This window comes from Trachypithecus francoisi, unplaced genomic scaffold, assembly GCF_009764315.1.
Source record: "Trachypithecus francoisi isolate TF-2019V2 unplaced genomic scaffold, Tfra_2.0 Lachesis_group13, whole genome shotgun sequence".
Lineage (NCBI taxonomy): Eukaryota > Metazoa > Chordata > Mammalia > Primates > Cercopithecidae > Trachypithecus > Trachypithecus francoisi.
Window position 1 is genome coordinate 272,613 of NW_022681458.1, and position 139,675 is coordinate 412,287.

The window sequence follows — 139,675 nt, forward strand, 5'->3', positions numbered from 1 at the left end:
ATGTCACAGCTCGCAGACAGCCAGGCTACAGGCAGGACAGGCCCCCTGCCAGGGCTGGGGACGTACCTGCTCAGGCTCCCACAGCCCACCACACGGGCAGCCACATCCCTTACGTGTGATGCTATGGGCTGCAACATTTACTTGGTTTCTTCCTGGAAATCACAATTATAACTTCAGGAAAAAATAGACACAAGGTTTGTTTTCTACTGAAACTTATTATTTGCCATTAAGAATTGCAAACTATACTACTAAGAATGAACAACATTCTCTTCATTAAGCCTTTTTCAAAACACACAAGAAAAAGCTCCCCTTTGGTCAAGGTGTTCCACACTCCCACTACAGCAGGCCCCCCCAGATCCCCGCACAGTGGCGCACCATGGACTCGGACGCAGAGCCCAAGGAATGAAAATTGCCCCAGCCTTCCCTCCTTCCCCACCCCAACTACACCCAAGGGAGAAAGGATACGCGGAAATATACTATGTCTGGGGGGGGGGGGGGCGGGGACTGGGGACGGTGTCCTCTGCTACCCAGGTGGGCCAGTCAGTGCAGAGCGGGCGGTGCGTGTCCTCAGGGATCTCCGGTCCCCACACCTATACAAGCAGCAGCAGCGAGTCCTGCCAACGCCACAGTAGGTGCTCATGAGAAAGGTGCCCATGCTTGCCGTGCCCATGCTCCCCAAGCCCTCCTGTTCACATTCCCTAGTGGGGCAAAGCCACTTCCCCAGGACAGGCAGCACGGCAGCAGGGCAGAGTGCACTCCAGGACCCAGGACAGCAGGTTACACAGGGTCAGGCGGTGGTGGGTTCTGGAATCAGGGCTGAGGTTCCGGAAATGCCACCAGGTGATGCCACCCTGTGGTGTCTGCCCATCACACACCCCAAGGCTCGGGTGGTTTTCCCCTTTTGGCCCTAAACCATCTAACACCTCAGTGACACAGGAGGGCAATTCTCAGCAAGGCAAAGACACAGGGAAGGCTCCTGGGAGAGGCACACTTTCCACCCTCGAGCCCGCCTGTCAAAGGTGGAGGCCCCGCCCCACCCCTCACCACGCCTGGGGAAGCCACCACAGAATGCCACAGCCCTGGAAAGGGACACTCTGAGGACAGGCACTCTAGCAGCAGCCCCAGGACAGCCAGCCGCCCTTCTGCCCACACTGTCCTGTGCACGCCATCTTCAGGTTTCCCACACCCACTTCCTGAATACTTCTCCCCAAAGCAACCTTTGCCTTTGTTCCTCCAACCTCATCTCCCACTGAGGTAGCCCTTGGTAAGCCAGGCTGGGCAGAGGACACAGCCATGGGCGCCCCCTCGACAGCAGCCCAGTCCTTGGGCGTGGGGCCACAGTGTGGCGGTTGCTCCTCTCACGCCAGCCTGCACAGGTTTTCTGAGACTGACTCAGGAAGCGCCCCAGAAATTCATGTCTGTGTCTGACAACTTCAAACAGGACTTTAATTCCAAACCAACCACAGAACCGGCGCCTGGGAGCAAGTGGGACTGAGGCCCAGGTGCTAACGCGGGGCTGGCAGTGTCGAGAGAACGCTCTGGAAGCTCCTGACAGATGGCTCCGTGTGCAGATGCACAGGCCCTGACGGGCACACTGAGCTGGGCAGTCGGACACCAAGCAGTAAGGCCTCCCGGGCAGCGCAGCCTCAGTCCACAAGCAGAGCGGGTGGCCCTCTGCGGGGAGGCAGCACGGGGCGCGGCCCTCGGCAGGCGAGCGGGCGGGATGGATGAAATGCAGCGGCACCAGGAGCCCCAGCTCTCACAGGTGCCACCCCCGACCCCAGGATTTTCAAAGGGACAGGATTTCAAAGTCTTCATCTTCTGAGTCGAAGAATCTTTCCAGTCGCTCTACATCAGAAGAATCTAGAAGGAACAGGACATAGCTCATCAGGCATCTCAGGTGGGCTACTTCCGTGTGAGTCAAGTGCCCTTGGTGTGGGGCAGACCGAGCAGCACCTGCTCTGCAGCCCCACCCTGAGGGGCCCACAGACAGCTGTGCCCAAGCAGCTGTGAAAAGGCCCAGGGTTGTGGAGACCTGCGAATATGGGGGGAGGGAGCAGGGAAGAGGAGCGGGGCAGGGTGAGGAGGACGGGGGCGGCCGGCATAGTCTCAGGCCTGAGGGGGCCTCTGTCCTGTGTCTCCCACGCTGCACCCTGACCCTCGTGGTCATCAGGAGTGGTTCCATTGTCACTGCCTTGTAGAGTTTCTCATGGTGAGATAGGTATGAGGAGGACAAGCTCACAGCCACACACTCGCTTCACTGCACGAGCCCAGGCCGGATCCTTCGGCACGTTGGCCATGGTCCAAGGGGTCTACGCCACCCACGGCCAGTGGTGCCCAAGTGGACGAGTCCCCCACCCAGGACTGCGTCATCACAGAGCCTGTGTGTTCTGTCTGCTCCAGAGCCCTGAGGACCCCATGGGAGCACGCCCAGCTCCACAGTGCCCTGGGCAGGCAGCGCGGGTGGGGAAGGCGAGGTGGGTCCCGGGTTGCTGCGCGCAGGCTTGGAGGAGAGGACGCTCCACTCTGCCCCCGGTCTCACAGGCAAACCACTGCCAAGTGCTCACAGTTGAGGCTCACACACACCTAAATGGTCACAACCAAGGGGGCCAGGACTGGGGAAGCAAAGGGCACAGACCACACTGCCGAGGGAGCCCACCGCCGAGGGACCCCACCTGGACTCGGCCCTGCAGCCGCAGTTCTCACCTAGGGACAGGTTCAGGACATCGGGGCAGGCCAGGTGTGAAGGCTGCTGCTCCACCAGCTCAAACATGGGCAGGGCGCCTCCGAGCAGAGACAGCTGTTAGTGAGACATGGTCATTGGGGCAGCCTCACCCCAGTGCTTGCTGCACCCAAGAGAAAGGGGCCAAACCTGTCCCTCCACTTCACTGATGAGAACAGAGGCAGCTTCCACACTAAAGGCTACACGAGGACCCAGTGTGGCGATCAAAACACAGTCTGACCACGATGGCAGAGGGGAGTGGGCCACACGCACTCAGCCAGCGCAGCTCGGCACCCCCATCTCAACAGGAGACGGATGAGGACACTGGAAATCCCATTCTAAAGTCAACACGCAACATCCGTCCCCAGGGTTGTTAACCGTGTTGCCAGGTGGGCAATCCAGGACACCCCACCCTGTTCAGCTGCACAGCTGTGCCAGGCAGGACAAAGCTCCCCCCAGCCCCGTGAGGCTGCCTGAGACCTGGACACTGGCCTTCGGCCCCTGCACACCCCACTGCCTGTCTCCCTGGGTGGTTCAGCTCGGCTGTGGGTGGTGGGGCGGCTACAAACCTTTTTGACTTGCTGGCACCAGTCATTGAAGTCGTCTTCAGTCTTACAGAAAAACCCCTAAAACGAAATGACTATGAGCAGAACAGTGCACCCACATCTGCAGTCAGTGAAGAGGCAGGGGCTTCCATTCCCCCTGCCAGTGGCGCAGCAAAGGCCCCCAGCGTGCAAGTGCTGGATACTCCGGCCTGTCTTGCCTCCTGGGGCCGGGAAGGGAGCCCTGAGGGTGCCCTGTGCACGGCCCGCTGCACCAGTGCCCAGCTCCCCTCAGGTTCCACTACGTTGCTCTGCCTTGATTCACCCATGAGATGTTATGTGATGTGCATTTGTTAGGCCTCACCGAATCTTCCAGGAATGAGGCAGGTTATGAGTTAGGGCCAAGTGGAGAGCTCTTCTCTCTGCGCCTGTGAGGCAGGGCCGCTGGGTCTCAGCCTTCACCCAGCATCTCCCTGGAAGCTTGGTGGCAACTGGCGGCAAAGGCCACTGAGAACTGCCCAAGGACACCGTGACATGGGGAGCCTCCTGCTGAGGAGACAGGGGACCTGCCGAGGATCACCCCAATCACATCCTTAAAGCTACCGCCTGTAATGACAGTCACTAGGAATTAACGCTGCCAGATGTGCAGATGTTAACACAGGAAGAAAAAGAAACAGGGAAAACAAAGACGAAATGGGAGAAGAAGTTAAAACTGGGCACTCGCTTCCTCTGAAGACGCCGTTTCCGCGGCCCTGGCTTGTGTGGGAGCACTCTCCCCCGGGGACAGGGGACATTCCTCCTCCTCACGGGTGAGGACAGTTATCCCACCGGGCGGCCCCTTTGGTCTCAACGTTCATGCGTCCGCTCCTGTCTGTGGTGGCTGGCTGTATAGCCTGACCTGCTGTGAGACTGCCAATCACTGTAAGCCACCAAGCTGCGTTTACGGTAACAAACATACTTAATTCTAGTTAGATGAGGAATTCGTGATTAGATTCTGGTAAGAAGTGTGAGCCAGGCCGGGCGCGGTGGCTCACGCCTGTAATCCCAGCACTTTGGGAGGCCGAGGCGGGCAGACCACGAGGTCAGATCGAGATCAGCCTGGCTAACACAGTGAAACCCCATCTCTATTAAAAATACCAAAAATTAGCCGGGCGCCTATAGTCCCAGCTACTCGGGAGGCTGAGGAAGGAGAATGGCGTGAACCTGGGAGGCGGAGCTTGCAGGGAGCCGAGATCGCACCACTGCACTCCAGCCTGGGCGACAGAGCGAGACTCCATCTCAAAAAAAAAAAAAAAGAGGCCGGGCGCGGTGGCTCAAGCCTGTAATCCCAGCACTTTGGGAGGCCGAGACGGGCGGATCACGAGGTCAGGAGATCGAGACCATCCTGGCTAATACGGTGAAACCCCGTCTCTACTAAAAATACAAAAACTAGCCGGGCGAGGTGGCGGGCGCCTGTAGTCCCAGCTACTCGGGAGGCTGAGGCAGGAGAATGGCGGAAACCCGGGAGGCGGAGCTTGCAGTGAGCTGAAATCTGGCCACTGCACTCCAGTCCGGGCGACAGAGCGAGACTCCGCCTCAAAAAAAAAAAAAAAAAAAAAAAAAAAAAAAGTGTGAGCCACAGAGCTCTAGCCCATGTTCCCCACTCCTGCCACCCTGCCCAGGAGGTGCATAGAGCATAGTGTGCACTCTGGGGCTGTGCCACAGCTCAGAGACGGTGCCATTTCAGGCCCAGATCTGCCTTCTTCCTCCTGAACAGGGCAGAGCATCCGCAACAGAGCCCCTGGTTCGGGTTAACTGCTCCCCTGAGCATGTCACTGTCGTTCATGATTTCTAGGGGTTTCTCTTTGGTCTCTTTTGCCATCAAATGTATTTGAGAGCAGGCAGGTCTGCATCAATCACACACCAAAAATCACAACTAGGTCATCAAAATGGAAAAACAGGGAAGCTCGTTCTTAGGAAATCCCCCAGAGAGGTCAAGTCAGAGCCTCCGGAAAACAAAAGGTGGTGCAGGAGTGGGCGGAGGGGCCGCCCGTGTGTCTCTGTGTGGGTGTGAGGAAGGGGGCACAGGAGTGGGCGGAGGGGCTGCCCGTGTGTCTGTGTGGGTGTGAGGGGAACACACCATGGCTCATACTCATCCACGCACACTCAGCACGTGCCCACACATGCTCACACTCAGACACACCCTCTCCGGGCCACTCGAAGGCCATGAAGGCTGCGCAGGAGGTGGTGCCTGGGGGAGGGACGTGAGGGTGCGAGGACACGGTTCAGGCTCTTGTGCCCTTCAGAATCCCAACCCCGTGAACACAGTACTCATCCCAACATGTTGAAAAAAAAACCAAAATGCAAAAATCTGAAGATTTTCCTCGTCATTCCCAAACAGTATTCAGCACAAGACGACTAGGAACACGGGCCTGAGTGCTCAGGTGGCCGCCACGTACCACAGCAATGGACGGGTCGAGCTCTGCGATGCTCATACGGCACGGCGGGTGCTGGCAGTGGAAGCTCTCGTCCGGGATGAAGCAGCTGCCAGTGGGCTCCACAGCCGGCTGCGTGGTGTGGGGGTCCAGGTAGATGAGCTCCTCACCTGGGAGGACGAGGCAGGCAGGCAGATGGGCGGCCGAGCCGGCAGAGGAAAGGGACAGAGGTGGCCACGTTTCAGACCTACTGCACCCACATCATGCTGAGAAGCAGCGGGCAGGAGGAGGGGAGGGAGCCGAGGGCATGGGACCATCAGGGAAGGGGGTACACGGGAGGCCGCCAGCGGCCAGGCTGCACGTGAACCCCCGTCAGAGCATGCTGCTTTTCCACCAGTCGCCTCAAGTAGCCACCTGGTGTGTGGGACCTGCTCACAGAATGCCCTTAAAGGGCACAGGCCCACAGGGACACAGTGGGAACCCCGGACTCACCAACATAGCCGATGAAGTAGTGGGCGCTGTTGGGCTTCCCTCCGATGACGCCCAGGGACTGGGGCATCATGAAGCAGTGCTGTGGAGGGGCAGGACGCTGAGCACAGGTCCCAGGAGGGTGCAGACAGTCCCCCACCCACTGCCATAGGGGGCCCAAGGGCCTGCTGAGACCCAACTGGGTGACACAAGAGGGGACAGGAGGGGACATGGTCCCGAAGAACTTGCTGTCCAGGAAAGACCACAAGACATCCTACAGGCGCAAGAAACCCAATCTGCAGGCCCGGCTCAGGGAAGCTTCATGTCGGAGGTGGGCTTTGGGGAGGCTGGGAGTGAGGGGGCTGGCAGGAGATGTGAGCGGGGTGGGGGAGGCGGCCCTGCTGAGTGCTTTGACCTGACAGGGCAGAAGCGATGGAGATGGGGCCCACGTGCGGGGGCAGCAGGGACACCACAGGGTGGGCAAAAGGCTGGAGGGAGGGGCCAAGTTCAGACAACTGAATAACTTTAACAGAAAGCCACATCTCAGTTCCATACAAATGTGACTCCTTGGTCTAAACTTCGAGTTAACTGAAGAAAGGATGGTTTTCCCTTCTGCTTTTTTTTTTTTTTGAGATGGGGTCTCACTCTGTCACCCAGGATGGAGTGCAATGGCACAATCTTGGGTCACTGCAAGCTCTGCCTCTCGGGTTCAAGCGATTGTCCTGCCTCAGCCTCCTGAGTAGCTAGGACGACAGGTTGTGCGCCAGCACGTCCAGCTAATTTTTGTGTTTTTAGTAGAGACGGGGTTTCACCATGTTGGCCAGGCTGGTCTCAAACTCTTGACCTTGTGATCTGCACGCTTCGGTCTCCCAAAGTGCTTGGATTACAGGCGTGAGCCACCAGGCCTGGCTCCCTTTTACTTTCATGACATGGGGGAGCCTGTGGCTGGAGTTCCTCACAGAGCCCTGCCCATCCCCAAGCCCAGCCCACAAGTCTCTTCTCCACAGGCCAACCCACCCTCCTAAGGGAGCTCAGGCCAAGAGGGCTGTGGGGGAGTGGGGCGGGCATGCCTGGGGCACAGTGGAGACCCGGGAGGGGCAGGGTTCCCTGTCAGGCCAAGGACTGGCACCTGGTTCCGAGGACCCCCTACAAGAAGTGCCTCATGCTTTCATTCTCAACATTCGCCTTGACACTTGTGGAAGTAAAGCAGCACGTCTCCTGATGGACGTGCCTCACGCCCACCCAGCCCTTGGGAAATGGTGTAAACCGTGGTTGTTTACCCCTCCCGCGAGAGCTGGCTGCACAAATGGCCACATGACGATGACGCACTGAAAGTGACTAAAAACTAGGAGAAGGGGACAGGGACCCAGGGCAAGCGCCGCACAGCAGGACCCACCTTCAGCGTCTCCACGTAGGCCTCGTTGATGTCCGTGAGTCCCAGGCGCAGGGGAATGAGAAGCACCAGGGGTCTCCATGGCGACAGCCTGTTGGTGACCTCAGCCCCAGCAGGGAATCCGTTGCAGTGCCGGTCGGAATCTGCAGGAAACGCAGTGGCTCCTGCACAGGGAACGCTGGTCCTGCACAACCTTCCTAGAAAGGGAGACATGCTTTCACTAACCAAGCACAGCTGCGCGACAGTGCTCCCACAAGCAAGCAAGCAAATTATGATCATGTAACAGAAAAAGGGCATTACAAAGCCAGGTACTTACACTGAAATTCAAACTTGGAAAATATAGAAAAGTATAATAAAATTTTTTCATAATCTTGCCACCAAGAGAAAAAAGACATATTTTCTATGCATACTTAATTCATTTTATTGTGAAATAAAGCACACACACAAAATAGTACAAGAAAAAGCCACATGCACTTCAGAGGAAAATCACAGAAATAAAAGTGCCTGCAGCCCGCCAGCCCGTACCCGCCCGCCAGCCCGTACCCGTGCAGCCAGTCAGCCCACACCCACGCAGCCCGCCAGCCCGTACCCGCACAGTCCACCAGCCTGTACCTGCCCGCCAGCCCGTACCCGTGCAGCCCACCAGCCCGTACCCACGCAGCCCGCCGGCCCATACCCGCACAGTCCGCCAGCCTGTACCTGTCCGCCAGCCCGTACCTGTGCAGCCCACCAGCCCGTACCCACGCAACCCGCCAGCCTGTACCCGCACAGTCCGCCAGCCTGTACCTGCCCGCCAGCCCATACCCGTGCAGCCCACCAGCCCGTATCCACGCAGCCCGCCAGCTCGTACCCGCACAGTCCGCCAGCCTGTACTTGCCCGCCAGCCCGTACCCGCATAGTCCGCCAGCCTGTACCTGCCCGCCATCCCGTACCCGTGCAGCCCACCAGCCTGTACCCGTGCAGCCCACCAGCCTGTACCCATGCAGCCCACCAGCCCGTACCCACGCAGCCCACCAGCCCGTACCCACGCAGCCCACCAGCCCGTACCCACGCAGCCCACCAGCCCGTACCCACGCAGCCCACCAGCCCGTACCCGTGCAGCCTGCCAGCCTGGCTAGTGCCAGCACAGCCGGAACCCGCTCCCTCCAGGCCTCCTCAGCAACCTCTTTCCTTGCTCCCACCCCTCCCACCTACACACACCCGTGAGTCCAGAGGACTCATCAGCCGGAGGGTGCAGTGATGGGAGAAGACACTCCAGGAGCACTGAGCGTGCCCGGCGCCTGGATTGAGGTTTCTCAGCACCACTCCCCACTCAGAGGAGCCAGACTGATTCCAGGGCTAGGCAGGGAACGTTCAGAGGCACCTACAGCATCTGCTTAACCCAGAAAAACGCCACAACAGAGCAAAAGACACCACCAGACTGAGGTGGCCACTGGCCAAAGGTGGGACCATCAAGCATCCAAAAGATAGGCAGTGACAGGCGGCACACTGCACATTCAGTGAAGACGGGCAGGGACAGGCGGCACATTGCACATTCAGTGAAGACGGGCAGTGACAGGCGGCACACTGCACACAGTGAAGACGGGCAGTGACAGGCGGCACACTGCACAGAACAGAGAGGCAGGGAAGGGGCGCGTCTGTGACCCAGCACACACCTGCGTGGTAACCTGGCACACCCAGTCACAGGGCAGGACCCACTCCCGCTGTGAATCGGTGTGCAGTTAGGGCTGTGACTCTGAATGAGGTCTTTCTCTCTTTTTTTTTTTTTGAGACAGAGTCTCACTCTGTCACCAGGCTGGAGTGCAGAGGCGTGATCAAGGCTCACTGCAACCTCCACCTCCCAGGTTCAAGCGATTCTTCTGCCTCAGCTTCCTGAGTAGCTGGGACTATAGGCGCGTACCACCATGCCCGGCTAGTTTTTGTATTTTTAGTAGAGACGGGGTTTCGCCATGTTGGCCAGGTTGGTCTCGAACTCCTGACCTCATGATCCACCCGCCTCGGCCTCCCAAGGTGTTGGGATTATAGGCATGAGCCACCACGCCCAGCCTAAATGAGTTCTTCTTAAGGAAAACTGGATTCAAGGCAATAGTGTACCTGTAGAACTTCAATAAAATTGGAATTGAGGGCGTTTTGAGAAGTTCCTTGGGAAAAAGGTGGTCCTAAGTAAAGAAGGTGGTGAGGCATTTTTAAGAGTTCTCAGCTTGGCGACATCATGGAAGGTGAAACATGAATTTGGAACTCAATGAGCCCATTTGTGAAAACTGAGCCACAATTTTCCTCCTAGAGGTAAACGCTGCCACGCCTAGATCCCTTCAGGGTTGCAGCAGACCTTTCTTCCAGAAAGCTGAAAAGAGCTCTGCCTTCACCACACGCCTTTCGAGATGGTACAGCTGGAGAGGTTGCTGCATCTCTTTGTGGCACATCAAGGCACGCAGAAGAACTTCATCAGAATTCCCACACGAGGGCGCCTAAGTACAGCACGCCTTCACAAATGATTTGTAACCAAGACACAAAACATGACGTGAGATACCACGTCTCGGCCTCCAGAGAGCCTGGGCGCTCCTCTGTTGGTATGACCACCGGGAGAGGACATCGGAGCCACCGTGCATCTGGCTTGGCATGCAGGCCCCACAGAGCTCCTGCACGGCACGGGGCGACTGACAACAGTCGCCGAGGCTCCTGTGGAGACTCAGGTGAGGAAGTGTGTGTGCTGCCCATCATTTCAACTTTCTTGTCCACAGAAACCCTAAGCCACTTACTGATTTCCTCCATCACAACGGTGTTGTCCATTGCTATGTGCACTGCCAAGGAGCTCCACGTGTCAAAGACAGCAAGCTTCCTACAGAGAGCAGGAGAGTGACCATAAGCTTTTGTACAATTCAAAGACGTCTTATCTTTGCAGTGACAGCTGTGGGAAGGAGTGTTCGTATTAGAGGTGCTTCTTGGATGAGAAGGGCCAAGGTTCCTAAAGTCCGGGGCATAGCCAATGCCACAGACAGGAAGAAAGCCCAGAGTAAATCTGCTTCTTCTCGCCTGAGGCCCAGGGGGCCTGCGCTTGCCCCAGTCTCCACAGAGAGCACATGCAAGAGGCTTTTGAGCAGCCTGGTTTCCTGGTCTCAGTGGCACAGAGGCAAGAACTAGAACGTGAACCCAGCTCTGAGACACTGTGGGTTTTGCCAACTGTGAGGCAGGCCTCCCAGCACCTTCATGCTCTGCTCTACTCTCCCCTCCACCAAACACGCTGAGCTGACAGCCAAGGAACCTGAGTCCTTGCAGAGAAACCTGCAGCTGAGTGGGGAGCACGACTGTGCACACCAGTGAGGAGGAACTGTGGTCGCAAGAAGAGTAGATTCTGCAGCCAAAAGTCTAAGGGGACACTGATCTCCTCTCAGGTCCGGTGGAGGTGGGGTCAGAGGACCTCAACAAAAGGTAAAAAACAGAAAAGGCCGCGAGGCAGCAAGGACCTGGTGCTCCTGGGAGCAGAATGCAAGACCTGTGGCAGGGAGTTGGGTGGGGTGGAGCACGGGACTGGGATGGCCACACAGAGCCCTCCCAATGCACAAGCCCATAGGGGACACTGGGAGGACAGTCTGACCACCCCCCCGACTCCAACCCCCCCATCTCCAGCCCAGCTGCAGTGCAGAAGATGGGAAGACAGCTTGCTTCCCCGCCCCACCCCACACCACCTTCCTCCTCCCACCTCCAGCCCAGCTGCAGTGCTGAAGATGCATCCACACACAAGGGACACAGTGGCATTGGCAAAGCTGACCTGGCGAAGGGCAAGCAAGAAAGCAGCAGCCACGTGGGCCAGTGGCCGGCACTGCAGAGAACAGTCACGCAGGAACGGGGAGTGGCGCTACCAACGTGGCAGTGGCCGGCACTGCAGAGAACAGTCACGCAGGAACGGGGAGTGGCGCTACCAACGTGGCAGTGGCCGGCACTGCAGAGAACAGTGACGCAGGAACGGGGAGTGGCGCTACCAACGTAGCTACAGGGAAGACCTTGGTGCCAAAGGGTACCTGCGCAGACATGGGGCGCAACCCAGGCAGGTGTGGGGGGAACAGGGTCCAAGTGCCAGGGACCACACGTGCAAAGGCCCTGAGGCTGGTGTGTCCCAGGAGCACAAGGTATCATGCCAGGGAGGTGGGGCAGAGCACTCTGCCCGAGTCAGCAGCGAAGTGCCAGGGCAGTTCAGGGCAGAGCAGTGGCCAATGTGTTTGAGGCAGATGACTCTGTTATTTGCTACAGAGACTCTAGGATGACAGAGAGAGAAGGAAGATCAACAAGAAGGAAGAAGATGGGGCTTGGACCAGCACAGGGAGTTAAAGGATGAACACTGGTCAGAGTCTGGACATATTTTGAACGGGCCCATTGAAAGAAAGAGGAACTGGCCGGGTTTGGTGACTCACGCCTGTAATCCCAGCACTCTGGGAGGACAAGGCGGGTGGATCACAAGGTCAGGAGTTCAAGACCAGTCTGGCTAACATGGTGAAATCCTGTCTCTACTAAAAATACAAAAATTAGCTGGGCGTGGTGGCGCATGCCTGTAATTCCAGCTACTGGGGAGGCTAAGGCAGGAAAATTGCTTGAACCAGGACCCGGGAGGTGGAGGCAGCAGTGAACCCAAGATCGCACCACTGCACTCCAGCCTGGGCTACAGAGCTAGACTCTGTCTTGAGAGAGGAAAAAAAAAAAAAAAAAAAAAGAAAGAGGAGTTCTGATCAGGTGCGGTGGCTCACTCCTGTAATCCCAGCACTCTGGGAGGCGGAGGCAGGTGGATCATGAGATCAGGAGTTTAAGACCAGCCTGGCCAACATGGTGAAACCCCGTCTCTACTAAAAATAAAAAAAATTAGCTGGGCGTGGTGGCACATGCCTGTAATCCCAGCTACTGGGGAGGCTGAAGCAGAACTGCCTAAACCGGGACCCGGGAGGTGGAGGTAGCAGTGAGCCCGAGATCGTGCCACTGCACTCCAGCCTGGGCTACAGAGTTATCCTCTGTCGCCAAAAAAAAAAAAAAAGAAAAGAAAAAAGAAAGAGGAGTCCTGGCCAAGTGCGGTGGCTCATGCCTGTAATCCCAGTACTTCGGGAGGCTGAAGCAGGAGAATCACTTAAACCCAGGAGGCAGAGGTTGCAGTGAGCTGAGATCATGCCACTGCACTCCAGCCTGGCAACAGAGCGAGACTCCATCTCAAAAAGAAAGAAGGGTCTAGAACAATCCCAGATTTTGGTTTGAACACCTGAAGGACCACTGTGGGAGAAGCAGGCTGGGGCCAGCACGAGCTCTGGCTGTCAGGTCACCATGCACCACAGACACCCAGGTGGAAATGCAGAATAAGCAGCTGGACCTAAGCCTGGAGTCCAGGGACAAATCAGCCCTGCAGGTGTAACTGTGGAAGCCGTCCGTGTGCTTGGGTGCCGCAGCACTTGCAGGTTGGGAAGGATCATCCAGCAACAGGGGCGGGGGCTGGTGGGGAGCCGGCAGGGGACCAGGAGAAACAGTGAGCATGGTGAGTGGCCTGGTGTTTCCAGAGAAACAGCACTGACTCGATGGGGCCACTCCAGGCAGCAGCAAGAGGAAGTGTGAGTGGAGGGGTGTGGTGGGGCCTGGGGAGCTGCTGGACAGAGGACTCTGAAGGGCACGCAGTGGGGACTGAGCAGGTGCCACGCCAAAAACAGGACGGGCCCAGGAGACGGAGGAGCAGACTCGTGACATGGGACGGGGGTGACATGGGATGTGGGAGAGATGGACTTCTGCAGGACCCCAGGGAACCTGACAGAAAAGCTGGGTGGAGGCAGTGACTGCCATGCTGAGGAGCGAGCTGTGGGTGAGGGGAGATAGGGCCATTTCAGGAACGTGGAACGTGGGGTGCCTAAGGACCTCGAGTGGGATACAGAACAGGCAGATGCAGGAGAGGGTTCAAGCGAGCCATGGCTGAAGACAGGCTGGGGAGACGCTGGCCCTTGGACCAGTAGGGAGGAGACCCTGAGGGGGCAGGTCCCGGGGGAACTGGCCAGAGCTTCCCCAAAAATGCTGGGATGCCAGGACACCTGGAATCAGACCAAATGACCCCAGATGGATCAAGAGGAATGAAGAGTGGACACAAAGCTGAAACCACAGGCAAGTTTCTGGAACTGCCAGGAGGGTCATCTCAGAGGAATCTCGGGGGCGGGAGCGGGGAAGCCGCAGAGGGAAGCATGCAATGGGGCCGAGTGAGGCGTGAGAGGAAGCAGGTGCGGAGCGCACTTTCAGACGCTGAGGTGCATGGGAAGACGAGCGAGGCTACAGGGAGTCTCCAAGGCTGCAGGGAGTCTCCGGGTAACGTGAGAAAGGCAGGTGGCAAGACCCGCAGAGGGCAGCCTCCAACAAGCCCGCAGAGGTGGAAGGGCCCGGCACCTGCACAGATGGCTGCAGACCAGCTTCAGCTGCCCACCCCATCTGAAGCCACCATTACAGGTGGATCCATGCAGCAGACAAAGAACAAGGGTCCAATCTGCCAGCCAGGATCTGGACTATGGTGTTCATTTTATTAGAAAACATAAATTCCCATTCACAAGACCACTTGGCATAGTCACCTCTGGGCAACCTTCCGAGGGCCCTGAAGTCAATAATTAGAGACCCCTTATTTCCTGTAGCCATGAAGACTCAAGGAGAATTTAACCCCCAGGGAACATCCCTGCTGCCCCGTGCCCAGCAATGGAAGTTCAGTACATACTTGAGGACCTGGGCGACAGTGTTCGGCCCGTACCACTGGCCTATGGACTTGCCTTCGCCAACTCCCATTTGCGCTGCAGGGAACAGATCCAGATTAGCGACACCACCCGCCCCGACCATCCCAGCGCCCCCAGCCCTGACCTCTGGTGGCACGTGGTGCCAGGAGACATCAAAGGAAGGCCTGGACAGCACCCTACCCAGCCTCAGGTGGAAGGATGCCCCAACAAGATCGGGGGAGGAGTAAAGGGACAAACAAGGTCTCAGGGACTGTCCTTCACTATGAACTTAGAAAAGGGGAGAAGCCAGAAATGAAGGGACCACTTCCTTCTGTAAGTGAAAACACAGGCTCAAAAGCCGGCCTTGCCTGCAAGAAAGGCCAGCTCCTCTCTATTCGCTCCATGCCAGTCTGAGCGTTCACATTCACTGATGGGGTGAGGCCAACTTCCCCAGGCTGTGCCGAGCACCAGGCACTGCAAGCCGCATGGACAGCAGGAAGGGCAAGGCCCAGGGTCTAGGCCAGGGTGGGACGGGGGTGACGTGGGATGACACGGGGGTGATGTGAGAGCAGGTGCACAGGCCGTCAGAGGCCAGTGTTTACAGGTTTACAGCCTCCTGCTCTACATCCCACAACACCAGAAAAGCTCTTAGGGGAAACCGACCACTCCACCCTCTCCAAACAGCCCGGGTGGGGCCTGGCACAATCCGCAGCCTCCCACCTATCTGGTGAATGGAGTAGTAACTGTCTTTCCTGTCGATGAACGCGTTGAGGACGCTGAAGTAGCTGTCTGGCTGCCTCTTCCTTTGTGTCCACCTCCAATCTGTTGGAAAAAAAATTACAGGTATGCTCTACCATAAATATGAGAAACAAAAAACAAGTTTTCACTTTCACACTCAAGATACAGATGGCATCCAAACCTTTTTCAGAATCTTTTCTTTTTTTTTCATTTGGAAACAGAGTCTCGCTCTCTCACCCAGGCTGGAGTGCAGTGGTGCAATCTCGGCTCACTGTAACCTCTGCCTCCCGGGTTCAAGCGATTTTCCTGCCTCAGCCTCCCGAGTAGCTGGGACTAAAGGCGTGTGCTACCACGCCTAGCTCATCTTTGTATTTTTAGTAGAGACGGGGTTTCACCATGCTGGCCAGGATGGTCTTGATCTCCTGACCTTGTGATCCACCCGTCTCGGCAAAAAAAAGTGTTGGGATTACAGGCGTGAGCCACCACGCCCAGCCAGAATCTTTTAAAAGTAAAAACCCATGTTCTCCAGGATTTCAAATACATATATGCCAAGTTATCAAAACAAATCTGTACAGAAAACAGTTTCAGTAATTTAAAACATTTATCACCATTCATCTTTTTTTTTTTTTTTTTTCCCCAGATAGGGTCTAACTCTGTTGCAGAGGCTGGATGGAGTGCAGTGGCACAATCTCAGCTCACTGCAGCCTCCATCTCCCGGGTTCTAGCAATTCTCCATATCAGTCTCCTGAGTAGCTGGGACTACAGGCAGGAGCCACCACACCTGGCTAATTTTTGTATTTTTTGTAGAGACGGGGTCTTGCCATGTTGCCCAGGCTGATTTATCAGCATTCTTTAAAGTCAGTTTTTTAAATCAATAAAAACAAGTGGCTCATTACTCAAGAAAACCTCAAGTTCTACTTTGTGTTTTACCTGTGACCTGCTCTAAAAAGCCCTGACCCCACAGTCCCCTTTGCTTCCTGAGAACACCGTGGCCATGCACCCTCCCCAGGGCTGTGACTCACCTCGGCCTAGGTGCCGGCACACCAGGGCTTGGGCAAAGATCATCTGTCCACACCGCAGCATGCAGCCCCAGCCTGTGTCCGAGGTGGGGCCTGTCCCCCCTGTCATGGCAGACAGAGAAGTGTTCATGGCCAGATGACCCCACAGGCCACGAACCCACTGGCCAGAGGCAGCGGGTCAGTCCCACACCATAGGCACCGACCGACTCCCTCATCCATCAGCTCCACTTGGGGCAACACACACCTCTTAGGACTCAGTAACGCCAAGGGCCACATTTACTGGAGAGTGAAATGTCCCGACAACCTCCTCAAAATGGGCAAAACACACGAACAAGTCAGTCACGGAGTAAAAGGAAGTCTGACAAACATACGAAGACGCTGACCCCCACAAGTCATCCAGAAAATGCAAAGTTAAACAAGACAAGTCATTTTCCAATTGCCAGAAAGGCAGAAATTCAAAGGTTTGATGACAACCAGTGCTGCCGAGAGCACAGGAAGGACCGCAAGGGCAGCAGCTCAGCCCTTCCAGCACAGGTGCCTGGGCCCCTCCCTCCCAGCACAGGTGCCTGGGCCCCTCCCTTCCAGCACAGGTGCCTGGGCCTCCCTCACAGCCACTCCCTGGGCCCCTCCCTTCCAGCACAGGTGCCTGGGCCTCCCTCACAGCCACTCCCTGGGCTCCTCCCTTCCAGCACAGGTGCCTGGGCCTCCCTCACAGCCACTCCCTGGGCCCAGAAAGACGGACAACATGCACCACGGAACCGCGCGGCATGTGGCAGGCACGTGGGAATCACTGCCAGTCCACAGCAGGGGTCCAGTGGAATGCCACTGCATAGTGGTGACAACAGAGAGGGCCACCTGTGTGGCAGGCAAGAGGCTGGCAGGTGGCTGCACACCAGGGTGAGAAGCAGAGATTCAGGGGTCAGACCACAAGGTTCGCCCTGTGCCCACCGTTGGGCTTCCGGCAGCTTCTCCACGCACTGGCAAGGACGATAAACCCTGTGTCTTGGGGTAATGGTGGCTGTCACCCACCGACAACCCAGTCAGCAGTGCCCATGATCACCCTCGCTCCACTGCTGATAAAAACGTATCTCAGAGCCAGGCGTGCTGGTGTGCACCTGTAGTCCAGACACTCAGGAGGCTGAGGGAGAATTGCTTGAGCCCAGGAGTTCAAGTCCAGCCTGGGCAACATAGCGAAACTCCATCTATTAAAAAAATGAATAATTTTAAAAATCATCTCTGTGGGGCTAAGAAGGAAACACACCGCACTTGACCTTCATAACTGCAATAGGGCTGCTTCATCTGCAGGGTTCATCCCCAGCTTCTACCTCCTCCACAAGGCCTCTGCCAAACCAGAAAGGCTTCACTCCAGTCCTGTTCTCCTTCCCAGCACGCGGCAGGGTGGCTGTGAAGGAGATGGAGGCTGGGGACAAACCTGCATCCAAGGCCGCCCAGAGAGCAGGTTCAGCGCAGCTGCAAAACAAGCCCTTGTGGAACGAGCAACTCTTCCCAGGGCACGTCTGACAAGTTTGTCATTAAAATATATCATTAAATATCAATATTTCCAGGGTACATCTGACAAGGTGTATCATTAAATATCAACCTAAGGAGACACTGTCGTATGTCCCTACGCGTGCGCCAGTGTTCTCCATCGTCAAGCCACTGTGGCTACTGGACTTCCACCTCACTTCAGGATCAAGAATGAAACCACCCCTAGAACAGGGACCAAACCCTGACCCGGCACTGAGGAAGCATGACGCCAGCCCAGCCCTCACCTCCGGCCTCAGTTCTCCACTGGTGAGAGCAAGGCTGAGAACCAGTCCCCATCTCCTCCCAGCTCCAGGGCATACAACAATGATGAATGGCTTTTAACAGAACGTACTTTAGTGTTACATAAAAACATGTCACATTCACCTGGCCCTTCAAATCTCCCCACAGGTAAGTGCGGAAAATACTAAAAAAGATGAGAGCTACAGAGAATGGCTTCCAAACATTCTGGACCTAAGTAAGAAACACACTGTAGAGCCGTGACCCAGAACACACATTCAAATATGTAAATAAAACTAAAATCCCTGAAGCAACATGCTGCCTGCCCATGGCGGACACACACTGTTTTCTATGCCATTCTCTCCTACATTTAAAACAATGTTGGTCGTGACTCATGATACTGACTTCCAGCTCCAGGAATAAATTGTGATTTGCAGTTGAAAAAACACTGGCCTAGAGTCAGGAGCCGTGGATTCTAGCTCTGCCACTACTACAAGGGAGGCCTCAGCCAATTCATTTAACCAGGATTGCTGTGAAGATTCAAATGAAGTATGTGGCATATTGAAGTCAAATCTACAAGCCTAAGTTTTCCTCCTTCCTAAAAACATGTATATTTTGTCCCGTGTTGTAATAAAACAGAGTACTTACCAATGGCTGGAAAGTTTTTCCTGTATGTAAACCAAAGTCTAGATGCCACATCAGACAAGATCTCGTCCTTTTCTAGAGGTTGTTTAAAAGAAAAAAAAACACACACACACACAACGCCTTAAGTTTGCAAGTCACATGTTATGGCAGAGTTAGCAGAGAACAGTGATCACAAAATGCTTCTGCAGGTCAAGCGGTCAGACCAGGGTGGGCTCCAGCATGGCTGATACCTGTGAAAATGCTGTATTTTCTACCCAGTATCCAAACGGGCTCTGAGGTCTCCGGAAAATCTTCACACTCAGCAAACCGGAGAGTGTCGTAGGTCAGAGTAGCTGTTGAAACCAAAGACGCACAATTGTCAGACATTTGTAATTTCATAAACTAGTATCAAAAGAGCCATTTATAGCATTTCTGTGCTGAAGAGAACAATCGTAAATTCTTGCAACAGCAGCACACCCTCTCGTATCTCGGGCCTACCAAGACACCCACCATGGATGGAGTAAACTCTTGGGAAAGTGCAGAAGGCCCTGCTGGGCAGTTGCTCCGCTAATGTACGGGGACAGGGAGGTGGGGCCAGCATGCTACTTCCTGAGCCTTTCATATTCTGAGCCACTGAGTGTCTAACAGCTGACACGAGGGTGAGAGGCCAAGCTAGGGGCCAACCTGAGGGGCGAGAAAGCAAAAAAATAAAACAAAAAGCCACCCGATTTGAGCACTTACTTTAGACTTAAAACATGTTTAAAACGTAAAGGACAAAAATAAAATGAAACCACCTCCTTCATCTTTGCTCACAAGAGAAGCCACAGAAGAAACAGAACAAGGAGTCATTTTTCATGGCCATCCTAAGGTTTACCAAATGTCACCTTGGCAGCATGTTCAGAGTCACTGTGATGAAGGCACATGCTCTGAGGCAAGAAACACTGAGCTGCTGGGAAGACTAGGGGTTCTGGTCTACCCCAATTTCCTGGTGAGGAGCAGGTGCTGGAGAAGAATGCGGTGCTACTCCCAGGTAGGAAGTCCACCCCTGGACACTGAGAGATCAAACTCTCTGCCAAGTCCCCAGAGGTACCTGGGTACAAAGAGCCTAGTAATCAAAGACTGAACCTGTTTTCATTTCAACAATGCTACCAGAAAAGCATGCCACCACTTCCATGTGGCAACACCCCACTTTTTTTTTTTTTTTTGAGATGGAGTCCTGCTCTGTCACCCAGGCTGGAGTGCAGTGGCGTCAGTGATCTCGGCTCACTGCAAATTCTGCCTCCAGGGTTCACGCCATTCTCCTGCCTCAGCCTCCCGAGTAGCTGGAACCATAGGCGCCCGCCACCACACCCGGCTAATTTCTTGTATTTTTAGTAGAGACAGGGTTTCACCATGTTAAGCATGATGGTCTCGATCTTCTGACCTATGGATCCGCCCGCCTCAGCCTCCCAAAGTGCTGGGATAACAGGCGTGAGCCACCGCACCCGGCCGGCAACACCCTACTTTCTAAGGAGGCAGCTGGCTGCAGAGTCGTGGTGTTTACCCGCTGCGCTCATGAGCCCTGCACACCATCTTACTCTGTTTCATTTCAGTTAAGAAACCAGGCCAGGCGCAGTGGCTCACGCCTGTAATCCCAGCACTCTGGGAAGCTGAGGTGGGCAGATCATCTGAGGCCAGGAGTTTGAGACCAGCCTGGGTCAGTATGGTGAAACTCCGTCTCTACTAAAAGTATAAAAATTAGCCAGGCATGGTGGCAGGCGCCTGTAATCCCAGCTACTTGGGAGGCTGAGACGGGAGAATCACTTGAATCCAGAAGTGGAGGCTGCAGTGAGCTGAGACTGCGCCACTGCACTCCAGCCTGGGTGACAAGAGTGAAACTCCATCTCAAAAAGAAGAAAAAAAAAGAAACTAGAGAGGCCCAGGGTCTTCCTGTCCACAAAACTGTGGCTGAGGATACCCATGTCCCACAATGTTCCTGAAAAGAAGGTGCCAGCCAGAAGCAAGGCACCAGCCCAAACACCCACGTGACGAGATGCACATCGCGTATTCTGGGCTGGCACCAGAGGCATCTCTCTCCAGCTGCTCTTCAGGGAACCGGGAACACACAACTCTCATCTGCTGCCTCTCCAGCTCTGATGGTGCCTGATCACTCATCCTTCAGCAGCAACTTCATAGCCATCTTTTGAAAATCAATCACTTATAAATTTCTCCCACATCTAAATTTACTATTTGATAACAACCCCACACTTCGATATGAATGACATACGCTAATTATAAAAAACTACTGAAGACTACAAAAATACACAAATCACGTGAAGCCTCGTGGCCCAGCAATGACTCCTTCCAGAAGTCTTTATGCACAGGTTCACAGGTGAAATCACACTATGCCCGCGGTTTCCTCGGCATGCACAGGTTCACAGGTGAAATCACACTATGCCCATGGTTTCCTCGGCATGCATAGGTTCACAGGTGAAATCACACTATGCCCGCGGTTTCCTCGGCATGCACAGGTTCACAGGTGAAATCATACTATGCCCACGGTTTCCTCGGCATTCTACGTAAACACAGATCTCCACGTAGGCAGATACTACAAAGCATCGTGTGTGTACTTCCGTGCTATGCACAGAGGCAGGGGGCAGTCAGAATTCAAAGCCCAGCTTGGGTACTGGTAAATTGTAGTTTCCTGGACCACTTACTTAACTTCTAAGTGTGAATGTTCCCTTATCCATAAAATGGGATAACAGGACAGTCAATGAAACACTTCCAATGAGGTGCTGGCTGGCAGACAGAAGGGCTCCAATGGCAGCTGTGTCATTATCATCAAGGACTCAGAACCACAGGGTCAAAGGCACACACATTTTATTAGACCTAAAAGCCTTAATTGTATCGGCGGCTAATTCCCAAACACAGGATTTGGAAGTACCCACAAGCATCTCCCTCAGTGCAGGCAGAACTACCAAATTCACAGCAGAGGGCCCTACGGGCATCATTTAAAGGATTCTCAGCTGTGGGAGACCCAGGCCCCCCCCCCCACCTGCCCTTTTCCTAGAGCAGTGCTGTGGCTTCCTGAGCAAGAAGACAAGCATTGTGGAGTGGCTGGAGCCAGATGAAGCCAGTTTTCCACAGCAGGGCTTTGTCCAACAGCTCTGCTCTTTTTTTTTCCTTTCTTTTTTTTTTTTTTCTGAGACAGGGTCTCATGTGGTCACCCAGGCTGCAGTACAGTGGTGCAATCACAGCTTGCTGCAGCCTCAAACTCCCAAGCTCAATCCTCAGTCTCAGTCTGCTGAGCAGCTGAGACTACAGGCATGTGCCACCACACTCAGCTAATTTTTTTATTTTCTGTAGAGATGGGGTCTTATGATGTTGTCAAGCTGCTCTCAAACTCCTCGGCTCAAGCAATCCACCTGCCTTAGCCTACTGAAGTGCTGGGATTACAGGCGTGAGCCACTGCACCTGGCCCCCAAGAGCTCTGCTCTTATATATTTCACTTGTCCGTGCTTTCAGAGACAGTATCAACCCAACTGCTTGGTGACTGTGAATAAATAAAGTCCAAGTCTACATTCTCTCCCACCTTTTTATATATATAAGGTTACTTGTTTCTGCACATGATTACAAAAACTGAGTAGGGATGAATTAAGGTCCATGCCTTTTTTTTTTTTTTTTTTTTTTTTTGTGATGGAGTCTCACTCTGTTGCCCAGGCTGGAGTACAGCGGCACGATCTTGGCTGCATGCAGCCTCCGTCTTCCAGGTTCAAGCAATTCTCCTGCCTCAGCCTCCCGAGTAGCTGGGATTACAGACACCCGCCACCATGCCCGACTAATTTTTGTATTTTTAGTAGAGACAGGGTTTCACCATGTTGGCCAGGATGGTCTCGATCTCCTGACCTCAAGTGATCCATTTGCCTCGGCCTCCCAAAGTGCTGGGATTACGGGCGTGAGCCATCGCACCTGACCCACACCTATCTTTTTAAAGAGCTGAAAAACATCATGATGTCCCCGCTACCTCTCTAAAGTCACTCCTGAATCTTCAGAAGTCCCTGCTATTCTTTGACCTCTAGGCTTTATTCAGTATATAGACTAAAATCCAGAAAATTTATTCTCAAGGAAAAAGGATGCAAACACCACCGGTCTAATTTCAACGCTGCAGGACAATGATTCCATCTTGCTGTTGGAACATTCTTCTCATGTTTGAGACCGTTCCAAGGCACCAGCTTTGAACTAAAGATACACATATCTTTTATTTAAAGTACAGCAGAGCTAAATGAACACTTTGGCAAGTATCTCTTTGTAGACTACAGATGTTCCTTAACTCGGGATGGGATCATGTCCAATAAACCCATTGTAAGTTGAAAATACTTAAGTCAAAAATGCACTAAGGCCAGGCACAGTGGCTCATGCCTGTAATCCCAGCACTTTGGGAGGCCAAGGCGGGTGGATAACCTGAGGTCAGGAGTTCCAGACCAGCCTGGTCAACATGGTGAAATCCCATCTCTTTTAAAAACATAAAAAATTACCCGGGCGTGGTGGCAGGCGCCTATAGTCCCAGTGACTCAGGAGGCTGAGGCAGGAGAATCGCTTGAACCCAGGAGGCGTAGGCTGCAGTGAGCTGAGATTGCGCCACTGCATTCCAGCCCGGGTGGCAGAGTGAAACTCTATCTCAAAAAAAAAAAAAAAAATTGAATACACGTAACCTACCTAACATCACAGCTTAGCCTGGCCTGCCTTAAATGTGCTCAGAACACCTACATCAGCCTACAACTGGGCAAACTCACCTGGCAACACAGTGTCCCGTACAGCAGGGGTCATCCCCCTCATCACTGGCTGACGAGGAGCTCTCTGGCATCTCCAGAGTACCTGGGGGCATACTGCTGGCCCAGGAAAAGATCAAAATTCAAAACGTGAAGTATGGTTTCTATAGAATGCATACTGCTTTCACACTCGTAAAGCCAAAAAATTGTAAGTCAAACCATGGTAGTTTGGAAACCATCTGTATTTCAGAAGAAGGTGGCGTATTGTCATTGAGAAAAGGACCATATTATTGAATCAATAGCAGTCTATAGTATCAGAATCTGGAAACTGAGAAACAGGATGTCTAGTTTCCCATATTAAAAATATAAATGATAAAGGAATGAGAGAAATAGACAAGGAAGAAAAGGAAAAAGGCTCCCTCTGAAAGTAGGGTAACGAGGCCTGAACAGCTGTGAAGTTGAGAAATTTTCAACACGGCAGCAGTAAAATGCAAAGTTGTTCTATTTCTTAGATTTATTAGTAAACTTTATAGGCAAGGAAGCCAACTTCAGAGTGAAGAGAATAAGAGGTGTTGCATTAAGTTCAAATACACCACCACACCTCCAGCTGTAACTGGGAAAATGACCAGCGTGTGGCCTCAGATTCCTCACTGCATAAACCATCAAGGAGACCAGGAAACCCGAGGGGAGCAACACCAGGGAGCAATCACAGTGCTTGGCAGTGAACAGGACCAGCAGAGCCACGGCGAACGTGACCCACGGGGTCCCTAAGGAGGGCTCCCACACCACTGTGCCCCACGCTGCGCAGCTCCTCCGTCTAGAGAAATGCACTCCAGCCCTTCCCAGACTCCTGCCCTCTGTTGGGAGTGAGTCACACATCCCCCTAGGACTAGTTGCGGACACACTGAAAACACGATCCCTTGCTTCTCTCACCACACTGCGCCCTCCTCTCTGTATCGTGGAGGATGCTAAGAGTGGAGAGTGTCTGCACGTCACAACTGGAGCACGTTCCTGATGGCAGAGCACCAGCTGTGGAGTCAGAAGTCTGAGCCCACCACTGAGCAGCCACGCAGCCCTCCAGGCAAGTGACCATCCTGTGACTTGGTGTCCTCATTGTGAGACGGACAAGTTAAGGTACAGGAAGAGCTCTAAATCACACAGGAGCAGCGACCGCTCTCTCAGGGCCAGCCTTCTCAAATCACTGAAACGGGTGAGCAGTCAAGACCCGGCGTGGATGGACGTATTATGTAAGCAGAGGTGCAGCAGAGTGCAAGGTCAACAGAGACCCAACCAAACGTGAGTCTCTTTACTAACACTGAATCCAACATCACACACCTTCCTGGGAGAGAGTGACTGCATTTAGAGAACAACAGCCTGCCACCCCGCTTCATAGGCTGGCTCCAAGGACCAGAGAGACCTGCAGCAATTCCTACAAAAGAGCCAACAAAGACTCTCAGACTCGCATCCCTTCAGTTATGAGGAGGGCTTCCCTGTACTCTAGGGGGGGCCCACGTTGTCCCTCTCATGGAGGATAGGAGGGAATGCCCTAGGCGGGCCCTCCGGGCAGAACTCACTCCTCCTGGACACCCTCACAGCTCCAGGTGAAGAGGAAGACACAACATGTAGCCATGGACTGAGGCATCCGGAACGGTACAGAGAGCTCCCTGACCTTCCAGATCTTACTTTATGATGGAGGAAAGACTGAGGCATCAGAACGGTACAGAGACCTCTGCGACCTTCCAGATCCTACTTTATAATGGAAGAAGGAGAACTTTTTGGAATTAACACTTCTAATTTCTTTTTTTTTTTTTGAGATGGAGTTTTGCTCTTGTCACCCAGGCTGGAGTGCAATGGCGCAATCTTGGCTCACTGCAACCTCCGCCTCCCGGGTTCAAGCACTTCTCCCGCCTCAGCCTCCCAAGTAGCTGGGATTACAGGCATGTGCCTTCACGCCTGGCTAATTTTGTATTTTTAGTAGAGATGGGTTTCTGCCATGTTGGTCAGGCTGGTCTCGAACTCCTCATCTCAGATGATCAGCCTGCCTCAGCCTCCCAAAGTGCTGGGATTACAGGCGTGAGCCTCCGCGCCTGGCCAACACTTCTGATTTCTACTGAGGTTTGCTTCTGGAGTCTGACAGCCTGCTTGATAGCTACAGGACAGACACAAGCCTGGACTTCTTCCAACATCAGTCTCCTCACCCACGAAATGGGGCACAGCCACCAGTTTTCCCAGTGGGGTGAGAACCCACAATGGGTACAAAACTAACACTCACAATCACTAACATTTGCAGATCGACCAACACGATGATTCCATTCTCAAACGTTCCTTCTTTTTTTTGACACAGGGTCTGGCTCTGTCACCCAAGCTGGAGTGCAGTGGTGTGATCTCAGCTCATTACAACCTCCCCATCCCAGCCTCAAGGGATCCTCCCACCTCAGCCTCCTTAGTAGCTGGGACTACAGGCATGCACCATCATGCCTAATTTTTGTATTTTTTTGTAGAGGTGGGGTTTTGCTATGTTAACCAGGCTGGTCTCCAACTCCTGGGCTCCAGTGATCCACCCACCTCAGCCTCCCAAAGTGCTGGGACTACAAGTGTGAGCCACCATGCCCGGCCAGGTTCCTTCACTGACTCTCAGATGAATGAGATCCACTTAGGCCTGAGGCCAGCTGCCTCAGCGATTCTCCATGGAGAGGTTCCCTTGCCTTATTTTACAGCCCGTCATAATTTCACCATCTTCACATGCCATGTCATGTGATTTATAAGGTAATTCATGTAGCCCCTGACAGAAAAGGAGTCAAGCTTCAAAAAAATACCCATTGGCCGGGCACAGTGGCTCATACCTGTAATCCCAGAACTTTAGGAGGTCGAGGTGGGTGGATCACCTGAGGTCAGGGCTTCAAGACCAGCCTGGCCAACATGGCAAAACCCTGTTGCAGTGAGCCGAGATCACGCCACCGCACTCCAGCCTGGATGACAGAGAAAAAAAAAAAAAACATATATATATATACATACACACACACACACACACACACACACACACACACGCCCCATCTCCAGACTCCCAGGTAATGATTTTAATTTGAAATTAGATAACATGCAAGGTCAGGTGCGGTGGCTCATGCCTGTAATCCCAGCACGTTAAGAGGCCAAGATGAGAGGATCACTTAAGCCCAGGAGTTTGAGACCAGCCTGGGCAACACAGGGAGACCCTGTCTCTCTTTAAAAAAAAAAATTTAGCTAAGCATGGACACCTGTAGTCTTAGCTACTGAGGAATGTGAGGCAAGAAGATCACTTGAGCCCAGGAGACCAAGGCTGCAATGAGCTGTGGCTGCCACTCTGTACTCCAGTCTGGGCGATGAAGTGAGACCCTGCCTCAAAAAAATCAAAAAAAGATGACACGCAGGAGGAACAAGATGAAGAGGTAGGCCGGGTGCGGTGGCTCACGCCTATAATCCCAGCACTTTGGGAGGCCGACGTGGGCAGATCACTTGAGGTCAGAAGTTCGAGAACAGCCTGGCCAACATGGTGAAACCCCATCTCTACTAAAAATATTTAAAAAATTAGCCGGGCATGGTGGTGCACACCTGTAATCCCAGCTACTCGGGAGGCTGAGGCAGGAGAATCTCTTGAACCCAGGAGGCAGAGGCTGCAGTGAGCCAAGAGAGAGCCACTGCACTCCAGCCAGTCTGGGCAACAGTGAGACTCCATCTGAAAAAAAAAAAAAAAAGACGGAGAAGTACTGTACACCTTAAGAAAGAGTCCCCCTTAGAAGCCATTCTCCCATTTGGTCAGCTGGATCCCAGACACTTGATTTTCCACACCCTCTTCCCTGGGACTTCTGTGATCTCAAGTAGAAGAGGGCAGATGGTATTTTAATAACATAGTAATTCCATTAGAAAAAAAATGTGACTTAATATTATTAATCTGACAGGCAGAAATGTTGGGAATTGGACTCAATGAATTTAACCAACTTCTCTCCATTTAGTACCAATTACACTTCATTCAACCAGGGAGAACTACAAAAAACATACAAGTAAATTTAAGAGCTTGCTGTAAAGCACTTCATTTTGAAGAAATCTTCCTAAAACACTTAGAAGTTATTTTCCAGAAGATTTATATTTTATAAATTCAATAAAGGGTTCTTCTTTTCCTTTAGAAAACTGTTAGCTTTAAGATAACAGTTTGCATATGATTACTCCTTTTTTTAAAATCCCCAAGAGTTTACATGAGAATGCTAGTAGTTCAGTCCTGAATGAAAATAGAGAAAGAGAGAAAAGAACTCCAAATTTAGCTACATCAGAAAACTAGAAAACAGTTTCAGTGCACACACTGGGCAGAATGTGCACATTAAAACCCACTCCCCGTGCAGCCTTTGCATTCATTACATGTTATGCTAACATACAGGATTTATGTTAAACTCTACACACTGAAAGTTTTTATAGTAGGAGAATGTGTAGGTTATCATTAATTCAAGTTTTTTTTTTTTTATTACCAACCACATGCCAGACACAAGTGATGCAAGCACAAGATACCAGCTCTGTCCTCAAGGAATGGCAGTGTGGCTATTTAAGTGCTGGCACCTGCCAGTCCTCTGAATAGGGAGCATGCTTTTGCTTTTAGGGACAGTGCTAGGAACTGGTGGAGAACACAGCCACACCGTGGTCTGCCTGCAACCTCCTGGACCTCCCCACACCCGCAGAGGCCCTTGGCCTCTTTTCTTTCCCACCCACATTCAGACCCTGGGTGACCTCATCTGATGTGACCTCCAGTCTACCTCCAGCCCAGGCTTATTCTTTTAGCTCCAAACCTGTAGACCCAAAAGCCCACTGGACATTGCTACAAGGATGTCTAACAGGCGCCTCACATTCAACACACATAAATCCAAACTCGCAACAGAAAGCTTTCCACCAGGCAGGACCTCCCCAAGTCTTCCCCATCTGAGTTTCTTAGCTCAGGTCATACACTTTGGGGACATCTTTAACTCCTCCCTCTCTACCTATCCCTCTCCCAACTTCCAATCTATAAACAAATTCTATTGTCTCAACCTCCAAAACACATGCAGAAGTCAACCTCTTACCCACCGTGAACTAAGCCACTGGCATCTCCTTGCTAGCTTGTTCAACAGTCTCTTAGCTGGAATCCTTGCCTCTGCCCTTGCCCCTCTGCAGTACATTCTCAAAAGAGATGCCAGAGCAAGCCTGTTAAACAGTCTATCATGTTACTCCTCCTCTTGAACAAAATCTTCCAAAGGGTTGCCATCCTATTCAGAATAAACACTGAAGTCCTCACTATGACCTGGCAAGGCACCACTATTGAGCCTAAGTCACCTCTTTATCCTCAGCTCCTGCTTTTCCCTCCACCACCAGCTGCACCCTAGCCACATCAGGCTCTTCCTACCTGCCCTTCCTCCTACACTGCTTAAGGCTTGGTCAAAACTTCACCTTCAGAGGGAGACCCTTCCTGGCCATCCTGGCTACAATTCTGATCCTCCTCATCCTCGGTCCAAGTCACTGTCCCCCAGGAGCCACGCACTTTGCTGCTAATGCTGGTCTCATGTCTAGAACGTTAGCTACCCCAGGGCAATGGTTTTCATCTATGTTGTTACTTCTCTAGTCCTAGTGTCTAGAACACTGCCTAACACACACCTGACAGTCAGTAATAAACAGTGTATTGAATGAATGACTATCAGAACAAACAGACAGAAACTGTATTACACATGGTCAAGGAAGGCAGAATCTTCAAGAACTCTAGAGATCAGAGGAGGGCAGATCATTAATCATCCCTGAAAGGAAATATAGCACCAAGAAAGAAGGAAAATTCCCCATGATATCCTACAAACATCATAAATGTTTTTATCTTTTTTTTTTTTTTTGAGATGGAGTCTTGCTCTGTCACCCAGGCTGGAGTGCAGTGGCCGGATCTCAGCTCACTGCAAGCTCCGCCTCCCGGGTTTACGCCATTCTCCTGCCTCAGCCTCCCGAGTAGCTGGGACTACAGGCGCCCGCCACCTCGCCCGGCTAGTTTTTTTTTTTTTTTTTTGTATTTTTTAGTAGAGACAGGGTTTCACCGTGTTAGCCAGGATGGTCTCGATCTCCTGACCTTGTGATCCGCCCGTCTCGGCCTCCCAAAGTGCTGGGATTACAGGCTTGAGCCACCGCGCCCAGAGACCTTTAAATGCGACTTTCCTACTGATTCCGCCTGCAGCAGCATCCCGTGTCCTATTCAAGTATCATCGTGTCAATATGGTTGTCAAGAGAAAATAAAAGACAAAAATAAACTATCATCATGTAACAACGTAACTGTTCTCCTAACCTGAACATGATGATTTTCATATTTTAGGTCATATGACCGACACCGAACACTGTTTTTGACCTTAACCAAGTCTCTCATATGATACTCCAGCCTCAAGGTGTCGAAATGATAGAGGCAGGGGGCAGACAAATACTAGGCAGAGAGGGGCGGGTCACCAGTGAAACCCAACCTTCAAGCCACAGTTTAAAGCCTGAAAGCCAAGCGACGAGTCTCTGATAAATCCAGACTGGACTGCAAACCTCTCTTCCTGTTTGGTGAGCTTTCCTCTAATTAATCCCCACCCTTCACCTATTTTACATATACTTACCCTTCTCTAATTGGTTTATTACACTGTTGTGCCCATCTTTGAGTGGTGACTTTGTTTTAGCCTTTTTTGCATACTCACAAACAAATCAGCACACACTCCCCATTCTGAGCCCATAAAAGCCCTGGACCCAGCCACGCCAAGGGAGACCACCCGACTTTGGGGGGAAGACCACCCTTGAGTCCCCTCTCTGCTGAGAGCTGTTTCACCACTCAATAAAACTATTCTCCACCCTCCTCACTCTTCGATTGTCAGTGTAATCTCATTCTTCTTGGATGTGGGACAAGAACTAAGGACCCAATGAATGCAGGTACAAAGAAAGCTGTAACACTGTGGCCCTCAGCCCTCTGCCGGGAAAGGGCAAGTCGCCCTACGTGACAGCCCACAGCAACAGGAAGCAGCCGGGGACGGAGCTAGCCCCAGAGCTATAGCCTGGAGCAGGGCAAGGGGAGTGACAGGGCTGTTGACACTTTGCAACACCCCCTCTTGGGCTTCAGGGCTGCAAGCATCCCTGCTTAGGCGCCACTACCTTCCCCTTGTCTGAACACCAGAATCCACTGCCCCCTTGTCTGGATGCTGGAGTCCACCATGGGAGTTGCTTGCCACATGTCTAGCTGTAAGCTCTGCAGATCCCACTCTGGTGTCTGCACTTGAAACAGCTGGCGGGACCCGGCACTCACTCACCCACACACCCACTCCCGCCAGGGGCTGAGCATGAAGTCATGGCGGCCATGGTATCCGTGCCAGAGTGCAAACCAGGTGCCACCCGGTGGGCCAAGTAGACAGGGCATCTCCTGCAGCGAGCCCGGACCCAAGCAAGGCCTGGGCAGGGGCCTCGCCAGCTGGAGGTCTCTGGCTGGTAAAGTGGCTGAGAAAAATCCTGCATCACAAACAATACCTAATAAGATATAATACAACAATTGTAAAATAGTAAACAACAAATAGTACACAGCTGCGAATAGTACAACAGTGTCTGACAGTTACTCTAAAAAATAAACTTCACAAGATACATACTTGGTCAACATGCTCCTTAGGGAGTCAGGGCTCCTGTTTCCTCCAACCAACTACCACATTTAGGTGGGGAGCTGCTACAAATCATTTAAACAGATATTTGCAATACGCATTACAGTTTTCCTACTCAGATCTTAATAAATTCGTGTTGTAGCTGCCAGAAAAATAGTAAGTAAAGAATGACATTCAGAATGACAGAATTAAACCAGATGAAAATCTTTCTTTACAGATGGGGGATACTGGATAAAAGGCAAATCAGTTCCCAAAAGAATGAATGGGCTAAAACTTCTGTGTAAAAATATTTCTAGGGCTACTGGGCAAGCGATGGGTTTTGGTACTGACTTAAAACTATCTTGCCAGCAAAAATGGAACGGAAGCATGAAAGAATAGGCAAAAACACCAACACTACACACACACACACTTTCTCTCTCAGGAACCCAAGAAACTAAGACCCGATGACACAAATTCACTATTTCTCTTTCTCGTCACGGAAAAGCAGCTTGGAGGATCTACCAGTTACTAAATTGAAAACAAAAACAAAAAAGATGCGTATATTGTGATGAATACGTCATATTTCTCGCCTCCAACCTACCAATAACTTCATAAAAGTTAAAGAATTTCCATCCCTTCACGCTCAGCTGCGGGAAGGCTACGCTTTCGCCCGCCGCTGGCGTTCCCGGTCCGGACCGCGGCCGCCCCGTCCGCCGCCGCGCCACTCCCCGCCCGGCAGGCTCCGCCGCTCTCCACGGCCGACCTGGCGCAAGGGCCTGCGCAGCCACAACCTCCAGAGCGCTCCGGACGGGACCGGAAAAGCAGCAGAAGCTCCAGGACAACCGACAGCCGGTTCCGCGGCGCAGAGCGCCGCCGTCCCCCTCCCGCGCCCACCGCCCACCGCCCACCACCCACCAACACCGCCCCGCGCTCCTGCAGCGCCCGCCGACCCGGCCCAGCCTGGCCCGCACCGGTGTGCCCAGGAGGGAGTCGCGGCAGCCCGGCCCCGAGCAGCAGAGGCCGATGATAAGGCGAGCACCTCCTGCGGAAAGGCAGGTCCCCGGCAACTCCTCACCTGCGTCCATCTTCCCAGTCCGGCCGCTGACTGACCCAAGCGGCGTCGCTCCGACGGGCCCGCAGCGCGACGCGGCGACGGGACGCCGCGGGGGCCAATCGGGGCGCGCGGCAGGCGGCAAAAACGATACGGCGCGCTAGCGGAAATACGCGGGAGCCGCCATTTTGGCGTACGGCCGGGCCGACGCGAGCCGGGGGCGCCCTGCGAGCGGCGTGGGGTCGTGTCGCGGGACGACGGCTCGCTCTGCTGTCCGACGGGACACTGCGTGCCATGGGTGGCGCTTCCTCTTCTTAGAGGACCCGGGAGCAGTTGTCCAGGCGGCAGGGGCGGGCTCTGTCGCCGTCCGAGCAGCCATCTTGCGGTACGGACGTGCCCGGCGCGCCCATGTCGCCGTACGGTCTGGCCCCGCCGGAGCGACTCCTCCACCCGCCTGCCCGCCTGCCGGCGGACGCTGCGAGGGGCCGGCTGCGCCCCGCTGGTCCCGAAGCAGCCCGAACCCGCGCCTGGCTAGGACGCGGGGGGGGGGCGGGGGCGGGCCCGCGGTGGGCGTCTGCGCCTCCATCTTGCCGTACGGCGCGGACGCCGCGGGCCGGCCCACGTCCCGAGCCGTGTCGCCGCCGCGCTCCCTCCCTCGGGGCGGTCCGCGGGCGGGCGGGCGGGCGGCGAGGGCCGGGGCCTGGCGGCGCGGCTGGGCCAAGGCCCGCAATGGTGATCTGCTGTGCGGCCGTGAACTGCTCCAATCGGCAGGGCAAGGGCGAGAAGCGCGCCGTCTCCTTCCACAGGTACGCGGGCCCCGGGCCGCCACGCCCCCGCCCCGACCCGGCCCTGCGGGGAAACTGAGGCCCCGCGGCCGGCCCGAACGCAGGGGGCGGGGGCGCCGGGCCTCGACTGCCGGGGCGCGGGGGAGCGGGCGTGGGCGCTGTGTGACCTTGGCCCGGCCGCCGTCTCTGGGCCGGGCGCCTGGGGCAGCGCGGCCGCCCCCACCCCGGCCGCCCGGGTCCGCCCTGCGCGCGATCGATCCGGCCGGCGCCGCGGCTTCAGAAGCCGCACGTTCTGGAAGCGCAGGTCCCGGGCCGATTGTCCTGCTCGGCCGCGACTGCTGCCTCTCCCGACCGCGGACGGTCGGCCTGGATGTCTGCGAGCAGGAGCGGCCGGGCAGATGCGACCTGCGCCTCCCTTGCTGACAGCCCCCGAGATGGCTTTCCGGGATGGGGCCCCCGAGCCCGGGACGCGGGTCCGCGCGGAGAGCCTGCGGGACGGCCGGCTGAGGACCGCATCCTCCCGCGCTCCCTTAGAGCCTAGCCCGGGGCTCTCTGCCGCTTCCCACGTGGGCCCCCGCGGCCGGGCCCAAACCCCACTAAGGCCTTGTGGGTTCAGCCTATTTCAGTGAGATTTCTGCGGATTACACGCGGGAGGCACCAGAACCGCGAACAGACTTTAAAAACCACTTTGTAGATGTTTCTGTTTTTTGTTGCAGGGTGTTATTTAAGTTTTAAAGACGGGAGTGGCACGTGTTATTTATAGTGTTATTGAAAGTTCACCGTAGTTGGCTGTCAGTCTTAAATCATTACAATGTATTGTAAGAATTAGTAACTTTAGATTATTTCACAAGTCAGCTAGATAGATGACAATTTCCTTCAGAGCTTGTGTCCTAGAAGTTTTGTTGCCGTTTTTTGAAAACAAGGCAACGTGTTGCAACGGTCTAACATGGTATGGGGGAAAAGGACACAGGAATTGGGGGTGGGGGCGCACCTTTGGAGGTGGCCTCACAACGCATTCAGAAAGGAGGTTAGAAGGTCCTGTTGCTTAGACCGTCCCAGTCCATCCTGTTAGGATTTGTCCTGGTCCACGCTGGCCTCAGGTAGAGCAAATAGCAGTTAGAACTGACTACTCTGCCCTTTATGTGCACCTTAGGGCCTGAGGTTTTTTGTTTTGTTTTGTTTTGTTTTTTTCGTTTTTTCTCTTTTTTTTTTTTTTTGAGACGGAGTCTCCCTCTGTCGCCCAGGCTGGAGTGCAGTGGTGCGATCTCGGTTCACTGCAACCTTGGCTCACTGCAACCTCCACTCCTGGGTTCAAGCGATTCTCCGGCTTCAGCCTCCCAAGCAGCTGGGATTACAGGCACGCGCCACCAGGTCCGTCTAATTTTTTTGTACTTTTAGTACAGACAGGGTTTCGCCATATTGGCCAGGCTGGTCTCAAACTCTGGCCTCAAACTCCTGACCTCAAGTGATCCACCTGCCTCGGCCTCCCAAAGTGCTGGGATTGCAGGCATAAGCCACCCCGCCAGGCTCAGGCCTGTTTTCTTAAACACACAGCTTGCCTTAATGAAGAAATGGTTATGAAGGATCTTTATTAGGTAATAAAGAAGAAATGGCTAAGCATCCTATTCAGTTTCTTCCTGCGCCGGTTGCTTTTCTCCCACAATTTTTAAATTATGGTGTAATACATGTAATATGAAATTTACCATTCTAACTTTTTTTGGAGACAGAGCCCCACTCTGTCACCCAGGCTGGAGTGCAATGGTGTGACCGTAGCTCACTGAAGCCTCAACCTCCTGAACCCAAGTGGCCCTCTCACCTCAGCCTCCAGAATAGCTGGAATCACAGGCATGAGCTGCGGCTCCCAGCCTTTCCCACCGCTTTTTCCAGTGTACAGTTCATGACAGTAAATACATTCACATTGTTGTGTAACCGTCACTACCATCCATCTCCAGAATTATTTTTATTTTGTAAAGCCGAATTTCTGTACCCATTAAACACTAACACCCCAGTCCTCCTCTCCCTAGGCTCTAGGAACCCCCATTCTCCTGTCTCTTTTTTTTTTTTTTTTGAGACGGAGTTTCACTATGTTGCCCAGGCTAGAGTGCAATGGCGCAATCTCGGCTCACTGCAAGCTCCGCTTTCCGGGTTCACGCCATTCTCCTGCCTCAGCCTCCTGAGTAGCTGGGACTACAGGCATCTGCCAGCACGCCTGGCTTTTTTGTATTTTTAGTAGAGACAAGGTTTCACCCTGTTAGCCAGGATGGTCTCAATCTCCTGACCTTGTGAGCCACCCGCCTCAGCCTCCCAAAGTGCTAGGATTACAGGCGTGAGCCACCGCGCCTGGCCTCTCCTGTCTCTATGAATTTGATTACTCTAAGTACCTCATGTGAGTGGTATCATGCAGTGTTTGTCTTTTTGCAACTAACCTATTTCATTCAGTATAATGTCCTCAAGGTTCATCTGGGTTGGTTGATTTTTTTTTGAGGGGAGAAGACTGGGTCTCGCTCTTTTCCCCAGGCTGGGGAGCAGTGGTGCAGTCTTAGCTCACCATAACTTCGAATTTCTGGGCTCAAAGAATCTTCAAGCCTCAGGCTCCCAAGTAGCTGGAACTGCAGGCGAGCACCACTGTGGCCTGTCCCTGGGCTGTTGACTTTTAAAAGGAGCATTTTTATTCCTGGAGGTGGGCTTGCAGCAGGAGCACAGACCTGTAGCTCTGGAGTCTTCTGGAGGTCTCCAGATTCTCAGCTGCTTGTGCACAGCCAGGGCTGCCTTCGTGCAGTCATGACCTCTCACGCCCCCGTCTCTGTGGAGCTGGCCCTGGTTTTAGCACCCAGAGTCCTACCTTCCAGGCAGTTTGGGAGGGTTGGTTAGCACTCAGCTTCTAGGAGCTATTTCCTGCTGTCCTGAGGCCATCCTGGCACTGTCTCTCAGCATCCTGTGTCCCCATAGGGCATTTACCACAGCTGAGGAGCAGTTAGTTACCTTCTTTCCCATCCACCCTACAGACTGTAAGCGCGTATGGATAGACAATGAGTCTTTCAGATTTCTACTCCAGTAGAAGATGTTTCTTAAATTTTTTTGAAGTGTTTTTTTAAGTGGATGAATTCAGTACAGCTTAGGGTGCTTGCGAAAATACTTGTTTTGCTTCTACAGTTGATTATTTTAAGGGGAGACGTTTAATTATTTCTAATTACTTTGTCGTTTGTCCTGTAGGTTCCCCCTAAAGGACTCAAAACGTCTAATCCAATGGTTAAAAGCTGTTCAGAGGGATAACTGGACTCCCACTAAGTATTCATTTCTCTGTAGTGAGCATTTCACCAAAGACAGCTTCTCCAAGAGGCTGGAGGACCAGCATCGCCTGCTGAAGCCCACAGCTGTGCCATCCATCTTCCACCTGACTGAGAAGAAGAGGGGGGCTGGAGGCCATGGCCGCACCCGGAGGAAAGATGCCAGCAAGGCCACAGGGGGTGTGAGGGGACACTCGAGCGCCGCCACCGGCAGAGGAGCTACAGGTTGGTCACCGTCCTCGAGTGGAAACCCGATGGCCAAGCCAGAGTCCCGCAGGTTGAAGCGAGCTGCTCTGCAGGGTGAAGCCGCACCCAGGGCGGCCCAGGAGGCCACCAGCCAGGAGCAGGCCCAGCAAGCCTTGGAACGAACTCCAGGAGACGGACTGGCCACCACGGTGGCAGGCAGCCAGGGAAAAGCAGAAGTGTCTGCCACAGATGCTGGCGATGAGAGCGCCACCTCCTCCATCGAAGGGGGTGTGGCAGATAAGAGTGGCATTTCCATGGATGACTTTACGCCCCCAGGATCTGGGGCGTGCAAATTTATTGGCTCACTTCATTCGTACAGTTTCTCCTCCAAGCACACCCGAGAAAGGCCATCTGTCCCCCGAGAGCCCATTGACCGCAAGAGGCCGAAGAAAGATGTGGAACCAAGCTGCAGTGGGAGCAGCCTGGGGCCCGACAAGGGCCTGGCCCAGAGTCCCCCCGGCTCATCACTTACTGCGACACCGCAGAAGCCTTCCCAGAGCCCCTCCGCCCCTCCCGCCGACGTCACCCCAAAGCCAGCCACGGAAGCCGTGCAGAGCCAGCACAGCGACGCCAGCCCCATGTCCATCAACGAGGTCATCCTGTCGGCGTCAGGGGCTTGCAAGCTCATCGACTCACTGCACTCCTACTGCTTCTCCTCCCGGCAGAACAAGAGCCAGGTGTGCTGCCTGCGGGAGCAGGTGGAGAAGAAGAACGGCGAGCTGAAGAGCCTGCGGCAGAGGGTCAGCCGCTCCGACAGCCAGGTGCGGAAGCTACAGGAGAAGCTGGACGAGCTGAGGAGAGTGAGCATCCCCTACCCGAGTGGCCTGCTGTCGCCCAGCCGCGGTCAGTACCGGAGCCTCGCGTACCCATGTCCCCTTCCCGTTAGGAGGGGCTTCTCTGCAACGTAGCCGATGTCCCCTGAGCATTTCTTGGGGTGGGGGCGGGGGTTGCGGCGTGCGTCACAATCTCCCTGTGCTCTCAGGAGGAGGCTCTGGTCGTAGCCACACTTGTAGATAAGGGAACCCAGGTTAGAAAGCAGGCCTCACTGCACCTGGTCCCGCAAGAGGCATCTGTGTATATAGGGATGTGGGCCGTGAAGGAAGCAGGCAGTGTGCATCAGCTGGGAGTACCTGAACGCCTCTGTGGAGAGTGCACAGGGAAAGATAGCTTCTGTTTCATACCTTACGCAATAGAAATTCCAGATGAGTTAGGAGCTAGATGGAAAATAAGAGTAAACTCTCAGAAAAAGCAAATATCAGAAACTGTTAAAGTCATGAGGAGGTTCTTTCCGTTTACGTTTTGATGAATATCCTTGAAGTTAAATCATCATGAACGTTAATAATTATTTAACATCTATTCAATTAAAACATCTCTTGAGACTGGGTTCGGTGGCTCAAATCTGTAATCCCAGCACTTTGCGGGCCTGAGAGGGGCGGATCACTTGAGGTCAGGAGTTCGAGACCAGCCTGGCCAGTATGGTGAAACGTAGAAAAACATACTACTAAAACATACAAAAATTAGCTGCACATGGTGGTGCACGCCTGTAATCCCAGTTATTGGGGAGGCTGGGGCAGGTGGATGGCTTGAACCTGGGAGGCAGAGGTTGCTGTGAGCCAGGATTGCACCACTTCACTCTGGCCCGGGTGACAGAGTGAGACTCTGTCTCAAAAAAAAAAAAAAAAACACACATCTATTGAAATACAGTACGTTCTCAGCTGGGCGTGGTGCACACTCCTGTAATCCCAGCTACTCGGTAGGCTGAGGCAGGAGAACAGCTTGAACCTGGGAAGCAGAGATTGCAGTGAGCCGAGATGGCACCACTGCACTCCGGCCTGGGTGACAAAGCCCAACTCTGTCTCAAAAAAAAAAAAAAGGAAATACAATACATTCTCTTTTGCAAAAATTAAAACTGCAGCAATATAAACTAAAAAGTGGTAAAAATTCTTGTTTCTTACCTACCTCCCAAGTTTTATTCCTTGCTGTTATTAAAAATTTGGTGTATAAGCCAGGCACAGTAGCTCATGCCTGTAATCCGAGCACTTTGGGAGGCCAAAGAGGGAAGATTACTTGAGTCCAGAAGCTCAAACCAGCCTGGGTAACAATAGGGAGACCCCATCTCTTTTTTTTTTTTTTTTTTGAGACGGGGTCTTGCTCTGTCACCCAGGCTGGAGTTCAGTGGTACAATCTCAGCTTACTGCAAGCTCTGTCAGGGAGACCCCATCTCTATAAATAATTTAAAAATTTGCTGAGTATCATGGTGCACGCCTGTGGACCCAACTACTTGGGAGACTGAGGCAGAAAGATAGCTTGAGCCTGGGAGGTCAAGGCTGTAGTGAGCTGTGATGGCACCACTGCACTCCAGCCTAGGTGACAGTGAGACCCTGTCTCAAAAAACAAAATTTCCTGTGTAGTCTTTATATGTTTATTAGCTCTATTTCTGTTTTTTCCCCCATTTTACTGTTAAGTGCTTCTTAAAATTGGTTTCTCGATACTTACATATGGCGAATGGTTTCCTTTGCCTGTCGTATACATAAGAAAACCGTTTTCCGGCCGGGCGCGGTGGCTCAAGCCTGTAATCCCAGCACTTTGGGAGGCCGAGACGGGCGGATCACGAGGTCAGGAGATCGAGACCCTCCTGGCTAATACAGTGAAACCCCGTCTCTACTAAAAATACAAAAACTAGCCGGGCGAGGTGGCGGGCGCCTGTAGTCCCAGCTACTCGGGAGGCTGAGGCAGGAGAATGGCGTAAACCCGGGAGGCGGAGCTTGCAGTGAGCTGAGATCCGGCCACTGCACTCCAGCCTGGGCGACAGAGCGAGACTCCGCCTCAAAAAAAAAAAAAAAAAAAAAGAAAACCGTTTTCCTACCACATTGTTGATTTCATCTGGATCAGTGTTTGTCGATAAGCATATGATAGTGGGACAAGATTTTCAGGGCCTCCTGGATCCCCAGGGGAACAGCCATTAGCACAACCAAAAACAAAGCCCATCCGACGTGTTTTCTCGATGCGTCCGACGTGTTTTCTCGATGCGTCCCAGGAGCAGGAATGCGGCCACTGAGTGCTGCTAACCTAGATTTTCAGATCAAATCTAGATTTTCGGATTCTCAGGTTGAAATTGCATACTATTTTCTCTTGGAATTTTATTTTATTTTATTTTATAAGACAGCATCTCACTCTGTTGCCTGGGCTGGAGTGCAGTGGTGAGATCTCAGCTAACTGCAACCTCTGCCTCCTGGGTTCAAGCAATTCTCCTACCTCAGCCTCCCAAGTAGCTGGGATTACAGGCACCCATCACCACACCTGGCAATTTTTTATATTTTTAGTAGAGATGAGGTTTCACCATGTTGGCTACAAGTGTGAGCCACTGCACCAGGCCTTCCCACGCAAATTTTTTTTCCCCGAGATGGAGTTTTGCTCTTGTTGCCCAGACTAGAGTACAATGGTGCGATCTTGGCTCACCACAACCTCCGCCTCCTGGGTTCAAGCAATTCTCCTGCCTCAGTCTCCCTAGTAGCTGGGATTACAGGCATGCGCCACCACACCCAGCTAATTTTGTATTTTTAGTAGCGATGGGTTGGTCAGGCTGGTCTCGAACTCCTAAACTCAGGTGATCCGCCTGCCTCGGCCTCCCAGCTTCTCTCTGAATTTTAAAGCTGGTTGTAGTTCTCAGAGGTGATGCTGCTTTGACACCTTCCGTCTGTTCCTCTTGGTTAAACTTACCGAAGTTTGTCGCCATCACAGGTTTTTCCAAACAGCCAGCGCTTTGTGTCTCTGAGTTGTTGTTTATGCTCGTTAATCCTTACGTCTTTTTACTTTCTTGGGTTTTTTCCTTGTAGTTCTGGCTCCTGGCATGTTCCTTAACCCTGCAATGGAGGCTGTGGCTCTTCTGTTCCTTGGGCTATGCGCCATAGCTCTTCCTCTCTCCGCTTTTGTTGCTGTTCATTTCTGAGTCGTTTGTAATTCCAGCCTTGATGCCCCCTTTAACCCTGTGGCTATTTAAAAGGGTGTTGACAGATTTTTAAGTGCACACTGATTGGGGGAGGGGAGCTAATTTTTTTGTAGTTATTTTAACATTTGACTGCATTACGGTCTCATGGTGAGGTCTGAAGGAGTTCTGCCTTTTGGACTCCTTTGAGACTTCACTGTGGCTCACACAGTCCCTTTCTGTGACTGTTGCGGTGTGGGGCGGGAAGAACGAGTCCTCGCCGCTCCTCACGTGAGCCCCTCTTTGTGTCATTGTTGAGAGCTGATCGGTCCTGTGTGCCACCCTCCCTAGGGGGAGGCTGTATGTCATCTTAGTTCAGGTACTTCTTAGTCCTCCATCAGGCAACCATGATTATTAGATTGAAGTAGACATTTTACTGGCTACTTCACTTACTATTGTTTATTGTATCCAAATTTCCCCTCCTTTTTGGCAGTATTTAATGACTTTTTTTTTTTTTTTTTGAGACAATCTCAGAGTGGAGCACGGTGGCCTGATCTCGGCTTACTGCAACCACAACCCCCTGGGCTCGAGGATTCTCTCGCCTGAGCCTCCTGAGTAGCTGGGACTACAGACGTGTGCCATCACGCCCGGCTAAGGTTTTTTTTTTTTTTTTTTTTTTGGAGAGACGGGGTTTCGCCATGTTGGCCAGGTGAGCCACCGTACCCAGCCATGACTTTTTAAAAAAAAATTCCTATTCCAGTACAATTTTGAGGGGGCCGCTGGTGACTGTTGTGGCAGTGCCAAGGTAGCTGGCGATGGCTCAGACTTTAGAGAGGGAGTGGCGGTGGTAGCAATGCTGGAGGACTGGCTGGGTTCAGGGGGTTGAGAAGCAAAAGAGCAGCAGGCCAGCTACAGGGATTAGGCTTGAATACCTGGAAGATGCTGAGTGGGAGAGACTTTTGGGGAGGAGGCAAGAGATGGGGAGGAGGAACAGAGTTTGAGATGCTCTTGGGTGCTGAGGCTGGGGTTTGAACAGTCCGAGGCCAGCAGCTGGCCTCTGGGAACTGGGCATGTGAGTGTGGGGGTGGAGGGCAGAGGTGTTTGAAGCCTTGGGGTCAAGTGTGGTTCTAGGCTGGGCTCCAGTGCCCGGCCCAGGAGCAGGCCTCGCTGAGAGAGGGGCAGCCGAGGTGGGTCTGGGGGAAGGCCGAGAGGTCATTCAGGAAAGAAGGGTGCCCTGCTGTGCTGGATGCTACTCTGATCAGAATGGAGAGAAGGGGCTGAATGTGCCCCAGGAGAATGGAGAGAAGGGGCTGGACACGTTCCAGGGTCACTGGTGACTGGAATCTCACTGGAGAGGCCGCTGGAGCCGGGCAGAGAGGGGGCCAGTGATGAGGGGTCAGGGCCAGGTTTGGCAGTGAAGAAGAGTGAGGCAAGTAGACACTAGCCAGAGGGAGTGTGGCTCCAGGGAGAGTGTGTCAGTGGGGAGGGCCGTGCAGGGCCAGGCCCCTGAGAGCAAGGGACAGGTGCAGGCACCACCCTGCATGCCCTGTGCCCCTCCAAAGGTGAGACCAGGCCATGGCTGGGTGTGCAGCGTGGGTACAGGGGTGTCAGGAGCGAGGGTGTGGTGGGGAGAGGACACCCTCTCCCCAGGGTTGCAGTCTGTCACACCGTTTGCCGCCTGTATCGCAGGCCCCAGGGTCCGCATTCTCTGTGGTTCTTGCTGCCCATGTGGATTTGTTCTTCACTGACAGAAACTTTAGGTCATTCTTTAGGGATTTACGTGGAAAGGGCTACACACTTCTATTCAGCTCGTTGTCTTTAGCCAGTGTCTGCTTTTGGGCAGGTTCCCCAAACTGAAGGATCGGTCCAGTGGGCTTAAGAGGTTGGTCCAAGCCACCCTCCAGAGGCTGTGCCCGCTGGCGTTCTGTGGGCGTGGTTCTCTTCTCCACCGCGCTTCCTCGAGGATACATTATTAATACTTCTATGAAGCACATGTTTGCGATCTTGCTTGTCCACTGAATTATAAATGTTCTTGGTATAGTAAAGATACCAACCCTTGTTAAATATTATTCATCTGTTTCCTAAGTTCAGTAATGTAACACTTGCTTCAGAATCTGTTTTCTTTTCATTCCTTTATGGATTCATTATCTACATATAATTCTTGAAATCTGGATTTTCAAAATCCAAGTACAAAACAAGTGAACCTTAATGTAAACTGTGGACACTGTTTGTAACAATGTATCAGTATTGGTTCATAACTTGAGACACACATTACCACACTAATGCAAGACGTTAATCACAGGGGAACAGGACAGGGTGAGAGGGTGAATTCTCTGTACTATCTGCTGGATTTTTCTGTCCTAAAAACAATCTGTTAGTAAATAATAAATGGAAGCTGAAGAGTTGGGAGAAGTGCAGACAAAACAAGAATGTCAGAAGAGGATTAATGGTGAAACTAGGGACAGGTGTATGGGTTTATTACACTATTCTGTTTAACTTGTAATGTTCAAGATTTTTCACAATAAAAAGTTGTTCAAAAATCCAGATTAGCTGGGCTCAGTGACTCACGCCTGTAATCCCAACACTTTGGGAGGCCGAGGCAGGCGGATCACTTGAGGTCAAGAGTTTGAGACCAGCCTGGCCAACAGGGTGAAACATCATCTCTACTAAAAATACAAAAATTAGTTGGGCGTGGTGGCACGTGCCTGTAATCCCAGCTTCTGAGGAGGCTGAGGCAGGAGGATCACTTGAACCCAGAAGGTGGAGCTTGCAGTGAGTGGAGATCACACCGCTGCCCTCCAGCCTGGGTGACAGAGTGAGACTCCGTCTCAAAACAAAAAAGTGTTAAGAGATAGTAGAAAGAATAACTGTTTTTTTCCTTTTTACAATGTTAGCTGTAGTGTTTTTTGTTGTTGTTGTTTGGTTCTTTATGTTTTTTTTGTTGTTGTTTTTGTTTTTAACATAGTGTCGCTCTTGTTGCCCAGGCTGGAATGCAATGGCGAGATCTGCAACCTCCGACTCCCTGGTTAAAGTGATTCTCCTGCCTCAGCCTCCCGAGTAGCTGGGATTACAGGCATGTGCCATCATGTCCAGCTAATTTTTGTATTTTTAATAGAGACAGGGTTACACCATGTTGGCCAGGCTGGTCTCGATCTCCGGACCTCGTGATCTGCCTGCCTCAGCCTCCCAAAGTGCTGGGATTACAGGTGTGAGCCACCAAGCAGTAGTTTTTTTATATGTCCTTTATCAAGTTGACAAAATTCCCATTTATTCCTGTTGCTGAGAGCTGTTATCATGAATAGGATGTTGGAATGTGTCAAATGATTTTTTTGCACCTATTAATGTGATCCTGTGATTTATGGTCAGATGATTTGCCTGTTGATGTGACAGGTTACGTTAATCGATTTTAGAGCACGGAGCCAGCCTTGCATACCTGGAGTAGATCCCACTGGGTCATGGCATATAATTCTTTTTATACTTTTTTTATTCAATCGCTAATGTTTTGTTAAAGATTTTTCATCTGTGTTCATGAGAGATATTTGTCTGTAATTTTTTTTTTTTTTTTTTGAGATGGAGTCTTGCTATGTCGCCCAGGCTGGAGTGCAGTGGCGCCATCTCAGCTCACTACAAGCTCCACCTCCCAGGTTCAAGCAATTCTCCTGCCTCAGCCTTATAGCCATTGTAACATCGTAGTACAATTTTTTTTTTTTTTTTTTTTTGAGGCGGAGTCTCGCTGTGTCGCCCAGACTGGAGTGCAGTGGCCGGATCTCAGCTCACTGCAAGCTCCGCCTCCCGGGTTTCCGCCATTCTCCTGCCTCAGCCTCCCGAGTAGCTGGGACTACAGGCGCCCGCCACCTCGCCCGGCTAGTTTTTGTATTTTTAGTAGAGACGGGGTTTCACCGTGTTAGCCAGGATGGTCTCAATCTGCTGACCTTGTGATCCGCCCGTCTCGGCCTCCCAAAGTGCTGGGATTACAGGCTTGAGCCACCACGCCCGGCCTACAATTTTTTTTTAAATCAATTTAGTGTAGCCTCAGTGTACAGTGTTTAGAAAATCTACCATAGTGTACAGTCATCTCCCAGGCCTTCACATTGACTCACCCCTCACTCATCAACTCACCCAGAGCAACTGCCAGTGCTGCACACTGCAATGATGGTAAGTGCCCTGTGCAGGTGTACCATCTATTATATCTTATACCATATTTTTACTGTAGGTTTTCTATGTTTAGATGTGTTTTAGGTACACAGACACTTGGCACTGTGTTACAGCTGCCTACAGTATTCAGTAACACGCCATGGTGTGTAACCTGGGAGCACAGGCTCTGCCATACAGCCTAGGTGCGCGGTACGCAGTAAGTGCGCTCTGTGACGTTTGTACAATGATGAACTTGCCTCATGATGCCTTTGTCAGCACATGCCCAATCAGTAAGTGCTGCGTGACTGAAGGTGAAGTGGCCTTCATTGGAAGGCATCCCCTTAACCTGGCTGGCAGTCAGCTGTGTTTAATCCCGCAGCGCCTGTAAAATTCCTCGAGTGTCCTTGTTCTGTCTCCCTGTTGTGGTGGAGTTTCTCTGAGTTTGCCTTCCACAGCCTGCACCTGGGCCTTTTCCACTCCCACCCAGGATGTAATGCTGGAGCCTGCAGGGCTGGGAGGGGACGCAGGCTCCAGCTTGTGACTCGATTTAAGCCTGTTAGTGGCCCGTGTCCCTGAGCTGTGACCTTCACATGTGTCCTTCCCTTTCTCCTTCCTGCTTGGGTGAGACGGGAGACTGGCAGGGCTGGAGTGGTGAAATGCCCTTCTCCAGCTGAGATGAGTTCCTGGTGAAGTTGGCTTCACTGCAGAGCAGGCCTTTGCCTGGAGAATGCTCTGGGCTTATTTCAAGGTGGTCACCTCCCCTTTCTCCTCCCAGAAACATGAGGTGATTTTTTTTTTTTTTTTCTTGGCTTTTCATGGGGAGAACCTGATGGGGTTCCTGGGGGTAAAACCCATGAAAATGTGGGGCCCCGGGAGATTCTCACACCTGCTGTGTTCAGCCTCCAGCATTTTGTCCAAATCAGGTTCCCACCAGTTCCGTCTGTTGTAGAGGGTAGATTCTGCTCCACGTGAGCTGATCTCACTGCTTTTCTCTGTGGCAGGAGAGATGTTTGTAACCTCACTTCCTTATGGATCCAGGAAAAGTTGTTGATTTTCATTTCTTTCAGTGTTTTTTTTTTTTTTGGCTGTTGTTGTAAGGCGGTATATGACTCCTAAGCTCTTTGCATGTGAGAGTTGAAACCGGAAGCTGACTCCCCAACCATTATTTTTTAGTTATTACTAGCGTGTGGGAAAGCTACCAATTTTAGTAATTGGCCATCTTATCAAATTCACTTGTAAATTCTAGTAGTTCTTCAGTTGAGACTCAGATTAACGAGGTAATCAAACATAACATCTGCAAATTATTTGTACCCACTTTATGTCCTTTTTTTATTTTATAGAAATACTCGCTGTATTTTCTCTCCATTATGATTTCTGTTTTCCCCCTGTGCGTGCAACTCCTTCCATTTCATGGTTGATAAGTTGAGGGCCTTGATGTCACTTTAAAACAACAGTTTCCTACTGGTGTGCCTTTCCAGTGGACCCAAACGTGTCACGGTGTTCCCAGACAGCTCCTCCCCACCTGGGACAGCCGGTGCCGGCCGTGGAGCCTCAGCTTCCATGCACCCTATTGTACTAAGCAGTCAGTGTCCCTTTCTGTGTGTGCCTTGGCAGGAAACACTGTGTCACTAACACAAAGAGATGTGAGGGTGGGAACTCCAGGAAGGAGCCGTCCCCAGGTCCCAGTGGGCGCATTTGCTCACTTCCTGTCCTGGGTTCCCGGGCCACTTGCCAGGAGACAGAACAGTCTCTGATCCTCCACATCCAGGTGAAGATGAGTTGCCAGCCAGCCTCTGGAAGACAGAAAAGGACATGCCAGGGGTGGCCAGAGGGACTGCTCTGGAGAGAGAAAGCATTTAGGATGTGCCTGGCTCTGTGGCGTTGCCTTCCTCAGCTGTAGCTGGTGGAGGAGACTGAGAGTAGAAGCCGCACTCCTCACTCCGCCCAGACCTCTGGCCAGTCCCTCTTTCATAAAATTCACCTGACCTCCAAAGCACCTTCCAGCTCTGAAATTCTGTGATTTGGGCTGTCATTGTCTTTCTTCTGAGACATGATCTTTCATAGTGGAACTACAATTCCCAGAATGCACCCTTTAAAGTTAGCATTCACTTCCTGTAGAGCCATTAAGAGCCAGGTGCAAACATTTCCTGTCAATTGGCAGAAAACAACCTTGAGGAACCTTGACGGGTGTCCGGAGTTTAGAAAACTTAGGGATGGGTAAGCCTGCTTTCAGTGTCTTGGGCCAAAAAATGAAAATTTAAATTTCTTGCAGGAAATTTAAATTTTTGTTTTTGCATTTTGGTTGAAATTTTAATAAAAGAAAAATGAAATCAGAAAAGAAATGCCTAGAAAAGCCTGTCTGGTTTATTTAAAGAGTTGGAAAGTGACAAATAGACTATGTCCTTTATAATATTTTTGTTTCATGTTTAAATTTGATTTTTTTCTAATGAAGTGTAATTTACAGAGAGTAAAATACACGGATATTGAGGTCACCGTTTGATGGATCTTAATATATATCTAGACTCATGTAACCTGATGTTTGGATTCTAAAATTCTCTTACTGGTCGTCCTCACCCCCACCCATGCTTCAGTGACAACAAGGAGGGACAGCGGCCAGGGAGCTGCCAGGTTCTGCGCAGCTCAAAGTGGTAGAGGGTGCAGGGGGAACAGCCCCCAGGAGGAGGTGCCGCCACTGCTTGTTTACTGCCTGACCTGTTGTCCCTGTCCAAATTAAACTCCTTTAAGATTGAGAGCAAATAACAACCACCCAGGAGGGCGACAGGATGGGAAGTATTTCTCACAGCTGTTAGATGCTCCCTCCTGAGGCCAGTCTTCAGCCTCAGCCTCTATCTAGCTGCTTAGCCGCGTGCTCCTTCCTTTCCAGTCAGATGTTATTTTTTCTACTCAAAAGGGTTTCTTCTGAATTTCAGAACCATCTTAGAATTCTCTGGTCTTTTTAAAAAGAAATTGCCACATAAGTGCTGCGTGCTCTCCTATTCCCAAGTGTGGTGTGGGCCCTGCGCACCCGAAGCAGCAGCCACCTGCAGGGCAGCTCCTCTCCAGGGCCCGCGGGACTGGCTTCCCTGACATGGCATGCGCGTAGCAAAATCCACTCAAAAGCTCACTTACAGCCAGAATGTATGAGGCAGCCTCTCCCAACGTGCTCTTACTGGGACACCCTCCCACCCCCAACTCCGACGCCACTGTTCACCCGCTCTGTGGTGGGCCTCTCCAGTCCTGATGCCAGGGTTCGCCCTCAGCTCTCGTGCACCTGCACTCGTCCTTCTCACTGATGTCACTGGTCCCCTTCCAGGCTGCCAGCAATGCCAGCTGCTGGCCATCTCCACCCCACCCACCCCCCTAGTCTCACTGTCACTTCCATCTCCCTTGGGGTAGTCTTCAAGGCAGGGTTGAGGCAGAAAGCCTGAGCCACGTCCTCCTTCTAGATAAAAGGCACTGGCCCATCCAGGCCCACCTGGGGGAACAGATGGTCCAGTTCCACTTGACCAGACTTCAGATGAGCCCAGTTCTTCCGGGGAGTCAGCTGTACTCACCTGTGCTTGCCAGCCCCTGACCGAGTTCTCCCAGGCGTCTCATGGCAGGGGCTCTGGGCCGCTCCCCCTGCACGACGGGGGCGAAGTGTGTCCCTGGGGGCGCCCTCCCTGCTGCCGGGCCAGCTGGGCTGGGCCTGTGTCTAGAACCAGCCCCCCACCATCCTGAGGAACACGAAACCTGCTCAGAAACACGGCTGAGGGCAGCAAAGTGCTCTCCTGATATGTCGGGAGCTGCGGGCTTGGGGCGCAGGGATGTGCTGGGTGGCCGCCAGTGGCCTCCTCACTCACACCTGGGAGAAGAGAGGCGAGGTGGGAGGCAGGAGGCACCAGGCAGGGCACTGTGTATGACTCGAAGCCCTCTCTGGCCCTCTGCACCTGCCCCAAGGTACGCAACTGACACCACAGTGGTGGTGTTTGTTTTCATTTGAACAGATGTTTAGAAATTGGGATATTTTAGTCCCAAATCAGCTTCTGGCTTTTCTCGAAATGTTAGAGCTGCAGTAGAGGCCGCAGCTTGAGTGACGGCAGACCCTGGGGCCAGGAGCCAAGGCCCTGAGCTGTGAGGCCGACCCCACTGCCTGCCACATCCCCTGCTCTGAGGCCGCCCGGAACCCTGTGCTGTGGTAGCAACGTAGTAAGCACTCTAGGGATGAAATGCTTTTAGTTTTCTGCTTTTTGAAATATTAGTTTGTTTGGGGAGGTTTTTCTTTATAACATTTTAACTGAGGTATAATTCGCACAAGTGGAACACAAGCTCCTAGGTGTTCCTGCAGTGAGTTTTGGCAGGTGTGGGCACCTCTGCAGCCACACCCACGTCCAGCGGCCCAGGTTCTCCTTTGCACTCCCCGCCAAGCCCCTCCCTGTCGTTATTCAGATTCCCCCACCCTCCATCCATTTTGCCTGATCTCGAATTTCATCCAATTGGAATCATAGAATATACACATTTTTGTCTGACTTCTTTCTTTTTTTTTTTTTTTGAGACAGAGTCTTGCTCTGTCGCCCAGGCTGGAGTGCAGTGGCGCCATCTCGGCTCACTGCAAGCTCCACCTCCTGAGTTCACACCATTCTCCTGCCTCAGCCTCCTGAGTAGCTGGGATTACAGGCACCCGCCACCGTGCCTGGCTCATATTTTGTATTTTTAGTAGAGATGGGGTTTCACCATGTTAGCCAGGGTGGTCTCGCTCTCCTGACCTCGTGATCCCCCGCGCCCGGCTGGCTTCTTTCTTTTAGCACAGTGTTTTCGAGGGACACCGGATTCACTTTCATTTCTAGTCTCGCTGCATTGTGATCAGACAGCAGACTTCTTTCTGCTTTCTGGAACTTACAGGCTTTCTTTGACCAGAAGGCCAGTTTGCATGACTGTTCCAGAGGAACTTGAAGAAGGCATTCCCTAGTTTTTTTTTTTTTTTTTGAGACGGAGTTTCGCTCTTGTCACCCAGTCTGGAGTGCAGTGGTGCAATCTCAGCTCACCGCAACCCCCGCCTCCCAGGTTCAAGCAATTCTCCTGCCTCAGCCTCCCAAGTAGCTGGGATTACAGGCATGCACCACCACATCCGGCTAATTTTTTTTGTATTTTTAGTAGAGGCAAGGTTTCACCATGTTGGTTAGGTGGTCTCAAACTCCTGAGCTCAGGTGATCCGCCCACCTCAGCCTCCCAAAGTGCTGGGATTACAGGTGTGAGCCACCGTGCCTGGCGGTATTCCCTGGTTTTAAGCTACCGAGTTCAATATGTATCAGTTAGAACTACCTTATTAATTATATTATTTGGGAATTTTATTTTATTTGTATTCATTCATACTTAGAGAAAGGTGAACTGTGATTTCATTTAGTTTCTTTCTCTCGATATCTTTGTGTGTCATCAGTAATTTCTGCTTTATAAATGTTGCTGTGCTTGGTGCATGAGTATCCCTTGCGGTTATGTCTTCATTGTGCATTCTGCCTTTCATTCGGAAGAGCCGTTCTTTGTCTAGTTCCATGCATTTTATGTGATGGTAAGATTGGGAAGCCTGCTTCCTTATTGCTTATTGCTTATTGCCCAGCTTTCTGGAATGTCTCTCTGAATTGCCTTATTTTAGGTGCATCTCTCATTTACAGCAAAAGAGGGTCTGTCTTTGTGGTCCAATCTGGAAACCCTTTTTTTAAAAAATTTTTTTCAAGGCAGGGTGTCTGTCATTCCAGTTGCCCAGACTGGAATGCAGTGGCACGGTCTTGGCTCACTGCAGCCTAAACCTCCTGGGTGCAAGTGATTCTTCCCACTTACCCTCCCAAGTAGCTGGGATTACAGACACGCACCACCATGCCTGGCTAATTTTTTTGTATTTCTAGTAGAGATGGGGTTTCAGTATATTGCCCAGGCTGGTCTCAAACTTCTGGACTCAAGCAATCCACACACCTCAGTCTCTCAAAGAGCTGAGATTATAGGTGTGAGCCATCATGCCCGGCCCTGAAAAGCTTTTTAATATGTGAGTTCAAGCATTTTTAGTCTTGGTTCTGTCATCTTATTTTATATTATGCTTGCTGTGTTTTAGTTTTTTTTGTTTTGTTTTGTTTTGTCTCTGAGACAGGGTCTCGCTGTGTTACCCAAGTAGTGTAGTAGAGTGGAGTGATGTAACCTTGGCTCATTGCGACCTCTGACTCCCAGGCCCAAGCGATTCTCCCACCTCAGCCTCCTGAGTAGCTGGGACCACAGGCACGTGCCACCACGCCCAGCCAGTTGTTTGTAGTTCTGGTAGAGACAGGGTTTCACTATGTTGCCTGGGCTGGTCTCGAACTCCTGAGCTCAGGTGATCCACCCTCCTTGGCCGCCCAAAGTGCTGGGATTACAGATGTGAGCCACTGCGACCAGCCTAGTTTTTAAAATGAAATCTTTCACTACTACTTCATTTGTAAGCCTCTGTGTTGTCAGCTGTCAGGGACAAGACCAGTGGGGAGTTCTGCCCCTTCAAGGGTCCTGGGAGTTGATGTCATGCCTGTATGACCCGACATCTACCACCTATAACCACTTTTTAAAATTTCTATAACCGTTTTTTTTTTTTTTTTTTTTTTTGGCTGAGTACATTCAGTGTTTACGGAGGTTTCTTTCTGCATCATTTCCCTGTTGTCTTCTGATGACATCTATCTGCTGGTAATGTCCTCAGGGAGAAGACATAGAAACAAAGCTCCCTGAGTGTTGAGGGTTGAAAACTCCACTCCAGCACTGTCTAAAAGGTCTAGAGAGTAAGTCTCTTATATAGTTTAATATTTTCTAACAGCCACACTAAAAAGGTAAAAAGAAACAAGTGAAATCAATTTTAATAATATATTTTATTTAACCCTCTATTATCTAAAAATTATTTCAACAGGCAACCACCGATAATATAAGATTATTGAATTATTTGAAGACTTTTTGGACTGAGTTTTCAGAATCCAGTTTGTAGCTCGCACTCACTGCATGTGTCAGTGAGCCAGCTCCCGCGCCTGCGGTCTGGAAGGACCACTGTGGCCAGATAAAACGTCCTTGCCAGTCACCTTCCCTCCTCATGCGCCTTCTACGTGTGGCTCTAGCATCTTCTGCCACAGAACGCAGCTGTGGAGAAGCACCAACCCATGTTCTGTCTCTGTGGTTGTGTGTGTTCTATACCTTTCACAGAAGTGGGATTGCAGAACATGTGCTCTTTTGAGGCTGGTGGCTTTCACATTTCGTGTTGTCAAGGGTCCTCTGAATTGCAGCTTATATTAGTGCTTCATTTTTATGGCCAAATAACATTTCATTGGATTTACTGCAGTTTGTTTACTTATTGGTTGACGGACATCTGCGTTGTTTCCCCTTTGGGGCTGTTGGGAATGGTGCTGCTGTAAACATTCACGGGCAGCGTCTTGTGGGGACGGGTGTGTTATTGCTGCTGGGTACGCATGTCTCCAGGAGTGGCAGTCCTGGGCCACTGCTCCACGCTTAACCTCTCAAGCACATGCCAGATGGCCTTCACTGGGCTGTGCCAGTCCACGTTCCCATCGGCAGTGTGCCAGGCATTCCCTCCTTCTAACTTTGTTTCCATTTCTCTATTATCTTTTTTTTAAACTGATCTCTGTCCTTGGTGTTCTGCCGTGTTTCCCCGTGTTTGTTTCTCCCTGCGCTGCTTCCAGTCTCCACTTCATTTGGGTGGTGGCTTGATTTTTTTTCTTTTACTTTCTCACCTTCTGCCAGGTCACGTTTCACCTTCTCCTCTTTCCTTGCCGTTTCTCTCCTGAGTTCTTACATGTTGGTGGTCTTTCTTCATGGAGCAGCTTCATTCAACTCCTCGGGTGACTGAGGCGGGAGAATTGCTTGAGCCCCAGTGGTCGAGGCCACAGTGAACTGTATTCATGCCACTGCCCTCCAGCCTGGGTGACAGAGCAAGACCCTCTCTCCTACGTTGCCCCAGCAACATTTTGCAGGTTTTTGTTTTATTGCTCTTGTTGTGTCTTGTCACCTTTTGTCCATCTCTGAACTCAAGCAGTGTCTTACAGTCCATTGCTGGAGAAGCAGGAGGTCTTCAGGGGCAGCAAGCCGTTTTCTTTTTCTTTTCTTTTTCTTTTTTTTCTTGAGACCAGCCTGTCACCCAGGCTGGAGTGCAGTGGCGCAGTCTCGGCTCACTGCAGCCTCTGCCTCCCGGGTTCAAGCAATTCTCCTGCCTCAGCGTCCCGAGTAGCTAGGACTACAGGTGCCCACCACCACGTCTGGCTAATGTTTTATATTTTTAGTAGAGACGGGGGTTTCACCATGTTGGCCAGGCTGGTCTCAAACTCCTGACCTCAGATGATCCACCTGCCTCGGCCTCCCAAAGTGCTGAAATTACAGGCGTGAGCCACTGCGCCTGGCCAGCAGCACCCCTTTCTTTCAGAGTGGCATATTACTTCTTGATGGTGGGCGGGGGTAGGCCTGCATGGAGGCCAGCCTGGCCCTTTGGCACCTGGGCAGACGCGTGGGGTGCCCTGGGCCTGCTGTTTGCAGGAGCTCCCAGTGGCAGAGCGGAGGCCAGAAGAGCCTCCAGGCCTGCAAGTCCAAGGCTCCCCACTCCTCCTCCCCAGGTCTCTGAGTCAGGCCAGTCCCTGAGGCCTCTCCCCGGGGGCCACCCCTGCCCCAGCTCCCAGAGGCCCCTCCTGTCCTCCGGCGAGGCACTGACCCTCCGCTTCTCACAGCATCCATATGTGTGTTTTGGTGGCTGTGGTTTTTATCTGTGACCTACTTTCCCCGAAAAGGTTTTTTCGTTATTTTTGTTTTTTTTTAATTCTTGGGAGGAAAGGTAATAATGCTGTGACTTACCTGAGGGTCCCCCTCGGAGACCCCCAGAAAGGTTTGAGGAAAGAAAGTAAGATCTCTTTCTGTCTGTCTCAGGCCCTGGCTCTGTCTCTGGCCCCATCCCCGTGTCTCTTTCTGTCTCTGTCTTTCAGTCTCTGTCCCTGTCCCGTCTCTGGCTGTCCCTGGCTCTGTCCGTCTTTCTCCCCAGTTTAAGGAGCTCCTCCTCTCCGGGCCTCTCTGCGGAGCACTGGGTGGAGGACAGGGCCTCCTGGAGAGGACTCCACAGTGGGTGGTGGAGGGAAAGACCGTGGCGAGGCAGAGGGTGCCGGTGAGAGGCGTCTGCCAAGTAGATGAGGGACCCGGAGGAGACCCCGGGGGAAAGCAGGAGTAGCGGGGGCGGGGGGAGGGCTCGCAGGCCGAGGGGCGCGGTCGCTGTGATCTGTGGAGGGGCTGGCGAGGCTCCTGCCTCTGCTCTTGCTGGAGGTCTTGAGTTGAGCCCTGTGACGCCTGCTAGGTGAGGTGGCGGCCAGTGAGCGCGCCCCGCCGCCCCGCCCAGCCTCCGCCCTGCCCCGCCCCGCCCAGCCTCCGCCCTGCCCCGCCCAGCCTCCGCCCTGCCTCCGCCCTGACTCCCCCGCCGCTCCCCAAGGAGGGCGCAGTGGCGCGACCCTGGCGCTAGGGGGCGAGCGCGGCCCACCCGGTCCCGCCGGCGCAAGAGAGGGCGGAGCTGCGGCGCCCGAGGCGTGGCTGCGCTTCCGGGCCGGGGCGGGCGGAGGCTGGAGAGGGCCGCCCTGGAGCAGAGGCAGGACTTGGGGCGCGCGCCCCTCACCCCGGCCCGGACCTGTCCCGTCCCGTGGGGAGTGTGAAAGCCACGCCCGGTGCCGCGGCCCTGGCGCCCCTGTTCACTGGGACCCTGAGGGGCGCTGCCAGGTCCCTTGGCCTCCTCGGGGCCCTCGGGACCCAGGCGCCGGTAGCGGCCGTGCTGGGGACTCGGGCGTGAGGGGTAGAGATCGCTGCTCCACAGCGCCCGGGGTGCCGCTTCCCGCAGGGTTCAGCTGCCGTGCAGGCTGCGCTCGCCAGTGGAAGTGGGTCTCCTCGGTCCCAGGAGAGTCAGAGCCCCGTGGCCGTCGCTGTGCGGTGCGCTTCGCACAGGCCAGAGAGCCGGCCCAAAATCCTGAGGTTTGCAAAGCCTCTTTCTTTTTCTTTTCTTTTTTCTTTTTTTGTTGTTGTTGAGACAGAGTCTCACTCTGTCACCCAGGCTGGAGTGCAGTGGCGCGATCTCGGCTCACTGCAACCTCCGCGTCCCGGGTTCAAGCGATTCTTGTGCCTCAGCCTCCGGAGTAGCTAGGATTACAGGCGTATGCCACCATGCCTGGTTACTTTTTGTATTTTTAATAGAGTCGAGGTTTCACCATGTTGACCACGCTGGTCTCAAATTCCTGACCTCAGGTAATCACCCGCCTCGGCGTCCCAAAGTGCTGGGATTACAGGGGTGAGCCACCGCGCCAGGCCCAAAGCCTCTTTCCAGTGCTGAGCTGGATAAAGTCTACCAAACTGAAAGGTTCTCCAAGGCTGTAGCTGGCTGTCTGAGAAATTACGGTGTTTGTTTAGCCCATCTTAGGACTTGGGCTATCCCAGGTGACTGAGTTTTGCTGTTAGAAAATCAGCAAGCTTCGTACCTCCCAAGGTTCTTCTCACTCTTCCTTTTTTTCTCCGTTGATGGTAACTTGTCTTCTCAGTTGCTCAGGCCAGAAACCTCAGTCACCTTCTTCTCTTACGTGTTTCACATCTGGACCATCAGCACATCCGGGTGGCTCTGCCTTCAAGATAGATCCAGAATCTAGATCCTTTCCACTGCCTCCACCACGGCCACCTGGCCCAGGCCACCCTTCTCTGCCACCAGGGTTTTTACCATTGCCCTCCCTGGCTTCCTGTGGTTGTGATCAGAGACCTCGTCCCTCCCACTCAGCCCTCTCAAGGGCTTCTGTTTGCTCAGAATCAAGGTCACGGCCCTCCTGAGGGGCGAGGATCTCCTTCCCCCAGCCACACTGGCCTCCTGTTCCTCCCCAACAAGGCCAGGCCTGTGCACCCAGTCCTGATCCTGTCCCTGTCAGTCCGTCTTCTGCTTGCACGGGCCTGGAGGAGACGCCGGGGGTCAGTCCTACGTGTGGGCTGGTCTCCGTGCTTGGGCATCTTTGGGCTCCGTAGATGAGGCTCGTGCGGCCACAGAGCTGCTTCTCTCCCTGCTGCTGCTCCTAGGTTCATTGTCCGTTCTGTCAGTTGAAGCACTGAGACTTGAGGGATAAGCAGGCCTGGGAAGAAGGTCTTTGGGATTACCTCTGGGGATCAGTGCTCCTCTTCCAGCACCCTTGGTGGGTAGCACGCGGTGGGGCTTTCCTGTGGTTCCTGCGCAGGTCTCCCTTAGAAAATGAGTAAGAGCAGGGCCCACACATCCAGCCAGAACGAGGGTCACGTGAGTGAATCCTGAAAAGCCGCTCGGGAGCACCCAGTCCTTGCTGAGTGGGGCAGGAAGCAGGGGTCCCTTTGGGGGTCGCCCAGAACAGCCGCCAACCCAGTGCCCCCTCCCTGCTGAATTCCTCTCAGCACTCTCAACTTTGAGTTCCAGGCCCGTGGTGTCATCCCTCACACTTAGTGGGATGAGAGACTGAACCCTTCCAGGAACCTTCTAAAGGGGTCTCCTGGCCACTACACAGGCTACTGTGAAGCCCCGGCCCGTCCTCAGGGAAGCGGGATCTTACTTTCCGTTGCCTACGCCTGGACTCCTCACGCTCTGCCTGCTCTGAAGCCCCGGCCCCTCCTCAGGGAAGCGGGATCTTACTTTCCGTTCAAGCCCCGCCTACCCCTGGACTCCTCAGGCTCCGCCTGCTCTGAGACCCTGCATCCCTTTTTCATTTTCTCCCTCGTGCTCTTTGTCTCCTTCACACACTCCTCATGCCAGGGCACCGTGCCTCCCATGTGAGCTGTTTTCAGCCTTGCTGGGGGGCACGAGGCCTCTGGCTTTGCTTGCGCCCTGCCTGGCCCCTCTTGGTTCTCTTTTTTCTGCAGAGAACCAAGGAACTGTAGAGGCTTCTGAAGCTGGATCTCACAGTATGACATTTGCCAGTTGCTTGGCCATTTTCTCCCCCTCTGGACAGGTCCTCCAGGATTAGCTGCGGCCACCAGAAGCAAGTGCAGATATGGAGCGTGCATTCTGCTTAAAGCTCAGCAAGGCATTGTTGGAGGGAGGCCACTGATAAGTCTCATTCTTTTGTCCTCAGAGCCCCCCAAGATGAACCCAGTGGTGGAGCCACTGTCCTGGATGCTGGGCACCTGGCTGTCGGACCCACCTGGAGCCGGAACCTACCCCACACTGCAGCCCTTCCAGTACCTGGAAGAGGTTCACATCTCCCATGTGGGCCAGCCCATGCTGAACTTCTCGTAAGTTGTCTCCCTCCACCCCACCCTGCTTGACTGGTGGGCCACTTAGGTCTCTGAAAATAATTCCAGACTGATCAAAGACAGACAAAGGCCAAGCAGGAAGGTGTAAAAGGAGCTTGTCCATCTATTTCAGAAAGGCATCCTCTTGCCTGAATGTGCAACTGAGGCACAGAGTTGGTAAAAATGGTACTTTCTGGTTTTGTTATATTTTTGGTGATATTAAGCTGACCACCAAATTACAGGCTTATTAATCCAAACATAAAAACAAATGCATATACTTAATTTATGTATCAAAATTAATCACGTGGCCAGTGCGGTAACTCATACCTGTAATCCCAGCACTTTGGAGGCCGAGTCAGGAGGATTGCTTGAGCTCAGGAATTCAAGACCAGCCTGGGCAACATAGTGATACCTTGTCTCTACTATAAGTATTTATTTAGCCAGGTGTAGTGACACATGCCTGTAGTCCCAGCTACTCGAGAAACTGAGGTGGGAGGATTGCTTGAACCCAGGGAGGGCCAAGGCTACAGTGAGCCGTGATCATACCACTGTACTCCAACCTGGGTGACAGAGTGAGACCCTGTCTCAGAAAAAAGAAAAAATTAGTCACCCAGTATTACTGAAAGTAATAGTGCATGGTTATATTTTATACGCCCTGACTTATCTGGGATCACAAGGAAGCTGTTAGTATGTGGTTCTCATATTCTTACCATACAAGAAAGCAGAAGCCCCTTGAGGTCCTTCAGCTATCCCTTCCTACCACCTCCACCCCACAGTTGGAGAAATTGCCTGCTTTTAGGGAGATAGCAATGTAGGCCTCTGAAGTAGAGGAGAGCCATCAGGGATGGGGAATGGTTGAAGTATCTTTATTTTCTAATCATAGAAGTAATACACAGTTTTTTTTAAAGTTTCAGCAATAAAATATAAAAAGCAAACTCTTCCCTCCGCAGTCTTCATTACATAACTGTATGTTAAGAATCTGGGCCGGGCTTGGTGACTCACGCCTGTAATCCCAGCACTTTGGGAGGCCGAGGTGGGCGGATCACAAGGTCAGGAGATCAAGACCATCCTGGCTAACACAGTGAAACCCCGTCTCTGCTAAAAATAAAAAAAAATTAGCCGGGCGTGGTGGCGGGCGCCTGTAGTTCCAGCTACTCGGGAGGCTGAGTCAGGAGAATGGTGTGAACCCAGGAGGCGGAGCTTGCAGTGAGCCGAGATGGTGCCACTGCACTCCAGCCTCTGGGGGACAGGGAGAGACTCCGTCTCAAAAAAAAAAAAAAAAAAGAATCTTACTAATCCAACTTGGTACTATTTATATAATGCCTAGCAGTTTCAGAACTGGGCTGGGCTGGGTACCTGGCTCTCGGACCCCCAGCTCTGATACCCTCTGTCCCGTTAGAAGATCTCATTGTTTTTATAAATATACTTTTTTACATTATTCTTGATTGAATGGATGAGGTCAAAGTAATATATCTGCACATAAACCGAAAGGTGAGATTCTGGATAACAGAAAATACCCCAGAACCGAGGCAGTCTTTTTTAAACTCTAGATTGTAACCCACTAAAAGGTCAGAAAGTCAATTTTGTGACTAGCATTCGAAGAAAAATGAACCAGAATGGAAAATATATTTCAATAAATGTGATGGTATATGTGTTTGTGTGTGTGTCCTAGAGTATGGTATAAATGTATTTCTTTGTCAGGGTTATGTTAGTGAGCATGCACCATTCTGTAAGGTGTAGCACTGTCACTAGCCCAGCAGCAGTTTATCTTGGCCAGGCGCAGTGGCTCATGCCTGTAATCCCAGCACTTTGGGAGGCCGAGGTGGGTGGATCACTTGAGCCCAGGAATCCGAGACCAGCCTAGGCAACACAGTGAGACCCAGCCTTAAAAATAAATAAATAAATAAGAAGTTTATCTTGGCCAGGTGTGGTGGCTCACACCTGTATTCCCAGCACATTGGGAGGCCGAGGCGGGTGCATCGCTAGAAGTCAGGAGTTCAAGACCAGCCTGGCCAATGTGGTGAAATTGTGTCTCTGCTAAAAAAAACTACAAAAATTAGCTGGGTGTGTGGCCGGGCATGGTAGCTCACGCCTGTAATCCCAGCAGTTTTGGAGACCAAGGCAGGCGGGTCACCTGAGGTCGGGAGTTTGAGACCAGCCTGACCAACATGGAGAAACCCAATCTCTACTAAAAATACAAAACTAGCTGGGTATGGTGGCGCATTCCTGTAATCCCAGCTACTCGGGAAGGTTGAGGCAGGAGAATCGCTTGATCCTGGGAGGCTGAGGTTGCGGTGAGCCAAGATCACGCTATTGCACTCTAGCCTGGGCAACGAGAGAAATGCCGTCTCAAAAAAAAAAAAAAAAAAAAAGCTGGGTGTGGTGGTGCATGTCTGTAATCCCAGCTACTTGGGAGGCCGAGGCAGGAAATCAAAAAGGAGAGGTTGCATGAGCTGAGATCATGCCACTGCACACCAGCCCTGAGTGTCAGAGAAAAAAAAAAAATTGTCTGACAGAATCATAGAGATGGAGTCCCTGTAGGAACTCATAAGGTTGGTGAAATGATAAATGAGGCTTTTTTTTTTTTTTGTCTTTATTTTTGTAGCAACAGGGTCTGTGTTGCCCAACCGTGTCTCAAATTCCTAGGCTCAAGAAATCTACCTGACGGTGAAACCCCGTCTCTACTAAAAATACAAAAACTAGCCGGGCGAGGTGGCGGGCGCCTGTAGTCCCAGCTACTTGGGAGGCTGAGGCAGGAGAATGGCGGAAACCCAGGAGGCGGAGCTTGCAGTGAGCTGAGATCTGGCCACTGCACTCCAGTCCGGGCGACAGAGCGAGACTCCGCCTCAAAAAAAAAAAAAAAAAAAGAAATCTACCTGAGTGGGCCTCTGGAATTGCTGGGATTATAGCCCTGAGTCACCATGCCAGCGAGTTAGTTTCTAAGCCATGGGTTTGTGCCCTCAGTTCAGGATGCACACGCCTGTCTTCTACTGTTGAGTATTTGCACTAATGATGAAGGGTGATAAGAAACCATACCATAACTCAGCACCTGTTCTGTTTCTTACTGTAGGAATTGATTAGATTCTTAAACAAGAACATAGCTCAAAAGAGAAAGGCTGTGTTAGGGTGAAGTTGACTGCAGGGGAATGCTCAGGGCTGACACTGTGTGAGGCCTGGGCTAATGGGCCTAGGGCAAGGATATGCCCTGAGGTGATTAAGAACATGTCCTGTCTTCAGGAGCTGAGGGTCAGCAGGTAAGACAGACCCAGCCAAAATGAGCACAGTGGTGGAGGGGACAGGCAGGTGTGTGGGCGTGGCTGGAGCAGCCCATCTTCGGAAGTGGAGGGTCAGCAGGTAAGACAGACACAGCCAAAATGAGCAGAGTGGTGGTGGGGACAGGCAGGTGTGTGGGCGTGGCTGGAACAGCCGCCTGGAGGGCAGCATGGATAGTCCTGGCATCCACGCATCCCACACCATGTTGGAGGCCAGTGCCTAGGCTTCCCATCCCCAACTTCCCATCCAGGTTCAACTCCTTCCACCCGGACACACGCAAGCCGATGCACAGAGAGTGTGGCTTCATCCGCCTCAAGCCCGACACCAACAAGGTGGCCTTTGTCAGCGCCCAGAATACAGGTGAGGCCCACCTGTGGGGTGGGGGTGCTGGCCATGGGAGGCCACTGCCTGCATTCTAAGCAGGGGTGCGGGGATGCCCATTGGCAACCCTGCTGAGGCATGTGCTGGTGGGGACCATGGGGATGGCCCTGAGTGATAACAGTGGTCGTGGGAGCCTGCGGGGCTGTCTGTGTAGCTGCAGAGGCCTCTGCACACAGGTTGTGTGTGTGCAACTCCCCGACCATGAGAGGGCCCGTTTGCCCAGGGCCGTGTCGGCAGAAATGGTCATGAGCTATGTGCATTCATTAGGAATCACTGGAAAACAGGCCGGCCGCTGTGGCTCACGCCTGTAATCCCAGCACTCTGGGAGGCCAAGGTGGGCGGATCACGAGGTCAGGAGTTCAAGACCAGCCTGGCCAACATGGTGAAATCCCGGCTCTACTAAAAATACAAAAATTAGCTGGATGTGGTGGTGCACGCCTGTAATCTCAGCCACTTGGGAGGCTGAGGCAGGAGAATCACTTGATTCTGGGAGGTAGAGGTTGCAGTGAGCCAAGACTACACCACTGCACTGCAGCCTGGGCAATAGAGTGAGATTCTGTCTCAAAAAAAAAAAAAACATCCTTCGTGACTCTAGATCAGTGTTTCTTCCTGGACGTCCATCCCCACCTGCCACTGCATGTACTAGGGGTGGTTTTGCCAGGCTGATTGATGGGTGGAGGTGGGAAGGCTGGGGCCCTGGGCACCTCTGGAGAGGGGGCCTTCCATAGAGCACCTGCCTGTGCTGTGAGGAGAGTTGTGGCTTTCCCTGTGTATCCACAGGGTGAAGCAGGGAGGAGGAGAAGTATCATTGCCCCCATGGCTGCAGAGTTGGGGTCTCCTGTGGAGTCCTGGCTTGCAGGCGAGGAGAGTCAAGGCTGCCTCTCTGCGAGCCGAGCAGCTGCTGGGTGAGCTGACCGCCTTTCCCTTGCAGGTGTGGTAGAGGTGGAAGAGGGCGAGGTGAATGGGCAGGAGCTGTGCATTGCATCCCACTCCATCGCCAGGATCTCCTTCGCCAAGGAGCCCCACGTGGAGCAGGTGAGCCCCTCCCGGCCCTGCCCCAGCACCCTCCTGTCTTGTGTTTGCAGAGGTCTGTGGAGTCAGCCTTTTCCTCCTCCGTGAGACAGTGCGTGTGTTGCCACTGCGTCTCACAGGCCTGTCCTCACTGTCTCATTCTTTCCCTTCTCGGACCATCCCAGGGTGGACATTCCCTCATTTCACTGCCTACTTCTCGGCTGGTGGGTGGTTCGGCTTATTTGAGGTTTGTTGTTAGTTACGAACATCCTTTTACATTTGGGTTGTCCACGTCTGCAGCTATATCCGTATCTATAGATAAAATTTTCCCAGTTAAATTTGTGGATCAAAGGACAGGTACATTTTTAATTTGATACACGCTATCAGATTGTATTTCTTCATGATTATCCTCCCACTATCCCTTGCATGAGGGCAACTTGTTCCCCACTCCTTAACAACATGGTGTATTCTCAGAATTTCAGTCCTTGCAAATCTGAGAGATAAAAGATGAAATATCACTCATGTTCTGAATCTCACTTAGAAGCGGGAGGGCTCATTCCCCATGCTCACTGGCCGTTTGTGCTGCTTATTCTGTGTACTTGATGTTCAAAGTCTTTGCCTGTTTTTCTATGGATTACCCCTTTTTTGAGGCGGAGTTTTGCTCTTGTTGCCCAGGCTGGAGTGCAGTGCCGGGGTCTCCACTCACCACAACCTCCGCTTCCCAGGTTCAAGCGATTCTCCTGCCTCAGCCTCCCAAATAGCTGAGATTACAGGCGTGCGCCACCATACCCAGCTAATTTTGTATTATTGGTAGAGACAGGGTTTCTCCGTGTTGGTCAGGCTGGTCTTGAACTCCCAATCTCAGGTGATCCACCCACTTTGGTCTCCCAAAGTGCTGGGATTACAGGCATAAGCAACTGCGCCTGGCCGGATTGTCCTTTTTTTTTCAAGGATTTGTGGGAGCTTTCTATATGCCATGGGTTAATCTGTCGTCTGCTTTATTTGCGACACATATTTCCCTAGAGTCTGTGACCTGGTCCATGATGGGTTTTACCCCACAGGTGCTCAGCTTTCCTATCGTTGCCTCTGGGCTGTTTCCTTTACAATGTTTGGATTTGGGTTCTTGCTAAGGAAGTTGTTGTCCACTCCAAAATGATAAAAACATTCTCTCGTTTTCTTTTTTTGTTTTTTTCTTTTTTCTTTTTTTTTTTTTTTTTGAGACAGAGTCTCGCTCTGTCACCCAGGCTGGAGTGCAGTGATGCGATCTCAGCTCACTGCAAGCTCCGCCTCCTGGGTTCACACCATTCTCCTGCCTCAGCATCCCGAGTAGCTGGGACTACAGGCGCCCGCCACCATGATCAGCTAATTTTTTTGTATTTTTGGTAGACACAGGGTTTCACCATGTTAGCCAGGATGGTCTCGATCTCCTGACGTCATGATGCACCCGCCTCGACCACCCACAGTGCTGGAATTACAGGCATGAGTCACTGCGCCCAGCCTGTTCTTTCATTTCTTGTATTCTTACAGCTTTCCTTTTTACATTAACACCTAGACCTTTAATCTCTCTCACATTTGTTTTTTGGGTGATGCAGCGTATAATTCTAACTTTTCCAGATGAGTGGCCCAGTGGTCCCAACACCACTCATTGAATTCCATCCTGACCTCACAGATTTGGAATGTCATACATATATTAAGCCACATCCACATAAATATAGGGGTCTGGGCCGGGCGCGGTGGCTCAAGCCTGTAATCCCAGCACTTTGGGAGGCCGAGACGGGCGGATCACGAGGTCAGGAGATCGAGACCCTCCTGGCTAACACGGTGAAACCCCGTCTCTACTAGAAATACAAAAAACTAGCCGGGCGAGGTGGCGGCGCCTGTAGTCCCAGGTACTCGGAGGCTGAGGCGGGAGAATGGCGGGAACCCGGGAGGCGGAGCTTGCAGTGAGCCGAGATCGCGCCACTGCACTGCAGCCTGGGCGACACAGCGAAACTCCGTCTCAATAAATAAATAAATAAATAAAATAAAATATAGGGGTCTGTTTGTTTTTTTCTTTTTTCTTTTTTTGAGAAGGAGTCTTGCTCTATTGCTCAGGCTGGAGTGCAATGGTGCGACCTCAGCTCACTGAAGCCTCCACCTCTCTGGTTCAAGTGATTCTCCTGCCTCAGCCTCCCGAGTAGCTGGGATTACTGGCACACGCCACCACACTGGGCTAATTTTTGTATTTTTAGTAGAGATGGGGTTTTGCCATGTTGGCCAGGCTGGTCCCAAACTCCTGACCTCAAGTGATCCGCCTGCCTCAGCCTGCCAAAGTGCTGGGATTTACAGGCGTGAGCCACTGTGCCCAGCCTTGTTTCTGTGTCTTCCTTTGCTTGTCCACTTCATTACTGGTAACACATTTTTAGCTCTCACAGCTGTATATTACATGTTAATGTCTAAGGGAACGTGTCCCACATTTTTTCTCCAAATTTTCTTAGTCATTCTTAAGTACTTCCTCTACTAGATGAACTTTTGAATAAACATCTCAAGGTTTATAAAATGTACATCAAGACCGCATTGAATACATGAGTGAATTTGGGAAGAATTGACATATTATCTTTTTTCTTTCTTTCTTTCTTTTTTTTTTTTTTTTTTTTTTTTTTGAGACGGAGTCTCACTCTGTCGCCCAGGCTGGAGTGCAGTGGCCGGATCTCAGCTCACTGCAAGCTCCGCCTCCCGGGTTTACACCATTCTCCCACCTCAGCCTCCCGAGTAGCTGGGACTACAGGCGCCCGCCACCTCGCCCGGCTGGTTTTTTGTATTTTTTAGTAGAGACGGGGTTTCACCGTGTTCGCCAGGATGGTCTCGATCTCCTGACCTTGTGATCCGCCCGTCTCGGCCTCCCAAAGTGCTGGGATTACAGGCTTGAGCCACCGCGCCCGGCCAAATTGACATATTTTCATGGATAGCAATGTACAGCAGCATGGCAGTGTATTATAGTGACTGTAGGTCATGTTTTGTGTATTATAGTATATATAAAAGCTTTATTTCTTCATAGTTTTAATCATATAGGTCTTGTACCTTTCATGTTAGGGTAAACTCAAGTGCTTTATCATTTTTGTTGCTTGTAAATACATTTTTTTTTTCCGTTTAATCTTCAGATTGGTTATTGGTCATTGTGTGGACACTTCTGATTTCTCTGTGTCGAACTGGGCCACTTGTGTAACTTTGGGACAGCCAGGATCTTAGGCACAGCACGGAGAGAACAGCAGGCATCAATGTTGCTTGTCTCTGACTCTGGTGGAAATAGATCTGTGTGTCACCACCTGTAAGATGCTCACGGTAAATTACTTATTGGTAGATAAGAAGGTAGCCTTTTTATTTTTGAGACAGAGTCTCACTCTGTTGCCCAGGCTGGAGTGCAGTGGCACAATCTTGGCTCACTGCAACCTCCGCCTCCTGAGTTCAAGTGATTCTCATGCCTCAGCCTTCCGAGTAGTTGGGGTTACAGGCGTGCACCACCATGCCCAGCTAATTTTTGTATTTTTAGTAGAGATGGGGTTTCACCATGTTGGCCAGGCTGGTCTCAAATTTCTGACCTCAAGCAGTCCACCTGCCTCAACTTCCTAAAGTGCTGGGATTGGGCATGAGCCATGGCGTCCAGCTGGATAACCTTTTTTGTAAGTTGTAAAATTTTTCTACTTTTTTTTTTTTTTTCCAGTGCAGGTGCATATCTTGGTTAAGACAGTCTTTTTCAAGTTAAGAAGATTCAGTTTCTAGTTGGTTAAGAATTGTATTCAGGGGCCAGGCGTGGTGAGTCACGCCTGTAATCCCAGCACTTTGGGAGGCCAAGGCGGGTGGATCATGAGGTCGGGAGATCAAGACCATCCTGACTAACACGGTGAAGCCCCATCTCTACGAAAAATACAAAAAATTAGCCGGGTGTGGTGGCGGGCACCTGTAGTCCCAGCTACTTGGGAGGCTGAGACAGGAGAATGGCGTGAACCCAGGAGGCGGAGCTTGCAGTGAGCCGAGATAGCGCCACTGCACTCCAGCCTGGGCGACAGAGCAAGACTCCGTCTCAAAAAAAAAAAAAAGATTTGTATTCAGGAATGAATTTTGAATTTCATCAAATGCTTTTATAACCTTTTGGGGATGAGTCTATGTTTTTCCCACTCACCTTCCTCTTGAAGCTGTTAATGCAGTAAATCAGGTGTCCCCAACCCCAGGCTGGCTGTGGCCTCTTAAGAACCAGACCTCACTGCAGGAGATGAGTGGCCAGCAGGTGAGTTAGCATGACCACCTGAGTTCCACCACCTGTCCATCAGGTGGCAGTATTAGATTCTCATAGGAGTGCAAACCCTGCTGTGAATTGCACATGTGAGGGATCTAGGTTTCCCTCGTAATGAGAATCTAATGCCTGATGATCTGAGATGGAACAGTTTCATCCCGAAACCACCCCTACCCCCCAGCTGTGGAAAATTGTCTTCCACAAAACTAGTTCCTGGGGCCAAAAAGTTTGGGGACTGCTCTAATAAATTATATTAATATATATTAATAGCTCATCAGTGCTGGGCCATGTTTGTTTTCGGGGATAACCCTGAGTTGTCATGATATGTTGGTTTTAGACATCGTTGTCCATTTTGATATTGGAGTTATTCACAGGCTAGCTGGGAGCTTCTTAGTTTTTGCAAATGTTCGCTGGCAAAGGGTGGCCCCATGGGAGTTGGTCGGCCTCTCTGGGAAGATGTCTGGGACCCAGACCTCAGCTGTGTTTTTACTTTGTTCCATGACTGCTCATCTCTCCACATTCTTACTTGGCTTCATCTGCAGATTCATTGTTCTCCTGGAAAAGTGTCCATTTCATGAGATTTTCAGAATTTTTAGAAGAAGTAATAGATACTGTTTTCTCTTGATCTGCTATTCTATGTCACTTCTCTTTTATTGATGTTTTGTGTGTGTTTTCTCTTTTTCTTGATCATACTTGCCAAAGGTTATCTATTTTACCAGGATTTTGTTTGTTTGCTTGTTTATTTTTGCTAAATAACTAGATTTGGGTTTTATTAATTAAAAAGTGCCTCTTTTTCTGCAAATGGAGAGAGACAATGGAGTTGGGAAGCCTGGGCCTGGTGCTCAGGGGAAGGCACTGTGCCATGCAGCCCCTGCACCCCGGAGGCTTTGGGGTCCTCTGCGGAGTGACTTAACAGACAGGCTGGAAGCACAGCCTGAGGGGCTGGGCCTCCCCATTGGGTTGACATCAGCAGGACCAAGGAAACCAGGAAGCACACACACAAGGCAGGGACCTTGAGGCCAGAAGGAGAGAAGGAGGCAAGGGCCGGGTCTTGGAGGGCCTGTCTGTCCTACTAGGCTTGTGCGGATGTGTAAGGAGCTGTCGCTGTTATTACAGTGTTGGGGGAGTTTCCTGGGACTTTCTTTGTAGCCAAATACAAAGTCAGTGTTTCTCATCTTTCCAATGAGTATTGGGGGAAATGTGTCTTCCTTGTTGAGTTCCGAGTTCTGTAACTTTATGTGCTGCATAAAGAAGTTTTACAGCTGGGCACAATGGCTCATGCCTATAATCCCAGCACTTTGGGAGGCTGAGGCGGGTGGATCATCTGAGGTCAGGAGTTCGAGATCAGTCTGGCCAACCAGGTGAAACCCCGTCTCTACTAAAAATACAAAAATTAGCCAGGCATGGTGGCGGGCGCTTGGAATCCCAGCTACTTAGGAGGCTGAAGCAGGAGAATCGCTTGAAACTGGTAGGCCGAGGTTGCAGTGAGCCAAGATTGTGCCATTGCACTCCAGCCTGGGTGACAAGAGCAAAATTCCATCTCAGGGAAAAAGAAAAAAGTTTCCCTCAGTGACCGACTGACTCCATGTATGATGGTGGGGCCATAAGATTGTAATGGAGCTGAAAAATTTCTGTTACTTCATGAGTAACAGAAGCCATTTAATGTAGCACAATTACTTTTTAAAAATAAAAATATTTTCATAAATTTAATGCAGCCTAACTGTACTGTATTTATAAAGTTTATGGTAGTGTGGTCATGTCCTAGACCTTCACATTCACCCACCACTCGCTCACTGACTTACCCAGAGCAACTGCCAGTCCCGCCAGCTCCACTCACAGTGCATGCCCTAGACAGGTGGACTTCTTCTTCTTGTTGTTTTTGAGACGGAGTCTCGCTCTGTCGCCCAGGCTGGAGTGCAGTGGCGCGATCTCGGCTCACTGCAAGCTCCACCTCCCGAGTTCATGCCATTCTTCTGCCTCAGCCTCCCAAGTTGCTGGGACCACAGGCGTCCGCCACCACATCCGGCTAATTTTTTGTATTTTTTAGTAGAGACGGGGTTTCACTGTGTTAGCCAGGCTGCTCTCAAACTCCTGACCTCGTGATCTGCCCACCTCAGCCTCCCAAAGTGCTGGGATTACAGCTGTGAGCCACCGCACCTGGCCTAAAAATCTTTTATACTGAATTTTTACTGTACCTTTCCTATGTTTAGATGCACAAATATTTTGCATTGTGTTACAGTTGCCTATAGTACATAGTACAGTCTATATACTGTACATATACATATACATGTGACTACATGCTGTGCAGGTTTTTCCAGCCAAGGGGTGATGGGCTGTCCCAGAGAGCCAAGGTGTGGAGGCGGCCATTCCATGTAGGTTTGTGTAGGTGCACGCTGCGATGTCTACACAATGATGACATCACCGAATGGCACATTTCTCAGAATGTTTCTGTCCTTAAGCAATGCATGGCTGTTTGTCTTTAAATCAGACTTCCTAATCATATGATTGAAATTCTCTTTGGCCTTTTTTTTCTTCTTCATCTGTCAGTTTGAGAGTTCTGTTACACAAACAGCGTTCCCACTCAACTGACCCTTATTTCTTGTTCCGTAGAGATGAACGGTCTCAACTCTTTTAACTGAGTCATTTAGTTTTTAGCTCCATATTTAGCCATGAGGTGTGTTGATTGCTCCCTCTTGGTTGTCAATTGCCGCCTACGCCTTATTGACAGAGCGCGGGCTCACCGTGGATGAAGATTCTGCTCCCGTACCCCCCAAGTCAGTTCCCATGCATGTCCTACTCCCGCCTTCCCGGAGAGTGTGTGTCCTGATTTTACTGGGTTACCACTGTTACAGCTGAGCCCCTACACTCACAGCCAGATCACGGGCTCCACAATACAGCTGAACCCCCACACTCGCAGCCAGATCACGGGCTCCACAATACAGCTGAACCCCCACACTCGCAGCCAGATCACGGGCTCCACAATGGCTGTTCCTTGTCAGCATACCCTTTTTGAGTTAAAAATGTTACTTTGTTTGCTTAATGTTTACACGCTTATCTCTGAGTCAGCACCGTGCGTTCTGCCGGTATCTAAAACTCAGCTTGGGCACTCCTGAATTCCACCTGCAGAACTCTTTCAGAGCTACTTAGTCTGCTCTGTTGAGACCAAGGAGTAGAGCTGCCATCCTGAGACTCCCTCCCCACTACCCCCGCTTCTCCTGGAACTCCTGAAGTGACCTTTTGTTTTCTGATCTCCCTTTCTTTTTTTTCTTTTTTTTGAGACGGAGTCTCGCTCTGTCGCCCAGGCTGGAGTGCAGGGGCGCGATCTCGGCTCACTGCCAGCTCCGCCTCCCGGGTTCACGCCTTTCTCCTGCCTCAGCCTCCTGAGTAGCTGGGACTACAGGCGCCTGCTACCACGCCCGGCTAGTTTTTTTTGTATTTTTTAGTAGAGACGGTGTTTCACCATGTTAGCCAGGATGGTCTCGATCTCCTGACCTCATGATCCACCCGTCTCGGCCTCCCAAAGTGCTGGGATTACAGGCGTGAGCCACCGCGCCCGGCCCTGATCTCCCTTTCTTTTTCCTCCTATCTCTTGCTCTGTTTTCTGGGGAGGTTTCCTCGTTGTTGACATCCAGCAGTTGTGTGAAAGATTTTGTTTTGCTGTTGAACTCTTAACTCCATGAGCCCCCTTTGTCTTCCATGCACCTCGTTCTTGGCGTCCTGTTCTCATTTCATTCATGGACACAGCAATTTCTCTACCTCCCCAAGGACATTAATGGTAGGCTTTAGTTTTCTTCTTCCTCCACCATACCTGTATTCCTTCCAAGTTGCTTTTTTTTTGAGATGGGAGTCTCGCTTTGTTGCCCAGACTGGAGTACAATGGCATGATCTCAGCTCACTGCAACCTCCACCTCCCGGGTTCAAGCAATTCTCCTGCTTCAGCCTCCCGAGTAGCTGGGATTACGGGCATGTGACACCATGTCCGGCTAATTTTTGTATTTATAGTAGAGATGGGGTTTCACCATGTTGGCCAGGCAGGTCTCCAACTCCTGACCTCAAGTGATCTGCCCACCTCAGCCTTCCCAGAGTGTTGGGATTACAGGGGTGAGCCACTGTGCCCGACCTTTTTTTCTTCTTCTTTTTTTTTTTTTTTGAGACAGTCTCACTCTTGTCAGCCAGGCTGGAGTGCAGTGGCATGATCTCGACTCACTGCAACCTCTGCCTCCCAGATTCAAGTGATTCTCCTTCCTCAGCCTCCTAAGTAGCTGGAATTACAGGCTCGTGCCACCATGCCTGGCTAAATTTTATATTTTTAGTAGAGACGGGGTTTCACCATGTTGGCCAGGCTGTTCTCAAACTCTTGACCTCAGGTGATCCACCCGCCCCAGCCTCCCAGAATGCTGGGATTACAGGCGTGGGCCACCATGCCCCACCCCAAGTTGCTTTTAATTTTATGTTTGTTTGTTTGTTTTGGTTCTGGATTGCATCTTATAGGCCGCCTTTAGATATCTGGGGTCCCTCAGACCACCCCCAGCCAGGTTCACTAGGAGGCCTCAGGACGTGGCAGGAGGTGACACAGAGCACGGTCAGCACAGGGCAGGGCGCGGGGCAGAGTCTGGAGCAAACAGGTGTGAGCTTCCAGCATCCTTTCCACATGCAGCCCACGGGACACGCTCCGTTGCCCAGCATTGTGTCGACATGAGTGAAATGTCCCAACCAGGGAAACCCTTCAGAACCTCAGCGCCAAGGGCCATTCCGGGGCTGGTCTCACAGCAGCCTTTGCCTGGTTCTTGCTCCCAGTGTCCGGGCACAGCTGAGGCCCAGACTCTTGTGTCACCCTCTGCCGGGGGAGGGAGGCACAGTTGCCTCGGTACGGGGAGCTGGTGGTGGAAGCTGGGGAGTGACTGCTGCTGCCTTGTTTGTGTCCATAATGTTTGCTTGCCATATACCTGTCACTCAGCTTGTCTCATGTATTTTTTCTTTTTTTTTTTTGAGACAGAGTTTCGCTCTTGTTGTCCAGGCTGGACAGTGATGCGATCTCAGCTCACAGCAACCCCCGCCTCCCAGGTTCAAGCGATTCTCCTGCCTCAGCCTCCCGAGTAGCTGGGATTACAGGCACGTGCCACCATGCTGGGCTAATTTAATATTTTTAGTAAAGACGGGGTTTCTCCATGGTGGTCAGACTGGTCTTGAACTCCCGACCTTAGGTGATCCGCCCAGCTCAGCCTCCCAAAGTGCTAGGATTATAGGTGCGAGCCACTGCACCCGACTATCTTATGTATTTTTAATGGCTTTTTAAATATATAATGCAGTGCTGAGCGCAGTGGCTCACGCCTGTAATCCCAGCTCTTTGGGAGGCCAAGGTGGGCATATCACCTGAGGTCAGGAATTTGAGACCAGCCTGGACAATGTGGTGAAACCCCATCTCTACTAAGAATACAAAACAATTAGCCAGGCGTGGTGGTGGGCGCCTGTAATCCCAGCTACTTAGGAGGCTGAGGCACGAGAACTGCTTGAACCTGGGAGGCAGAGGTTGTGGTGAGCTGAGATCACACCACTGCACTCCAGCCTGGCGACAGAGTGAGACTCGGTTATCGAAAACAAAAAAAGAAAAAGAAAGATATTCACATGCTATTCAGATCACTCCAAGTGTGCAATTCTGTGGGTTTAGTATATTCATAGCACTGTGCACCCATCATTACAATTCATTTTAGAACATTTATCTTTTGTGGCACAATCACAGCCTCAGCCCCCCCTAGACTCAGGTGATCCTCCCACCTCAGCCTCCTCAGCTGGGACTACAAATGCACACCACCACAACTGGCTAATTTATTTATTTATTTTTTTTTTTTTTTTTTTTTTTTTTTTTTTTAGAGACGGAGTCTCGCTCTGTCACCTGGGCTGGAGTGCAGTGGCCGGATCTCAGCTCACTGCAAGCTCCGCCTCCCGGGTTCACGCCATTCTCCTGCCTCAGCCTCCCAAGTAGCTGGGACTACAGGCGGCCGCCACCTCGCCCGGCTAGTTTTTTGTATTTTTTAGTAGAGACGGGGTTTCACCATGTTAGCCAGGATGGTCTTGATCTCCTGACCTCGTGATCCGCCCGTCTTGGCCTCCCAAAGTGCTGGGATTACAGGCTTGAGCCACCGCGCCCGGCCAGGCTAATTTTTTCATTTGTTTGTTTTTGATTTGGGTTTTTTTTTTAAGAGAGGGTCTCGTTCCATCACCTAGGCTGGAATCCAGTAGCAAGATCTTGGCTCACTGCAACCTCTGCCTCGCAGGCTCGAGCGATCCTCCCACCTCACCCTCCCTAGTAGCTGGGGCCACAGGCGTGCACCACCACGCCCAGCTGTTTTTTTGGGGGGTTTTTTTTGTATTTTTAGTAGAGATGGGCTCTTGCCACCTTGCCCAGGCAGGTCTTGAACTCCTGAACTCAAGCAATATACCCACTTGGGCCTCCCAAAATGCTGGGATTACAGGCATGAGCCACCGCACACGGCTAATTGATTTGTATATTTTGTAGAGACAAGGTTTTGCCATGTTGCCCAGGCTGGTCTCGAACTCCTGGACTTAAGCAGTCCTCCTGCCCTGGCCTCCCAGAGTGCTGGACTTACAGGCGTGAGCCACAACCCCTGGCTAGAACATTTTTTATACCCCAGAAAGATACCTGGTACCCTTTAATTGTCAGCCCCAACTTCCATCTTCCCCAACCCCTGGCTACTACTAATCTACCTTCTCTGCGGATTGCCTGTCCTGTCCTGAGCATGTCCTAGAATTGGGGCCATAGACTGTCACTTAGTGTAAGGTTTCCAGGGTATATCCAACTTGGAGCATGCCTCAGGCCTCACTCCTTTGCATGGCTGAATTATTCCATTGATGATGTGCTGTATTTTGTTTATCCATTCCTCATTGATGGGCAAGTTGGTTGTTACTGAATCTTGGCTGTTCAGAAGAATACTGTGCCTCGCGTGGTGGCTCACGCCTGTAATCCCAACACTTTGTGGGGCTGAGGCAGGAGATCGCTTGAGCCCAGGAGTTCAAGACCAGCCTGGGCAACATAGCAAAACCTGTTTCTACAAAAAATACAGAAAGTAACCAGGCTTGGGGATGCATGCCTGTAGTCCCAGCTACTGGAGAGGGTGAGGTGGGAGCATCACTTGAGCCTGGGAGCCGGAGGTTGCAGTGAGCAGTGATCATGCCACTGCACTCCAGCCTGGGTGACAGAGAGACCCTGTCTCAAAATAAATACATGAAATAATGCTGAATTGCCTCTGAAACACATTTTCAAGCAAACCTGCTGTTCTCAGCCTTCATCCACAGCCACTCACAGAGACGCTCAGGCCATGCCACGGAGCTTTTGTGGCATAAGGGCAGGCTGTTCGCCTGTCCCCGCTGCTGCATTCAGCCTCGCCCTTCCTGGGTCGGCTGTGTCAGTTCCCCGTGTGCGTCTGATTTCCAGCCCCTCGCGTTCTGTGGCTGTGTGCCACCTCTCCTCTTTCTCCTGTGGATTCATGCTGTGGACAGCATTTCTTCACTGCCATTCCGGTGGGGGGCCGTGCAGGAGCCACCGCGCCATCCTCACCCGGGAGGCCTCACCTCAGAGCTCTGTGCCGGGTTGCTTGCTGGGTGACAAGATTTTCATCTACATTTTATCTTTTTAAAAATTTTTTTACTGTTTTATTTTATTATTACTTTTTTTTAGACAGAGCTTTGCACTGTCGCCCGGGCTGGAGTGCAGCAGTGCGATCTCGGCTCACTGCAGCCTCCACCTCCTGGGCTCAAGCGATTCTCCCACATCACCCTCCCAAGTAGCTGAGACTACAGGCATGCAGGACCACTCCCAGCTAATTTTTTGTATTTTTAATAGAGATGGGGATCTCACTTTGTTGCTCAGGCTGGTCTCAAACTCATGGCCTCAAGTGATCGACCTGCCTCGGCTTCCCAAAGTGCTGTGGTTATAAGTGTGAGCCATCATGCCTGGCCAGTTTTTCCTTTTAAGAAACATGATATTTGGGATTATTGTTTCTCTGTAGTGTGAGGTAGCAGTCCCATTTTCCCTTTTTCCCCGTACAGATGTCCTGAGGCCCTTGTTAAGCACTGTGGCCTTGCTGACTGCTGTTTGGGGCATTTCCCCTCCTTGGCTGTCAGGATTGATGCTGCCGGCCATAGCCTCAGACCTGGTGTCTGCACGTGGATGCAGAGGCACCCGGTTGTTCCCCCTCGCTCTGGAGGACTGGGCTGGAACCCCTTGAAGAGAGTGAGGCTTGTATTGGGGAAGTGAGGCCTTGCCTTAGCTACTCCGTGGCATCTGGGGAATCAGGCTGGGATGGGACGTGTGAGTGTCTTTACTGTTTGTGTGGGTGTTGGTGGGCATGGCCCAGACTGCAGGCCCCACAGAGGGTGGCAATGCCTTCGTGAGCTGTGGACTGAGTGTGGTGGAACCTGTGGGCTGCCGAGGGTCCCGGGCCGGCTTGCCCCAGGGACAGCTTGTCGCTCATGTCCGGTGACTGAGCAGTGGTGGCAGACCCCAGGGGAGAACTGAGCGTGTTTGAAGAGACTCATGTGACTCTTTGGGGGAGGGCCTGCGGGGTCCCCAGGCTCCTCCTGACCTGCACCTTCCCCGTGCTGTGTGTGTCTGTGCTTTATAACTTCAGGGCCCCGTGCGGTCTGTGCAGCACGTGCCTTGCGGCAGCCCTGAAAAGAGGCAGGTCCAGGCCCAGGCCCCATTTTACAGTGAGGCTCAGAGAGGCCCCCGGCCTGGCAGAGCCTCCCCAGCTTCCTGCCTTACGTGGGTGGCTGTGGACCTAACTTCGCAGCTGGAGCTGCCGCTGGCGACCTGTGATGTGAGCTTGAGCATCTTTTCACGTCCTTGCTGGGCCATCCTCCAGCGAGGTGCCTGTTCAGGTCTGGTGACCATCTTCCACTGTGCCTTTTCTGGCTGACAGGTCAGGGTTCTTTATATAATTTGAATAAAGCTCTTTGTTAGCTAAATGTGTTGCAAATAGCTTTTTCAGTTTGCGATTATCTTTTGAGTTTTACAAATTGTTTTTGAAGAACAGAGGTTCTGGATTTTATGTGGTTCAGTTTGCCAGTCTCTTCCTTTATGGATTCTGTTTTTAATGTGTCCTAGTTAAGCATCTTTCCTTACTAACAGGTCAAAATATGTATTCTGAATTTTTCTGGAAGCTTCACAGTTCAACCTAAAATCTTTCCTTTAGATCATTAATCCACCTGGGGTTGAGTTGGTGTGTATAGTGTGAGGTGCTGTCCCCTCTCCTTGTTCTCAGATGAGAGCCGGCTGCCCTGCACCCTGCCTGAAGAGCCTGGCCCCCCGTTCACCCACGCATCCGCCCCCCCGAGCCCCTTAGCATCCTTTATCAGAGGTCTGCTTCTGACTCTCTCTCTGGTTCCAGGTGGTCTGTTTGTCAGTCCCTATGCCAGTATCACGCTGTCTTCATTATCATGGCCTCTACTTTTTAAAAATCATCTCCGGCCGGTCGCGATGGCTCACGCCTGTAATCCCAGCACTTTGGGAGGCCAAAGTGGGCGGATCACGAGGTCAGGAGATCGAGACCATCCGGGCTGATACGGTGAAACCCCGTCTCTACTAAAAATACAAAAAAATCAGCTGGGCGTGGTGGCGGGCACCTGTAGTCCCAGCTGCTGGGGAGGCTGAGGCAGGAGAATGGCGTGAACCTGGGAGGCAGAGCTTGCAGTGAGCCAAGATCGCGCCACTGCACTCCAGCCTGGGAGACAGAGCGAGACTCCATCTCAAAAAAATAATAAATAAAAATAAAAATCATCTCTATTGAGGTATACTTTATATGGAATAAATGCATACACTTCAAGTGTGCAGTTTGATACATTTGGACAAGCATATATAATCTTGTAATGCCGCCCCAGTCAAGACAGAACAGTCCCAGCACCCTAGAAAGTCCCTGTGCTCCACAGGCGGCCCCTGCTGCCCTCTCACATCCCCGGGCCCGGTTTCTGCCACTGCAGACCAAGCAGCTCTGCGTGTCCTAGTGCCCATTATCATCATTCGAGTAGCTCTGTGTGTCTAGTGCCCATTGTCATCATTCGAGCAGTTCAGTGTGTCCTAGCACTCCTCCTCATCAGCCGAGCAGCTCTGCATGTCCTAGCACTCCTCCTCATCGGCGGAGCCACAGCACAGGCACTTATTTGTTTCCGGTCTCCTTCCCTCACTGAAACGCTCTCGAGATTGATGCGTTCTGCTGCATGTGCCGTGTCTGCTTGTTGCTGTGTGGTGGTCCACCAGTGAGTGTGTCAGTTTTGTTTATCCTTTCTATTGATGGATATTTATTTGATTTGTTTCCAGTTCCGGGCTATTATGAATGAAGCTGTAAGCATGTGTAGACCTAACTTTGTGTGGACACGTTTTTTTTTTTTTCTCTTGGGTGCATACCTGGGATTGGAACTGCTGGTTCTGTAGTAAGCACCAATCTCTTCCAGAGTGGCTGTCCCCTTTGACACCCCAGCAAGGTTGTCCCACAGCCTTGCCAAGGGTTGGCTTTTGAGTTTTATCCTGGCCACTACAAGGTGGTGTTTCATTGTGATATTTGCACTTCCCTGCTGAGTAACGATGCTGATCATCTTTTTGTTGTACTTATTTGCCACTTGTATTTCTTGTTTTGTGAAATGAACTTCAGATCTTTTGCCCATTTGTTTGAGTGTTTGTGTTATTCCTGAGTTGTAAGAGTCTGTTGTTTGTTCTGGGTGTAAGTCCTTTATCAGGTGCACTTGCCAACAACATATTCCTATCCTGTGCTTTGCCTTTCTGTTTCCTAGACAGTTCCTTTTGAAGAACCAAATTTTTTTTTGTTTTGTTTTGTTTTGTTTTTTGAGACTTGTTGCCCAGGCTGGAGTGCAATGGTGTGATTTTGGCTCACTGCAACCTCCACCTCCCAGGTTCAAGCAATTATCCTGCCTCAGCCTCCCAAGTAGCTGGGATTACAGGCGCCCACCACCATGGCCAGCTAATTTTTTGTATTTTTAGTAAAGGCAGGGTTTCACCATGTTGGCCAGGCTGGTCTCGACCTGACGTCAGGTGGTCCACCCTCCTCAGTCTCCCAAAGCACTGGGATTACAGACGTGAACCACCATGCCCAGTCTAGAACCAAATGTTTTAATTCTGTTACCATTTCTTCTTCTCTAGTTAGTGCTTTTTGTGTCCTGTCGTAACATTTTTCACCTAGCCCAGGCAGCAAAGATTTTCACCTGCATTTTCTTCAAAAAATTTCTTAATTTACTTTAGGATACATGCTATTTGGAATTACTATTTCTAGGTGGTATGAGGTAGTAGTCACGTTTTTTCCTCATACAGATACCTCGTTTCCGGCACCATTTGTTGAAAAGAGAACCCTTAACTTACTGAAGTCTGCGGTGCTTTTGTCGAAAGTCAGCTCATTTCGTGTGTGTGGTGCTTCCCCAGGACTCTCTTCTGTCCCACTCTTCTCTAGTTCAGTCTTTTTTTTTTTTGGTGGGGGGGGATGGAGTCTCGCTCTGTCGCCCAGGCTGGAGTGCAGTGGCCGGATCTCAGCTCCCTGCAAGCTCCGCCTCCCGGGTTCCCGCCATTTTCCTGCCTCAGCCTCCCGAGTAGCCGGGACCACAGGCACCTGCCACCTCGCCCAGCTAATTTTCTGTATTTTTTTTTAGTGGAGATGGAGTTTCACCGTATTAGCCAGGATGGTCCCGATCTCCTGACCTCTTGATCCACCCTCCTCGGCCTCCCAAAGTGCTGGGATTACAGGCGTGAGCCACTGCGCCCAGCCTCTGTTTCAGTCTTTATACTGTTACCATGCTGTCTTGATCACTAGCTTTATATTGAATCAGGTGATAGAAGTTACCCAACTTTTCTTCTTTTTCTTTTTTCCAAAATTGTTTTGGCTATCCTAGGACCGTTTGCATTTCCATATGAATTTCAGAATCAGCTTGTCAGTTTCTAGAAAAATTTTCATTGGAATTACTTGACTTTCTAAATTAATTTGGGAAGAAGTGCCATCTTAGGCAAACCGAGTCTTCCAATCCAGTGCCATGGTCAATGCTCCGTTCATTTAGATCAGTCTCATCCTACATTTTCTTGTAGTTTTCAACGTATTGGTTTTGCACACATTTTGTTAAATGTATTACTAAGTATTTTGTGGTTTGGGATGCTATTATAAATGATTTTTTAATTTTCCAGTTATTTGTTGCAAGTATATAGAAGTACAGTTGGCTGTTGTATATTGATCTTGTATCATGTGACTTTGTTAAATTCATTCATTTCTGTAGTTTGTTTCTTTCTTTTCTTGCTTTTCCTTCCCTCCCTCCCTCCCTCCCTCCCTCCCTTTCTTTCTCTCCTTTTTTCTTTTTTCTTTCAATAAAGACAAGGTCTTCTGTGTTGCCCAGGCTGGAGTACTGCGGCTATTCTCTAGTGATTTTTTTCTTTTTGTTTTTCTTTTTTTTTTTGAAATGGAGTTTCTCTCTTGTTGCCCAGGCTGGAGTGCAGTGGCGCGATCTTGGCTCACTGCAACCTCCGCCTCCTGGGTTCAAGCGATTCTCCTGTCTCCGCTTCCTGAGTACCTGGGATTACAGGCATGTGCCACCACACTGGGCTAATTTTGTAGTTATTTTTTTTTCTTTGAACAGTTATTTAGAGATACGATACTTATTTTCCAAATATTTGAGAATTTTTTAAATAGATTCTATTGATCAGGATTTTTAATTCAATTCTATAAAGCCCAGACAACATACCCTCTATCTAATATTTTAGTCTGTTAAAAAATGTTGGAGACGCCAGATGCGGTGGCTCACACCTGTAATCCTAGCACTTTGGGAGGCCGAGGTGGGCAGATCACGAGGTCAGGAGATCGAGACCTTCCTGGCTAGCATGGTGAAACCCCGTCTTTACTAAAAATACAAAAAAATTAGCTGGGTGCCTGTAGTCCCAGCTGTTCGGGAGGCTGAGGCAGGAGAATGGTGTAAACCCGGGAGGCGGAGCTTGCAGTGAGCCGAGATAGCGCCACTGCACACTCCAGCCTTGGCAACAGAGCAAAACTCCATCTCAAAAAAAAAAAAAAAAAAAGTGGAGACTTATTTTATGCCCTAGTATATGGCCTAACTTCGTGAATATTTCGTGTACACTTAATGAATGTAGCATTCAATAGTATAAAAGCCCCCTCCACGGCCGGGCATGGTGGCTCAAGCCTGTAATCCCAGCACTTTGGGAGGCCGAGACGGGCAGATCACGAGGTCAGGAGTTGAGACCATCCTGGCTAACACGGTGAAACCCTGTCTCTACAAATACAAAAAACTAGCCGGGCGAGGTGGTGGGCGTCTATAGTCCCAGCTACTCGGGAGGCTGAGGCAGGAGAATGGCATAAACCTGGGAGGCGGAGCTTGCAGTGAGCTGAGATCCGGCCACTGCACTCCAGCCTGGGCAACAGAGCAAGACTCCGTCTCAAAAAAAAAAAAAAAAGCCCCCTCCACAAGCTGGAAACCCTAGGATGCCAGTGTCATGGCTCAGTCCAAGTCCAAAGGCTTCAGAACCAGGGAAACCAGTGGTGTCACTCTCAGTCCTGGGCCAAAGGCCTCAGATCCCTGAAGAGTGAGGAGGTGCTGGTGACATCTGGGAGTCCAAAGGCTGGGGGGCCTGGAGTTGTCCAAGGACAGGGGAGGAAGAGTGTATCCTAACTCCAGCAAACAGATGGACATATTTGCCTTGTCTTTGTTTTTATCATCTCTGGGCCCCCAGCCTATTGGATGGTGCCCACCCTCATGGAGGACAGATCTTCCTCACCTGGTCAGTCACCTCTGGAAACATCCTTTCAGACATACTCAAAATAATCCTTTACCAGGTTTCTAGGTGTTCCTTAATCTGGTCAATTTGACACCTAAAATTAACCATTACACCCACACCCATCCCTGGCTGCTTTCAAGTTTCTATTGTCTTGCCTTTGATTATCAGCCAAAGTTTTGCTGTGATAGAATTAGAATTTGTGCCCGCCAGGCGCGGTGGCTCAAGCCTGTAATCCCAGCACTTTGGGAGGCCGAGACGGGCGGATCACGAGGTCAGGAGATCGAGACCATCCTGGCTAACACGGTGAAACCCCGTCTCTACTAAAAATACAAAAAACTAGCTGGGCGAGGTGGCGGCACCTGTAGTCCCAGCTACTCGGGAGGCTGAGGCAGGAGAATGGCGTGAACCCGGGAGGCGGAGCTTGCAGTGAGCTGAGATCTGGCCACTGCACTCCAGCCTGGGCGACAGAGCGAGACTCTGTCTCAAAAAAAAAAAAAAAGAATTAGAATTTGTGGCTTGATATATTTTGTTAGACTCAGAAAATTGGCCATCATCTGTTCAAATATTGCTCATGTTCCATTTTCTTTCCTGTCTCCTTCTGGGGCTCTGGTTACACATGTGTTCAGTCTTTTGCAATTTTCAATGTGTCCCTTATGCTTTCATCCACAGTTTCCATTATTCTCTAGGCTTCAATGTGGATATTTCCTGCTGATCATTTTCCAGTTTACTAATCCTTTCTTCATCTGTGTCTAATCTGCTGTTTATTTCATTATTGGGGCCTTAATTTGAGTGACTGTTTTTCAGTTACAGAATTTCTATTTTAATCTTTTTGATAAATTCTATCTGCAGAAATTCTCCATATTGTCTTCTGATAACTCCAATATTGGCATCCCCTGGGTGAGGGTGGGGGAGGTGTCTGTTTCCTGTTTTTTCTTTTGATCTTATCTCCTAGTAACCTAAGGAGTTTTTCTTTTTTTCTTGGATTCTAGACATTATGTATGAAAAATTGTAGAGACAACTTGAGGCTTCATTTGATGTTATCCTCACCAAAGAGTAGTTCTGTGCTTCTGCCTGTCAGTCATGGATGGACAGCTCGTGTTCAGAAGAGACTGAGCTGGTTTGAAACTGGACTACCAGCCTGTTTCTGGTTAACCCTTACTCCTAGGATGGGACCCTTTAGGGTGCCCACCCAAAGCTGGGGTGCTTTCCTGGGCCTCTCCTTTTTTTCATTTTTTCTTTTTTAGAAACGGAGTCTTGCTCTGTTGCCCAGGCTGAGGTGCAGTGGCACGATCTCGGCTCACTGCAACCTCCACCTCCCAGGTTCAAGCAATTATCCTGCCTCAGCTTCCCGAGTAGCTGGGACTCCAGGCACATGCCACCACGCCCGGCTGGGCCTCTCCTCCTAGACGGACACCGAATTCCAGTGTTTGTCCCTCCAGCTCCATGAGTCCCAGAAGGCCTCACTCAGCTTCTCAGCCTCTTAGCTACCACATCCCTCTTAGCCTCCACCCCTTGAACCTCTCGACTTCCAGGCAGCAAAAGCATCAGGGCCAGTTGCTCCAAATTGGGTTTCACCTCCACACTTCCTTTTCTCTGGGGTGCTGGTCCTTGCTGACTTGGCGGTTCTCTGACACCTTTAAAGAAACTTCTTAAAATCTGGGTTATCTGCGAGGGGGTTGGTCAGTTACAGAGTAGTTAGCCATGGCCATAAGCATAACTCCATTTCATCCACTTCTGGTGCCCCCCACCTGACCCCCCACACATCTGGGACACTAGAGAGTGAGTGCCCATCAGAGAATTGTCTTTTGACAGTGAGCGCTCACAATCGCTGGCAAACGTTCCAGGCATACAGGGCTGACTCATTCGGGACTTAGCTGCCATAGGCTTGGATTCTTGTTGGAAACGGCTGCTATAATTTATTCTGAATTACTGTTCCACAGATGGTGTTTCTAAGCTTTCCAAGAACACACTGGACATCAGTTCTAGTTACAGTGAAAGTGGGAAGCAGTGGAGAAGGGAAGCATTAGAATCTCAGTGCTTGTCTGATCAGGAATATAATTTGTAGAGACCAAAAAAAGGTGACTTCTCCCATGCAAGTACTAACCAGGCCCAACTCTCCTTAGCTTCCGAGGTCAGACGAGATCGGGTGCGTTCAGGGTGGTATGGCCGTCGACAAAAAAAGGTGACTTCTAAATAAACAATCCCTGTGTTCACCTGGTGGTTTTCTGGAGACAGCTGAGGGGCACCTGGATTGTGACGTGCCCAGGGGCCCTGGGCTGTGTCTGTCGTCCCCTGGCAAGGACACTGCCTGGCTCACAGCCCGTGACGAGTGCGTGGCATGCGATGGGCACACGGGCATTGATTGAATCTTTTGAGATAAAACTAAGGTATTTTTGTTTCATTCTCCTGTTCAGATTACCCGGAAGTTCAGGCTGAATTCTGAAGGCAAACTTGAACAGACAGTCTCCATGGCAACCACCACACAGCCAATGACCCAGCATCTTCATGTCACCTACAAGAAGGTGACCCCGTAACCTAGAGCTTCTGGAGCCCTCAGGAGGGCCTGGCTACTGTGTCTCAACGGTTCGGCTCCTCGGCACACAGTCCCTGCAGCAGAAGTGGGTGTGGCCGGGAGCCTCTGCGGGCTCACGAGTGTTGTCCAGATGTTTCTGTACTGGCGTAGAAAAACCAAATAAAAGGCCTTTATTTTTATGGCTGAGGATTTTGATATTATCACTTGTGTAGGATGTACATTTTTTTATCTGCTGGTGTTTGTTTTCCAAAGTCTTCCTTAAGAAATTAAGAAGGAGGCTGAGTGTGGTGGCTCATGCCTGTAATCCCAGTACTATAGGAGACCAGGGTGGGTGGATCATCTGAGATCAGGAGTTCAAGACCAGCCTGGCCAACAGGGTGAAACCCCATCTCTACTTAAAATACAAAACATTAGTCGGACGTGGTGGCACGCGCCCGTAATCCCACCTACTTGGGAGGCTGAGGCAGGAGAATCGCTTGAACCCAGGAGGTGGAGGTTGCAGAGAGCCAAGATTGCACCACTGCATTCCATCCAGCCTGGGAGACAAGAGCGAGACTCTGGAAAAAAAAAAAAAAAGTAAAAGAGAAATTAAGAAGGGATGAATCTCTTTCCTTTTCTTTCTTCTGGCAGTTTTGACAAGATCTAAAATATTTGTAAATCTTCTGTAGAGTTGGCCGGGCGCAGTGGCTCACGCCTGTAATCCCAGCACTTTGGGAGGCCGAGGCTAGCAAATGGCTTGAAGCCAGGAGTTTGAGACCAGCCTGGGCAACATGGCGAAACCCGATCCCTACAAAAAAAAAAAAAACAAATATTAGCCAAGCATGGTGGTCCATGCCTGTGGTCCCAGCTACTCAGAAGGCTGAGGTGGGAGGATCCCTGGAGCTTGGAAGGTGGAGGTTGCAGTGAACCAAGATCATACCACAGAACTCCAACTTGGGCGACAGAGCAAGACCCTGTCTCCAAAAAAAAAAAGATGGCAGTCATTTTTTCATTAATTTTAAAGAGCCAAGTCTACATTTTCTTACAGATGGAGCATTCCCAAGAGGCTAGCTGTGATTTTTAACAACATCATGTAAGTAAGTTTTAGTTTGTAACTCTGTAATACAGCTTTCGTTTTTGTGGGGTTTTTTTCACTATGAAAGTTCCCAAACATACACTAAACCCTTGTACCTGTCACCCAGCTTCAGTACCTGCCAGCATTTTGCCCACAGCAGTTCCATTTTCCTCCCCACTTTTGCTGGAATACATGGCAGCAAATTCCAGACATACTGTCGCTTGCACCTAAATCCTTTGGTATGCATTCCAAAACAATGAAAGCCATTTTCTTTCTCTTAGCTCCTCACCATATCAGAAATCTCGCCAGGCACATGGAGATGAGGCTACACGGGTGTTGGGAAGCAGAGTCAGAAGAGGTAGCACTCAGGCTGCGCGGAGTTAACATCCAGGGTGGCAACCGCTGGTACCACCTCCAGGGCTTGGGGACAAAATGTGTTACAAGGGTGGGGTTTCAGGGACCTCAGAGCTTAGAGGAGGTGCTTGGTTTTCACAAGATGGGCAGGAGGGCCTGGGACGGTATTCCAAGGGCCGAGGGGGTACCAGGGGACCTGGAGGCTGGGCTCAGAGCTGTCTCTGCTCCCAGAGTAATGCTGAAATAACCTGGGAATACCAGGAAGCTCCCAGCCCCAACTCCTGCATCCCAGGCTCCTGCACGCCCAGCCAGAAGGGAGTGTGGGAGGGCAGCACCCAGGGCAGAGCACAGACAAGCCAAGAGACAAGACGTCAGTAACTGGTGGCACGGTGGTGTTCTCTCAAAATGCATAAGAATTCTGTAACGTTCTCCAACACTCAGTCCTATTCACATTTCCCTGACTGCCTGAGAAATATATCCTCATACGATTGGATTATCAAAGCTTTATTCACGTTTGTGTTTGGCTACAAAGTCTTTTAGGATCCTTTTGATCCTAAAAGTCCTCCTCTTCCCTCCCCTGTACCCTTGACTTGTTGGTGAAGCTGGTCACTTGTCCTCGAAGGTGTCCCCACTCTGGACTCAGCATCATCCTTGTAGTGTTTAACTTGTACCTCTGTCCCCTCTATATCCTGGCATCTGGAAGTTGGATCTAAAGTTGTGGCTGGAATCACACCTGGGCCATGCTCAGTTCCTTGTGTCACAGCCCATGAGGAGCCTCATGTCTGATTGTCTCACTTTGTTGAAGCCAGCATTAATAAGCTCAGATGGCGACAGCCTGACCCCTTTATCATCAATTTCCTATCAACTGATCCCCTGACAGTTTTGCCACCTGTGGGTGACCATTGCTAGAACCAGAACCTCCACTGGGACTGCAGATGTTTGTCTTCTGTCTCTCATTAGAAGGACATTTAGTGGCTGGAATTCTCTCAGACCTTCCCTTTATCCATTGGGGTAAGTCGGGTTACCCTGAAGTGTGTTCATACTAGAAAGGCAGCATAAACACTTAATTATTTCCCTTTAATGATCAATTTTTGGAGTAAGAATGTCCTGGCACCCTCCAGTGGTACCAAAGGACTGAGAGTTCCTCACGCCACTGCACTTACCCTTCCCGCTTCCCTCCTCATGTTATGAACTTAATACTTTCATGTATACAGTCTGTCCTCAGTATCCACAGGGGTGGGTTACAGGACCCACACGGATACCAAAATCAGATGCTGAAATCCCTTGTATAAAATGGCGTGGGATTTGCATGCAACCTACACACATCCTCACATATACCTTTAAGTCATCTCTAGATTGTTTATAATACCTGATACAGTGTAAATGCTCTGTAAACGCATATTTTTGGGGTGTTTTTATTGTGCGCTTTTTGGGAATTTTTTTATACACAGTTGAATCCACAGAAATGGAGGGCCAACTGTATTTGATACCATTTTAATCAAGTGCTGCCTATGTCTTCAGCAAACAGGAGATGCTCAGATTATCTCGTAATTGGCCAGAGGAGCCCCTCCATCCAGTGGGCTTTGATGCTTCCTTGCTCTGGGGCCACAACTGCCTCTTGAGTCTTCCTGCCCAGAACCTGGAACTACCCATTTCTCCAGAGCCCTGGTTCTCATTAGTGGGGAGACTGAGCACTGACTGCTTATGACGGCTGGGCTGCTCTACTTCCCACCCTTTCCATGGACAGAACCAGAAAATTGTTCTGAAGTTTATTTTCTCAGCCAGGCACAGTGGCTCACACCTATAATCCCAGGACTTTGGGAGGCCAAGGGGGGCAGATCACCTGAGGTCAGGAGTTCAACCCTGGCCAACATGACAAAACCCCATGTCTACTAAAAATACAAAAAATTAGCCGGGCATGGTGGCGGGCGCCCATAATCCCAGCTACTCGGGAGGCTAAGGCAGGAGAATCACTTGAACCCAGGAGGCAGAGGTTGCAGTGAGCCGAGATGGCGCCATTGCACTCCAGCCTGGGCAACAGAGCGAGACTGTGTCTCAAAAAAAACAATTTCTGGTTTATTTTCTCCGAATCATGTGAGGTTATATTAGAGATCAGAACCTTTCACGCCTAACTACTTTAGCACGGGATATACACATGTATTTTTGAAAAACATGAATTCATACTGTTTTCCATTCAAATTTTAAGATTATAAGGGTTTTTAAACATTCTTTGATTTTACTTCTTAAGCTGAAAATCTTGGTTCATTACATCAACAGTATTTGCTTTATTCTACATATAAATACATATAATCATTTCAAAATAAGCCTGGACAACATAGTGAGATCCCATCTCTACCAAAAAAGGTATTGTTAACAATGGCTACTGGTCAAAGTTTGTTTTTTCTGCTAGCCTTTTTAGACTTTTGCCTTTGAAGACACAAAGTTAAAATATTATATAATTGGATTAATTAATCTGCGCTTCTGTCACCAACTTGATACACAAGTCCATTTGTTTAATTGCTAGAAATTGTTATAATTTGTTTTCCAATGCAAATCATTTGACTGGCTTTCTTGTCGGAACTGTAAAACCAGGCACGTTTGCTCCACACAGGCCTCTGGTACAGCAGTCGAGTGCCCTGGTAAGGTCACCATGGTTCAGCTTGCCGTGGTTCAGCTTGCCGTGGTTTAGCTCGCCGTGGTTTGGTTTAGCTCGCCATGGTTTAGGCAACAGATCCCCTCATGCTGGGCACTTGGGTTGGCCAATCAGATGTCAGAGTTGGACCCAGCACCTCCGTTGGGACTGCAGCGTGCTTGTCTTCTAAGTCTGGTTAGAAGGGCATTTCCACATCTTTGTGGATTCTAGCCATCGTATCTTAAGGATGCATTTCTGGGAATGGGATTGCCAGTCGGCAGGAAGAGGCTCATCCAGCTTGTCTGGGTGTTGTCCCTGTCCCCAAGGGGCCAGGTGTTCTGCATCCCCACAGCATTGTAGGAGGCGCCTGCCCCCATCACCAGCCGAATCTGGTGTCAAATTTGGATTTGGGTCAATCTTGTAGGTGAGAAATGGAGTCTTGGGGTGGTTTTGGTTTGCACTTCTCTCTCTCTTTTTTTTTAATCATTTTCTTGATTTTCCAAACTCATGAGCTCTTTTGAATAAGGAATATTAATCCTAATATTTCTCATTTTAAGTTATAATTTTTATCGAGGTAAAATATACATAAAACAACATTTTTATCAGAGTCCTATAGATGATTTAAAAAAGTCACCATTTTAACCATCTTAAAGTCTACAATTTAGCAGCATTTAGCACATTCATAACGTACAACCATCACTTCTCTGTGCTTCCAAAGCTTGCATCGCCCCGGAAGGAGACCCCGCACCTGTTCAGCACCATCCCCCCGCCCTCGGTCCCCGACAATCTCTGCCCTGCTTCCCACTCAAGTCACCAACACTTTTGAAAATGCTCTATGTTATAAAACATTTTCCCCAGTATACATTTTGTCTTTTATTGCTCCTGGGTTTTAAATCCTATTTAGGAAGATTTTGCCCACTCCCCAGTGATGAAGGAATTCACCTTTTCCTAGTACTTTTGACCCATTTGGAATTTGTCTTCGTGTATGGTATGAAGTGCAGATTCATTTTCGTCTTTTTCCAAGTGCTTAACATTTACCGACAAGTCCATCCTTTCCTCACTGGTATCATATGCTACCTTATAGACTGCATGTTCCAGGCATTGGGATCTGTTTCCAGGTCTTCATGTCCCTGGGCCTGTCTGTCTACATGGGTCCTGGTGCCATGTGTTCCATTTCAGAGGCCAGGAGATGGTTCGGTGGCAGAGGACCTCCCCATTTCTTTTTCAGGGTTTTCCTGGCTATTTTTCCACTCTTGTGCACTTTCTCTCTCACATGAACTTTATAATTAGTTTTTTAGATCCGGGAAAAACATTCGGCGTTTTTATAAGGATTACATTTATAAATTTACTTTTGTAGAATTGTCTTGCTTAGGAGAGTTTTCTTATCCAGGACCATGGTATTTCTTTCTGTCTGTCTTAATTCATTTTCTGTTTCTCTGACTGAATACCACAGACTGGGTAAGTTATAAAGAAAAGAATTTTATTTCTTACAGTTCTGGAGGCAGGGAGCCAAGGTATAGGAGTTGCATCTGGTCAGGACCTTCTTGCTGGTCGGGACTCTGCAGTCTCGAGGTGATGCCAGGCATTATGTGAGGGTCTCATGAGAGACGGCAAAGCTGGCTTTTATAACCAGCCCCCTGGTGATAACTGCTGCACTCCCTGAGAACCCATTAGTCCATGAATGGATTAGTCCTCATGAGCCAATCACCTCCCCAGAATCCCATTCCAGCACTGCTGCATTGGAGTCCAGGTTTCCAACGCATGAACTTTTGGGGAATGCGTTCAAACCATGGTACTGTTGAAATCTACTTTGGTGTCTTTATAGCATATTTAAAGTTTTTCCCATTTAGGGTTTCACATTTCTTTCATGCATGAGGATTTTTATCTTTTTGTTGCTGTTAAAAATGGGTCATCTCTTCCATTCTGTCTTTTAACTGAAAGTATACACAAAGATCTCTGTATGCTACTTTAAATCCTGCTGTTTCTCTGAATTCTCTTAGTGTTTGTAACATCACTTTCTTGTGCTGGAAATATAACAAAGTATTTGATCCAAGAAGCATCTGGCAGGAAGCCTGGGCAGGAGGGGCACCTTCAGCGTGGGCTTCACTTTTCCTCCTTCCTCCTCCCCTTTCCTCTGCCCCTTCTCCCACCGGCCACTTTCCTTCTCTCCCATCTGCTGTCCACCAGGCAGGCGTTGCCAGACCACCCCAGGGGTCCTCTCTTCATGTTTCTTGAGACTGTGTGGGTTGGGGGGGCATGATAGAGGGAGGCAGGGGTTCAAAGGAGACGCTTGGGGGAGGCCCCCCGGAGGGGTGAGGAGAGGATGAGGCGTGCGAGGGGGCCTTACCCTCCAGCTTTGTCAGAAGGGCTAATGTCTGTGGCCTGAGCTGGCATCAGGCTCGAAGAGGAGATGTCAGCCGGGCGCAGTGGTTCACACCTGTAATCCTAGCACTTTGGGAGGCCGTGGTGGGTGGATCCCTTGAGGTCAGGATTTCGAGACCAGCCTGGCCAACGTGGCAAAACCCCATCTCTATGAAAAATAGAAAAATTAGCCGGGTGTGGTGGTGGGCACCTGTAATCCCAGCTACTCAGGAGACTGAGGCACAAGAATCACTTGAACCTGGAGGCAGAGGTTGCAGAGAGGCGAGACTGCGCCACTGTACTCCAGCCTCGGTGACAGAGCAAGGTCCTAAAAAGAGAAGAATATCGCTGCATCAGAAAGCAGGAAGGTGGGGCCTGCCCAGGCCCGTAGCCCTGCAATGAGTCTGGCCCAGAGGCACAGTCGGACACACAGGAGGCCAAAGTGAGAGGAATGAAAATGGGCTGGATGGATGAGGGGACTGAGGAGAGCCGGGTCGTAAGGCACCCTGGCGTTTGTTCTCTGGACAGATGAGGGGACTGAGGAGAACTGGGCCACAGGACACCCTGGCATTTGTTCCCAGGGTAGGGGAGCTCTGGCATGGCACACGGTAGCAGAAGATAGCCTCCACCAGGAGGGTTGTGGTTGGCCCAGGTGGAGATTTTAGAAACATCTCACACTTCATGTTTTGTCATATCAGGTTCAGTCACCTGTGTGCAGTGTCCACAGGAAGGCCTGTGCAAGGCCTCATCGGAAGCAGGGCGGTCCACCAGGCCTGCCCTGAAGGGGTCCTGTTCCGGAGAAGCAGATGCACAAAGCTGAGGGACACAGGTAGTGGGCCTTCCTGTGTGGCTCCTCAGCCACGGAACCACAGCACCTAAGAGCCACCACTGAAGAGGCAAACGAGCCCTGCAGCAGGCCTGAACCAGAGTTCCTGGGCACTGCCCCGTGCACCCAGTCGGGAGCCTCCCTGCTAAGAGTCAGCCAAGGCTTGGGGTACTGGCACTAGGGCTGGGTCCTGAGGGAAGATGAGGAAGAGAAGTATAGGAGGAGGAGGAGGGAGTTGAAGGCTGCAGGCGGGAGGAGGAAGGGGAGGGAGTAGGGCTGCCAAGGGAGGGTAAGAGGGTGGAGGGCTGGATAAGGAGGAGGGCTACAAAGAAAAGAGGAGTAGCGCTGCAGGGGAGGAGGGTGGAGGACTGCAGGGGGAGGAAAAGGAAGAAGGCTGCAAGGGGAGGAGGAGGAGTATTGTGGGTGAGGGGAAAGAGAAGAGCTGGCCGGGGAGGAGGAGGAGGGCTACAAAGAAAAGAGAACTGCAGTGGGAGGAGGAGAGTGGTGAAGAGTTGCAGGGGAGGGGGAGGGTGGAGGACTGGAAGAGGAGGAGGGTTGTAGAGGGAGGGTGGTGGAGGGCTGCAGAGGAGGAGGAAGAGGAGAGCTGCAGGGGAGGAGGGTGGAGGGCTGGAGGAAGAGAATAGGGAGAACAAATCCACTCTAGCATTCCAATCTCCCTAAGCCTTTGAATCCCTTCCACACTAACCACGGGTGACCAGGCATGTCCAGTTATCCCGTGGTGGGCCATGTTTTGGCCCATATTTCAGCCAAGCAGCCAACCAACCAATCAGAGCCCTTTCTAAATGCAGGCTCTCTGCTTAGTGAGCCTGTATCAGTAAACTTGGCCTGATCCAACTCTCTGTTCCTCCTGCCGTTCTCCCAGGCCCTCAGTATGCATTCCCACGCTCCTGGGGTTTCTGTGGAAACTGGAAAACGCATCCTCTTGGGCAAGTGCATCTCCTCACGGTCACACCCTGTATCTCAGCTCTAGGGCCTGCCCCACATCAGTCTAGTTCCACGTCTAGAAGCAAAAAGGGGTGGGGGCAGGTCCTGGGGAGCAGCAGCCTGGTCTTGCTAGTCAGCAGCCTCAGGGCCATCCCATTTCCTCAGACAACACAGGGTTAACCCGCTCAGATGGAGTTGGGGAAGCTACCACTAGGGTTAGGGAGGTCTCTTCCACTGTTGAAGACTCATCAGGATTTAGGAGTTCAGGGTCTCCACTGTTCAGGGTCGCCCCACACATCCTCATCCCAGCTCCAACGGACAGGATCCCATTCCTTGCCAACCAATGCCTTCACTTGCACAGCAGACACCGCGAGGCTGGGAGTTCCACATGTGCTATGATCCAGCCACCGGAAGGACGAGATTCTGGGTTTTCAGTAGTCTCAGACCCGCAGCTAAAGGAGTTAAGAGTCTTTCTTGGGACAGTCATAACTTGCGGATTATTCAGGTGACACTTCAGCTGGGAATCTGAATCCTGAGCTCACTCCCATCATACTTTTTTGAGATGGAGTCTCTGTCCAGGCTGGAGGGCAGTGGGGCGATCCCGGCTCACGGCAAGCTCTGCCTCCCAGGTTCAAGTAATTCTCCTGCCTTAGCCTCCTGAGTAGCTAGGATTACAGGTGCCCGCCACCACACCTGTCTAATTTTTGTATTTTTAGTAGAGTTGGGGTTTTGCCATGTTGGCCAGGCTGGTCTTGAACTCCTGACCTCAGGTGATCCGCCTGCTTGGGCCTCCAAAGTGCTGGGATTACAGGCGTGAGCCACCACACCTTTTTTTTTTTTTTTTTTTTTTTTGTGAGACAGTGTCTCACTATGTTACCCAGGCTGGAGTACAGTGGTATGATCACAGCTAACTGCAGCCTCAACCTCTCAACCAATCCCCCCCCTCAGCCTCCAGAATAGCTGGGACCACAGGTGCAGGCCACCGTGCTTGACTAATTTTATTTTTGTAGAGATGGGATCTTGTTATATTGCCTAGGCTGGTCTCGAACTCCTGGCCTCAAGCCATCCTCCTGCCTCCCAAAGTACTAGGATTACAGGTGTGAGCTACTGTACCTGGCCCATTATACTCTAGTTTGACAAAAGTGTTCAAAACAAAAGCCACCAGAAGCAGAACCCTGCCTTCTGCAAGTATGTAATGAGCAGCACCCAGTGGTGATGCTATGCGTATCTCTGTTGGTACATCACACTGTGGACTATTGGTGCTCTTTTTACTACTAGAAATCAGCATTAGTGCCTTTACATCTAATCAGGATAAAGAACCAATTCCAGGAACCCTCCCATCCCCACCCTCTCACCACTCCCCCACCCCCAATTATTTTCAAGCAAACGTTCCACACCTTTTACCATGTTGTATGTAGGTAGAAGCCATTTAACACACGCGAGTGACATTCTGTGTAAAATGAGAATGATCATTTGGAGTTTATTACCACCCCAACCCCCAGTGGGATCTGAATGCCATGTGAGTCCAGGGCTGGCTTTCTGCTGGAGTCCTCTTGTCCTGGCACGTGGCCCACCCCAGCATGAAGCCTGGCAGGGAGGGCTCAGGTGGGCGGCGTGTGGAGGGCAGGCTGCTAGGCCAGGCCTCCCCAGGACCGCCCCACATCCAGCCTGTATCTCCTGAGTGCCATGCTGCGTTGGGGCGGGACAGGGCTGGCTCGGGGTTCCAGGAAAGATGCCTCACATGTGCCCAGAAACGTAGGCGTCAAGGGAAGGCTGTGTGTGGGTGCACCCTGAGGGGCTGGGCTTCCTGGGCATCTGAGTTCTTAGGGAGCCCTAATAGGCACATCCCCAAATGGTTGTCTGAGGATGGGCACAAAAATAGCAGATGGGGTCACCCTCACCCTCCACTGACATGAAACTGGACTGGGATCTGACTCATGCGACCTTCCTTCTCTGCCGCAGGTTCCATGTCCATGGGTTAAGCATGCAGCCTGGAGCCCGCTGGCCCCAGTCCCCACCACACAAGGGCCCCATCACAGGTGGGGTCATACTCTTCCTCCAGAAACGGATTAAGCAACCAGCACGTGAGCCTTACGCTCTGTTTACTGGCTGCGTCCCCATGGCTCTTCCAGCTTCGGCCAGGCCAGGGTCACCTTCAGATTGAATGTGTGGGGCCCCTGAGGACTCAGGTCCTGAGACGGCCCCTCTTCCTGGGATGGGACCCCAGGCTCAGGTGACAGCACGGTGTCCCAGGCCCCTGCATTTGGGGCTCAGGGGAGAGCAGGTGTTTCCGGGCCCCTGCATCTGGGGCCTGGGAGTTGACCCTGACTTCCTGGCCCCAGAAAGAAAAGGGAAGACACAGAGATCCCAGGAGAAGGGGCACAAGTGAGGAGGGTCGCAGGCTGCCCCAAAGCCCAGCTCCAGGCTCAGGAAAGTCTATCCCCGCTCACCCCTTCTGGAGGGCCTGGGTCTGTGGAGGAACGGGGCTTAGGGGGTCTCCAAGGGTTAGAGTGCTCCAGGCTTGGGTGGGGAGGAGGGAGATGTGTTCAGGTGCTGAGGGCCTCCTGCGTCGGGCCCAGAGGGCCAGGCTGCGGCCACTGCCCAGGTGGGCAGCTCATCTCTCTGGCAGCAGCACGAAGAAGGCAGCCTTCAGGAAGCGGCCGAAGCTGCACAGTGCGGCTACCAGCCAGTGGGAGCGGAGGCCAGGGTCTGTGCTGACCACACATTTGAGGACATCAGTCTGGGAGGGAAGAGGGAGAACGTGAGAGAGCAGAGCCAACACCGCCAGACCCCCAGCACCACCAGACCCCCCAAAACTGCCAGACCCCCAGCACCACCAGGCCCCCCAAAACTGCCAGACGCCCAGCACCGCCAGGCCCCCTAGCACCGTGCACCAGAATATCAGCAAATTGTGTGAGGGAATGCAGGAGACTGTTCCGGAAGGAGGTCTGCGGCCTGGACTGAAGTCTCCAGCACGAGACCAGACCCGACATCGTGCACATTCAGCCAGTGTCAAGGGCCAGGAGGCACCGGAGGTGGGGACAGAGGGCAGCCAGGCCAGGCCGGCTGGAGGGCCCCTGCCGGCAGGAGAGAGGCCTTCGTGGCCCTTGCTGGGGCTCCGGACATCCAGACCAGGGTGCCAGCTCCCCTCAACCACCTGCCTGCTGCACCCCAGGGGCTACAAGTACCCCAGCGTCCTCCTGTGGGGCCTTGGAGCCTGGGCTGCCAGGAAGGGGCAAACCCAGCTTCCTTCACACTCTGCCTGGAACAACAGCAGGAACTGCGCTTCCAGAAGCCCAAGGACTCCCTGGACCCTGAAGTTCCTCCTGGATGAGTGAATGAACATCCACTCCAATTCTCTTATTCCCTTCACTTCCTGCTAATAAATGAAGTCTTTTCCCTGCAGCCCAGACCTGTGGCCTTGGCATTGCTCAAAGTGTCCTCGCCCACAGGGCACACAGTGCCCCACCCCATGCCAGACTCCACAGGAGGAAGGCAGGAGGGGACGGAAGTCGGGGTTTCTGTGCTGAGGGATGCTTGTAGCCGCGTGTCATCTTAGGACAGTGCCCTCCCCCACCCCCAATTCAGCCTTCAGGAGACCACAGCACCCACAGACCACTTGACTTCAATCTCTCGAGATGCTGAACCAAAGGCCCCAGCAGAGGGATCTGAGCCCTGTCATCCCTGGCCACTGACTGACACACCAGGCCCAACACCCGCTGTGCAGGAAAGAACGCGGGACTCTGAGCAGGGGAGCCGCCCTCCATACCCAGGCCCCAGCAGCACCTGCAGTCTGGACAGGACAGGGCGGGCAGTCGGGGGCACGGAGACAGACGAAGGGTTTGGCTCTGATACCCGCCCCTCGGGGCCCTGCTTTTCCCACTCGGGTGGGCAGGGGCTGGGGGCAGCGGGTCTTTAGTACAGGGGTAGGGTCGGGGGTAAGTCAGTGCTGGATCTGGGCAGAGGAGAGCGCCCAGGGCCTGCCTGTAGGTCTCGGCCTTTGCCGCACTCCCTGCCTCGCCCACCTCCCCCAGCAGTGCTCAGGTGATCACCCACCCGCCACTCCCTCCCATACCTCTGCACCCTGGCACCCCAGCTCTCCCACCCCCGCGGGCGCTCAGGCACTCACCCATCCGCCGCGTCTCCGCAGCCAGGTTGCCAGGGTCTTGCGCACAAACTCCCCCAGGCAGTCCACGAGGGCGTGGACCATGGCAGGCTGGGCCTGCCTCACACAGTCCACGGCCAGCCCTGCGGCCACCGCGTACAAGGACACAACCTTGCCCCACGTGATGCCTGCAGGGAGAGAGATGGTCAAGACCACAACTTGAATCCCGCCCACGGGAGCACTTAAGGAAGCGGCTGGGCCGCTCTGAGCTGCTGTCGTGCTTGCTGTCCAGCTAATGACCAGGGACCCTCCCAAGGGGGACCGCTCCCCTACAGGACGCCTGGCCAGCTGGCCGCCTGTCCACCCTCTCAGGTAGTTCTCGGGCAGGCAGGTTTCTCGGACTCCACTGCACACCTGCCCAGCCCACGTCTGTGGAGGAGGCCGCAGCTACAATGGGGGGTGAGACGAGGGAACTGAGGGCAGCAGCCGGATGGAGTGAGCAGCCAGTGACCTCACAGTCAGCACCCCGCGGCAGCCTGTTCCCGCAGCAGGCCTGGCATCCAGATTGTACATATAAAGAAGCTGAGGCCTGCAGAGAAACCACCTTCCCCAGACCCCTAACCTGCTGAGGCTGAACTGAGATGGAAGCCGCCTTGAAAGAGAAGACAAAAGATGGCGACGGGGGGGTGGGGGGACAGAACAAAAGGCAGGACACAACGCCTCAACACGGACAGACATTTTATATATTAGTGAGAAAAGAAGGCTTTCAAAAGAACTACGAGCACAGAACTGGAACAGCTGATTCACACAAAAAAATTATAAATAAGAGACACAAAACATGTTCACCTTCATTCATAACCAAAGAAAGGCAAATTAAAACAAGATGTGATCTATTGCATTAAAAGCTTTAAGGTGAGGCACGGTGGCTCATGCCTGTAATCCCAGCACTCTGGGAGGCCGAGGCGGGCAGATCACAAAGTCAGGAGTTCAAGACCAGCCTGACCAACATGGTGAAACCCCGTCTCTACAAAAGATACACAAAAAAATTAGCCGGGCGTGGTGGCAGGCACCTGTAATCCCAGCTACTCGGGAGGCTGAAGCAGGAGAATCGCTTGAACCCAGGGAGGCGGAGGTTGCAGTGAGCCGAGATTGCACCACGGAACTCCAGCCCGAGCGACAGAACGAGACCCCATCTCTAAATAAATAAATGCTTTTAAATGGCAATGTGAGGATTCAGGCAACTGCAAAGCCTTGTAAACCTTGGTGGGAAGCCCAGCTGGAGGGCACTGGCAGTATCTGAACGGCCACAAAACATGCCGCCCAGCAGTGGTCCCTGGAGGGAGTCAGCCTGAGGACACTGCACATGCAAAGATGAAGCACTGCTCTCCAGTCCCTCATATAGCAGCAAACCTGGATCTTTTATGAAAACAAAAATCAGCTCCAACAAATAGTCACAGACGTTCACAGCAGCCAATTCACAATTGCCGAAAGGTGGAAAGAACCCAAGTGTCCTCCAACAGATAAATAGATACTAAGTGTGGTGGTCAGCCACAGAAGGCAGGCCGGGTGGGAGCCACCGCACCAGCATTTTTTTTAATAGGGTCTCTTTGGCTGGCCGCTGTGGCTCATGCCTGTAATCCCAGCACTTTGGGAGGCCGAGGCAGGTGGATCGCCTGAGGTCAGGAGTTCGACACCAGCTTGGCCGACATGGTGAAACTCTGTCTCTACTAATAATACAAAAATTAGCCAGGCGTGGTGGCACACGCCTGTAATCCCAGCTACTTCAGAGGCTAAGGCAGGAGAATTGCTTGAACCCAGGAAATGGAGGTTGCAGTGAGCCAAGATTACATCACTGCACCTCCAGCCTGGGCGACGAGTAAAACTCTGTCGCAAAAAAAAAAAAAAAAGAAAAAAGAAAGAAAGAATAGGGTGTGCCTCTGTCACCCAGGCTGGAGAGCAGTGGTACAATCTCAGCGCGCCGCAACCTCTGCCTCCCAGGTTCAAGCGATTCTCCTATCTCAGCCTCCCAAGTAGCTGAGATTACAGGCATGTGCCACAACGCCCAGCTAATTTTGTATTTTTATTAGAGACAGGGTTTCTTCTTTTTGGTCAGGCTGGTCTCGAACTCCTTATCTCAGGTGATCCAACCACCTCGGCCTCCCAAAGTGCTGGGATTACAGGCGTGAGTCACTGCACCCGGCCATTTAAGTTTTTCTTATAGTAAAACTATAATTAGAAGAATTATATAAAATTACATATATAGTTATAGAAATACAACTCAAATTCAAAGGAAAAAAAACTATTGCCAACTTTTAAATGGGGAGGAAAATGAGTTCTACCACTTTGGAAATGAGTTATTCCAAAGTCCTGAGTGGGAACTTTGAAGCCCTAAAAGAAAACAGCCAGAAACAACATTTGTTGGCCTCTGCCTTCATGGGAGGCTCCTGGGGCTGGAGACTTGGAGACCCCCACAGAGCCCTGCCCTGCAGCCGTCAGGTGGCTCACATCACTAGCCAAAGCCCCAGCCAGTGCAGGTTGTGCCGCCTGCCTGCAGTGGAGGGGCTGGGCTGGGCGCACACCCTCAGGGCTGCCTGCTAAGAGGAAGAGAGGGAGGAAGACCCAGGGGTCAGAGTGTGCAGGGATGGCTGGCATGGGTGGGGCCTCAGACAGGGAGGCAAGGACATGTAAAGCGCCTGGAGGCTAGAGGCTCACTCTATAGGCAAAAGGGCCCAGGAGGACTGGGATGGACAAAGGGTGAAGGGGATTGGGGGTGCAGCTGCCAGTGGGCCTGAGGGGCAGAAGGGAGCGGCCCTGTCCTAGCTCCCTAGTCAGGTGGCTCTGGTTCAGAAACCCGTTGCAGGTCACGCAGCTCCTGCGCTTCAGCCTGCGCGGTTCCCCTCAGGCAGGTGGTGGTGTGGAGGCTGTCGCGTGGCCAGAGCCAGGCCTGCATGGGACAAGCCTGGGGCGCTAGGTGGGGTGGGGGATGTTGACCACAGGGGAGTCAGCTCCAGTTTTCCAGTGAAACCCACAAGACTTAAACTGAACTCTACACATGGTCCAAACCACCTGGTCGGTGCCCCCCAACATCCCCTGTCAGCTGTGTGCCCGTTCGTCCCGCCATCACCTTTCCCTTCAGCCCTCCCCGGCCTTCAGGCGCCCGCCCAGAACCAACCAGAGCCTTCCTAGAAACCGCCCCCACCTCAGGCCAGGCCCTGCTCAGGCAAGGCCGGGCGGGCAGGGGCATCCTGGCCCCATCCTCTCTCCCTGCCAAAGGGGGAGGCCCACCTCCTGGGCCTGCTCCACCTCTGGGGCCCAGGCAGGCTGCTGCAGTCTCAGAAGTGATTGTTCCTTTTAAAGCCAGCCTGCGGCTCGTAAACCCAGCAGCCCCGAGACAGACACCGGCAGGGGGGGCCAACCGCTCACCGGCGTCGGCTCAGGGAGGGCCAAGAGTGGTCGTCAGCCCAGGACGCCTTCCACTCCTGGCTTCCTTCCTGGGCCCCACACGCTGCCTCCTCCGGGTGCCTGCCCAGGTTACCCTGGGGGAAGGAGGGGTGGGCACCAGCTCGCCAGCTCCTGCCACCGTGCTTTTGCCGCCCACTGTGCCGGGACCCTGCCCCCTGCCCACCCGGCCCCTGAGCCACACCACCCACCCACTCCCCAGCCCCTACCCATATGCACCCCCAGTCAACCTAGGTCTGCCCCATGACACGCCTCAGCCTGGCTGGGCCCGGCCCCCCACCATCAGCCCCACCGGGCTGCCATATGGGGGCCTTGGAGCCACACTGCCAAAGAGAATTCATTTACAATCTCCCAGAGGAACACAGGAGCAGTGACAGAATCCAGGCTCTGAGGCCACCCCAAGGAGGGCCAGACAGGGAGTCTCGCCCACACCCAGCTCGGTTCTGCCTGCTGACCCCACACCACAGCCTGAGGTCACTGCCCTCCCCAGGTGTGGCCTGAGGCACTCCAGTACATGCTGTGACCACAAAACAAGCCTGGGGGCAGGACCAGACCTCGCCTGGACTCCCATCCCAGGACTCAGCCTTCCCTCTCCAGCAGCCTGCAGGGTCACCGCTGCGTCCCAGCCTAAGTCACTTCTGTCCAGGGAGGTCAGCAGTGATCAAGTGTGGCACTGGAGGGGCCGGACTCTGTCAGCAAACGCTGACAGCCCCCGCCGCCTTGGCCTCCAGCCGAGGGTGTCAGCCCCGCTCTGTCCCCAGGCTTCTGGCCGGCCCACCAGGGGTCAGAGGAGATGCCTGGGAGAGGAGCTAGAGGTCACCCCGCGAGGGTGGGGTCTGCCTGAGCGAGAGGCCGTGGTCCTCACACTTCCGGCCTCTTCCCCTTGCCCTCCGGTGGGTGGAGGTCCTGAGGCCATCTGAAGACCCCTAGCTCCGAGGGTCCGCCGTGGTGTGGGATGCATCTCCCACAGCGAGGGTGTGGCTTCCTCTGGCGCCTCTGCCTGATGCCCGGCTCCTGCTGCTGTCAGGACTGCCCTGCAGACAAGGCAGCTGAGGCCACAGAGCTGACAGAGGGCCACAGGCACACAGCTGATTGGCCACAGACCCAGACCAGCTCCCAGACGAGGGTGTGCAAGGCCTCCCTGCTGCCAGGGTCTTCCAAAAACCCACCTCAGGAGAACAGCATCCCCACCTCCAAACTTCGGGGAATCCTGCTCACCCGGGGTTCGCTGGCCCAGAGCTGTGCCCAGCACCCGGAGAGCACTTGGAAAACAGCTGAGGGATGTGCCGATCAGGGAGGTGCCCTATCGGGGCCGGCGCACCACTCACCCCTACGGCAGCACCCAGTGCCTGCCACACCCAGGGGCAGCTCATAGCACGGGGTGCCAGGACAGGACCCAAGGTCACAGAGGTCAAAGGCAAGGGGCTGAGGTCTGCAGGGCCAGACCCGATGACACGGGGCAAGCGGACAGAAGCCACACTGGGCAAATCCAGGCCGAGGCAGCTGGACAAGTGGACAGCAGGGCACCAAGCAGGGGAGACAAGCCCTGAGCCTCCTGTGAGCCTAGAAGCATGTGGACAGCCGGGAGCAGCAGGAGCAGGGAGGCGGGGCCAGGAGTTACCTCTCCAGGGCAGAGATGGGAGTGCCCAGGGGGGTCACAGGTGAGGCAGGCACAGCCAGGTGAGACGCACTGCTGTTCTCCGGACACCCCCGGGAGCCGGTCAGCTTGGACTTCCTGCCCCCATGCTGTCCCCTCTCCTGGACGCTGGAGCCCTAAAGGCTCGCCTCTGACCATGAGAATCCAGCAGAGTTACCCATGACCCATGACTTCTTTTTTTTTTTTTTTTTTTTGAGACCAAGTCTCGCTCTGTCGCCCAGGCTGGAGTGCAGTGGCCGGATCTCAGCTCACTGCAAGCTCCACCTCCCGGGTTTACGCCATTCTCCTGCCTCAGCCTCCCGAGTAGCTGGGACTCTACAGGCGCCCGCCACCTCGCCCGGCTAGTTTTTTTTGTATTTTCTTTTTAGTAGAGACGGAGTTTCACCGGGTTAGCGAGGATGGTCTCGATCTCCTGACCTCGTGATCCGCCCGTCTCAGCCTCCCAAAGTGCTGGGATTACAGGCTTGAGCCACCGCGCCCGGCCTCCCGTGACTTCTGAGGGTCTATCCTAACAGCCTGGCAGCATCTACTCGGGAGCTGTCTGGGAAACCTGCTCCTGGCCACTCCTCGGGACACAGCACCACGCTATGAGAAACCCAAACCCCGTGCAGGGGCCCCTGCAGGAACCCAAGCATCCCTAGGACATGCCACCCCACAGGACTGCAGGTCATGCAGCCTCACTGATGCTGGACCACGACCACCACCACTCGAGAAGCCTGTGCCAGCTGCTCAGCAGGCACACCAGCCTGCAGAACCACAAGAGACCCTGAATGCTGTGGTGTGAGCCCACGCTGGTGGCTGGGCGGCTCCTGACACCTGCAGCAGCGAGATGGCACCGGTGGGCACTGGGCAGCATCAGGATGGTTGGAGGCCGGCTCGTGGGGTCCCTGTGAGCCTGAGCCAGACCCTAGATCCCTCCCTGAGGTCCCATGGGACGGGCAGGCTGGGCATACCTGCAGAGAAGATGTGGCCAGCCACGGCCAGGAACGCATCGGTCACCACAGGCTCAGACTGCAGGGAGATGTGCAGCTGACGAGCCACGTTGCGGTAGACGCTGGGCCGGATCATCTCCAGCTCATCCCCTGTGTGGTCACAACGGCAGTGAGAGACAGCCCACGCCCCAGCTCCCTGGGACACAACTGGCTTGGGGCACACCCTGCACCTGACCCCACCTGACCCTGCTTGAATTCCAGCCTGTTCCTCACTTAACTTGTCTGATTCCCACCTCCACTTAACCCCATCTGACTTCCCTTGAGCCGTCCCCCAACCTTGGTCCCTAGAGACCAGGAGACCAAGGAAGTGCTGAGGGTGCCCCCAGTCCTGCCCCTCTGATGAGCCAGCCCCTAGGCCAAGCCGGCCAAGCCGGTGGGGCGGGAATCCTGCGAGAGCGTGGGCCGTGCCTGCTGGTGACTCACAGCCGACAGGCAGCCGAGCTGCCCAGAGCAGGAGGGACCAGGCAGGCGGCCAGAGCCTGACATGGGGAGGGGCTGGGCAGAGAAAGCTTCGGGGTGAGAGCAGGGGGAAGCCCGAGAGCCTGGCTCAGGCCCTAGCATGGCTCAGGGACCGCTCAGGTGCAGAGGGTGGCTGTCCTGAGCGACCCGCACTGCCACACTCCCACCTGGGCTCTTGCTGCCAAGGGGACGTGCTTGGAGGTGGCACTGCATCAGCCCCGCCCTGGCAGCCGAGGACGGCCCCCTACAGGCCCACCGCCCCGAGTGCTGCCTGTGGCGCCCTTGGCAGCAGCAGTGCACAGGCACAGGGCAGATGGTGCTGGCAATGCCACAGGGCCCTGGGATTGGGAGTCCCCAGCCCAGCCAATTCTCCAGCCAAAGCAAACAGGGTAATGCTGCTGACCGGACCATTCTGGCCGATAAAGGCGCCCACATCCCCGGAGCCAGCTGCTCTATATCTCATTAATTAAGATCTGGAACCAGAGCAGAGCCCAGGAGAGGCTGACCGGGGGTGGGGGGTGACATGGAAATTCCCAGGCCTGACCCTGTGGCTCCCAAACACAGACCTCCGGGGCTGCTGCAGGCTGGCCCCAGACTGAAGGTGGGGACACAGCCCAGGCTTCTTCCTGTCTGTGCTGCCCGAGGGCAGGGAGACAGCACTGGCCTCGAGAGACTGACCCTGAGTAGCTATGAGGGCAGATGCAGGTCTGAGCTGTGTCCCTCCGGGGCCCCGCTGGACATCTGGGACTTCCTCTCAGCCATTCCAGGGGTCTGGCATCATCTTCTCAGAAGGCCACTAAAAGATCCCCTAGGGTCATTCTCAGAGTCTGGCTAGAGGCAGCAGCAGCAGGTGGCAGTTCTCACGGAGTCCCACCAACCACCTCGCTCCCACCCAGAGATCTCTCCCTCCTTCCGACCTAGGCCTCAGATGGGACTCCACCTCCTCCTGGAGGCTCTGTGCTGGGCCCCATGGATTCTGTCTGTACCCCACAGACACTCCTGGGCAGGCCAAGTCTACACAGCTTTGCTCTCTGGGCCCAGCCCACCATGTAAAGGCAGGGGCCACCCACAGCCCATGCCAGCGTCAGCCTGAAAGGAGGCAGCGTGTCCCCTCACAGGGTCGTGACCTCCGACCCCGACCCCAACCCCCTGCCTGGAGAGCCACCGATTCAGTCTCACTGCTGCCGTCACCTCCCCCCTTCCCGGCTCGGCCACAAGCGCCTCATGTGCCCTCTTTGGGCACCTCATAAATATTCACAGGTGACGGCGGCAGCCCAGCTGTGGTGAGGGGGCTGGACAGACACAGCAAGGCTGGTCCCAACCTCTGCAGTCCAGACCTTGGAGACAGTGGGGGCAGTCAGTGGGCTGTGTGTGACCCCAGAACTGAGCAACCCCAGATGTCCTCACAGCACCAACGAATACTGAGGTTGTGGCTACCCAGCGTGGTGGGCGCAGTTTCCAATGGGGGGGCCTCAGAGGCCTTGGAATCCAGAAGGCAGCGGGCGGGAGGGCGGGATCTCAGCCAGTAACAGCAAGGATCTGTTTTCCAAAATAAACATCGGGACACGTGCTCCTACAAAGGGTTTCTGTGCCCCGCTGAGAACAAGGGTCACTGTGGAAGCTTAGCCACCCACTAATAGATTATTCTTTCTGGAGCTTTCTATTGTTTATGGCCAGCATGGCTGAAATCGGGGCTGAGCAGGCAGCTGATGGGGGGGCCTGTGGCGTGGGAGGCCTGAGAGCAGATCTGGGAGCACCCGCCTGGGTGGCCCTGTCCCGAGCGCCTGGTCGTCCCAGGCAGGGGGTGGGCGCCCCTGGGCCAGCCCCCTATCTCGGCCTCGGAGGGAGGCTGCGGCCCAGCAGGGGAGGAGGCGCAGCTGGGGTCCCACGAGGGCGCACTCACCCAGGCGTAGGAGCACCGCGCACACCTCGGCCAGGCGTCCCGGGACCGGCGCGGCGCGCTCGGGCGCGCTCCAGGAGAGGCCGGCGCGCAGTAGCCGCGCGTGCACGTACTCCCGGCCCAGCGCCTTGGCCTGGGCCACCAGCTCCTTGTCGGTGGGCGAGCGGTCAAAGGCATCCATGATCTCGGCGGCGAAGACCGAGGAGCGCCGCAGCACCTCCATGGCGGCGACGCGGGTGGGGGGCGCCGCACCTGCGGGCACAAGCGCTCAGCCGGGTGGAGGGAAGCGGCGCGGGGAACGGGGCGCGCGGGGCGCCGCGCGGGGCGAGGCCCTCGGGAAGGACCGTAGCCGGCGCCCGGTCCGCTCTCGTTTTTTGTGCCCCAAATCTTTAAAAACCCAGCGCCACGTTCTTTCAGAGCCTCAATTCAGCCACAGACATTCCCCGCGGCTGCCAGGGAGCGGAGGGGCCGCGGGGAGACGGCGGGTTGCTCCGGGGCCGCCGGGCCCGCCCTCGAAGACGAGCGCGTGGGCGGCGGGGGCGGAGGACACAGCCCAGCGCGTCCCCCACGGCGACCGCCCGGACCCCGGCCCGCCCCGGCCCCGCCCCCGCCCCCGCCCGGGGCCGCCCACCTCCGCCGTTCGCGTCCTGCGCGCGTGTCCCGGGCCTCGCCGCTCCCGTGGCACCCCGGGCACCCCGGCACGGACGCCACGCCCGCCGCGCTCACCTCTCCCGCCGCATGGCGCGGGCGCCGGGGTGGAGTTCTGGCTTCAGGATCTGCTCGCCGCCGCCGACGACCTCGACCCTTCCATTCAGACCCGCGAGGACGCGCGCCCCGCCCCGGCGCCCGCCCCGTCCGCGCCCGAGCCGGGAGCGCGAGGTCCGCGGGGCTTCCCGCGCTCGCTGGGGCTCCGGCCGCGGCGTCGGGGTCCTGGGCAGCGAGGGGGCCACCGCGCGACTCCCAGCCGGCGAGAGGCTGGGCTTAGGGCTTGGCCTTCTAAGGGAAAGGCAACCCCCGGGGGCGGAGTCGGGGAGATGCGGCCCGAGCTTCTCCGACCGCCTCCGCGCTTAAGGAGGACCGAGCGAGTTCCCTGGATGCGCCCGGAGAAGGCGACCAGGCCGGAGCGGCCCCTGCAAGGCGGAGCAATGGGGGCCTGGAACCAGCCCCAGCCGCCTGGGTGTTCGCCCGGGCCCGTTTGAAAATTGGGTTGTCTGTCTACTTTGTTCGTAGAGGTTCTTTCCATAGTCTGGATACGAGTTCTTGGTCCGACGCATGCACTTTGTGTTGTAGACGGATTCTTGGATTCCCATTTATTGACGTTATCCCAAATACCTTCTTCTATTTTGTAGTTTACTTTTGCTTTGGATGAACTGGAGTTACTCTTAGTGATGTCCAATTTATCAATATTTTCTTTATAGTTAGTAACTTTTTATTAGGATATCCTCCTGTGTTTTAGAAGCTTGTTTTAGGGCTCGTATTTAGATCTGTGATTGATTACATTTATTGTGAATGGTGTGGTATGGGGCCAGAGCTCATTTTTTTCCGTGTGGATATCCAATTGACCTGGCATCATTTATTGAAAAGCGTAATTTTTTTTCCACCGAATTGGAGGAGTCCCCAGTATCTCAACATAACTCAACTGAAGAGTGTGTGTGTGTGTGTGTGTGTGTGTCTTTCGGAACTGTATCCCACTGGTTTGTTTCTTTATTCTTGAATCAACCTCACACAGTTTGAACAATGGGATTAGCCAACATGACCTAATTCACATATATACAACACTAAAACATACTTACTCTTCCCATGTGCACATAGGATGTTTATCGAAATAGACCATGGACCTTACACAAGTCTCAGCAAATTTCAAAGGATTGAAATCATACAGTGTGTCCTCTCTGAATTAAGTCAATAACTGGAAAATCTGCAAATGCTTGGAAATTACATGTCACACTTTTTTTTTTTTTTTGAGACGGAGTCTCCCTCTGTTGCCCAGGCTGGAGTGCTGTAGCGCGATCTCGGCTCACTGCAACCTCCGCCTCCTGGGTTCCCACCATTCTCCTGCTTCAGCCTCCCGAGTAGCTGGGTCTACAGGCGCCCGCCACCACGCCCGGCTAATTTTTTGTATTTTTGGTAGAGACAGAGTTTCACCAAGTCAGCCAGGATGTTCTCAATCTCCTGACCTCATGATCTGCCCGTCTCGGCCTCCCAAAGTGCTGGGATCACAGGCGTGAGCCACCGCACCGGCTTACATGTCACACTTATAAATAATCAATGGGTCAATAATCACAGTGGAAGGGGTAAAAAAAGAACAAGAACAGTGAAAAATAAGACATATCAAATGCTGTGCAGTGCAACTAAAACACTACTTAGAGGAAATTTGATAGCTTTAGAAGAAAGATTGAAAATTAGGCCAGGCAAAGTTACTCACGCCTGTAATCCCAGCATTTTGGGAGGCCAAGGTGGGCAGATCACCTGAGCTCAGGAGTTCGAGACCAGCCCGGTCAACATGGTGAAAACCCCATCTCTACTACAGATACAAGAAAATGAGCTGGGTGTGGTGGCAGGTGTCTGTAATCCCAGCTACTAAGGAGGCCGAGGCAGGAGAATTGCTTGAACCTGGGAGGTGAAGGTTGCAGTGAGCCAAGATCATGCCACTGCACTGTAGCCTGGACAACAGAGTGCGATTCCATCTCAAAAAAAAAAAAAAAGAAAAAAAAAGAAAATTATTGCTCTAAGCTTCCACTCAGGAAGCTAGAAAAAGAATAATAAAACTAAAGATGAAAGGAAATAATAAAAATAAGAGCAGAAATTAATGGAATAAAGCAAAAAATGAGAAAATCAACAAAGCCAAAAATTGATTCTTTGAAGAGATTAATAGAACTGATAAACCCCTGGAAAGACTGAGTAAGAACAAAGATAACACAAATTTCACTATCAAGAATGAAAAAGAGGACATCACTATAGATACTACCAGCATTAAAGGGATAAGAAGATACTATGGAGGACTTTTCAACAGTATATTTGAAATTTTAGATGATACACAACTTACCAAAACTGATGCTAAAAGAAATAGAAAATCTGGATAGTCCTACACCAATTAAATACATTGAATCTGTAATTTAAAATCTTCCCACAAAGAAAATTCTAGGTTCAGATGGTTTCATTGAGAAATTCTTCTCAACAGTTAAAAAAAATACCACCAGTCTCATACAAACCTGCACAGAGACTAAAAATGAGGGAGTATTTCCCAACTCATTTTATGAGGTCAATGTAACATTAATACCAAAACCTGTAAGGAACATTACCAGGAGATACGAAAGCTATGGAACCTCTATCTGCTATGACTTTCCTGACTGGGGAGTAGGGAGAATAATAATACCTACCTCCTAGGATTGTTGGGGGGACTGAATTCTTAATCCATGTCATGTAGTAAGTGCTCAGTCATTGTTAACTGCTTTTTCAGCAAAGCTATAGTACTATAAAATCTGAGGGTGCATTTTAATGTACTCTTTAATGCGGAGTCTAGAGTTCCTTGGACAGTGTGTGCCTCGAATTTATGAAGAGCAGTCAGGTTTGGGATTCCCTGTATTTTATAGCTAGCATTATAGAAATGCAGAAAGGGAAAAGAGTTCTCCCAAGGAGTCACTGCAAGACTGGGCATGGCCAGACTGTAAACCTTGGGGTCTGACTCCATGGTTCCTGAAGTACTTCTGTCAGGGGAAGAGCCTATAATTGCAGGCAGGAGACCAGGAAGCTCACACCTGCAACCTTCCCACTGTGTAGCCTCAGGCAACTTCCTGCCCCATTCACAGGCTCAGTTTCCTCCTGTGCAAAATGAACTCATACTTCCTGCTTCCTGTCTCCTGTTGGAGCTGCCTCTTGGGCACTGACTGGGGGTAGTGGGTCACTGGGCATAATTGATAGACATGTTCTGTACCCCAGGAGCTGCAGAAACCAGGTCACGCTGTGTCTCTGGATGTTCAATACGGAACATTGCTAGCAGTGAGGAACTGAAAATGAAGAGGAGATCAAGTCCAGCACAGTGACACAGCACGAGTAGTCCCAGCTACTTTGGAGACTGAGGCAAGAGGATTGCTTGAGCACAGGAGTTCAGGGCTGTAGTGCCTGTGAATAGCCACTGCACTCAGCCTGAGTAACTTAGCAAAGACTCGTTTCTAAAACAAATTTTAAAAAGAGAGCAGATTAGGAGATTAAGCAATCTGGAGTACCTAGACCGCAAACCCTTATTCAGACCTTAAAAAGCTGGGGTCATGCTGGAGTCAGCTGAGGGCTTCCTGTCCGTTGAGACCTGGAGGAGGCCCAGTCCCAGCCCTCAATTTCCCAAGAGTGCTTTGACTTCTTGGGAGCCTACAATTCTCTGATCACCTTTGGCCCTGATTTTCTGTCTCTGCAGAATTCTTGCATCCACTCTTGCCATGCATCTGACCCCTCTCCCTGCCCCAGTGTTGACCTAGCATGGAACTCAGTCCCTGGTTGGTGAGTAGGCTTCTGAGTGCTGATACCAGCCCACCAGACTGGCTTAAGCACAGGGCAGTTTGTTGATTTGTGTGACCAGAGAGAGAGGTCTGTTGGTTTCAGGCATAGCTGGATCCAGGAGTCTCTTTCCATCTGTGTTCCTCTGTGATGGCTCCACTCTTAGACTGTCCTGGTGTAATTGCAGGATAAAGCTCACAGCTCCCTGTCTATACCTCACAAGTTCAGGCTTTGCCAGTGGAAAAAGGTCAGGCTGTCCAGGTAGCTCTGGGAGATCCCCTGTGGTGGGCAGCTCCTGTACTCTGCCCATTTCCAAGCCAGCTATGGCTGGACGTGGGGAAGGTGCTAAGCGGTCAGGCCTGGGTCTCATACCTGGCCCTGGATGGCATGGAAGCAGGTGGGCCAGGTATGAGACCCAGCTCCTGTGGAATGCGACCTGGAGGATGGTGGATTTCCGTAAGAGCCTGCTCACTCAAGGCTGCTGTGTGGTCACAGAGTGGGGCACGGAGGGGTCCATAACCCAGTGATGGCCACATTCAGCATTCCAAATTCAAGCCAGCCCCTCGGCCTCGGGCTTCTCCCAGCCTAGCCATTCACCTCCTCATGGCTCCTCTCTGTCTCATCGCTCATGCGATGGCTGCTTGCCTCCCCCACCCTGGTCCTCTCCCCTCCTTGGCTCAGACCCTGCCATACAGAGTCAGCCCCTGATGGCACAGAACAGGGGCATCCTGGTTGTCCTCCTGGAAGGCTGCTGTGGCCTTGTGCCACCTTGGAGACTGAGCTAAGCCCTCCCTCCCACGGTGGCAAATGTGTGATGCCCCCCAGCAGCAGGGCACCTTCCTCTGTGCAGCCACCTGCTCCAGCTGGCTGCAAATCCCAGATGCTGTGCGTAGATCTGTCATCCATTTCTTTTGCCTGATGAGTCTGAGGCAGATCTGAGACTCTCCTATCATGGAGTGGGGAGGGAGGTCTGCTGGTCTTAGAAGGCTTCCAGAGCCTCCCTCCCTGCGTCCAGAGACTTCCCTCACTGAGGGGTACCCCTCAGGGTAGAGGCAACTGCCCTTGACAATGCTAGATCCTGAAGTGAGTTGTGTGGGTGATACAGCTTGGATCTGTGTCCCAGCCCAAATCTCATGTCAAATTGTAAACCCCAGTGTTGGGGGAGGGGCCTGGTGGGAGGCGACTGGATGATGGGGGCGAATTTGCGGTTCTCGTGATAGTGAGTACTTACGAGATCTGCCTGTTTAAAAGTGTGTGGCACCTCCCCCTTCACGCTCTTCCTCCTCCTCCGGCCAGGCAGGATATTCCTCCTTCCTCTTCACCCTCCGCCATGATTGTAAGTTTCCTGAGGCCTCCCAGCCATGCTTCCTGTACAGCCTATGGAACGGTGAGCCAATTACATAACTTTTCTTTTTCTTTTCTTTTTTTTTTTTTTTTTGTTTTTTTTGAGATGGAGTCTCACTCTGTCGCTCAGGCTGGAGTACAGTGGCGTGATCTCGGCTCACTGCAAGCTCCGTCTCCTGGGTTCACACCATTCTCCTGCCTCAGCCTCCTGTGTAGCTGAGACTACAGGCGCCCGCCACCACGCCCGAGCAAGTTTTTGTTTTTTGTTTTTTGTTTTTTTTTTTGAGACGGAGTCTCGCTCTATTGCCCAGGCTGGAGTGCAGTGGCCGGATCTCAGCTCACTGCAAGCTCCGCCTCCCGGGTTTACGCCATTCTCCTGCCTCAGTCTCCTGAGTAGCTGGGACTACAGGCGCCCACCACCTCGCTGGGCTAGTTTTTTGTATTTTTTAGTAGAGACGGGGTTTCACGGTGTTAGCCAGGATGGTCTCGATCTCCTGACCTCGTGATCCACCCGTCTTGGCCTCCCAAAGTGCTGGGATTACAGGCTTGAGCCACTACGCCCGGCCAGTTTTGTATTTTTTAGTGGAGACAGGGTTTCACCATGTTGGCCAGGATGGTTGCCATCTCCTGACCTTGTGATCCACCCTCCTCGGCCTCCTGAAGTGCTGGGATTACAGGTGTGAGCCACCACACCCGGCCCAAATCTCTTTTCTTTGTAAATTACCCGGTCTCAGCCAGATGCAGTGGCTTACGCCTGTAATCCCAGCACTTTGGGAGGTGAGGTGGGTGGATTACCTGAGGTCAGGAGTTGGAGACCAGTCTGGCCAACATGGTGAAACTCCATCTCTACTAAAAATACAAAACATTTGCTGGGTGTGGTAGTGGGCACCTGTAGTCCCAGCTACTCAGGCTGAGGCAGGAGAATTGCTTGAACCCAGGAGGCAGAGGTTGCAGTGAACCAAGATCGTGCCACTGCACTCCAGCCTGAGCTACAAGGGTGAAGCTCCATCTCAAAATAAATAAATAAATAAATAACCCTGTCTCAGGTACAGTGGGGATGGGGGACACCATGCCGGGGTACTGGGTGGGTGTTCAGCCTGCAGGCCACTGGGGTCGGTGACGCAGGGGAGGATGGGACTGGGTGGGCATTCAGCCTGTAGGCCACTGGGGTTAGTGAGAGCAGAGCCTTGGACTTTGGGCCGGCCATCTCACTCTGGACTGGCCTCTCCACCCACCACCCAGTGGCCTTCAGATGGTCCTTTTTTCGAAACCAGGCAGAGAGCTGTGTGGTGAGCTGCCCAGAGTCTTTCTGCTGGGTGGTGTGTGTCTGCACATGCCCCAGGCTGACACCCCCCATCACCTCCTGGTCACTGCAGGCTGCCTCTGAGGAGGGCAGGACCCGCCCACAAGGCCCACAGAGCCATGGCTTCTACCCAACAGTGATCCTTGATGGGCTGGAAGGTGACCGAACCCCTGTCCTTTATAAGCTGGGCTTGCTGCCTGTGGCCAAGGGCTCCCTACCATGGAGGAAGAGCTTGTCATAGGTGTCAGCGTTTAAAAGTGGGCTGTGAGTTTCTGAATGCGCTGGCATTGCAGAGGAAAGTACATACTTGCAGGAAAAAGACATGCAGGAGACACAGGAGACGGGGACGGGGAACAGGGGGTTGAGCTGCAGCAGCTTCAGGCATAGGTGGGTCCTGCCTGGCCCTGCTTTTTTTTTTTTTTTTTTTTTTTTAAAGTCAGGATCTCTCTCTGTCACCCAGGCTGAAGTGGCTTGTTCAGGTCGGCCTCCTCTGGTCAAGCAATTCTCATGCCTCAGCCTCCCGAGTAGCTGAGGAAACTTCACCACACCTGTTCAAGCGATTCTCGTGCCTCAGCCTCCCGAGTAACTGAAGTAAACTTCACCACACCTGGCGAAGTTTAAAAAACTTTTTTTAGGGTCAGGTGCGGTGGCTCACGGCTGTAATCCCAGCACTTTGGGAGGCCAAGGCAGGTGGATCACCTGAGGTCAGGAGTTCGAGACAAACCTGGCTAACGTGGTGAAACCCCGTCTCTACTAAAAATACAACAATTAGCCGGGCGTGGTGGTGAGTGCTCAGGAGGATGAGGCAGGAGAATCGCTTGAACCCGGGAGACAGGTTGTGGTGAGCCAAGATCGTGCCATTGCACTCCAGCCTGGGCAACAAGTGCGAAACGCTGTCTCAAACAAAACAAAACAAACAAAAACAACTTATTTTCAGAGACACAGTCTCACCATGTTGCCCAGGCTGGTCTTGAACTCCTGGGCTCAAGCGATCTTCCCACCTCAGCTTCCAAAAGTGCTGGGATTACAGGCGTGAGCCACCACTCCGGCCTTAGTCTTTTTTCTTTCTTTTTTTTTTTTTTTTTTTGAGACAGAGTCTTGCTCTGTCACCCAGGCTGGAGTGCAGTGGCGTGATCTCAGCTCACTGCAAGCTCCGCCTCCTGGGTTCACGCCATTCTCCTGCCTCAGCCTCCCAAGTAGCTGGGACTACAGGTGCCCGCCACCACTCCCAGCTTTTTTTTTTTTTTTCTAGTGGAGACGAGATTTCACTGTGTTAATCAGGATGGTCTCGATCTCCTGACCTCATAATCTCCCTGCCTTGGCCTTCCAAAGTGCTGGGATTCCAGGCATGAGCCACCGTGCCCAGTCACTCCGGCCTCATTCTTTAGAGGGTCTGTTCTGAGCCTATCCCCTAAGGGGTGTGGACGGTTTGAGTGGGCCGGACAGCGTGTGGACCGGCATGGCGCCGCGTGGACAGGCCAGAGGGACTGGGTGGGCCGAACACATGCGGCTCGCAGGAAGCCTCTGGAGTGCAGGGCGTGCTGCGGGTGCAAGAGATGGGCTGCGGCGCTCTGAGGGAGTCCGGCGTTCTGAGTTGGATCAGAGCCTGGTGTCTCTGCTGAGGCCAGGACATTCCCATTGGCCAGTTCCTGTGCATGGGGTAACCCAGGCCGCATGGAGAGAGCCACTTGTGGGTGGGCCACACTTCTCGTTCTCCTTTCTTTTTTTTTTTTTTTTTTTTTTTTTTTTGAGACAGAGTCTCGCTCTGTCGCCCAGGCTGGAGTGCAGTGGCCGGATCTCAGCTCACTGCAAGCTCCGCCTCCCGGGTTTACGCCATTCTCTTGCCTCAGCCTCCCGAGTAGCTGGGACTACAGGCGCCCGCCACCACGCCCGGCTAGTTTTTTGTATTTTTTAGTAGAGACGGGGTTTCACTGTGTTAGCCAGGATGGTCTCGATCTCCTGACCTCGTGATCCGCCCGTCTCGGCCTCCCAAAGTGCTGGGATTACAGGCTTGAGCCACCGCGCCCGGCCTCGTTCTCCTTTCAAAATGCATCCTGGGGTAGCTGCCTGGCTACTTCGCCACTGCCACCCCGTCCCAGCCACGCCTCCTCCCTCCGGACAGCCCTGGCACCCTCAGTGAGCCCAGAGCCCCTCCTGCCTCTGCATCCTCCTCCCCTGCTCCTCAAAGATCACTTTCCTTCTTCCTGGAACATTCTTCCCCCATCTTCAAGCTCTGCCACCCAGCATTTCCTCAGAGAGCGCCCCCTGCCCCACCCCACAAGTCACCCCCACTCCGGTGCAAGTGGCCGAGGCGAATACTGAGTGGGTAGGCCGGTCAGAACCCTCTCACTAGGACTAGAACGGGATTCCTGTGTTTTCACTTGGCCAGTGCAAGCCTTCCTTCTGGGCAGAGGGACCCTCCCCCCAGGTCTTCCCACCTCCTGGGGGGTTTCCCTGGGCCTGGGAGGCAGACGGGCTGTGGTAAGCCCCGAGTGGACTGAGCCAACAGCTGGGGCTGCTGCTATTGTGCCCCCCACCCCCTTAGTGGGTCCCTGCAAGTCATCTGCGGCAGTGAGACCGGCTTATTCTAAACCTCGGAGTCCTTCCTTGCCATTCTCTCTCATGGTCCAGAATGTCTGCTTCTTCATGAAGCAACGAAATATTTCCTGTCTGCAGTGAGTGGTGGGATGTGCTGGTTCTGAGTCACAGAAAAGCACTCCTCACACTGCTTCTAGAAGGAAGGGAATGTGTGATCTGCACCCCCAGGCCCCGGCCTCTCTCTGGGAGGTCTAGGCCTGGGCCATGTGACCGATGCTGGCACAGTGAGGCTGCCAGGGGATCCTTGACCAAAAATTTATAGCATCCTCAAGCCCTGGAGACGTTTTAAGAGAACCAGCAGCAGAAGCTAATAAAGTGGTCAAGTGGGCATCAATTTTCAAACCCTCTCAGCCTGGCCCAGGCCCCTGGATGAGATCATTCCCCTGGTTTCCAGAACAGAACCCTCCAAGGAGAGGCCTCGAGGTGATGGGCAGAGTCTGCAGTGGGCCAGTTCCAGGGAGGGTCTCTCGGATGCTTCTGCAAGCACTCCATCCTACCCTGGGCAGAGAGCCAGGGACTGTTCACGCCCCAGGAGGCTCAGCATTGCACAACAAGCCCCTACACTTTGCACAGGCTGAACGAGGTCCCTTGAGAGCTGCTGTCAGGGCAGGTGACCCGAGCGGTCCCCTCAGGAGAGGTGCGTAGTGCAGAGACAGAGGGACAGGAGCTCCCTGGGCTGGAGGCTCTCCTCCCACAAGCTGCCTGGAGCCCCTTCCCCATCTGGAATGGGGGACACGCCCCTGGTCTGCCGCTCATGCAGGGATCTGTGGTGATAGGAGATGATCAGATGGGATGTACCTGACTGAGGGGGCACCATACACTTTCTGCACCGAGGCCTGTGGGCCTGTCGCTCCATTTGCCCAGATGGCTCCCTGAGCAAACGGCCCCTCCCCATTCACTTTTCCCAGAAGTTCATTCCTCTTACTAATGAAGGATCAGAGCTTGGACCAGAAGGGTTTTGTATAAACTCAGATGAGTGCTAAGTAAACAGCCGGGAACCCGCACGGCTGGAGTTTGTCCACTAGCCTTGCAGCCAGGCACGGGCAAGTGACCACAGGCCAAGTAGGGGCCGCAGTCTCATGCTTTTAGCACCCCCCATGCACCTACCCCCTTCCCTCCCCAGTAGGGGTCTGGAAGAGTGGGCTTCAGCCAGGCCAGGGGGTCCTGATGCAGCCTCATGTCCAGGCTCAGCCAGGCCAGCCACATCCTCTCCCACTGTGGATAGAACTGCCCTGGCTAGAACCTACCCCCTCTGGCAGCACCCTGCCAACCCTTGATATTACAAAAGCTTTAAGTATTGCTGACCCGGCAGATGAATGATGACACCAGGTAGCTTTGCTGTGCACATCCCAGGCTGCCTGTAAGGCCAAGCGTGTTTCATCCCCCGTTCCTCATTGGACTCTTGGGATCTCTAGGTAGAGAATTTGCCCATTTCTCTGGGATTATTTCTTTAGTTGGTTGTAAATGCTGCAGATATTTCTCACCAGGCTTTCCCTTCAAATTCTTTCTTTTCCTGTGCAGAGATTGTGCATTTTCTGAGTCAAATGTACCCATCCTCTCTCTCCAGCCTCGGTTTGAATGGGGCTTCCCCACCCAGAGACCACGCCCCACTCGCCCAGGCTTTGTTCCTGACCTTCTCGGGTGTTTTGTTGTTTTGGTTTTTCATGTTGGCCTCATTTTACTTTTATGTATTATTTGGAAAGGACGTCAGGACTCAGGAACTGAAGTTTTTTTTTTTTTTTTTTTTTTTTGGAGATGGAGTCTCTCTGCCACCCAGGCTGGAGTGCAGTGGTGTAATCTCAGCTCACTGCAACCTCTGCCTCCCAGGTTCAAGTGATTCTCCTGCCTCAGCCTCCAAGTAGCTGGACTACAGGTGCCCACCACCATACCCAGCTACTTTTTGTATTTTTAGTAGAGATAGGGCTTCACCATGTTGGCCAGGCTGGTCTCAAAATCCTGGCCTCAGGTGATCCACCTGCCTTGGCCTCCCAAAGTGCTGGGATTACAGGTATGAGTCATTGTCCCGGCCAGGAACTGAAGTGGTTTTTATTTTTATTTTATTTCTGTATTTATGTATTTTAGAGACAGAGTCTTGCTCTATCACCCTGGCTGAAGTGCATTGGTACCATCACAGCTCACCGCAGCCTCAAGCTCCTGGGCTCAAGCAGTTCTCTTGCCTCAGCCTCCCGAGCAGCTGGGACTACAGGCATGAGCCACCACACCCAGCTTGAAGTGGTTTTCAGAACTATTTCTGTGAATGTGAGAAATAATTTACCTTTTTTTTTTTCTTCCCCAGATTGGCTTGGCTGTGGGTCCAAGGTGTCGTCTCTTATCTCCAAGGATTGTCGTGGTGAGGGACTTTTTTTTGGTAGGTGGCATTTTCCCTGCTCCTTCCCGCACCTCAGCTTCCCCCAGGTGCCCGTCTGTGTGCTTTGGTCCTTCCTTTTTGTGGGGGAGGCCTGCCCTTCCACAGAAGGAGCACGCCTAGCAACTCCTTGTTGGGTGTCCAGGTGGAGCCTGGGGACTGGTCTGCTTCTTTCTTGGGGACCCCAAAAGGAGGTCTTTTTCCCAGGCAGTTCAGCATCGCCTGGGAAGGCCCATGAGGTCTCCTGCTTGGGGTTGGGGGTCCCTGTCTAGCTAATGGCAGCCTGAGCCGAGTGCAGGAAGGGTTCCAGGGGCTACAAGTCAGGAGGCAGCCCCTCCTCTACCTTCTCCCCAAGTCTTAGCCATCCCGTGTCCCTCGGCTGTAACCCCTTAGATCCAGTTTCTCCAGAGAAGACCTTGTTTTGTCAGCTTTGGAAGGGCCATCGGGCCTGGCCTTGGGAGGCGGGAAAGGGGTGTGGGGTCCCCCACAGCAACCTGTGCTCCCAGCCCCAGCCCCGCTGTTCATCCATGCCGTGGTCACAGTGCTTGTCATCTGCGCCTGTGGGAGGAGGACGGTGTCCTCCAGTGGGCCTGGGGCTGGGCCTCCTGATGTACTTCAGCCAGTGGGGCATGAGCAGGTGATGACCATCCCGTCCCAGCAGACGTTTGAGGAGCTGTGCCCCTTTCCGGCGCAGGACAGCTCTGTCTCAGGGAGGGCTGCTGGCTCCTGGGGTAAAGTGGGAGGAGGATGGGGTGTGAGACAGCGGCAGAGCATCTGGGATAGGTGTGTGCCTGCGTGAGGAAGCAGCCGGGGCTGCCAGAGCCACTGGGATTCCAGGGCTGTTTGTTGCCACAGCAGAGCTCCCCTGAGGCTGACAGCTACACCTGCTAAGTCAGTCACCCTCCTCGGCTTTGGGTTAAAATGTGGGGGACATCAAAACCTCTCATCTTGCCAAGTGCAGCGGCTCATGCCTGTGATCCCAACACTTTGGGAGGCCGAGGTGGGTGGACCACTTGAGGTCAGGAGTTCAAGGCCAGCTTGGGCAACGTGGTGAAATCCCATCTCTACTAAAAATACAAAAATTAGCCGGGCGTGGTGGCACACACCTGTAATCCCAGCTACTCAGGAGGCTGAGGCAGCAGAATCTCGTGAACCCGGGAAGCAAAGTTTCGCTCTGCCTGGGTGACACAGACTCAGTCCCCCACCAAAAAAAAAACAAAAAAACCTCTCTTCTATTGTTGTTTCCTCCCCAGCTTTTTTTTTTTTTTTTCCTTGTGGACTTTTCCCCTTTAGGGGGAGGTTTTTACAATTCCTTTCCTATTATCGTAGAAGGATTGGGGAGGGAGAGAGGGGTAAGGAGACACAGATAACAGGGATCGTGGCTGCCCGGCGTTCTTAGGTTTACAATCAGTGCCTGTGGACTCCAGTGCACACTTCACTGGCCTCTGCCTGCTGTGCGGCTTCATTCCAGGGCCTTTTGTTTTCTCGTGGACAGTGTTGTCCCATCATTCCTTCCCTTCAGCGGGCTTGTGGGGGCAAACTCCCTGAGTCAGGGTGGGAGTCCAGGCACATGCCTGAAATTCCTCTCATGCTTGAAAGATGATGACTGCGGATAGATTTGAAGCCATCACCCCTTGGTCTTTATACTCCAGTTGTACATGTCAATCTGATTTGTGTTCCTTCTTTGCGTCATAGCCTTCCTCTCCTCCTCCTCCTCCCTTCCCTCCCTCCCTGCCTCCTGCATTAGTTTCCTGACACGAACCTGGTAGCTTAGGACAGCAGACACTTATTCTCTCACTGTTCCTGAGGCTGGAAGTCCAGAAGTCGGGGTGCTGGCGGGATGTGCTCTTCTGAGGCCTCCAGGGCAGGGCCAGCCACATGCCCATCTCCTCGCTGAGGCACCTGCCAGCAGTCCCCAGCAGTCCTCGGCTCATTGCTGCATGGCTCCAACGTCCACCTCTTCCACCGAGTGGCCTCCTCCCAGTGTCTCTGTCCAGATCTCCCGCTCTGTCTAAGGACACCAGTCACTGGCCGTGGGACCCATATCCTAATCCAGGGAGACCTATTGTTAACCTGATCCCATCTGCAAAGACTATTTCCAAGTCAAGCCACACTCCCAGCTGCTGGGGGCAGGGCTTGAACATATTTTTTGTGGGGACACAATTCCCCTCTCAGGTTTTAAGATTTGTCTTTATCATTACAGTTTTAAAGACTAACTATCACGTGTCAGGTCAATATTTTGTTTTCCCCTTTTAATCTGAAAACTTACATTTCTCTTCAGTTTGGGGAAAATTTTCCTGTGTGTGTATGTCTGTGTGTCTGTATCTGTGTGTTTATGCGTAGGTGGGTAGTGTCTATGTGGTGTGTGTCTGTGTTTTCTGTGTGTGTATGTGTGGTATGTATCTGTGTGTGTGCTTATGTATCTGTCTTTCTGTGTGATGCATGTGTCTGTGTGTTCATCTGTGTGTATGTGTGGTGTGCATGTGGGGGGTGTGTCTGTGGTTTGTATGTGTTGTATGGGTGGTGGGTGAGTGCATCTATGTGCATCTGTGTGGTATGTGTATCTGTGTGTGTAGTGTGTGTGTCTGGTGTGTGTGTGCATCTGTGGGTCTGTGGTGTGTACGTGGGGAGTGTGTGTATGTATAGTGTGTGGTGTGTGCATCTGTGTGTGTGTGTGGTATGTATGTGTCTGTGTGGTGTGTGTGTGTCTGTGTGGTGTGAGTGTGCATCTGTCTGCGCCTGTGTGTCTGTTTGTGGGTGGTGCCTCCTCTCTGCCCTCCTCCCTCTCTGGCCTTCTGGAATGCCTGCTGGATGGCTACAACAACTTGTGGATCTCGCCACCAGTTTCTCAGCTTTTCCTTGACAATTTATTTCTAGGTCTACAATCTGCAGTCTCCTTCCTGGGCTCAGTCTTCATCCTGTCAATGTTTTCATCTTCATCCATTTTGCTACTCAGTCCCTTCACTGTGGCGTTTTATTTGAATTCATGTTTGTACTGTTCCTTTTCTTTCTCCAGCGAATCCCTCTCTGCACACACCAGCATTCCCCTGGCTCTCTCGGAGATGTCTACACACATCCCAGAGTCTCCGAACTGCTTTCTCAGTTACGTTTCCCAGGGGCGGGAGTGGGGTGACTCCTTCCCTCGATTGCGCTGGCGTTTCCTGTCTGCCTTGGCCGTCTTCCATGCTTGATGTGGTAGCTGAATAATGGCCTCCAAAGATGTCCTGGTCCTGATCCTCGGCACCTGTGAATATGGGACCTTACGTGGCAAAAAGGGACAGTGATGATATGAGTAAGTTGAGACTCTTGAGATGGGAGATTATCTCGGATTATCTGGGGGCCTAATGTCATCACAGACTCCTTATAATATGGAAGCAAGTGCTTAACGATGGGAATGCGTTAAAAAAAGAAAATCACGCCTGTAATCCCAGCACTTTGGGAGGCCGAGGCGGGCGGATCACGAGGTCAGGAGATCGAGACCATCCTGGCTAACATGGTGAAACCCCGTCTCTACTAAAAAATACAAAAAATTAGCCGGGTGTGGCAGGCGCCTGTAGTCCCAGCTACTTGGGAGGCTGAGGCAGGAGAATGGCGTGAACCCGGGAACCAGAGCTTGCAGTGAGCCGAGATCGCGCCACTGCACTCCAGCCTGGGTGATAGAGGGAGAGTCTGTCTCAAAAAAAAAAAAAAAAAATGGAAGCAAGAGGGTCAGAGAGAGGCTCTGCTGTTGGCTTTGTAGGTGGAGAGGGGGCCATGAGCTGAGGGATGCAGGTGGCTTCTGGAAGCTGAAAAAGACAAGGAAACAGATTCTCTCCTAGGGCCTCCAGAGGAGCTAGCACTGCCGACTCCTTGATTCTAGCCCACTGAGGCCCATTTTGGATTTCTGCACCCCAGAACTGTGAGAGAGTAAATTGTGCTGTTGAAGCCACCACATTTGTGGCGATCTGTTTCAGCCACAATGGGAAGCTCGTGTGCTTGGTAGTTCTGATTGTGAACTCATCTTTATGTTAGAGATTCCTTTACACATAAATCCCCTTATCCACAGGGGACAAATTCCATGACCCCCAGTGGATGCCTGAAACCGCGGAGAGTACTGAATCTTATATATACTGTGTTTTTTTCCTATATGTATATATCTATGATAGTCTAATTTATAAATGAGGCACAGTAAGAGATTAACAACAATAACTAATAGTAAAATAGAACAATGATGACAATATAATGTAATAAAAGTTTGGTGAATATGATCTCTCTCCTCTCTCAAAACATCTTACTATAAAATTAGCTGGCCATGGTGGTGTGTGCCTGTAGTCCCAGCTACTCGGGAGTCTGAGAAGGAAGGATCGCTTAAGCCTAGGGAGGTGGAGGCTGCAGTGAGCCAAGACTGCGCCACTGCACACCAGCCTGGGCAACAGAGTGAGACCCTGTTTCTAAAACCAAACAAAAAACAAATTTACTGAACTTATTTTACTGATATTTTCGAACCATGGTCGACTGTGGGTAACCGAAACTATGAAAAAGCGAAACCCGCCGGGCGCGGTGGCTCAAGCCTGTAATCCCAGCACTTTGGGAGGCCGAGACGGGTGGATCACGAGGTCAGGAGATCGAGACCATCCTGGCCTACACAGTGAAACCCCGTCTCAACTAAAAAAATACAAAGGCCGGGCGCGGTGGCTCAAGCCTGTAATCCTAGCACTTTGGGAGGCCGAGACGGGCGGATCACGATGTCAGGAGATCGAGACCATCCTGACTAACACGGTGAAACCCCGTCTCTACTAAAAACTACAAAAAACTAGCCGGGCGAGGTGGCGGCGCCTGTAGTCCCAGCTACTCGGGAGGCTGAGGCAGGAGAATGGCGTGAACCCGGGAGGCGGAGCTTGCAGTGAGCTGAGATCCGGCCACAGCACTCCAGCCTGGTGACAGCGCGAGACTCCGTCTCAAAAAAAAAAAAAAAAAAAATACAAAAAACTAGCCAGGCGAGGTGGTGGGCGCCTGTAGTCCCAGCTACTCGGAGGCTGAGGCAGGAGAATGGCGTAAACCGGGAGGCGGAGCTTGCAGTGAGCCGAGATCGCACCACTGCACTCTAGCCTGGCGACAGAGCGAGACTCCGTCTCAAAAAAAAAAAAAAAAAAAAGGAAAAGCGAAACCACGGATAAGGGGATTGCTGTACTCCCGGCTGCGTCAGTGACTCAGCCTTCTTGGTGGGAAGGGCTGCTGGGGCACACAGTGGAAGCTAGTCTTCTGGGTCCCCAACAGGCACCTATTCATGAAAATAATATGTTCATTTTATAAAAGTTGGAAAATACAGAAAAATATAAAGAATTAGCATAAGACTCATAATCTGGTTCACAGGCAACCATTATAAGTATTTGACTTTTTTTTTTTTTTTTTTTAAGACACTTTCGCTCTTGTTGCCCAAGCTGGAGTGCAATGATGCAATATCGGCTCACTGCAACCTCCGCTTCCCAGGTTCAAGCGATTCTCCTGCCTCAGCCTCCCGAGTAGCTGGGATTACAGTCACCCGCCACCACACCTGACTAACTTTTTGTAGTTTTAGTAGAGATGGGGTTTCACCATGTTCGCCAAGCTGGTCTCGAATTCCTGACCTTAGGTGATCCACCCGCCTCAGCCTCCCAAAGTGCTAGGATTGCAGGCATGAGCCACCGCGCCCGGCCAAATATTTGAAATGTTTTTATACAACTACAGGAGGGGAGAGAGAAAGGGAGGAGGGGAAGGGGGAAGTTAGGACCTAGTAGGAGCATTCTTCTGTCTATTTTCCCCTCTTACGTTGTAGCTTGTGAGTACCTTGCTAAGCCATTACCATGTTTTATGCACAATGGTTTGATGGCTGCGCCATACTCCATGGGAAGGATGTCTTCTATAAATTTTTCATGTCATTGCATGTTTAAGTTGAGACGTAGCCCAGTGACATGTGAGCTACATCGTTGTGCATATCTGACATTTTCTCAGCACTAACGCTCAGAAGTGGAGCCACTGGTCGGTGGGAAGGGGAGTTTTTAAAGCTCTGCATTTGGAACAAGTTACGAAGGAGAGTGCCATCCCGCAGAAGCCGCTGCCAGGGTCTACGTGCCAGAGGGTCAAGGAGTCTAGGCTCTGAAGGTAAAGCCAGTGTTTGGTCTGGGGTCTGATGCGGTCCAGTCAGTGACCAGGGTTGGTGTTGGCTGCCTCCAGGAGGCTGGGTGAGAGCCAGAGGCTGGGTAGCCAGTTAGGAGGCACCTGGGCATCACCAAACGGGTTTGAATGTTCCCAAAACTTAAATTCAACTCCAAGGCTGGGCATGGTGGCTCATGCCTGTAACCCCAGCACTTTCGGAGGCCAAGGTCAGGAGTTTGAGACCAGCCTCGCCAACAGGATGAAACCCTGTCTCTACTAAAAATACCAGAAAAATTAGCCAGGCGTGGTGGTGCATGCTGTAGTCCCAGCTACTCAGGAGGCTGAGGCAGGAGGATTGCTTGACCCGGAAAGCAGAGGTTGCAGTGAGCTGAGGACACACCATGAGGCACTCCAGCCTGGGTGACAAAGCAAGACTGTCTCTAAAAATAGAAAAAAATCAGCTTCATCAGGTGAAGAGCTGCCTCTGGTAAGGACAGAAGCGACTGAATCCCTGGGGTGCTGCCCAGCACTGCAACCTCTTGGGATATGTAGGCCAGGATGCTTGGCCCCAGTCCAGGCGGGCACGGAGTGAGTCCCGGCTCAGGAGGGTTTTGTGAAGGACACTGAGGGACGTTGCCGCCATCCACCTGGAAATGCTGAGTGCCCCAGAGTGGCAGACACAGCGTCCGGTCCTGGCACTGAGGAGCCTGACTCCCGCCCGTCCCAGCAGCCGTCTCCCACAGTCCGGCGAGGCCGGGAGGCCCAGGCTGCCACACCGCACGCCCCGTTCAAAAACTGTGTGCTTCACCCATCTCTCCCCTGAATACGATGCCCACTCTATGCCTGGCTGGCCGGTCGCCGGAGACAGTGGTGGGCACACTGGATCGAGCTGGGCGTCCCCTGGGAGGGGCAGACCCTTGTCCCTGGGTTACACAGCTCCGGGGGTCGGGTGGGGTTGGGGCGGACGTCCCGTGCAAGGCAGGACAGGCCAGGGCGCGCTGGTTGGAGCTGGGGCCTGAGGCTACCGGGCGCTGAGGACGGGCGGCAGGTGTTCGCGCACACACCGGGCGCAGCCCTGGCCCCACTGCCAAACCCTCCGCAGCGGCCCCGCTTACTCCTTGGCCGAGCCTGCTTTGCAGAGAGGGAAACGGAGGCTCCGGCCCGTGGCGCCCCAGCTGGTCAGTGCGTCTCAGCCGAGCGGAAGCCTGCGTCCCGGGCTTCCCTGGTGCCGCCTCCCGGCTGTCCGTGCCTGGCGCCCTGGGAGCGGGGCCCAGAGTCCTGACCCGAGGAATATTGGGGCCGATGAAGCAGGCGGACAGGGCCCTCCTGGAGCCGGGGGATGACGGTGCTCGCAGGTCAGGTGGCGCCGGAATCGCGGGGAGGGGGTCTCTCCGGCCGCGCCCCTTCCCTTCCGCGGCACATCCTGAGGCTTCTACCGGTGGAGGGAGTGGGGCGGGAGAGCGAGATGCTGGACCGGGCGAGGGGCAGGGATCTGCTGCTGGGGGGCGGAGGGCTGCGCAGACCGTGCGCCGGCCCCAATTCCCCAATTGTCCACACCCCTCCTTGTGGCTGGAAATCCCCGGGGACCCCCACCTGCCGCAGGCACTGGTCTCCAGCAAGGGCACTGCCGCCCCGCGGACTCTGGAAGCCGGGAGCCGCCCCTCCCGTGGCCCCGCCCCCAACAACCACGCCCCCGCACGTGGCCCCGCCCCGCAGGAGCACCTCCCCCCATGGTCTTCGCCTCGGAGGCCGCCCCGCTCCTCTCTTCTGTCCTCTCTTGACCACGCCCTTCTCTCACCGTCCCTGGCGACAGGCCCCGCCCCCCGCCGCGGCCCCGCCCCGCACGACCACACCCGCCGCGACTCCGCCCCTCGCCTGGCCCTGCCCTTCATGACCGCGCCCTGCCCTGGCCGCGGTACGGGTCGTCCTCCCTGGGCGCTGGGGCTGCAGCTTTCCTTGGCGTAGGGGGCGAGCGGTGGACTTGCCCGTTGGGTGCGGGCGCGGTGTGGGGCTCATCGGGGGCGGCCGGGCCCCACCTGCAGCCGAGTGATGGACGGCAGGCCCGGTCCCCCGGTCCTCCCACGGGAACACCTGTCCTTTCCCTTCGCCGGCGTTCTTTTTCTTCAGCTGTTTCTCGCTTCCTGAGATCTGGAGGCCTGCTTTTTGCACAAATATGTTGTTTTGAAACACTGGGCATTGTTCTGAGGTTTCAGTCGCGGCCCGCAGCCAAACGCAACGCGCATTTCAACGGAGCGCTCCGGCACTCTGGGGAATTAGGGGAGCGGATGAGAAATTTAAAAATCCACGGTCACTGTGCAGAGATAAGGAAATGTGATTCGTGTGTGGCTTGAAACATGACTTTTCACTGAACGTCGCGCCCTGGGCATGTTCCCAGGCGATCCTTCAGGTTCCTCAAGGCCTGGTAATGCCCCCATACCTGGAACCCCGGGCCGCCCTCCAGAGTGACCTCATCCTTAGCGCTGCCTCAGACTCGGACACCCAAAGCTGCAGAGGTAGGACCCCGCATCACACGCGGAAGGCGGGGCCTGCCTGGGGTGTGGACTCCCAGCTGCTGGAGGAACATTGCCCTTTGGCTCAGAAGAGAAAGCCAGTTTCTCCTCCAGCATTTCCAGTTCCAGAGGAGCCCCCCGGGTGTCCCTGTCTGGGGACAGTTCCCCATCACAAGCTGAAGGGGAATCCCACTCACCACTGGACAGAGGAGAAACAGGCCCAGCGAGGGGAGTGCTTGCCTGCACGGAGGAGTCCATGGGGAGGTGGATGAAAGTCTGGGGGTGGGGAAGACCCCCAGGGGTCCAGACTGAGCCCACACCAGGATGATCGGAGGACCCAGTGCCACCTCTGCCCCAGGAGCTTACCTGACAACCCAGGGGGCGGTGAGACCTCCTTGCTGGGGGATCCTCCTTGATGATGCAAAGCTGCCAGAGCATCGCAGGGACACCCCCGGGGCTCTGACACCTGCCATCAGAGTCACTTTCCCCAAAAGGACCTCCCGTAGCCCGCAGCGTTGTCCTCAGCTGCTCCACTTCTCTGGATCCACCAGGCTTCATGGCCAAGATGGGCGGGCCCCCTGCGTGACTGGGGGTCTCCTGGGGGAGAGTCAGCAGTCTACCCCACGCCTCTTTCAGGGTCCATGGAACCTGGGGATTCCCTTCTGGAACCCACTCCCAGGGAGAAACCAAAGTACCTGGCCAGGAAGGTGAAGCCCAAAGATAGCCTGAGCCGCTCACCACCCACCTCCCACCCCCGGTGTTCTCCATGAGGGACCCCCAGGGAAGGGGGTGCTTCTCTGACCCTCCCAAAGTGGGAAGAGCCCACCGGGTGGCACAGAGGCCTCCAGCCTAGGCCCAGAGCAGGGGTCGCTGGCAGAATTCTATTCCCAGCACGCAGGTCATAGCATCACTTCTGCCACTCAGACGCCACAGGAGAGACTGGACAGGTGGGAAGAGACAACAGCTTCACCTCCCCGCCTCCTCTGGGCCCCTGGGCCCCTGGAACCCCAGGGGAGAATCTGAACTCGAGCAGACAAGCCTCTGTCTTTGGCCTAATCATCTACCCACCTGAGTGGCCCTTGCCCTCACACAGCATGGCCTTGCATGGAGAGAGGTATCGGCCACATCCCAGCCTTCTTGTTAAGTGTGAAGTCCAGGTCCTCCTCCCCCAGCACCTACCTTTCTCACTCAGCACATTCAGAGCCTGGCTACGGCCACTTCCCTTCTGTTCCAGGTATGGGGGACATCACATGGCCTTTAGAAACATGAAGAAACACCTGGGAACACATCCAGGGCACGACGTTCAGGGAAAACTCTCGTTTCGGAGCCGCACATGAATTTTGTACAAATATGAATCCTCTCACGACCATGGATTTTTAAATCTCTCACCTACTCTCCTAATTCCTCAGAGTGCTTGAGCACTCAGTTGAAATGCATGTTATGTTTGGCTGTGGGCTGTGACTCAAATCTCACAATGCCCAGTCTCTGCCCCTCTCCCCCTGCCCCTCCCTTGAAGTGGCCTCTGCCCTGTGTGGTGACCCCCAGCCTCAGCTTCTGGGTGGGCCTCTGGCTAAGCTGGAAGTGGCTGCCACTCCACACCTCGGGGTATTTCTGACAACACTGAAATTGCACCTTCCTTTACATTGAACCTTGCAGCCTAAATCAGCAACGCCTTTCTGACTCCTTTAAATTTGGTGGAAAGGTTTCTTTCCCCATTGGACATCTTTCTTGCCTCTGGCTTGGCCACCACTCCCTCCAGGTGGCTCACCTGGGACCTCCTGGCTTTCACCTCTCTCCTTGCCAGCCCAGTGTCTGCACATCGGCTTTGCTTTTCCTTTGCGTCTGGGCCTGACATGTGTTTCTGGCGTGTTCCTTCAGTGAGTCTCTTTTTTTTTTTTTTTTTTTTTGAGGCGGAGTCTCGCTCTGTCGCCGGGACTGGAGTGCAGTGGCCGGATCTCAGCTCACTGCAAGCTCCGCCTCCCAGGTTTACGCCATTCTCCTGCCTCAGCCTCCCGAGTAGCTGGGACTACAGGCGCCCGCCACCTCGCCCGGCTAGTTTTTGTATTTTTTTAGTAGAGACGGGGTTTCACCGTGTTAGCCAGGATGGTCTCAATCTCCTGACCTCGTGATCCGCCCGTCTCGGCCTCCCAAAGTGCTGGGATTACAGGCTTGAGCCACCGCACCCGGCCTTCTTCAGTGAGTCTCATATCACATTACTGATTCTGCATCTACCAACAACTTCCATCACTTAAGCATACCGTCCTCCCTACTCCCCAGGCAGTTGAGCCCCATCCTTCCAGGGGTGTCCCCCATCAGATCCACAGCCAGGACTCCCCGTTAGGGATACAGATGTAATTGCGGTGAATTCATATAATTTTATGTTGCCTCAGCATTCAATTTTTAAATACTTTTATTTTACTTTTTTTTTTTTTGGAGACAGAGTCTTGCTCTGCCATCCAGGCTGGAGTGCATGGTGCCATCTTGGCTCACTGCAACCTCCACCTCACAGGTTCAAGCAATTCTCCTGCTGCAACCTCCCAAGTAGCTGAGACTACAGGTGTGCGCCACCATGCCCAGGTAATTTTTGTATGTTTAATAGAAACAGGGTTTTACCCTGTTGACCAGGCTGGTCTTGAACTCATGACCTCAGGTGATCCACCTGCCTCAGCCTCCCAAAGTGATGGAATTACAGGTGTGAGCTACCGTGCCTGGCCTATTTTACTTTATTTTTTAATTGATATAATAATTGTATATATTTATAGGGTACATAATGATGTTTCCATACGTGTGTAGTGATCAGATCAGGGTAGTTAGCTTATCTCAAACATTTATCATTTTTTCATATTGGAAACATTCAGTATCCTCCTCCTAGCTATTTGAAACTATAGGAGATATTAATGTTAATTATAAAGCATCCATTTTGAATACAGATGCTCCTGGACTTATGAGGAAGCTGCATCCCAATAAAGCCATCATTAAGTTGAAAATATCACACGTCAAAAATGCATTGAGGCCGGGCGCGGTGGCTCAGCCTGAATCCTAGCACTTTGGGAGGCCGAGATGGGTGGATCACGAGGTCAGGAGATCGAGACCCTCCTGGCTAACACGTGAAACCCCTCTCTACTAAAATACAAAAACTAGCCGGGCGCGGTGGTGGGCGCCTGTAGTCCCAGCTACTCGAGGCTGAGGCGGGAGAATGGCGGGAACCCGGGAGGCGGAGCTTGCAGTGAGCCGAGATTGTGCCACTACACTCCAGCCTGGCGACAGAGCGAGACTCCGTCTCAAAAAAAAAAAAAAAAAAAAAAAAAATGCATTGAATACGCAAAACCTACCAACCATCATAGCTTAGCCCGGCCTTCCTTCAACGTGCTCAGAACACTAGCATCAGCCTGCAGCGGGCAAACTCGCCTGGGGACACAGCGGTCTGCAGGGTGAGTCGCTTACTCTCCTCCTGGTGCGGCTGACCTGGAGCTTCAGCTCCCTGCCGTGGGTATGGCAGGGCGTATAGCTAGCCCAGGGAAAGATCAAAAGTCAAAGCGTGGTTTTACTGAATGCATATTGCTTTAGCATCATTGTAAAGTTGAAAATTCCTAAATTGAACCACCGTTAAGTCGGATACTCTCTGTATGAGTCAAACTGTCTCGTATCTGAAGCAAGACTTAGTCCCGACTGTTCATGGAACTCAGATGCTCGCTTTAACCTTTTTCCAGTTTAGAAGAAAAAAATCAGCTCCCTGCCAGTGCTCACTTAATTTTACATAAACACTCTGAGGCTGAAGCAAATCTGACTAATTTTCAGTGTGAAAATAAAATATAAATCTATTTTTGGAGGCCAGGAGTAGTGGTGCACACCTGTGGTCCCAGCTCCTCAGGGCTGAGGTGGGAGGATTGCTTGAGCCTAGTGGGTCAAGGTGGCAGTGAGCTGTGTTCGTGCCACCGCACTCCAGCCTAGGTGACAGAGCAAGACCCTGCCTCGAAAAAAAGAAAAGAAAAAAAACTGTTCTTGGAGTTATTTCTAAACAGAACTAACATCAGAATCATCTGAATCATTAGAATAATCTATTTGGGGCTGGGTGCGGTGGCTCACGTCTGTAATCCCAGCACTTTGGGAGGCCGAGATGGGCAGATCACTTGAGGTCAGGAGTTGAAGACCAGCCTGGCCAACATTGTGAAACCCCATCTCAACTAAAAATACAAAAATTGGCCAGGTGTGGTGGTGCACACCTGCAGTCCCAGCTACTCAGGAGGCTGAGGCAGGAGAATTGCTTGAACCTGGGAGGCAGAGGCTGCAGTGAGCCAAGATGGTGCCACTGCACTCCAGCCTGTGTGACAGAGTGAGACTCCATCTCAAAAAAAAAAAAAAAAAAAGGGTAATCTATTTGTGAAAAATTTATCAATGAATCTTCAGCCAACAACTGTTTGAGAACAATATTAACATCACGTGTAGGAATGCTGTGTTTTCTAGGACTTGACGTTTTCATTTTCAGTGACAGAGAATCACTGTATTTTGTGAATGGAAACACCACTACTAAAACCAGATAAAACCAGAATGCTATGAATAGTGATGTCTTTTGTTTCCAAAGTCAGTAGACCAGAGTGATGTGAAAATAAGGAAAGTGAGATATTGTGTGGCAGAGTTATCTCTGGGTAAATGCTGCAGCTGTAAGCGCCGCTGGTGAGTATTTTGGGGGCAAATGGTAAAAGGGTTAAACCTGCCAGTGGGAACTCCCCGAGGGGAGCCTGCCTGGGTAGCACCCTGGGGCCCAGGAAAAGGCTCAGCTACAGCCCCTCCCGTGCTGTTCGGCTCCCACCGTGGCTGACACGTGTGTCCTGGAAGGCTTCCTCCTTCCCACTGGCCCTGTGGGGTTTGCTGCCCTCTTCCCTCTGGATCTGTGAGTAATGAAACTGCTTCTGTAGCTTCATGTGTCTGTGGCGCTGGCTCCTCTGCGTCTCACCTGACTGACACACCTGAGCCTAACTTCTTTCCCAGTTAGGGCTCTCCCAGAGAGTGGATAACTTGGTAGGAATGAACCCAACACAGGTCAGACCAGAGCCACAAGGGTACCTGCTGGTATAAACAAGCCCCTGGTCACAGGCCAGGCCCCTAGGCATTAAGCTGTCTGCCAGGATAAAGAAGTGTCCCTGAAAGCTCGCTGTGCACACCCACCACCACCAGCTCCCCTGGAGCTAAGTCTTATATCCAGTCTCCAGAGACAGCAACCCCAGACCAAGTTAGAATAAAACACAACAAGAGTAGAAAAATGTAGTAAAATAATTAGGAAGCGATGAGTTTCCAGTATTTATTTTCCATGTTTGTGTGTGTTTGTGTGTGTGTTTGAAACAGCGTCTCAGCTGACTCAACTGGACTCCCAGGCTGGAAGGCAGAGGCCCCATCACGGCTCACTGCAATCTCCAACTCCCGGGCTCAAGTGATCCTCCCACCTCAGCCTCCCGAGTAGCGGGGACTACAGGTGTGAACTGCTATGCTCAGATACTTTTTTGTTGTTGTTTTAGAGATGCGGTTTTACTATGTTGTCCAGGCTGGCCTCAAACTCCTGGGCTCAAGTGATCCACTCACGTTGGCCTCCCAAAGTGCTGGGATTACAGGTATGAGTCACTGCACCCACCCCTTATTGTCTGTGTTTTTAAAATATAACTCATTTGGTTGTAAGTGTTTATAATTAATTTTTTTTTTTTTTTTTTTTTGAGACGGGGTCTCGCTCTGTCGCCCAGGCTGGAGTGCAGTGGCACAATCTCGGCTCACTGCAAGCTCCGCCTCCCAGGTTCATGACATTCTCCTGCCTCAGCCTCCCGAGTAGCTGGGACTACAGGCGCCCGGCCTATAATTAATTTTTAATAATGACTGTGTTTTAACAACCAGCTCAGAATTTCCGTAAGTTTAAGGATGGGTTGCTGGGCGTGGTGGCTCATGCCTATAATCCCAGCACTTTGGGAGGCCGAGGCGGGCGGATCACGAGGTCAGGAAATTGAGACCATCCTGGCTAACACGGTGAAACCCTGTCTCTACTGAAAATACAAAAAACTAGCCGGGCGTGGTGGTGGGTGCCTGTAGTCCCAGCCACTTGGGAGGCTGAGGCAGGAGAATGGTGTGAACCCGGGAGTTGGAGCTTGCAGTGAGCTGAGACTGCGCCACTGCACTCCAGCCTGGGCCACAGAGCAAGACTCTGTCTCAAAAAAAAAAAAAAAAGAAAGACATACTCTGGTGGAGGGACGCCACCCTGGGCCAGCTCTTGAGGACAGAAGGTGCGCAGGGGGACTCTGTAGCTGGCAGAGAGGCCTTGATGAAGCAGGTCGGGTGAGTAGCCACTCCCTGACTGGCAGCAAGAGGGAGAGGTGGCAGGGGCTGGGGCGGGGCCTGCAGAGATCCCTGGTGCCTTCCGGTGGTTGTGGGGTCCGCTGGACCACACAAAGGGCAGCCACTAAGGTAGCAACTGGTGAGGGCAGTGGGCTGAGAAAACCCAGGTCTGGAGCAGTCCTGGGGAAGTCCTCGCCCTCACCCAGCTCCCAGGCCTGAGTCATTCTGTGATCTGGGGCCCTGTGCCAAGGAGGAGGGTGGGTGACCTGGAGGAAGAGCATGGCGGTAGTCCCAGAAGTGAGACCCCCAGGCCTGCCCCCAGACCTTCCTTGTGTCGTGGGGGAGTGATTTGCCCTCCCTGCAATGGGGTCTGCACTCCTGGCTGCAGCACCTCTCCGCCATGGCCTCCTGGGACCCCTCGAGGGACAGTGAGTGAAGGGGCTAGGGAACTGATGGTGGCCTTCCAGAAGCAGCTGCTAAGTGGACGGACCCGCAGGACCCACAGGAGGCTCCGTCATGGGGCCCTGACTGGAGTTGCACCTCAAGGTCTGCAAAAGGGCAAGGTCCTCATCTGTGAGGCCTACAGCCAAATGTGCAGCCCAGGGCAGGGGCAGAGCTGCTGCCACCCTGTGGCCGTGCCCCTCTGACTTGGAGGTTAGTACTGGAGGGGCAGCTTGCTCAGTCGTGGCACTCCGGTGAGCCTGAAGCTGAGCTCGCTTTGGTGTGGTGGGTCAGCTGGCCCTGGGCCCTCAGCTCCCCTGGCGGCGAGGCAGCCCTGCCTCTTGTCTCCACATCTCCTCTTCCCTCAGTTTCCACGGCCCCTTGTTGGAGGGCGGTGCCCACCCATCCTGGAGGCTGTGCCCTTCTCCAGGCCCTCCCCCAGGCCAAGCTGCAGCTTCTGCAGGGGAGGGGGCTGGGGGCCTGGTGGGGCGTCCTTAGGCATCCTGGGGTATGGGACTTTCCAGGAAGATGTGCCACCATCTTGCCATTGTACCCCAACTTGAGGGAGTGTGCAGTCTGATAAAGACCACCTGGGCTTGCGGGAGAGGAGGTGGGCTCCCCATGGAAGCCAAGAAGCCCACGAGCCTCACTACCTACGGCCAAGCCCAGGAGAAGGGGGCTGAGGAACAGGGGAGGTGGCACAGGGTCCAAAGTCCAGTTTGGCCACCACAGACTGGAGGCTCGATGTCCTTCGCAGCTCAGTTGCAGGGGCAAAAAGAGACTTAAGAGACAAGGAAACAGGTGTGGAGGGATAGACCTTACTGGGATGGAAGTGTGAACAAATGGTATGCAGTTGCACTTGGGAAATCATATGTATAGATAGGAAATCTGGACACTGACTCCATATGGGATGACGTTTAGGAATTATTATTAATTTAAAAGCTTTCATTTTAAGATTAACAAACAGAGTCAGGCATGGTGGCTCATGCCTGTAATCCCAGCACTTTGGAAGGCTGAAGAGGGCAGATCATTTGAGGTCAGGAGTTTGAGACCAGCCTGGCCAACATGGTGAGACCCCATCTCTACTAAAAATATAAAAATTAGCGAGTGTGTTGGCACTTGCCTGTAATCCCAGCTACTCGGGAGGCTGAGACGGGAGAATCACTTAAACCCGGGAGATGGAGGCTGCAGTGAACCAAGATCATGCCACTGTGCTCCATCCTGAGTGACAGAGTGAGACTCTGTCTCAAAAATAAATACATAAAACAAAATTAATATAGAACAGAACTGACTAGTGTTGAGTTCTAGCAATGTTCCTGCCTGTATGGATTTGTGCGGTGCTCCCCTCTGCACACACACCACCCACATGCAGTGTGGTCCTAACGCCCCAGAAAGCCCCTCAAAGCGCTCCTCTGCAGGACCAGGCTTGCCAAGCCCTGGAAGCCGCTGGTTACTTCTCCATGGCTTGTGTCCTTTTGACAATGTCGGACAAATGGAATCACAGCCAGATGTGGTGGCTAGAGCCTGGAATCCCAGCCACTCCGGAGGCTGAGGCAGGAGGATCACTTCAGTCCAGGGGTTGGAGACCAGCCTGGGCAACGCAGTGAGACAGGGTCTCACTAAAAAGCTAATAATACGTAGTAATAAATCAATGGAATCCTACAGTATGTAATGGTTGAGACTGGCTTCTTTCTCTCCAACATGCCGCCAAGGCTCACCGTTTCCACTCGGGAGCGTGACCTGCTGCATGCGTGCCCCGCAGCCTGGCCACTGCTCACTTGATCAGATCTTGAAGGACATCTGTGTCATTTCCAGGGTTTGGCTGTCACAAGCAGGCAGGCTCTGGACATTTATGGATGGGTTTTCGTGTGAGGATGAGTTTCCATTTCTCCAGGATAAACACCTAGGAGTGAGAATGCTCAGTGCTCAGTTTGTAGGTAACTGCCTGGCTGTTGTCCAGAGTGACCACACTATCTCACGTGGCCACCGTCCAGTGTGTGGGCTCCAGATGCTGCCTGTGCTCACCCACAGTGACCAATCACTGCACTTTGTCCCGGTCTGAGGGGCTTCCTGCGATTTGAGACTTTTCTATGCAAAAATCAGGAAACTCCTGAACTAGGACATGGGTCACCTTTATCTTTGATAGTTAATTTTATGTCAACTCCGCTGAGCTGAGGGATGCCCGGATGCTGGGGAAACACTGTTTCTCAGGGTGTCTGTGAAGGGGTTTTTGGACGAGACGCGCATTGGAGCGTCCTACTGAGTAAAGTAGATCTGCCGTCACCATGTAGGCAGCCAGCATCCAATCCACTCAGGGCTTGGGTAGAAAAACAAGGCAAGGAAGGGTGAATTTTCTTTCTGAGCTGGGACCTCCATCTTCTCCTGCCCGCAGGCATCAGTTCACTGGTTCCTGGGCCTTTGGACCTGGACTGGGTCAGACTGCTGGCCTTTCTGGTGCTCCAGCTTGCAGACAACACTGTGGAACTTGTCAGCCTCCATTTGGATGAGTCAGTTCCTGTAACCTCTCTCTCTCCACCTCATCTAGATATAGATACAGAGAGATAGATACATAGATAGATACAGATATATCTCCTATTGGTCAGTTTCTATGGAGAATCCTGACTTGCCAACACTTGCTATTATCAGTGGCTTTTTAAATTTTAGCCATTCTTTTTTCTTTTTTTTTTTTTTGAGACGGAATCTCGCTCTGTTGCCCAGGCTGGAGTGCAGTGGCCGGATCTCAGCTCACTGCAAGCTCCGCCTCCCGGGTTTATGCCATTCTCCTGCCTCAGCCTCCCGAGTAGCTGGGACTACAGGCACCCGCCACCTCGCCCGGCTAGTTTTTTGTATTTTTCAGTAGAGATGGGGTTTCACCATGTTAGCCAGGATGGTCTTGATCTCCTGACCTTGTGATCCGCCCATCTCAGCCTCCCAAAGTGCTGGGATTACAGGCTTGAGCCACTGCGCCCGGCCAATTTTAGCCATTCTAATTGTTGTGTAGTTGGGATCTCATCTTGGTTTTAGTTTGCATTTCCCTGGTGGCTGATGATGTTCATGTGCCACTTGTAGGCCTCCTTTGATGAAGTGTCTATTCCAGTCTCTTCTCAGTTTTTTCTTTTCTTTTTTTTCTTTTTTTTTGAGACGGAGTCTTGCTCTGTCACCCAGGCTGGAGTGCAGTGGCCGGATCTCAGCTCACTGCAAGCTCCGCCTCCCGGGTCTACGCCATTCTCCTGCCTCAGCCTCCCGAGTAGCTGGGACTACAGGTGCCCGCCTCGTCGCCCGGCTAGTTTTTTTTTTGTATTTTTAAGTAGAGACAGGGTTTCACCGTATTAGCCAGGATGGTCTCGATCTCCTGACCTCGTGATCCGCCCGTCTTGGCCTCCCAAAGTGCTGGGATTACAGGCTTGAGCCACCGTGCCCAGCCAGTTTTTTCTTATTGGGTTGTTGGTTTTCTCTTTGTTTTTTCTTCGAGACAGAGTCTCGTCTCTGTCATCCAGGCTGGAGTGCTGTGGCTCAATCTCGGCTCACTGCAAACTCCGCCTCCCGGGTTCAAGTGATCTCCTGCCTCAGCCTCCTGAGTAGCTGGGATGACAGGCACAGGCCACCACGCCTGGCTAATTTTGGCTAATTTTTGTATTTTTAGTAGAGACAGGGTTTCACCATGTTGGCCAGGCTGGTCTTGAACTCCTGACCTCAGGTGATCCACCCGCCTTGGCCTCCCAAAGTGCTGGGATTACAGGCGTGGGCCATCATGTCTGGTCTTGATTTTCTTACTGTTGAGTTTTGGGAGTTCTTTTTTTTTTTTTTTTTTTTTTTTTTTTTTTTTTTAGAGGCGGAGTCTCGCTTGTCGCCATGGAGTGCAGTGGCCAGATCTCAGCTCACTGCAAGCTCCGCCTCCCGGGGTTCCGCCATCTCCTGCCTCAGCCCCCGAGTAGCTGGACTACAGGCGCCACCTCGCCCGGCTAGTTTTGTGTATTTTTAGTAGAGACGGGTTTCACCGTATTAGCGGATGGTCTCGATCTCCTGACCTCGTGATCCGCCCTCTCGGCCCAAAGTGCTGGGATTACAGGCTTGAGCCACCGCGCCCGGCCGGGAGTTCTTTATACATTCTTGAGACATATCCTTTGATATGTGATGTGTCATTTTTTTCCCCCAGTCTTTAATTTTTTTTGAGACAGTCTCACTGTCACCCAGGGTGAAGTACAGTGGCACAATCTCAGCTCACTGCAACCTCTGCCTCCCAGGTTCAAGTGATTCTTCTGCCTCAGCCTCTCAAGTAGCTGAGAGTACAGGTGCATACCACCAGGCCTAGCTAATTTTTGTTTTTTTTAGTAGAGATGTGGTTTTATCATGTTGGCCAGGCTGGTCTCGAACTCCTGACCTCAAGTGATCCGCCTGCTTCAGCCTCCCAAAGTGCTGGGGTTGCAGGCGTGAGCCACCGCACGTGGACTAGTTTGTCTTTTGTCTGAACAGTGTCTTTCTCAAAACAAAACTTAAAAATGTTCATAAAGTCCAATTTATCACTACTTTTTTATGGTAAAATATAGTCCCAGCTACTCGGGAGGCTGAGGCAGGAGAATGGCGTAAACCCGGGAGGCGGAGCTTGCAGTGAGCTGAGATCTGGCCACTGCACTCCAGTCCCGGCGACAGAGCGAGACTCCACCTCAAAAAAAAAAAAAAAAAAAAAAAATATATATATATATATACATAACATAAAATGTACCATGTTAAGCTTTGTTTTTGAGATGGAGTCTGGCTTTGTCGCCCAGGCTGGGTTGCAGTGGTGCAATCTCCACTCACCAGCCCGCCACCACACCCGGCTACTTTGTGTATTTTTAGTAGAGATGGGGTTTCGCCTTGTTGGCCAGGCTGGTCTTGAACTCCTGACCTCGTGATCCGCCTGCCTTGGCCTCCCAAAGTGCTGGGATTATAGGCGTGAGTCACCGCGCCCAACCTGCGTTAATCATTTTTAAGTGTACAGTGGCGTTAAGTAAATTCACAATGTTGTGTAACTATCACCACTATCTAGTTCCGTAACTTTTTCATTACCCCAAACAGAAGCTCCGTACTCATTAAGCAACATCTGCTGGTCCCTCCCCAAGTAACTTGGATTCCACTTTCTGTTGCTATGAACTTGCCTATTCCTGATGCTAGTACAAGTGGAATTGCAGAACGCTTGGCCTTTTGTGTTTGGCTTATTTCACTCAGCATGATGTTTCCAGGTTCATTCATGCTATAGCATGCATCAGAGCATCATTAATTATATATTTATTATATTATATTATATATTATTATGTATTTATTTATTTTGAGATGGAGTTTCGCTGTATCACCCAGGCTGGAGTGCAGTGGCGCCATCTCAGCTCACTGCAACCTCCACCTCCCGGGTTTGAGTGATTTCTCCTGCTTCAGTCTCCTGAGTAGCTGGGACCACAGGCGTGTGCCTCCATGTCCGGCTAATTTTTGTTTGTTTGTTTGTTGAGACAGTGTCTCATTCTGTTGCCCAGACTGGAGTACAGTGGCATGATCTCAGCTCACCACAACCTCCACCTCTCAGGCTCAAGAGATTCTCCCACCTCAGCCTCCCTAGTCGCTGGGATTACAGGCGTGTGCTACCACGTCCGGCTAATTTTTGTGTTTTGGGTAGAGATGGGGTTTCACCATGTTGGCCAGGCTGGTCTTGAACTCCTGACCTCAAGTGATCTGCCCACCTTGACCTCCCAAAGTGCTGGGATTACAGGTGTGAGCCACCATGCCGGCCTTTTATATTTAACTGTGGCAAAGTACAGATAACATAAAATGTTCCCATCTTAATCATTTTTGTACAGTTCAATGACGTTATGTTTACATTGTTGTGCAACCATCTCCAGAAGTCTTTTCATCTTGCAGAACTGAAACCCTTTATCCATTAAAGAACAGCTTCCCAGTCCCCTCCCAGCCCCTGGCAACCACCTTTCTGCTTTTTGTTTCTATGAATGTGACTAGATTTCCTCATATAAAAGGAATCAGGCAGCATTTGTCCCTTTGTGACTGGCTTATTTCACTGAGCATAATGTCCTTTCAGTTTATCCATGTTGTGGTCAGGAGTTCCATCCTTTTAAGGCTAATAATATTCTACTGTATGGATAGGCCACATTTTGCATATCCATTCATTTGTTGAGGGACTTCAGGTTTTTCCCACCTCGGCTATTGCGCATGCTGCTGCTATAAACATGGCACACAAATATCTCTTTTTTTTTTTTTTTTTTTTTTTGTTGAGACGGAGTCTCGCTCTGTCGCCCAGGCTGGAGTGCAGTGGCCAGATCTCAGCTCACTGCAAGCTCCACCTCCCGGGTTTACGCCATTCTCCTGCCTCAGCCTCCCGAGTGGCTGGGACTACAGGCACCCGCCACCTCACCCGGCTAGTTTTTTTTTGTATTTTTAGTAGAGACGGGGTTTCACCGTGTTAGCCAGGATGGTCTCGATCTCCTGACCTCGTGATCCGCCCGTCTCGGCCTCCCAAAGTGCTGGGATTACAGGCTTGAGCCACCGCGCCCGGCCACAAATATCTCTTTAAAGGGTCTGGGTGCAGTGTCTCATGTCTATAATCCCAGCACTTTGGGAGTCCAAGGCAGGAGTATTGCTTGAGTCCAGGAGTTTGAGACCAGCCTGAGCACTACAGTGAGACCTTATCTCTAACTTAAAAAATAACAGGCCGGGCCTGTAATCCCACCACTTTGGGAAGCCAAGGTGGGTGGATCACCTGAGGTCAGGAGTTCGAGACCAGCCTGACAAACATGGAGAAACCCTGTCTCTACTAAAAATTCAAAATTAGCCAGGTGTGGTAGCGCATGCCTGTAATCCCAGCTACTCGGGAGGCTGAGGCAGGAGAATCACTTTTACCCAGGAGGCGGAGGTTTTGGTGAGCTGAGATGGCACCATTGCACTCCAGCCTGGGCAACAAGAGTGAAACTCCATCTCAAAAAAAAGAGAAGAAGGCCAGGCGCGGAGGCTCATGCCTATAATCCCATTAATTTGGGAGGCTGAGGCAGGTAGATCATGAGGTCTAGGAGTTCGAGACCAGCCTGGCCAATATGGTGACACCCCGTCTCTACCAAAAATGTAAAAATTAGCTGGGCATGGTGGCTAGTGCCTGTAGTCCCAGCTACTTGGCAGGTTGAGGCAGAAGAATCGCTTGAACCCAGGAGGCGGAGGTTGCAGTGAACCGAGATGGTGCCACTGCATTCTGGCTGAGGTGGGTGGATCACGAGGTCAGGAGATCAAGACCATCCTGGCCAACATGGAGAAACCCTGTCTCTACTAAAAATAGAAAAATTAGCTGGGCGTGGCGGCATGTGCCTCTAGTCCAAGCTATTCAGGAGGCTGAGGCAGGAGAACTGCTTGAACCCAGGAGGCAGAGGCTGCAGTGAGCAGAGATCGCACCACTGCACTCTGGCCTGGGCGACAGAACAAGACTCTGTCTCCAAAAATAAAAATAAAAAAGAAAAAGAAAACAAATGTCTCCTTAAGATCCTGTTTTTCATTTGTGGGGAATATATGCCCAGAAGTGGGATTCCTGAATCGTACAGTGCTATGGTTTGAATGTGTGCGACAAAGTTCCTGTGTTGAAAACTTAATCCCCAATGCAACGGTGTCAGGAGGTGGGGCCTTATAAGAGCCATTTAGGGCATGAGGGCTCTGCCAACATGAATGGTTGCATGCTGTTATCGCGTGAGTGCATTAGTTAGCTCACAAGTGGCTTTGTTATAAGTGAATGTGGCCCCCTCTTGCTCTTGGGCCCTTTTTTTTTTTTTTTTTTTTTGAGACGGAGTCTCCCTCTGCTGCCCAGGCTGGAGTGCAATGGCCGGATCTCGGTTCACTGCAAGCTCTGCCTCCCGGGTTTACGCCATTCTCCTGCCTCAGCCTCCCGAGTAGCTGGGACTACAGGCGCCCACCACCTCGCCTGGCTAGTTTTTTGTGTTTTTTAGTAGAGACGGGGTTTCACTGTGTTAGCCAGGATGGTCTCGATCTCCTGACCTCGTGATCCGCCCGTCTCGGCCTCCCAAAGTGCTGGGATTACAGGCTTGAGCCACTGCACCCGGCCCTCTTGTGCCCTTTCACTGTCTCTCTCTCTTGCCCTTCCACCTTCCACTACAGATGATGCAGGAAGGCCCTCACCAGATGCTGGTGCCCTGCCCTTGGACTTCTCAGCCCCCAGAACCATGAGTCAAGCAAACGTCTATTGTTTATCAATTACCCAGTTATCAGGGGAACCCATCCCCAGTATTTCAGTGTAGGTTCTTTCTATTTTCCATAAGTGTCGGCCGGTCTGAGAAATAAAGGGAAAGAGTACAAAGAGGAATTTTACAGCTGGGCTTCTGGGTGTGACATCACATATCGGTAGGGCTGTGATGCCCACCTGAGCCACAAAACCAGCAAGTTTTATTACAGATTTCAAAAAGGAAGGGGGTGCAAGAACAGGGAGTAGGTCACAAAGATCACATGCTTCAAAGGGCAAAAAGCAAAACAAAGATCACATGCTTCTGAGGAAACAGGACAAGGCAAAACAGAACTACTGATAAGGGTCTATGTTCAGCTGTGCACGTATTGTCTTGATAAACATCTTAACAGAAAACAGGGTTTGAGAGCAAGAGAACCAGTCTGACTTCAAATTTACCAGGGTGGGGTTTTTCCCCACCCTAGTAAGCCTGAGGGTACTGCAGGAGACCAGGGTGTATTTTTTTTTTTTTTTTGAGACGGAGTCTCGCTCTGTTACCCAGGCTGGAGTGCTGTGGCCAGATCTCAGCTCACTGCAAGCTCCGCCTCCCAGGTTCACGCCATTCTCCTGCCTCAGCCTCCCGGGTAGCTGGGACTACGGGCGCCACCACCTCGCCCGGCTAGTTTTTTGTAGTTTTTAGTAGAGACGGGGTTTCACCGTGTTAGCCAGGATGGTCTCGATCTCCTGACCTCATGATCCACCCGTCTTGGCCTCCCAAAGTGCTGGGATTACAGGCTTGAGCCACCGCGCCCGGCCTCAGGGTGTATCTCAATCCTCATCACAAACGCTTAAGACAGACACTCCCAGAGCGGCTGTTTATAGACCTCCCCCTGGGAATGCATTCCTTTCCCAGGGTATTAACATTCCCTGCTAGGAAAATAATTTAGTGGTATCTCTTCTACTTGCACATCTGTTTATAGGCTCTCTGCAAGGAAAAAATATGGCTCTTTTTGCCCAACCCTGCGGGCAGTCAGACCTTATGGTTTTCTTCCCTTGTTCCCTAAAAGTGCTGTTATTCTGTTTTTTTCAAGGTGCACTGATTTCACATTGTTCAAACACGTTATACAATCAATTTGTACAGTTAACACAATTATCACAGGGTTCTGAAGTGACGTACATTCCCAGCTTACGAAGATAACAGGATCAAGAGATTAAAGACAGGAGTAAAAAATTATGAGTATTATTTGGGAAGTAATAAATGTCCATGAAATCTTCACAATTTATGTTCCTCTGCAACGGCTCCAGCTGGTCCCTCTGTTTGGGGTCCCCGACTTCCTGCAACACCCAGTCTCAGGTATTCTGCTATAGCAACACACAATGAGCTATGACATATGGGAATTCTGTTTTTAGTTTTCTGAGGAACCACCATTCTGTTTTCCACAGCAGCTATACCATTTTACAATCCCACCAACAGTGCACAGGTTCCAATTTTCCCACAACTGTGCCAACATTGGTTATTTTATATTTCTTTGATAGTAGCCATCCTGATGGGTGT

At 52.4% G+C, this 139,675-nt stretch overlaps 3 protein-coding genes across 10 annotated transcripts; 1 reads left to right on the top strand and 2 right to left on the bottom strand.

The window, feature by feature from the left end:
- Positions 1-200: 200 nt before the first annotated feature.
- On the bottom strand, positions 201-32,350 carry ATG4B (autophagy related 4B cysteine peptidase). Of its 6 annotated transcripts, XM_033229467.1 has the most exons (16): positions 31,840-31,936; positions 18,646-18,747; positions 18,419-18,490; positions 17,779-17,868; positions 16,251-16,313; positions 16,010-16,108; positions 14,970-15,071; positions 14,618-14,764; positions 14,255-14,327; positions 10,299-10,378; positions 7,543-7,736; positions 6,171-6,249; positions 5,703-5,848; positions 3,292-3,348; positions 2,707-2,800; positions 1,435-1,863 (listed from the first exon to the last, which is right to left on the bottom strand). In XM_033229467.1, exons 6-16 carry the CDS (start codon positions 16,068-16,070, stop codon positions 1,790-1,792), a joined length of 1,107 nt encoding a protein of 368 aa, XP_033085358.1. In that variant the 5' UTR covers positions 16,071-16,108; positions 16,251-16,313; positions 17,779-17,868; positions 18,419-18,490; positions 18,646-18,747; positions 31,840-31,936; the 3' UTR covers positions 1,435-1,789. The 6 variants fall into 6 exon arrangements, with proteins under 6 accessions (XP_033085357.1, XP_033085355.1, XP_033085358.1 ...); XM_033229464.1 differs by lacking the exons at positions 16,251-16,313; positions 17,779-17,868 and adding an exon at positions 18,905-19,078 and having other exon boundaries at positions 1,424-1,863; positions 31,840-32,021; XM_033229468.1 differs by lacking the exon at positions 17,779-17,868 and having other exon boundaries at positions 31,840-31,921.
- Positions 32,113-81,898, top strand: THAP4 (THAP domain containing 4). Of its 2 annotated transcripts, XM_033229461.1 has the most exons (6): positions 32,113-32,621; positions 35,814-36,976; positions 56,279-56,438; positions 59,962-60,071; positions 61,024-61,127; positions 81,580-81,898. In XM_033229461.1, the coding sequence occupies exons 1-6, from the start codon at positions 32,224-32,226 to the stop codon at positions 81,697-81,699; spliced, it is 2,055 nt and encodes a 684-aa protein (XP_033085352.1). In that variant the 5' UTR covers positions 32,113-32,223; the 3' UTR covers positions 81,700-81,898. The 2 variants fall into 2 exon arrangements, with proteins under 2 accessions (XP_033085352.1, XP_033085353.1); XM_033229462.1 differs by lacking the exons at positions 32,113-32,621; positions 35,814-36,976 and adding an exon at positions 46,288-46,409 and having other exon boundaries at positions 81,580-81,893.
- Positions 81,899-91,325: 9,427 nt separating this feature from the next.
- On the bottom strand, positions 91,326-103,766 carry BOK (BCL2 family apoptosis regulator BOK). Of its 2 annotated transcripts, none has more exons than XM_033229471.1 (5): positions 103,074-103,766; positions 102,446-102,694; positions 100,045-100,173; positions 94,000-94,163; positions 91,326-92,610 (listed from the first exon to the last, which is right to left on the bottom strand). In XM_033229471.1, the coding sequence occupies exons 2-5, from the start codon at positions 102,663-102,665 to the stop codon at positions 92,485-92,487; spliced, it is 639 nt and encodes a 212-aa protein (XP_033085362.1). In that variant the 5' UTR covers positions 102,666-102,694; positions 103,074-103,766; the 3' UTR covers positions 91,326-92,484. The 2 variants fall into 2 exon arrangements, with proteins under 2 accessions (XP_033085362.1, XP_033085361.1); XM_033229470.1 differs by having other exon boundaries at positions 103,169-103,430.
- Positions 103,767-139,675: the final 35,909 nt, after the last annotated feature.

Excerpts from the sequence above, each read along its gene's own strand:
- ATG4B (XM_033229464.1), bottom strand. Across the intron at positions 10,379-14,254 it reads ACTGTCGCCCAGGTCCTCAA|GAAGCTTGCTGTCTTTGACA; the intron begins GTATGTACTGAA and ends TGCTCTCTGTAG. Across the intron at positions 3,349-5,702 it reads TCGACCCGTCCATTGCTGTG|GGGTTTTTCTGTAAGACTGA; the intron begins GTACGTGGCGGC and ends ATTTCGTTTTAG.
- THAP4 (XM_033229461.1), top strand. The coding sequence starts at position 32,224 with ATGTCGCCGTACGGTCTGGCCCCGCCGGAGCGACTCCTCCACCCGCCT. Across the intron at positions 60,072-61,023 it reads TGTCAGCGCCCAGAATACAG|GTGTGGTAGAGGTGGAAGAG; the intron begins GTGAGGCCCACC and ends TTTCCCTTGCAG. Across the intron at positions 61,128-81,579 it reads AGGAGCCCCACGTGGAGCAG|ATTACCCGGAAGTTCAGGCT; the intron begins GTGAGCCCCTCC and ends TCTCCTGTTCAG.
- BOK (XM_033229471.1), bottom strand. The coding sequence starts at position 102,665 with ATGGAGGTGCTGCGGCGCTCCTCGGTCTTCGCCGCCGAGATCATGGAT. Across the intron at positions 94,164-100,044 it reads TGGCCACATCTTCTCTGCAG|GCATCACGTGGGGCAAGGTT; the intron begins GTATGCCCAGCC and ends CTCTCCCTGCAG. Across the intron at positions 92,611-93,999 it reads TGCGGAGACGCGGCGGATGG|ACTGATGTCCTCAAATGTGT; the intron begins GTGAGTGCCTGA and ends CTTCCCTCCCAG.